Genomic DNA, 144179 nt, shown 5'->3' with positions numbered 1-144179 from the left:
AGGTGGGAGGATGACTTGAGCCCAGGAGGTAGAGGTTGCAGCGAGCAGAGGTTGCACCACTGTACTCCAGGCTGGGTGACAGAGCCGGACTCTGTCAAAAAAATTGTAATCTCATGTTTTCCTTAGAATTTAAGCCCTTCTCTGGCATTTTCCTTCCTTTCTTCATTCCTTTCTTCCTCTCATTCCCTAGCACTCACTGAACTACAGGCACTTTCCTTAAGAAACTCCTAGTTGAGGTGGGGATATTGGGAGGGAGTCTAACTGGTTTGTTAGGATGGATTGAATAGCATAGAAGGCTGTGGAAGCAAAGTAGAGGTGACCCAACACCAACAATTCTCTCTTCCTTCTCAAGAGTGTAACGCTAACCTTTAACTTGTTATTTTCACCTAAAAACCCCATTTCTCAAAGAGTATCATACCCTACACCAGGTGCTTCATTCCCCCCTTCACTCTCATAAAAAAATCTTCATGAATCACTTGAGTGGTTTGTTACTATCTCAATCTACCATTTCATTTACTTGGCCACTTCCCCAGATGCTTTGGGGTCTTCTGCTTCTCCTGCTCTCTTCTTGAGGAGCCTTAGTGACCACGCAGCAGAGGCTTCTATTGTTCCATTCCCTTGGAGACCTCTTCAGTTCTAATGATCCTCCTTTTCATTGCTGCCTTTCACACTAACAGCCCCACCTTGGACTTTGCCATCTAGCAGGGGTTCTTCACCCTGCTGACACTTCACCCTGATCACAGCTTTGTTACTCCCTTTTTCATTACATCACTCTTGGATCTCCCTGGGTTCTCCAGTTCCTTCCAGTTCCCTGGATTTCAAATGGATTAATCCTCTTTTGATTTCATTTTCTTTCCTGGGCATACATAGACCTTATTTGATAGCCATCTGAGGTGTGTGTGTGTGTGTGTGTGTGTGTGTGTAGGGATGTGTGCTATATTTAATTTGTTTTAGATTACTTTTTTTTATTGATAAGGAATGTATACACCTTAAAATGCACAAGTGTTAGATGTACAGCCTGAAGAAGTTTTACATATTTATCACTTATGTAACCACTACCCAAATCAAGGTCTAGAACATTTCCATTACCCCATCCAACTCTGCCTAGCTCATTTCCAGTCAATAACTGCCCTCCAGATGTAACCCCGGTCATAATTTCTAATAGCAGGTATTAGATTTTGCCTATTCTTGAGTCTCCTATGAATTGAGAAATCTCTGCTCCATAGAAATCAAGATGTGAAGAAATTCCATGTTACTGCTCATCACATGGTGGGAATTGGGGTTTGAAATGTGTTCATTAGCTACACTTGCACTCACACATGGCTATTATAATAAAGGGGAGGAAATCCCTTTCCCCATGTCACTGAGATCTTTGTCCTTTTCTCAGAGTTGTGAGTCCCTGGAGCCTCACTTCTATCCCTCTTGATATCTTGTGCTATTTAGCTCAAAGTCTTCACGCTCATATCCTCCTTGCCTCCCCTTGCACCCACTCCCACCCCCACCTCCTTGCCATGCAGCTCCAGAAAAGGGAAATATTCCTTCTGTGTCTTTCTCTGACTCTACCCTTACTCACAGAGTAATGTATCTGGGCTCAAGCAAAGACGACTATGCAAACAGCCACTGTGAAAACAACACCACATGGCTGTAGGGCAACCATGCTCTACCTTGATTTGAGCATAGAAGGAAGCACAGTTTGCTATATTTTTTTTTTACTTTGCATACTCCTTTAAGCCTTCCAGTACAATAATGTACAGGGTATTATTAATCTAGTTTGTCCATACCTGTGTTGTATGAAAGAGAAGGAACAATGTCAGGATCCAAAGGCAGAGCCAACCACATTTATTGTTTGTTTCAACCTCTTTGTAGTTTCCAGATGACTTGCTTTTGTGTTCCCAGAAATCCATCCTGGGTCCTCTCTTCTCCTCCCTCCCCTCACTCTCCCTGGGGAATTGCATCAACATCTGCTGTGGTTTCAGCCATCACTTTGTATTCTCCACGGGTGTGACTCCCAAATATGTTTATCTCAACCCAACCTTGGACTGAGCCCTTGACCTTAGTCCACCCTTCCTGGATCTCCCCACTTGCATGTCCTATAGGCATCTCCAAGTCAACAGGTCCCAAACTGGACTCAGACTCTGCTCACCCTCCGTAGTCTGTGTATTGATGAGGTGATGTCTCTCCTCACCCTTGCCAGTGAGTTCTGCCTAATTCTCCTTGATCTGTTCCTTTCCCGCCACTTGCATGGTCACTGCCCTAGTTCACACCCTCATGAAGACTGCCAGATCTTGCCTTAAATCCTTCCTGTTTATTCCCCTCCATCTGTTCTGCTCCCGTTGTTGGGGGTGGGGGTAGGAAGGGAGATCTTTCTGACACAAGATCTGTTCATATCATTCTCTGAGTCATAATACTTCAGTGGGTTTGAGGGGCGGGGAAGATGTTGGTCAGAGGGTACAAAATTTCAGTTAGGAGGAATAAGTTCAAGAAATCTCTTGTACAACGTGGTGGCTGTAGTCATTAACATAGATTCTTAAAAATCTCTAAGAGAGTCGATTTTAGGTGTTCTCCCCACAAAAAACATGTGAGTTAATGCATATGTTAATTAACTCAATTTAGCCATTCCACAGTGTATACATATTTCAAAGCATCATATTGTACATAATAAATATATACAATTTTTGTCAATTAAGAAGAAATTAATTGAACAAAATGAAACAAAAACCTCAAATTGCTTCAGTAGTTCCCCATTTCAAGCTGTTAATCTGGCATGCAATCCTTTCATAATCTGGCCTCTGCCTACCTGATCAGACTTACCACCTGGCCACTGTGTCTTGAAACTTTGAGTGTTAGTAATGCTGAACTATCAGACATTCGTATGTCTGATGCTAATATGCTGTATGCTATGCCCTTGTGCTAATGTTTACTTTTCCTTAAATGCCCTCTTCCTATCCACCTGGGAAGAGTGGAATAGCCTCAATGCTACCTCCTTTGTGAGTCTTCCCTACCTCCCTCTCCCTTAAGCATCGGCTCCTCAGTCCTACAGACACAAGGTAATGAATTCTGCAAACAACATGAGTGTGTTTAAAAGCAGCTCCAAGGAGCAAGTGTCTTCCTGTACTGTAATTGCCTGCATTCGCTGTCTCTTTCTCAGCTTAAGTTCCCAGAGGTCAGAGTGTCTCATTTAGCCTTGCACAGAGAGATGCTCAGTATCATTTGTTAAATGGATGAATGAATAAATGGAAAGAATGTAGCATCGTGCTGGGTACTTCCCAAAAGTAGGACACCATTTTTACCCTCTTTAGATTTATCTGTGGAAAGAATGATGAAAGCCAGCAAGGTAAGAGACTAGCAGTAAACAGCTACTCTTTGGGAATTCTTGCCTCCACTGAATGTGTGGTAGGGTATGATTCCAGGAAACTACCTTCTCTTTCTGATTAATTGGTGGAGCTATGACCACTGGTGGGGCTGGGGCTTCAGGTACTGGGGCCAGGGTGGTAGTGAGGATGACTGTTAATAGGGTGGGGATGGTTTTTCCAGGAATTTGGGTGTGTTTTTGGAAGACTCCTGTGCATGAGTAGAATGTTGCTAGGAAGGCGCTTACGGCAGATTTGCCCATGCAGTGACAAGGTTGTCAGGAGAGGAGTGAGATAAGCAGTGAGATGGTGAGATAATTCAGGGTTCACTGACTGAGAAGCACAGCCCACATTGCTTGGACTGAGTTCCCTTCAAGTGTGCTCAGATATTCCACCCTTGGGGATCACATCTAATTCATTTGTCTTATCTTAAGGACTGACCTATCGGAATTGTCAGCTAACTGATTTCTTTCCTCAGCACCGCTGAGACAGAAATTAAGTCAGGGAAAGCTGAATATGTGCACACACACACACACACACACACGATCATTCACAAGCTCATGGTATTTCAACTGGGAAGGAATGTAGGTAACAGTTTTTGAGACCATATTGGGAGAGGTCATTTGATATCATCTGTAAGGTTTTCATTATTCTCTTCTGGGGTAGAGTCAGTTTAATGTGTAAGTGCACACACATCTTCAAACATACGTGTGCTCAGCTATATAAAACACAAAGTTAGCAAATTTCCTGATGGCATTATTAGCTCCTGGTAAAAGAAGTAATTGCGGGCCGGGCACGGTGGCTCACGCCTGTAACCTCAGCACTTTGGGAGGCGGAGGTGGGCAGATCACTTGAGGTCAGTAGTTCGAGATCAGTCTGGCCAACATGGGGAAACCCCGTCTCTACTAAAAATACAAAAAGTTAGCCAGACATCGTGGTGTGCGCCACGATGTAATCCCAGCTACTCGGGAGGCTGAGGCAGGAGAATCACTTGAACCCAGGAGGCGGAGGTTGCAGTGAGCTGAGATTGTGCCACTGCACTGTAGCCTGGGCAACAGAGTGAAACTCTGTTAAAAAAAGAAAAAGTAGTAATTGAGAACTAGAGGGGTTAAATGACTTGTCTTTGATCACAGAATAATTTTGGAAAAGTTACTTAGACTTTATGAGCCTTCAACCAACTGCATATTGAAAATAATCTCTGGAAAAAATGGAGTGGTTTCACCTGTACTGAACATATACAGACCTTTTAATCTTGTTATTAGTCCCTGAAAATGTAGTATAACAACTATTTACATAGCATTTACATTGTATTAGGTATTATAAGTAATATAGAGATGATTTAAAGTATATGGGAGGATACGTATAGGTTATATGCAAATCCTACATCATTTTATATTGGGGGCTTGAGCATCCATGGATTTTGGCATCTGACAGGGTCCAGGAATCAAGCTCCCACAGATACCAAGGGGCAACTGTACTGTGATTTATTTATTCATGTTCCTCCTGATAGACACAGACTATTTCCTGTTTGTTTCTTCAAATATTGATGTACTTCATTTATTATATATTTATATATTATGTATTTATGTTGTAATGAACATTTCTTCACTTTTATGAATATATCTTCAGAATAATTTCTAGCAGTGAAATTACTGGACTAAAAGTTATTCACATTTAAAATTTTGATGGAGTGGTCAGTTTTCCCACAAAGAGGTTACTCCAATATGAAGAAATTTTCTTTTATAGCTGCCCACAAGTGGAATGGGGGAGATTTGGGGTAAAGGTGGCAGATTGAACATATCTTTCTAGTTCTTTCTCTCTCCCCAAACCACTCAAACTAAAATAAAGATTGTTTTTAAGAGGCACAGACCCACAAGGATAGGAGAATGAGACAGGAGGTCAAGCAAAAATATTTTGAAGGGAGCAAGTGATGGACAAGTGGTAACTGACTTAACACATCTGGGCAAGGTGAATGTTAAGCTGGTAGTGGGAAACATTGTGAAATCCTTGATTTTAACTTTGAATCTCTCAAAAACTTTGGAATTGGTGGCACCAGCTACCTATCTATGGAAACAGAGTAAAGAGAAGTTGAGAAGTAGTTGGAGTGCTGGGCCCCTCCCTCCAACAATTCAGCGATGCTAGATCATTGCTGCATCCCCGCTTCAACCTTAACAGAAGCCTGGAGGTTTTTTTCTCTAGAAATGATAAAACACAGTCTTTGGACTGTGAATTCAAGCATAGGTGAAGGCAGTGGCCAAGCTATTATCTCAAAACACCCTGAGCTCTTAGACTCTGTCATGTGCGACTCCAGTTTCCAAACAGAAGAACAGAAGAGCATACTCTTCCATATCTTACCAGCCCAAGAAGAAATAGTTGATGTTTCTGAGGTTGGAGGTTCCCCAACAAACAGCTCAGATTACCCTCCCGTGAAGCCTAAATTGTACAGCCATATTCAAAGATCAGAGCTTCCAATAGGCTTTTTATTCCCTCTATTAAAGAGTAGACAATCAAGGAATAGCAGACCACTGAGAATAGCCTCACATGAAAGATAAAGACCAAAACATTCAAATAAACAACTGGAGAAAGCTAACTCAGAGCGGAGAAAAAGGATTATGCAAGCAGATGAAACCTTCAAGGAAAAAAATTGTTAATATTTTTACAGGTGGAAAATAAAATATTTTAACTGCAAAATGAAAATAGGATGCTAGAAAACATAATTAACAAAAGAAAAATAAACTCTTGGAAATTAATAATGACATCAAAAATGAATATTTCAATAGAATGGCTGGAAGGTAATGTTGAAGAAACATCTCAGAAATTAGAAGAGAAAGAAAAGAGACAGAAAACAGGGGAAAATAAGTAAGATAAAATAATTAGAGGATCAGTTCAGGAAGTACAGTATTTGAATACGAGCATTCAAAAGAGGAAACAGAAAACTGAAAGGAGGAAATCATCAACAAAGTAATTCAAGCACATTTCCCAGAACTGGAAGACATAAGTTTCCTGACTGAAATTGGAAACTGAATGTGGTACTGAATGCCGACCACAATGCAAGAAAATAGACCCACACCCAAGATAGCATTGTGAAATTTCAGGACACTCAGGGAGATATTAAAATCTTCAAGGAGGCTGGGCGTGATGGCTAATGCCTGTCATCCCAGCACTTTGGGAGGCCGAGGTGGGCAGATCACCTGAGGTCAGGAGTTCGAGGCCAGCCTGACCAATATGATGAAACCCCATCCCTACTAAAAATACAAAAATTAGCTGGGTGTGGTGGCAGGCACCTGTAATCCCAGCTACTCAGGAGGCTGAGACAGGAGAATCACTTGAACCCGAGAGGCAGAGGTTGCAGTGAGCTGATATCACACCATTACACTCCAGCTTGGGCAACAAGAGCGAAACTCGGTTTCAAAAAAAGCTTCAAGGAAGACAAGACAGGTCATATACAAAGAACCAGCTACCAGAATGACTCTAGATTTCTCAATAGCCACAAGAGAAGCTGGAATACAATTTTGAATCAAGTTATAGGTAGAATAAAGACATAGCTAGCCTTGAAAAGATTCAAAAAGTTTACCTCCCATGTGGCCTTTCTCAGGAAGCCACTCTTTAGCACCACTAAAACAATGGAGAACATCAAAGGAGAGAAAGATTGGAGATACAGAAAATGGGAGAAGGGTAAAGGGACTCTCCAGTAATGGTAAAGGAAAATTCCCAGATGGTAACTCTGCACCAGACTTGGAGGTAATCAGTTCACGTTAGAATAGGCCAGAGGCTCTGAGAGAGGCTTCTTCAAAGAGGTGAAATGGCTCGAATATCCAACCTGTCTGAATGTCTTGAGAGGAAATTCAGACATTTGGCAGAAAATTGAGGGTATGAATTACGGATAAATACATAGAAAACTAAGTGAAGGCAAAAAGTAAGATTCTTAAATTAATTTCAGGGGAAACACAAGAGTTGTATATAAGAGGAGAAATAATTATGATTTACCCCATGACTCAGCTCTGAATAATGTTTATGTAGTTATAATAATGTGAACACTAAATACCAATCTAACCCAAATCAGTACCTAAACTACGCTGGAATAATAAGAACATGGAGAGGGTGTGTGTATTGTGGATGGGGAATGAAAGAATGAAATCTTCATCCAACATTGTGGGTGGTTAGTGGAGAATACCTAATACTGAAAAATAAAGAAATAGCAATACAAGCATGTTATTTAGAAATAGAGAGGTAAATCTTTCTAAAAGAATTACCAAAGAAAATTGAAAGTGGGTGCCTCTAGGGAAGGACTTATGCTTTTCTTAATCTTATAGAACTATTCGACTCTTTTAACTATATGTACAGGTAATTCTGATTAAAAAAGAAAAGAGTGTGCCACCTCTGGTGTGTTCTTTGCCCCTGGGATGTTTGGGAAGACCTTTTAGAAGTGTGCTGTAAAGGTGATCCAGGCATCCTGAGGATGACTGGATGAAATTCCTTAGTTTCTTTCAAGCCTGGAGTTTGAGTTTGATGAGCTTATGATTTTCAGTAATGAAACTATTTCCAAAGCCGTTGATGTCCTATGGAACTGTGGAAAATTTCTTCCTTAAACTGAAATATAACCCCAAATAATCTCTACTGTTGATTCTGGTCTTACTACTTGGGACATAAAAAACAAATCCAATCCCTGTTCTTTATCTGCCCTCTTCAAGCATGATTAGACTGTCTTCATCTAAAAACGATTCCTCACACTCACTGTTATGGTTTTTGATCTACTCACTTCCTGTTCAACTTCCTGTGATTACATTCCACTTCTGAAGTGTGTGTGTGCATGTGTGCATGTGTTCAAAACAGAACATAATATTCCAGTTGTAGCCTGACCACAGGACACCTCCTTCTTGGTTATAAAGCTCATCAGTCAAGAGCAGAGACTTCAGAGTCAGTCAGCCTGGATTTAGACCTAGCTGGTTTTTTTGTTTTGTTTTGTTTTGTTTTTTGTGAGACAGAGTCTTGCTCTGTTGTCCAGGCTGGAGGGCAGTGGCATGTTCTCGGCTCACTGCAACCTCCGCCTCCTGGGTACAAGCAATTCTCCTGCCTCAACCTCCTGAGTAGCTGAGATTACAGGCACCTACCACCATGACTGGCTAATTTAGTAGAGATGAGATGTCACCATATTGCCCAGGCTGGTCTCAAACTCCTGAGCTTAGGCAATCCATCTACCTTGGCTTCCCAAAGTGCTGGGATTACAAGCGTGAGCCACCGCACCTGGCCTAGACCCAGCTTTGATACTTCCTAGCTGTGTGACTTGGAATGAGTTGTACAACCTCACTGTCCTTCAGTTTCTTTGTTGATAAAATGAGGACAATGTCAGTATCTTCCTTATGAGATTGTTGTGAGGATTCAGCAATATGATAAACACCCAGCACTTAGAACAGAGGATGTCAAATAGTATGTGTTTAACGAGTGTTAGCTATTAATTTTTTTCCTAGAATTTTCTATCCATGTAGCTCAAGAAACCTATTAATATTTTTGACTGCTTGTTTCAATTAATCAATAAAGCAATCAATCAAACAGCAAACATTTGTTGAGTGCCTCTCTGCACCAGATGCTGAGAAAGGGAATAAGACCCCTTATCTGGAGGAGTTGATAAGTTGAGTTAGTTAAGAACTAACATCTTTTATATTTGTTTTATTTTCTAATTTTGAAAAAAATCGGCCAGGCGCGGTGGCTCAAGCCTGTAATCCCAGCACTTTGGGAGGCCGAGACGGGTGGATCACGAGGTCAGGAGATCGAGACCATCCTGGCTAACACGGTGAAACTCCATCTCTACTAAAAAATACAAAAAACTAGCCAGGCGAGGTGGCGGGCGCCTGTAGTCCCAGCTACTCGGGAGGCTGAGGCAGGAGAATGGCGTAAACCCGGGAGGTGGAGCTTGCAGTGAGCTGAGATCCGGCCACTGCACCCCAGCCTGGGCGACAGAGCAAGACTCCATCTCAAAAAAAAAAAAAAAAAAAAAAAAAATCATTTTAATCAAAGGTATACATACACATCATTTAAAAAGGCACAGTGCTTCATGTCTGTTATTCCAGTGACTCCGGAGGCTAAGGTGGGAGGATTACTTGAGGCCAGGAGTTAGTGACCAACCTGGGCAACATAGTGAGATCTCATCCCTAAAAATAAAAAATATATTAGCTGGGCTTGGTAGCTTATGCCTGCAGGCCTACCTACTTGGGAGGCTGAGGCAAAAGGATTGCTTGAGCCCAGGAGTTCAAGGCACAGTGAGCCGTGATCACACCACTGTACTTCAGCCTGGGCAACAAAGTGAGACTTTGTCTCTAAAAGAATTTTTTTTTTAAATTTTAGTTTTTGAAAAAGTTAAGCCAGGCATAGTGGCTCATGCCTGTAACCCCAGCACTTTGGGAGGCTGAGGTGAGAGACTTGTTTGAGCCCAGGAGTTTGAGACCAGCCTGGGCAAGATGGCAAGACCTTGTTTCTATAAAAATAATAAATAAATAAAAATAAAAATATTGTTAAATAGTATTAAAGAAATTACAATGATTCCCTGTATCACTCTTCACACTCTTTCATTGCTTCTTCCAAGAGGCAACTACTTTTGACTCTTCTAGCCATTTCTTCTGGCATACACATTTCAGTACTTCTAAATATATGCCTAGATAAACTGTTTGCAATTGTGACTTTTAGACATAATCATCTATTATGACAGATAATACAAATCCTTCCTTTTTGTTCCCATGCCCTACCCTCCCAAGATAATGCAATTTTTGATTAAATAAACTTCTGTGTTTGCCTAACATTTTATGCAAATTCAATTTCCAGTTGAGTACTGTGAACTATGGTTGCCTTTTCTAGTTTTTCCTGAAATTGTTGCCTTTTTTCCTATTTGCCTGATTTTCTTTGTAGTTCTTTTAGCAGACACACTTTCTAATAGACACCAACATTGGATGGTTTATCACTTTCTCTTTTTTTCTTAGGAGAGCCCACTCCCCGCCCCACCCCCCATCCCTTTCCTCTTCCGAGTTGAATGCTCTCCAGGCTGTTGCAGAGCTGTCATCTATCCTGAGACTTTCCTTCACTGTGGACCTTGGAATTCTCTAGATTTTTCTCCCAAGTTGGATTCCTCATCTCTCCTTTTTTGGTTTACTCTCTTATTTTGGGGGAGAACATCCTCCAGGAATCAGGTTAAAAAGGATCTTCCCTTAGTCCCCAGTGTTGTGAAATTTCACAATAATCTGCCTGGATTGTTCTGGGCCCTCAGTGGCCCCTTTAGGAAATCTGGAAACTTATGTCTTTCACTTCTGAGAAATTTGCTTGAATAATTTTACTGATTATTTCCTCTCGTTGGCTTTCTTTTCCCTCATTTTGAAACTCTTGTTAATCAGATATTCAAACTCCTGGACTGGTTCTCTAATATCTTCATTTTCTTGCTTTTGTTTTCCCCTCTGTCATTTTACTCACCTTTCTAGAATGCCTCAATTCTATTCTCTGGTCCTATGTTCCTTTTTATAGTTTCCTACTCTTGTTTCAAAGGGGTGTCATTGTCTCTTATTTCCCCGAGGGTATCCATGATACTTTTAAAGTTTTAGTCACTGTGTATTTTATTTCCTCCAAGTCGCTTTTACTTATTTGTTTTATTCTCCAGTTTTCTTGTCCTGGGCTTTCCTTAGGCATCTGGCACCCTTGGATGTTTGTTCAGGATTAGAGGACTAAAACGTGGATTGGATGCTCTCAACTTGTAGACATGGCTTGTTGACTTTGAGCTTCACTGTAGGGTGAGCCGGAGGCACTGTTTGTTTTAGGAAACTTTTCTTCTTCAGTCTTTTCTGACATTTTTTTCATGGACTAGTCAGATTCCTCAGAAAGAAACCTTTCTTATCTCCTGCCAAGGTTACAAGTATACTGTCACTGTTTTGGTGGCCTATTGGGGAAACAGAGCTGGGGAAGAAGGGCTGTGGGTCTCACCATTTTATGGTCACCGAAACCCTGGTTTGTGTTACTGTTCTCAAATCAACCACTGTGCCAACTGACCTCCGGTCAGGAAGGATTCCTTCAAAGAATAAACCTGCTATCTTGTGTGGGGGAGGGGAAAAGGACATGCTCAGCGATGTGGAGCAGAGAGGGGAATGAAGGCTCTGATTGCTTCTCACACAGCCTTTACCCAGCTCGTCCTAGATTGGTTTTTTTCAGCGTAACCTTCAGTTTCAGAAGCACTATCTGAAACTGCCAGTTCCTGAGCCTTTTGAGGACTCTGCATGGTAAATTTTGTTGGTTTTCTGTTTTTGCCACTGTTGGCTGAGACCTGACATTCTATGGTGTGCTAAATTATGTCAGCCCTAACTGCATTTGAGCTGCATTGTGTATCAGGATTATATTTCTCTCTCTCTTTTTCTCTAATTCTGTTTTCTTTATTCTCTCCTTTCGGGTATTGGCCTTCCTGGATGGATCCTGTGTTTTAAAAAATCTTCTTTCCCTTTTCAATATCTTTGTCTTTATCTTATACTTCCTGTGAGATTTCCTCAAGTTTATTATTTAACCCTTTCATTGAGCTTTTAATCTCTGCTATTACATTTAGAATTGCCAAGAGTTCTCTTTTTAAAAATAATGTCTGTTTCATGAATATATCTTTTATCTCTCTGAGGACATTAATATTACCTGAAAACTTTTTTTATCTCCTTATTTCTTCTGAATTTCTTATTTCTGTTAGTTTCCTTCAAGAGAGTTGCTTTTCACAAATGTCTTGGTCACTTATTTATTTATTTTTTTGTTTTTTAGTTATTTTTTAGAGATGGGAGTCTCACGATGTTGCCCAGGCTAGACTTAAACTCCTGGGCTCAAGGAATGTTCCCACCTCAGCCTCCCTAGTAGCTGGGATTACCAGCTTGTGCCACCCCACCGAGCACTGGTCACTTATTTTTAAGGGAGAGGCACTAAAATGTTGATTGGAAGCTTTTTTAGGGGGATTTCATTAGCTGCTGGGCTTCTCTAAGGGTGATCTGGCAGGTCTCCCATTTTTTTCCATTGGAAGAACTTTACATGTGTAAGGGGTGGGGACAGGTTTCCCTTTGATATTTAGTTTCCCATGAGGGAGTTGTCCAATCTCTTGCCTAAAGGACATAAACTTGCCTTCCAAGCATTCTGAAGCTGAGCCTCAAAAAGGTTGACAACATGGGCCATATTGGTGTCGATGTGTGTGGACGCGTTTCCTCATTCCAGTTTGACGCTATCCCCTAATCCTGGTTTTTGCTGGTATTTCACTCTACCCACTCTGGTGACTGGAGTCCTATAGGCAGACTGCCTTGGCTGCTCCGTGTTTTTTTTTTTTTTTTTTTGTAAAATTTGTTTTTGTATGTCCTTTAAGTAGATTTGGAGGAAATAAACACACATCTTTAACTCTTCAAGTAAAACTAGAAGTGTTGCGTTTATAATGATTCCTATCTGCTTGGCCAAATCATGCCTTTCTGAACTTGTGTAATTGTTTACATGGAACTTCACTTCCCTGCATCTTTTTCATCAGACAAAGCATACTGGAATTTTGATTCTGTCATTTAATATACAAATGAGAGTATTTTGGTGCTGACTTTCAAGAAGTTGGGCTAGGCTTCCTCAAGATTCTGGAATGTGGCTCAATATATCAACTTCTGCAGGACAGCTATGGGCAAGAGAAAGAAGGCTGATACACGGAGCAAGTGCACTTGCTGTGTGTGTGAGGGCGAGAGAGGGACATGGATGTGGTGGGACCTGAACTGACTTGTATGCTGAAATAACACAGCATGCACTCATCCTCAACATGGCGCCCCTGCACTGCTTGGGCACCTCTGAGAAGCCGCACTGATGCCCTTGATTCACGCTTTGCTCTGCATTTGCATATTCAGATTGCCAGGTCTTCTTCTCCTGAGCAGAGCTTCTTGAGAAAGTCCAGGTGGTGCAGCATGGCCTTTTTGAAGGCTTGCCTGCGACTCCTGCTCTGACAAGAGGTCATAGCCTAATTAAGATAGTGTGGCCAGTGGTAAATCTCCATTCTAACTGGCAGGAGCTATTGCTATTATGTTTGAGTGGGAACATAATTTTATTAAAAAGCTTAAAAACAAAAAAGCTCAAAGAATGAATGATTTCCAGGTTGTATTTAGAAAATTTAGAACTTAATGAATGGTTGCACTGAAAGTCTTTCTTACCTAGCCACTAAGCAAGAAATACCCATAAAACAGTACTTTGCCAGCTTATCCTAAATTACATCATGATTTCGAAAGTAATAAAAATACTTTTAAAAATTTCTGTAAATTACATTAAAGTATAAAGGGGGCTGCTTCCCCAAAGGCTTGGGCAGGGCAGCTTGTCTGCAGATGGGCCCAGGGATGTAGCAGCATTTTTTATGAAAAAAATAAAAATAAATAAAAGTATAAAGTAGGTTTTCACAAATTCAGACTGGCTGTCATCCTATTAGTTCAAAATGACCCATATTTTCAAGCAGATTCTAAGGTTTTCTTTTGAATTATCTGCGGGTGCTTTAATGGAACATTAGGAATTTGCTTGCTGTTCTAATCTGGAGCCTGGGAAGCTGGTTTGGTGTCAGGGCCAAGCTGTGGAGTGGGGTGGGATAGTGCTCTGGTTAAGGTTGGCATTCAGTCCTCAGCTGTCTGTCCCATCCATGTGTTTGCCAGTCTCCATCTACAGGGCAGGAGGGAAGGGGAAGCCAACTTGTCCTGGCCTTGGGTAGAAAACATCTGCTAGGAGAAGGGTTTTCAATTAGGAGTAGAGTACCCCTGTTAACCAGAAGTGGTGTAGATGGAATGTGGAATTTTTATAACAATTCTTAAGACGTTCCTTAGCTAATATACTTCACTGTCATGATTATTCGTAAGCATGTAATGAATTATTATTAACTTTGTAAATGTTCAATGGATTTTTTATTTGTGACAATGACATTTATAGAATTCATTTTCCGTGCCTTATATGTATTGTGATTTAGACTTAAGGGAGTTATAAAATCCTTAATTGTATTGCAAAATTCAACTATGACATCATCATTTGCTAATTTATGTTTCCTGGACATAGGAATGAAATTTACTCCCAATAATACTATTGCAATTTTTTAATGTCCTTAGAACCTTAACCTTTTAAATAAAGGGTAAAAATAACACCAGAATGCCTGTTAATATGTAATTTTCTTCTTACACAAAAACTTTAATAGAACCTTTAATTTCTATCATGATGAGAACAGAGTTCCTTTATGGAAGTATTGGTAAAATGTAAGATGTAAAAAATTGAGCCCTGCACCAGGCGCGGTGGCTCACGCCTGTAATCCCAGCACTTTGGGAGGCCGAGGCAGGCGGATCACGAGGTCAGGAGATCAAGACCATCCCGGCTAGCACGGTGAAACCCCGTCTCTGCTAAAAATACAAAAAATTAGCTGGGCGTGGTGGCGGGTGCCTGTAGTCCCAGCCACTCGGGAGGCTGAGACAGGAGAATGGCGTGAACCTGGGAGGTGGAGCTTGCAGTGAGCCGAGATCGTGCCACTGCACTCCAGCATGGGTGATGAGCAAGACTCCATCTCAAAAAAAATAAATAAATAAAATAAAAAAATTGAGCCCTGCTTCTAAGCAACTGAAATGAAATGAGTTGGGATTCCGGGTGGCAACATCCGGGATTCCAGGTGTTCAGGCATAACACAGCTGGAAGCTCATCTTTCAGAGGTTGCTAGTGGTGGAGTCTTAGTGGAGCCGAAGAAGGGAAGTAAAGCAGCAAGGATCTTATGGCATGTGAAATGCTGTTACTTATCTTTCTTTTTGTAATCATTTATCGTGGAAAATTTCAAGCATGAAATTACACAAAAGTAGAGAGATTCATATAATGAACCACCATTGTAAAAACTTGTTTTTAACCTCACACCTTCAACCTGGTATGGGAAAAAACAAAGTTCCAAGTATGTCCTTTTAAACATGGCAGTACTTAAACACCATAGCCAGGTCATATTTCTTTGCTGCTTTGTCCACTTGTCCTCCAGCAAATACCAGCATAAAACAAATGTGATTTTTTTTTTTTTAAACAATAAAGAGCTTTCTAAATTTTGACAGCGATATATTTCTTTGGAGACACATTGATTTGATAGGGCTCAGGGCAAGCTTATGGGAATGAACCTGGGCATCTGACCTGCGGGGTCCGCTGTCTTAAGTCGGGTGTAGAGGGAATTCATGGCAGAAGAAGCAGGTGCTAAAAAGTCACAGTCACATGTCCACAGTGGCCTGGGGAAACCTAACAGACAATGGACACACTTGACTTACAGGCTTAAAAGATGCCAATGCTCTGTTGTCCCTGAGAGCTGGTGGAGGTGAAGATGGAAGCTTTGTGCGCTGGGCCCCAGCATCTCCACTTGCCTTTCTGGCCCTTCATGACAGCTGTTGCAGGTGAGCACTCCAGGGAGCAAAGCCTGCACATTCCTTTTCAGAGGAATGTTACTATTTAATCTACTGCATGGAAAGCCCTAAAACCCCCTAGGGCCTTCCAAAAATAGATGGAGTTAGTCACTAGTGACATTTACAGGGGGTTTTGTTTTTTGTTTTTTTCCCTCCTTCTCCCCTTCTCAGGAAGAGCAAAAGTTTTTCTTCTTTCTATGTAGTAAACTTATCTCCCTTGAGGATTTTTTACCCTGAAAGAAAGACACGGTTGAAGTCTATATGGTATTTACTGGATTTTATTGCAAAACACACACACACACACACACAAACAAAAACCACCACCACACACACACACACCCAGAACCCAAAACCAAACCCCAAAAATGAAAATTCTATAGCCCATATGAGATGTTTCAATGATGTTGAAGAGCTGAAATGAAAGCTATTAACTAGAAAAAATGGTGGTGAATTAGTGAAAAGCTGAAAGGAATGGCTCCTCCGAAGTAGTAAAAGTCTGAGATTGCTCCACTCTTCATTTGGATAATGAGTGCTTTCCAACCAGTAAGAACCCGGGAAATGTTTGTGTAAGTGCTGCAGAAGTCTCTTCTCATCACAGTGGTAGGTGTCCAGGACTCATACCTGCTTTATAGACAGATCGAATTGAGAAAGAAACCCAATGAGGATAGTGTGCCAGTAACCAAGGGGGAGGCTGAACCGCTTATTCATTGGTTTGTCCTTTCGTTTGGTCAATCATTCATTTCTTCATTCATTCATTCATTCATCCATTCATTGCTTCCTTCTTTCCCACTGTAGGGCTTTGCACTGGCTTTCTTGACTGCTTCCCTTCTTCCTTCAGGTCTCACTTCCTCAGGGAAGCCTCCCCTGCCCCCTCCACCTCCACTTAACAGGTGGATCACCTCCTTAGAGAACTATAAGCCATGGTAAATAACAGACACACTCAGTAAATATTTGTTGAATGAGTGATAAAGCTAATCCATTCAGACATGCATTTTTCCTTTGTCTCTTCACTAAGCAAGAATTTACTAACAATAGCTCTAGGCAGGTAGGCCAGGGCTGGCAGGAGAACAACCCTTTGCAACTGAGAACTCAAAACAACTCAGGCCCCACCTTCTTCAAAACCCAAGGTTGCTGAGGGTGAGGTGGATTTCAGCCTGTGTCTAGGGGTGGAAGTTCATGGAACTAAACAGAAAGGATAGAGAGATAGAAAACAGTGGATACTGTTTACATTTCTGCCAAGCTCATGTGACTCTTAGAATTTGAGGTATATCGTTTTCCTTGTAAGGAAGCTGCAGCCAAGAGAGATTAGGTGACTTATTTTGAAGTCACGGAACTGATGGACTTGGTTCCCTGAGATTTCTTAGAATTGATTAAAAGTAGTTGCAGCCTGAACTGTAGGAACTTGCAGTATGTTTTGGTGCTTTGAATTTGAAGGGGACAATTTATTTCTAGAGATATGAAAGGACCCAGAGTGTGGATCACAGAGGAAACATCTGGAAGAGAAAGAAAGGGAACCCCTTGGAGTCACAGGGCTTTTCTACCCTACCTCAGTGGTGGAAAAGGAAGTGCCAGCAACTCCATCAAGAAAACATTCTGAGGGGTTGGGTGCGGTGGCTCATGCCTCTAATCCCAGCACGCTGGGAGGCCAAGGCGGGTGGATCACTTGAGGTCAGGAGTTTGAGACCAGCCTGGCCAACATGGCGAAACCCATCTCTACTAAAAATACAAAAATTAGCCAGGTGTGGTGGCATGTGGCTGTAATCCCGGCTACTCGGGAGGCTGAAGCAGAAGAATCACTTTAGAAAAAAAAAAAAGAAGAAGAATCACTTGAGCCTGGGAGGCAGAGGTTGCAGTGAGCTGGGAACATGCCCCTGCACTCCAGCCTGGGTGACAGAGCGAGACCCTGTCTCAAAAAAAGAGAAAACATTCTGGGAAGGAGCTCTTCTTTTAGTAGTTGATTTAACCACTGCTGAGCTTTAACAAAAAAAATCAAGCTTTTCTCATGGCACTGTAGAAACTTCCATATGGTTGTCAATGTTCCATTTAACTCACTTGTTCTATTTATAGGCCATCAATTGTGTATTTTCAAAATAACTGCACCTCCAATTATCAGGCTTTTAGTGGGTACAGAGCCCTTTCACACACATGGGGCTTACTTGACCCCATGTGAAGAAATTGAGGCTTAGAGACATTGGCATTTTGCCCAAGAATCAACCCACAGGCTAGTGGAGGAGCAGGGGCTTGGGCCCTGGTCCCTGACTCAGCTCCTATACTTTGTCCTGTGTGCCACGGGGGAAAGGAAATGTTTCTTCTGCAGGATGGAGTTTAAGGTTTTGAAAACTCTCAAATTTCATTCTCTCCAGTTTTATTGAGGTAAATTGACAAATAAAAATTTGATATATTGAAGGTATACAAAGTGATGACTTTGTATCTTTATATATATATACACACACATATATATACACACATATATACACATACACAGAGTAATGATTACCACAATCAAGTTAACACATCCATCATATCACATAACTACCATTGTGTGTGTGTGTGTGTGTGTGTGAACACTTAAGATCTAGTCTCCTAGGAAATTTCAAGTAAACAATACAGTATTATTTATAGTCACTATGCTATACGTTAGACTCCCAGAACTTACTCATTTTATTACTGAAAATTTTTACCCTTTGACCAACATGGAATTCCATTTTTCTACTCAATCCATGTGTCATCCTTCTCAGAGGCATGCTTTACTTCCCTGAAACTTCTCACCACAGACTGGAGCAAAAGGTGACACAGTGAGCGGCAACCTACAAGGATAATGACAGTGAGCGATTCTCCAGCATCCACTCTGTGGCAGACACCAAGTGCTTCATATACGTGAGTTCATTTCATCTCACCATAAATCTGTGACATAGGTACTATAATTATTCCCATTTTACACATGTGGAAACTGAGGCACAGAGAGGTAAAGACACTTGATTAAGCTCTCACAGTGGGTTTAGTATCTGAGATCTACCACCACAAACTTGAGTTTTTAAGCTATGTGACTCATTCACCACCACCACTACCAAGACACCACACCAAACTGACTTTTAACTTGTGTGATTCGTTTCAATGAAGCCTTTTGAGTACAAAGGGAAGGCTAGCATCAGTATGGCATTGTGCAAAATATTCTGAAAACTCTGGGGCTCAAAAAAACGACTTTTCTTTCATAAGTAATTTTCCAAACAAATTACACTTCGGGAATAAGCAATCCTCACGCACAGTACACCACTCACAACTACTGAAGAGTGTAAAACTGTCAGTCCCCCTCCACCCTGTCCCCAGATGCTCCAGGCCGCGCTTGCTGTTCAGTTTCTGGTGTGGAAAAGCCATTTGGAGAGCTACTTTCTGGGCTGTGCTTCCAGTAGAAAGAAACGACGCGGGGGGGCGAGCGGGGGCGGTTTCGGTCGGGTGTCCACGGAGATTCCTCAGGCGAGGACCTGGGCGCGTCTGGGCCACCGGGGGTAGGGGTGCCGAGGGCAGGGAACGCTGCGGCGAGGATCCAGGTGCATCTGGGCGGCGGCAAGCTCGCCGGTCCCCAGCCAGAGGGGGGAGGGCGGCGAGGAGCGCACGGCAGCGCCCCGGGGAGAGGAGCTTGGCCCCACCACAAAGCCCGGGGCTTGGCCGCAGGGCGGGGGATTCTGAGGTAGCCTTGGCGACTTTCAAGACTCCCCAGGCCGAGCACACCCAGCCCCTCACACTTAGGCATTTCTGCGCCCTCTGGTTTGGAGGGACCCAGGCGGCTGAGGTGAAGCAAGCTAGGGCTGTTTCTCTGACTCTTCTGGAAGACGAAGAGTGGCCTCATCACTGCGGGCCACGAGCAGGGTAAAGCACCTTCCCGCGCACACCTCGGACCACGGGCCACCTCCAGGTTTCCCGGGGGTGGGGGCGGAGGGATCCCTGGAGGCTGCAGGGCCCGGAGGCGGGGAGGTGGGAGACCGGGGAGGTGGGAGACCGGGGAGGTGGGAGAGCGGTAGGCGTCAGGCAGCGCTTCACAGGCTGTAGGCGCCCAAGGAGCCAACCAGAGAGGAACAAAATGGCAGCCATGCCGCCACACCTGGCAGCTGCACACAAACACACGTGGGGCAAACGTTTGCTGATGGAGGCACACGGCATTCTATTGTTCGTCCTGATTTTTTGTTCAAGCTACCGTCTTTTCCCGGATTGGCCACTTTCTCCTCCTTTTCCTGTCCAGTTTCCTGTTTATCCTTTGAGACTTGATCAGGGAACTCCTTCCCTGAGCCCCCACTTCCACCTCAACCCCTGCCCCTCTGTCTGTCTTTGCCTGACTGGTGTAAAATGACCTGCTAGGGAGTCAGCCTAGGACCAGGAACTTCTTATGTTTCGGGGTGGTTTTGCTCAACTTTGTCCTTCCAGTGCCTGGCTTTCAATCACTACATTGAGACGGTGTAGAGTTCCTGTGGGATGCTCTGAACTACACCGGGGGTACCATTTGTCCGGGTGAAAGATCCCTCCACCACAGTTTTGGTCGTCTAATGATCTGCTTTATTTTTATTTTTTAAAATTGCTAGTGTTCTCTGTATTGTTGCAATTTTAGTATACGTGATGCTGAAGCGAGCACATGATCTACCTTTTGGAAGCTTGGGAGACCTAGTGAAATAATGATAGAAATGGACCTATGAAAATCTGCCTTTTCCTTGAGAGTAGGGCTAAAATGTCCACTACACTCAGTAATTTTGACTTGAGTGAGCATATATGGAACAGGGTGTACTGGAAAATATCCTTTTTTTTTTTTGTTTTGAGACGGAGTCTTGCTCTGTCACCCAGGCTAGAGTGCAATGACAGGATCTCGGCTCACTGCAACCTCCGCCTCTGGGTTCACGTCATTCTCCTGCCTCGGTCTCCCAGGTAGCTGGGACTGCAGGCATGTCCCATCACGCCCGGCTATTTTTTTTTGTATTTTTAGTAGAGATGGAGTTTCACCATGCTGGCCATGCTGGTCTCGAACCCCTGACCTCAAGTGATCCGCCCACCTCGGCCTCCCAAAGTGCTGGGATTACAGACGTGAGCCACCGCGCCTGTCCAATGACCTATATTAATACGTCACCATAATCATTTAATTATCTTAGATATTCATTAAAGTACTGCCTGTATTACTCAAGTTTAGACCTTTAAAAGAAATACCCCGCTGAGAAATCTTATCTTGTTCCTGTGAAGGAAATGTGAAGTATGTTGAGATGGCCTGAAGAAATACTCCGTATGATTATTTCCTCCTTCTTGCTGTTTTCCTTTTTTCCCCGGTGCCTTTCTTCATTCCAGACATGGTGCTTCGAACAATTTGACTTGCAGGCAAGATTGCAATATAGAAAATGGGCCACCGTGGAGGAGATAATAAATGCTTTGTCGCTTCTAAGTGACAGGGGAAACTGATCACGATTGGTACACTTATGACATGTAACTTTCTGTATCTTTAGAAGATCGTCAGGGAAATAGAAAAAAAGTCTGAAATCTCTGAGTAGGTTCTATTTTGTGTGGTTCCAACTAAAAGAACTAAATTTGTGTTTAAAGATTGTAAGTCTACATGTAATGGTGAAAGCTGAAGGTTTTACACTGTACAAAAATAGTGATTTCCCCCGTGGAGGGCAAGGAGACCGGAATAGGAGGGGTGGGTGGGGGAATCAATGTGTAGACCAAACATTTGAAATTTCAGTGCAATCTTCTTAGTCATCACTTTCATTTCTGTCTTCTAGGGAAATCTGACACAGCTAGAAAGCAATGGAAAACACTAAGAGTTGCATCAGATGTTGAAGAGGAACTGATATTATAGGATAAAAAATGATTCTCTAAGGGAGATAACTGGTCATTTTAAGGTAGCAGTCTTTTTGGGAAAAGCTAACAAGTGTTGCTGAGGCCAGCCTGTCTCTTGTTAGCAATGTTGGCCCTATGTTAGAAGGAAGAGTGGATGTGTTTTGTTGCAATTCCTTTTCCTCTCAGCATAAATTTGCAAGCATGGACTGTAAATGAATTTTCATGTCTTTTCAGGATGTTTCCCTATAGAGCAGTTTCTAGATTCACTTTGTGGAACAGTCTACAATAGATTTAATATGGTTAGGATTTTGCCTAATTCTGATTGGTGAGTGGTTTTCTTTTATTCATTCTTAATTCTGCATCTAATATTAGCTTACAGTGTTACTGTCACTGTGTGTAACCCAGGGAGAGAAAGGAAGTAAAAGATGTGACCTCAGAGAGCTCAGAGGGGAGAAACAATACTATAATGATAACTCACATTCATATAGAACTTTAAAATTTAAAGGTTGCTTTTTACTGCTTTACCTTGTTTGTTCTCTCTGCAAGCACATTGGGTAAGCTTTACTATTGTCATTTTACAAGTGAAGACAGTGAAGCTTGGAGAAGTTAAGGAACTTCCCCCAGATTACATTCCTGTAAATGGCAGAGTCTGAACTTAGTATTCTGACTCTAAAAGGGCATCAAAGGTGGTGAGTACTGTACAAGAACATGGTAATGAGGCGTTGTGAATAGTCAGAGTGAAATGCGGCTCTTCAGGGATGGTATCTTGGGGAAGCACACAGTGTATGCAGATTATTGAAGAGAGTCAAAGGAGATCCTGCTGTGGGGAGAAGGATGGAAAGTGCCATGGGAAGAGAACAAGGACAGAAATGAGGTTGACACGTGGGGCAGAGGAAGGAGGCAGACCTTCATAAGCAGAGGAACCATGATTGGGAGTAATGGGGGCTAAGTGTAGGAGACACTGGGGGCTGTGTATGTAAGGGGTGGGGGAAGAGTAACACCTGGAATTTTCTTTCCACTACCTCAAGAAACCCACAGTGGAGGGGCTGTGAGTGCTCCTAAGAACATGTTCTGCACTGGTGCCTCAATAGAAAAGGGGGTTGCCAACTGAGTTATATATAGAACTTGTGCAAGGGAAGTTCTTATGCAAAATGACTAAACACACTCCATTGCTCTGCCTGGTTACTTATAAATATGTTTATGTGCAAAAGTTGATGGGAATCCAGACATTGTCTAAGAGATGGCTCAGAGAATAAAATAAGAAAAAGTTGTTGTGAAAGACAAAGGGTTTCTATGTTACCTGCAGCAGTTGATGACAGTCTGTCCTTCTGTCACAGTAGAGGCAGTTTAAGCCACATTCCCAACAAGCATTCCATATATCTAGCACTAACACATTGGAACTTGAGGGAGACTATGTGACGTAGCTTTACTCTAGGGAGAGATAGACAGTCTGGGGTGGAGAGGGAAGTGAGACCCCATGGGTGATCTCTACAGTTATGTAACTGTCCAGCCACAAATCACTTATCAAAGAACTGGATTCAGAAGACCAAGATCTGCATTTGGGTCACTCCAGTTATCTTGAGATCTGGGACCCGTGGGACTGGAGTGGCAGCTGATCATGTCAGGAGGACTCCTCTGCACAGCATCACAAGCACAGGAGAGAATGCTAAACTTGATTGGGAGCTCACAGAAGACCCCTGGAACCCAGAGCAATAAGGTGAGGAGGCTTAAAGAGCCTGGAGAGAGGAGCTAGGTTGCAGAAGTTCTCTCTTACCTTCCTTTGAAATTTCTAGGTAGGTCCCAGGGAACACATGATGAAAAGAAACATCTGGCGAGTTAGTGCTCGGCTGGCTGCACCTAGAGCATCTCACCCAGGGAAATATTTGCCTAATTATAGCACAGGGATTGCAGTTTGCTGATCCAGGTTGGTTAAGAGCACAGACTCTAAAATCAGGGAGTGTGCAAGTTTACTGAAGCTCTTGGGGCTTTAATTTCCTCTGTAAAATAGGGATAACAGTAGTACTGATCTTGTGGTGAGGATCAAATGAGACAATGCATGCATTGCAGGTTGGGTTCGTTGGGACACAGATTATGAGATGGAGATTTGCATGCAGGAACGTTACTGAGGAGTCCTTTTGAGATCGGTACTTTTGGGAAAGTGAAGATAGCATTATTGGGCACAGGGAGAAGGAGAATTCTGATGCAGTTGTAAGAAAACTTTACTAATCCCACCAGTGGCTGTGTAGCTGCAATAACCTTTCAATGTTATTTTGAATTGAGGTCGGTCTTATGGCCCTACATAAGTTAATCATTGGATATCAGATGTCCCTGGAATGGGGATGTGATCTTGGGCAAAGAAACTGTTCAGCAAAGGGCAATGCCTGAAGAGCAAGAGCTGATAGCTGTTAGCCACCAACATTCCCTGCAGGTGGGGAAATTAGTGCTTGAGCCCTGAAGGGGGCGATAAACCTGGGTGATACACTGCAGGTTCACCGCAGTCTACTCTGCACCTCAGAGTCACTTGCTTCCTATCATAAGTTCTGACAGCAGCTCTTCTAGATTCTGGTGGTCTTCTTTTTCTGGGGAAACATACAAGAGTAAGGTAAATGGAATGACCTAGTGCTCTCACCACAGCAGCTGCTCTGGTGGCTACAACTGACACTTATTGTCTTCCTCCTTTACTACCTATTCTAGTTTCCCCGTCCCATCTGGTCCAAGTGGTTTACCTGGCAGTTATAAAACTAGGTTGTGACAGCTGTATTTACCTATTTTCCATTAAGAGACACCCAGCAGGTTACCTGGGTGCCACACATAGTTTTCCCTGCTCCCAGTCTGTAAAAGCAGCCCTCTCACTCCCTGGGGATCAGAATCAATTACTCATGCCAGGAGGCTGACTCCTTTTCTTGTCTGCTGTTCTCTTGGTATGAGGAATGTGAAGCAACTGGGTGGCAGCCACATCTTATCATTTAATGGGAAACTTACTGTGTCCTCTGGTGAAAGCAAGCAACCAACAATGGTGCAAGCCACTGAATCTTTGTAGAGTATATCTCCCATCATCTGAAGGGCATGTGACTTATTAAGACCCCCAACATACTTGCTACTTCTTTCTCCCTGGGTCCCAGTAGCATAATGTCATCAGTAGTATGGACTGATAGGATGTTTTGCAGGATAGCAAGTGACCCAGCTTTCTTTTGTCTATATTTTGATGGAGGGTGGAGGAGTTAACACAGCCCAGGGGCAAGACTGTAAGACAATATATACTATTGTCTGTCCCAAGTGAAGGAGAACTGTTTCTGATCTTCCTTTCTGATAGAGATGGAAAAGAATGCATTTGTCAGATCCATGGCTGCAAACTATGTACTAGAGGCAACACTAATCTGCTCTAGTCAAGATATCACAACTGGCAAAGCATTTGCGGTTGGTGATAGTGCTTAGTTGAGTTTGCGCTGGCCCACGGCCGTCTTCCAGGATCCACAAATGACTTTGGTAAAGGTCAGACTCGTGAATTAAGTAGGAATGTGAAGGGGATCACCACGCTGCATCCTTAGATCTGTTGTTCCCCTTGGGATGTGATACTGTTTTTGATTTATTATACTCTCATGGCTGGGTGGGAAAGGCAATTTCAGTGGCTTCTACTTAGCTTTCCCACTGTGATATGTGGAGGCTCTGCCAACAACCAAGTATGTTGATTCTAGTTATGAATACAGGAACAGGAAAAATGACTAAGTGAGTCCAGGGAACCAGTGTACCCACTGCGAGCCAGAATTGAGCCAGAACTCCATTTATTAATTGGCCCCCTTAAGCCTCCACTCTAATGGCGGGGGTGGGTGTGGAGCATGATGTTACTTTGGATCCCTGGGTTTGCAGTGCAAACTTGTGTTCTGTGTCCAGCCATTCTCGAAATTCTTGGGATTTCCCCCTTTCGACGTGTACAATTACTTGAGTAAAGGACCCTAGATTCTTTTAGGGAATGATTGAGATAATCGTTACTATATATACTTACCATGGTGTTACAGGATCCTCCCTCCTCAAGAACTTGCCCCTCCCTTAGTCAGTAGATTCTGGGTCAGAACACTGGCTCAGATCCAGAAACTGGGCCAGGGATAATGACTTTTCGTTGGGCTGCCCTTAGCCTCTTGACCACCAATCCTTGATTTTTTGGGGGATTGCAGGGAGGTGGGGGTCTATAGATTGAACATTACTCTCACTGACTTGCCCTAGAAATCCTGTGTTCTATTAACTATCTCCATGGATTATGACAGTTGTGACCACCTTGCTTTTAGTGGTTAAAGGTGGCTACCTGGCCTCTTTTTAGGATTCTCCCTAAAAAGGATTTTAGGATCCTTTTTAGGATCCACTATTGCTATCCGTGAGTTCAGCTCTGTTATAATAAGTACTACCATCAGCCTGGTTCTGTGGCCACTGAGAATTCTACTGAGACTTTCAGTAGAGAATGTTTTCTACTGAAATTCTCAGTGACATTGCTGGCCCTCTCACCAGGGCATTCCTTGTCACTTTGATAATCAGAATATCTTTTCGCCCCTCTCATGGAACAAAGCCATCTGGTGTATTTTCTCATCTTGTTTAGTGTGTCCACTCTAGCATGCCTACTTTTCTGAGCCTTTTGATCTTTTCTTCCACTGTTTGCTGTGGCAGTTCTGGCACTTCTACTTTACTGTTTTCTCCAAACGTACCTGATCCATCCTACATGTGTCTTAGCACTGTCTTCTGGGGCATTAAATCCTGTCCAGGCATATTATTCTAGTTCCTGCTGGCATATGCTAGCTAAGTACTGCAGTTTATTTGAGAATATGATCTTTTTTTTTTTTTTCCCTTAGAAGACCCAGAACTTCCTCAATTGGGTTATGTTGTGATTTAATTCTAGTTAGTGGTCTGATGGCCAAGATGGGACATAGGAGTAGATTCTGAGAGGGTGTATTATTTTATCTATTGCTGTGTAACAAATTACCCCCAAAATCTAGCAACTTAAAATAACAAAATTTATTATCTCAGGATTTCTGGCTCAGTGTCTCCCATGGGATTTCAGTCAAAATGTTGGCTAGGGCTGTGGCCATTTGAAGGCCTGACTGGGGATGGAGGATCTACTTCCAAGATGGTTCATAACATGGCTGTTGGCATGAAGTCTCAGTTACTCACTGGCTATTGTCAGGAACCCTCGGTTTGTTAACACATGGCTTGTTCCATCATGCTGCTTGAGTACACTCATAACATAAGAGGTAGCTTCCCCCAGAGTCGATAATCCGAAAATGGAAAGAAAGAAGCCACAATTCCTTTTGTGGCCTAGCTTCAGAGAAATAACACACACTGTTATTTCTCAAATATCCTATTGGTTACAAAAGTCATCTCTATTCAAAGTAGAAGGGGACTACATAAGGGTGGGACTATCAGAAGGCAGGAACCACTGGGGCTATTTTAAAGACTGCCCAGCACAGGCAAGTGTTATTTTAGAAGAGGCCTTACCTGTCTTCAGGTAAGAGGTAGTGATAGAATTTATTAGAAAGGAGTGAGCCAATTCTTTAGGCTCAGAAGGTTTGGGGGAGGGGTGGAGAATCTGGGGATTTGAGATTTATGAGTGTATCAACATAAATTTCCCCATTCCAAGTCTCAGGGTCTCACCCCTTCATAATTAGAGACGAGACTCTGATGTGGAATACCTTCTGGATTGAGAATTCAATTTCCTCTGTGGTTCGGGAATTTTTATAATGAAGTCCTGGGTCTGATACTCAGCGTTTTCTGCCCTCTGGCTGCAGGATATGAGAGTTTCTCTATGTGTTTCCAATAAGGCCTCTGGTAGTCACATTTAGCGTTAAATAGTGATTAATCACACTCAGTCTTTCACTGTTTTTACTCAATACATCTCTCTCCCTGACAACAGCCATCAAATTCCATAACCCTTATAATTATTATCCAACCCATAGCTCAACTACTTAATACATTGCACCTGACAGTGTATTCCCTTCTACTGTTTCCCATCCTAGTTCATCCTAGTGCAAATTTTAAAAAATTCACTGTGGTTACAAATCAGGGTATCTCAGTGCTTCATCTTATCACTGGGGCTGAGGTCCTCGTTGTAGCCCATTTTAATGTTGCTTCTTTAGCAACATTAAATTAAAAATCCTGCACCAACTTTTGCTAGACATACTCATTAAGAAATGGGCTCTGAGATGGAGATTTGCATGCTGGAAGGTAACTGGGGACTGCTTTTGTGAGTGAGGAAAATAAGATGGGTCAGAAGGAGATGAACTGCAGTGCAGTTACATGAAAGCCCTGAGCCAATACTGTGGGCTCCTCTGAGTATGGGATGACATCTCAGAGTTTACCTGAGTTGATGCAAAAGTGCTGGAACTTCATACTTCTACACTCAGCAGTCATTGGATAAGGGCTGCCCCCAGGAAGGGGATGAGCCTGGGCAAGGCAATTATCTTCAGCTGAAAGAAATTCCCTGTGAGGGACTCAGTTGACAGCGCTCAGCCCCACACTCCCAACACTGGGAATGAGTACTTTGATTCTGAATGTTGTGATAGATCTGGGTGGCACATTGCAGCATTGGGGCTGAGACTAGGGGGAAGCAAGGGGTGCCCTAGAGTGTGACATTTAAGGAGGCATCCACTCTCAGGTGCCAACATGGACATGAACAACCCTGACAGCAAGTACCTTTTTAAATTTTGCACCTCTCTTGCCTTACCCTGCACAGCATCCCTTCTAGTGTGTAAGGCACTTAACCCAGGGCGTGGCATATGATGAGTGCTCAGTAATTGTTATTGTTTCATTATTGCTTTTATTATTGCTATACAGTTAGGCACAGTTGAGTTTCCCACATAACTGGAACAGGACAGCCGGCAGTGTGAAAGCAGCTTTTTAATCCTGGTTCTGTCTTTGATAAAATAGTTATCTTCGAACTGGGTGCGGTGGCTCATGCCTGTAATCCCAGCATTTTGGGAGGCAGAGGCGGGTGGATCACGAGGTCAGGAGTTCGAGACCATAGTGAAACCCCAACTCTACTAAAAATACAAAAAATTATTCGGGTGTAGTGTTGTGCGCCTGTAATCCCAGCTACTAGGGAGGCTGAGACAGGAGAATTGCGTGAACCGGGGAGGAGGAGGTTGCAGTGAGCCGAGATCACGCTATTGCACTCTAGCCTGGGTGACAGTGTGAGACTCTGTCTCCAAAAAAAAAAAAAAAAAAAGCATCTTCGTTTTAGTGCCAGAAATGCCTTCCTAGAAGTGGGAGCTGTGGAAGAGACCATTGGTTGCCTACTTATAGCCCTTACTAATAGAACTCCCAAATTTTGGGTATCAGATAGCCAGATGCTTTAGGCGAGACTGGCCCCTCCTGGTCCCTGGTGAATTCTAATTGGCCTAAGCCGAACATAGTGGTCTTGTTCCTCTTGCCAATGATTGGTTTAAGCATGGACATGTGACAGAATTCTGGCCAATGAGAGAAGGGGAAGTCTTTTGGAGACTTCTGGGAAATATTTTCCTCATTGCTGAAAAACAAATTTTTCTGAGGAATCATCCTTTGTACTCTTGGCATCTAGGACTATGGCAGTCATCCTGGGATCATGAGGGAAGCCAGATAACAGGTTTAACTAATACACTGAGGATGGCAGAAGGGAAAGAAGAAAAGATTCTGGTCCTCAATGATATTTTTCAGCTGCTAAATCCTAGACCACCATACCTTCACCATTTGTTATTTGATAAAATGACTTATTACTTAAGCTAGTTTAGGTTGTTTTCTGTTATCTGCAGCCAAAAGCACCCTATTGTAACTGGGACAATATGCTGATTGATAGGGCTGTTAAAGCATAGTGTGTGAGGTGATGACTTGTCAATATCATTATCTGCAGTCAGCATATAATTTGCATAAATTAGCAGGTGTATTGTATGATGGCTTTATCAACACATCAGAATTGGTCCAGAACATGATCCACATTCACTTCAGGCCTCGACTTTCTAGAGCCACAATGAAACTTGTATTTTAACATTCAGCCCATAGTTGAATAATCCCATGTTTGTTCATTCTTCAGAAAATAAACCCGAAGAAGGGACCATAATGGGAAAATTGAAGACTGACCAGAGGCTTCTCGTTCCTGACTCTGGTCTGGATGTATTTGTACTAGAAGATGAGTATCTGCATTATAAGAGTAGTAGCCCCAGTGGAGAGGGTGGGACAAAGTGAGTTTCAGGAGAAGAAGGCACTAAAATAATAAAACAAACCAATGAACAACCAGATATGGAATATCTAACAGACTTAAAAAGTGAAGGAAGGTGAGTTTGAGAAGATTCCAACATTTTAGCCTTGAGTGACTATTCCCTCTAAACTTCTGTGAAATGCTACTGTTCTGCCTACACACAACTCTGACAGTGAGGTTCCAGCCAGGCCCCTGGCTCAGGCAGATAGTTCTGGATTTGGTGCTGCTGCTGGTTGATGCTCATGTTTGTCACTGCATCTCTTTGTCTCCCAGGTGGACACCTATTGGTTTATCTGCCCAGGTCATAAGCCAACAAATTTTCTATTTGAAGAATTGATCCCTCTCCTCTATATGGTCCACAGGCATGGACTCCTAGCAGTCAGGCATTGCTGACAGATTTTGGCTACTGCTGAGTGGTGCAGGGACAGACACCTGACAAATAATTTCCTGTATTGGGAACTCAGAGTTGTGACTATGAAAGATGGTTCTTCTCCATAGTCCTGGCTGTAAGGTGTAAGCTTGGGAGTTGTAGAGTGGCCATCTTCTGCCTGCCATGAAAATGGATAAGTAAAAAAGGCCAGTCTTCAGAGGGAGAGAAGAAGGACAATTCTCCCCTTGCCTCTAGTCTGGGCATCTTCTTTGAGAATCTGTGTGCTTATCATGTTTGTTCCTCATGTGGTTACTTTGTCACATCAGAGCTTGTATTGATAAAACTGTCTTGTACATGTATTGCTTTTCTTCTCAATTATATTTACTCCAAAGGTTTTTGTTTCTGTGAGTTCAGATTTGATCTTATTTATAGTCAGCAGCTTATTGGAATCATCATCCAGAATGTTACAAATACTGTTTGTTGCATGAACACACAAAGACAGCACTAGAGCAGAGGACAGAGGAGCTGTGACACCTGGGGTTTGATAAATAATGTCATTATATCAACAGGGGCCTGATTGTTCCCACCTTCACAGGTTTTGTGTTTTCCTGTGCATATGTTTGTCTTCTCTGCCTTTGTTCTGTTGCAGTCTTTGTGTGTGTCCTCGCTCTTGCACTTCCTCTGGAAGCTCTGTTGCCAAGAAACAAGGAAAGGCCAAGGCTCTTGATTTGAAATTCAGTGTTAATAAGAGAAGGGAGAAGGAAAGTTGGCAGACATCAGGTGTGCTTTGGGTTTGCTTAATTCCATGCCAGAAATCATTGTTTGACAACATGAAGATCAAGGAAATTGGGAAATGTGCAACAATTGCTAGGGTAGTAAAGTTATTCTGTGCCAGGAATTTTGCAATAAAGAGAAAGGAATTGGTACTCTGTCCTTTGCTTTGACACAAAACCAGAGTCAGTTGTTCATTACGGTTTTGATTCAAGCAAAGTTTTGGATAGCAATGGAGAATGATTTGAGAGCTTTGGAAATTGACACATGCACTTGATACTAGGATGATGGGTGTTTGGATTTTAATTTTTATCATGTAATTACAGTATTTAAATCTAAAATTATTTTGATGTAGAAATTGACAATGATATCCACAAGTATCAGTGTTATCCAACTAAATACCTTAATTTGCCATTATTTCTAAAATTTTTAGTGTTAAAACAAGTTCTATTGGTATTATTTTTCTGGTAGTATAACCTTCTCAGTGCCTATCATTTTGTTTTACACAGTTTATGTTGAGTAATTACTTGCATGAATGAATACCTAAATGGTGATTTAGAAAAGTGCTTCTCAAATTTTAATGTGTATTAGAATCACCTGAGCATCCTGTTAAAATGCAGATTCTGATTCTTTCAGTAGGTCTGGGTGAGGCCTGAGATTCTGCATTTTCAATAAGCATCTAGATAGTGCCTGCTGTTTATGGACTACACTTTGAATAACAAGGACTTAGAAGATGAAAAAGAAAGAGCTTCATATAGATCAGCAACACCGTTTGGTGTTCTTCCTCCTGTGTTCAAGTCAGTGGTAAGGTGAACGGAGCGGTGAATACAGTTGGAGGTCTGGAGACCTGGGTTCTAGTCCCAACTGTGTGACTAAATTATCCCCATGACTTTATGTAGATTACTATCCTTTTTGGACCTCAGTTTCCAGTCCTGTCAAATAAGGGACTGGGGCTGGATCATGTTTCAAGCTGTCCTGAAGAGACCTCTAACTCTGCAGAGATGCCTCAGGACCCCACCCCTCACCCCAAGAAAAGTGTGAGGCTAGTGTGAGGAGGAAGAGGAGCAGAGAAGGCAATGGAGAAGGAACTATTCTTTAGAAAGGTAGGAGGACAACTAGGAACATGTCCTGTCACTAAGAAGATGGTTTTAAGAATGATGCAATGGGCTGGGCGCTGTGGCTCACGCCTGTAATCCCAGCACTTTGGGAGGTCGAGGTGGGTGGATCACCTGAGGTCAGGAGTTCAAGACCAGCCTGACCAATATGATGAAGCCCTGTCTTTACTGAAAACACAAAAATTAGCTGGGCATGGTAGCATGAGCCTGTAATCCCAGCTACTCAGGAGGCTGAGACAGGAGAATCACTTGAACCCGGGAGGCGGAGGTTGCGGTGAGCTGAGATCGCCCCATTGCACTCCAGCCTTGGCAACAAGAGCAAAACTCCATCTCAAAAAAAAAAAAAAAATTAGGCAATGGTGGGTTGTGTCAAATACTTTCATTCAATTGTCATTCAACACAGTATTTAAGGCCATTATGTTTCCCACTCCTGGAATGTGACACACTTGTTCTTCTGAAGAAGTCTGAAAATTAATTCTAGACCTGACCCCTCACTAAGTGGTACCTAGAATACTTGAGGTTCATCCCTTAGGTGTATCAGTGTGCATATTCTCTGAATGTCTCCAGGAGGCAGGTAAATGGTGGGGGGACAGGATGAGGCATGGAATACACATGTGATCTGGATGGGTCACTTCATTGCTCTGCAATGTCCCCATAACCACCATCACTACTAACAGGATTCTTGGATGAGGCAAGGACTTAGACCTCTCACAGGTCTGATGTTCTAGGATTTGACTATTGCTACGGCAAAGGAAGAGGAAAAGGGAAATGCCAGCTAAATGAGTCAGCAGTTATAGCAAAATTATCCCACTGTTCTTGGGGTCTGATCTACTCACCCTCCTTCCCGCTTATTTCCCCAGTGGGTTCCCAAGGTTCCAGTGGCTCCTTGAGAACAGGGAGATAACTGACTCATCCCGCTGCCACTCTTGGGCAGAGCTCAAGAGGAGCTAATGACCAAAGTCTGACCAATGGGTAAGCATACATGCTGAGATGACTTTTATGTCTTCTCATTATTTCCAGGAAAGAAAGAGGGGGAAAAAGAAAGGAACATTTTCCAGTGACACATTTTTAGTTTGAAACAAGCTGCACATGAAAATCACCTGTAGTACTTTAAGAAAATACTGATGTCCAAGGCCCACCCCCAGAGGTTCTGACTTAATTGGCATGGGGTGGGAATCAGGCAGTATTTGTTTGTTTTTCAAGTTTCCCAGGTGATTCTAATGTGCAACCAGAGACAAGAGTTATTTTAGTGCTTAGGTTCATCATTTCCCTTCTCTTTTCAGTCTGACTGTGGGCAATTTGACCAGAGTCCTAAACTGCTTAGTAAGAAGCCTGTGGTGGATATGGATTATTTAAAGTTCATCTTGATCTGAACAGAACTGTTAGGATAACTTTCTCTTCAAAACTGATGTGTTTGGCTCTTGTAATCTTTCAGCTTTTGTAGCCTGAGATGGCTCTGGTGGGCGACTCCAAGCCTGAACAATGCTTCTTAGGTAGTAGGGGCTAGGAAATTGGTGTTCCTAACTTCAGCATATATGGAATGTTTTAGCTAAGCATAAGCTCCCTGGATGACAGGGATTGTGTCTGTCTCAATTTGTCAGACAATGGGCAAATGTGGTGGAATCTTGCTTCTGTATTTTTTACATGGAAGTGGAATTCAGAGCCAGATCTCATAGATCTAAGATTAGGCTCCACAGTGGAGCTTTAGCATTTCGTATAATGACCTCCTTCAATTGGCAGTGTTTACTCTCTTTCTACTACCTCATTTCTCCTCAAGGTTTCAACAGTGACCTGCCAACAGCTCCCAAATCTACAGGTTTCACCCAATTTTTGACTCATGACCTGTTGACAACCTCCACCTGGATATTTCATGGGTTTCCTCAAAACCCAACATTTATAAAACTGAACATCCTCAAAACTTCTTCCCTTTCTCACCATTCCCGTCAGTTAACAGCAGCTCCATATACTCCATCACTTGGGTGGAACAAATCAGAGTCCACTTAGCTTTCAGCCATTCATGGAGGAAATATTTATTGAGTATCTACTGTGTGCCACCCACTGTGCCAACCACTGTCCATATGATGGTGAATAACCAAGAAAAGGGCTTGCTCTTATGGAGCTTGCAGTCTTGTGGGGAGAAAGATAACAGAAAGTAAAGACATACTTACTTTCAGGTAGTGAGTAGTGCTGGAAATAAAGCAGTGGGAGAGAGAGTGATAGTGGAAGCTACTTTAGAAAATGTAGCCAGAGAGGGCCTCTCAGAGAGACCACTTGAATGATGAGAAGGGCCATTAAAAGAAGGGGGATGATAAAGGAAACTGCAAGTACCTGGGCCCTGAGACAGTTAAAAAAACATCTGAGAGACCAGTGTCTGGAGTGTGGGCTGAGCAGAGATGAACTTGGTCAAAGCACGTTGGACTTGTACAATGTGGTAAAAATGATGGATTTAACTGCACTTTATCTTAGTGTATCTCTTTTATCCACACCTTCCTTTCCAGGCTGCCAGCCACATTGTTTATCAAGAACCTATTACATTTCTCTTGACTATTTACCTTCTCAACTTTTCCAACTCCTCTTCCTCAGGCATCTTTGCTGGCTCTTCTCTTTCTCCTCTTTAACCCTTATCTCTCAGCAGGCCTCAGACTTCTCTCCTATCTCTCCCAAGAGTGCTACCCTAGACCAGCCTGGCTCAGATTCTCCTTCGGCCTAGAAGGGCCAAACATCTGGTTAGTCATCTTCCTTGGGTTTTAGCACATTATCACACACACATTAGGTCTTAGCACATTATTAGAACTGGCAAATCCCTTATTTGATGGAAGAACTGATTTCCTTTTTAACCCTAATTCCTCTCCTCTACCCCCATTTGAATGTGTATCTTTTCATTTGGATGAGTTCTTGTGGAATGTCCATTTTCTTTGAATGCACTTATTTTAAATTCTGTAAATGATATTATAGTATCCCTTCTAGTCTCTTTCCTACTTTTTCATTAAGCACTATGGTTTTAAGATCTATCCATGAGGCTATGTATATTTCTAATCTGTTGCTCCTAACAAATGATAGTATTTCATGGTGTGCACATTAATCAAGGTAGCCCAGGCTATGCCGAAGTAAAAAACCCCAAATCATAGTGGCTTAATATATAATTTTTTTTTTTTTTTGATAAGGAGTCTTGCTCTGTCACCCAGGATAGAGGGAAGTGGTACAATCTTGGCTCACTGTAACGTCCGCCTCCTGGGTTCAAGCAATTCTCCTGCCTTGGCCTCCTTAGTAGCTGAGACTACAGGTATGCACCACCATGCCTGGCTAATCTTTATATTTTAGTAGAGATGGGGTTTCATCATGTTGGCCCTGCTGGTTTTGAACTCCTAACCTCAGGTGATCCACCCTCCTTGGCCTCCCAAAGTTCTGGGATTACAAACATGAGCCACTGTGCCTGGCCCTGTTTATTGTTTATTCATGTAGAATCCTCTGTAAGTCTGGCTGTTCCCTCCATAGGTCATGGAAGCTCTATTTTTTTGTTTGTGTGTTTTTGAAACAGGGTCTCGTTCTGTCACCCAGATTGGAGTACAGTAGTATAATCTCGGCTCACTGCAACCTCCACCTCTAAAGTTCAAGTGATCCACTCATCTCAGCTGGGACTATAGGCGTGAGCCATCACACCCAGCTAATTTTTGTATTTTATGTAGAGATAGGGTTTCTTCACATTGCCCAGGCTGGTTTTGAACTTCTGGGCTCAGGCAATCTGCCCACCTAGGCCTCCCGAAGTGCTTGGATTACAGGTGTGAGCCACCATGCCTGGCCAGGGAAGCTCTCTTTTAAGCCACAACTCAGAGATCCCTTCCACTTCCACTTCATAGCTATGTCACCAGGAAATTATTACTTTCAGGGTTGTTAAAGGAGAGAAGAAAAAAATGTAGGGAATTCATATCCATTCTTACATTCTTCAGACTTGAAGTAACACATATCACTGCTATTCACAGCACATTGACCAAAACTGTTGAATGGCCCCGACCAACTGTTGGAGGGGCTGGGAAATGTGAGAAGTGCATTGGCAGCCAGTGAGCCATAAATGTCTCTGATATGGTGAGTATCCACCATATTTTATCTACATACTGTCCAAGTGGTGGACATACAATGCCCTACCGACACGAACAATGTTGCAGTGAGTATCTTTGGCCTAGAATCTCATGAACCTAAGTGAGAATCTTTTTGGGAAGTTGTAGTAGGTTAAATGGTTCTCAAAAAGGTAGGTTCACATCCCAACCCCTAGAACCTATGAATATGACCTTACTGGGAGAAAGCATCTTTGAAAATGTAATTAAGGATCTTGAAAAGAGATCACCCTGGGTTATCCAGGTAGGTCCCAAATCTAATAACAAATGTCCTTCTAAGAGACAGAAGAGAAAACACAAAGAGAAGGCAGAGGCAGAAAGTGGAGTGGTGCAGTCATAGTCAAGGAGCACCTGGAGCTGCCAGAAGCTGGAAGAGATAAGGAAGAATTCTCCTGTAGGGCCTTCAGAGGGAATGCAAATTTTTTTTCAGATTTCTGGCCTCCAGAACTGTGAGAGAATACATTTCTATTTTTTAAGACACCAATTTTGTGGCACTTTATTAAGGTAGCCCTAAGAAATGAATACATAGTTTGGTGACTAGAAGTGAGGTGCTACTGTAACAAATACTTAAAACTATGGAAGTGACTGTGGAATTAGGTAATGTGTAATTACCCAAGGCTGGAAGAATTTTGAGGCAGAGGATAGAAAACTTCTGGATTCTGGTAAGGGCTCAGAAGGAAGTAGGGTACATGGTAGAGAAAACTTCTATTATCTAAGAGAATACAAATTTTGCTGTAAACAGAATGTTGCTAGAAGGAAATGAAGAATGTGTTACTGAAAGCTGAAGGAAAGGTCATCTTTTATATACAGGCAGAAAAGTTGGCTGAATCATGTTTTCTTTGTTGTATGGAAAGCCTAATTTGTAAGCAATAGCTTGAATATTTCTGAGTAGAAATAAAAGCAGACTTCTGAGAAAAGTATTAAAGATGCAGGCTGGTTTTCCCTGGCTGCCTATAGTCAGATAAATACAAGCAGAAAGATAAGATAAGAAAGGAACTGTTAGATAAAAATGAACAAGCACTTTTATTTTGGAAGTTACCAGTCTACCCAGATTGCAAAGGATGCTAAAGTTAGGAAATTCTGTTAGGAAGTATGCTCCAGAGAGAAGGCCAAGGATGTGGCTGGACAACCTTTTGCTGAAGAGATAAAGCATGACTCAGGGATACACTCAAGCATCTCACCAGACACCAAAAATAGGAATGAGTTACTCATGGAAAATCTGTGGAGAACCCTTTTGTCTAATGGCATGAATCCCTGGGCCCCCACAGGAGAACCACAAGGGTTTTGCGCATGTTGTATCTGCAGACTGCCAGCTTGAACTTTTAAAAGGATAGAAGCAGGATGAAATATGAGAATGCTATCAGACTTCCAAACTTCTACAGACAGAAAGTGGGCCAATAGAGCCAGTCAGCTGTAAATATTTGCTACCATTTAAGAAAATGAAAGAATGATCCTGAGGCCCACCATAGGTCCAAAGAATAGACCACTGTGGGCTCAGAGGATAGGGCTACCACAAACCCAAAAGGCAGAACTGCCATGGGCCCCAAGGGTGTGTTGAATGACAGAGGATTCTTCTCAAGCCTTGAAACCTAACGAAATTTGCCCTGCTCAGTTTTGACTCCTTTGGGATTGGTGACTCCTTTATTCCTTCCATTTAATATTTTTTGGAATGGAAATGTCTATCCTATGCCTAGCCCACCTTTGTATTTTAGATATTTGTATTTAGATAACTTGTTTCCTAGTTTCATAGGTCCAGAGATGGAGAGGAATTTTGCCCAGGGTAGACCATACAGATTTCAGCAACACCTGATTCAGATGATGCAATTTGTAACTTTTTGAGTTGGTGATGTTTAGATGACATTTGGAACTTAAAGTTGATGCTGGAATGGGTTAAAACTTTTGAAAATGTTGGCCTGGGGCCATGCTGCTGCTGTGCCCTGCCTTTTGTGGCCCAAGCCACCACTGTACTTCATCGTCTCACCAGAGCCCATGCCACTGGGGAACACCCCAGAGTTCTGGGCCCCATCTCTGCTGCTGCTCTGAGTACTTGTATGCCAGAACCCAGTGCTGCTGCAACTGCCCGCAGGCCATACCAGACCTGGCACCAAGAAGGAGCCCCTTGGTTAGGACTTCTCTCCCTAGGGGAAAAAGAGAACAGGGAGATCCCAGAAGTCTTTGCCACCAAGGATCCCAACAGCCTTTGCTGCTGCTGCCATAACCTCAGATATCTGTAGCCTTGGCTGTGTAGGACTCCTAGAGTTGTCCCCAATGCTGACCTCAATGATAGAGCTGCATGAAGAGTACACCACAGCACACATTCTGAAACTAGAGCCGCTGTACCCTACCCAACTGGCATTCTCACACCCTCCTGCAGGTGAAAGTATTTCCCCCACTGAGGCTAATCTGTAATGTCTGGAATAGGTGACTGCTCCCTCAAGTGTGCAGATATCAATGCAAAGCCCCAAGAAATACAAAAAGTCAAGGAAACATGGCACTACCAAAGGAGCACAATAATTTTCTAGTAACTGACCCCAAATAAATGGAGGTCTATGAATTGCTTGAAAATGAATTCAGAATAATTATTTTAAAAAAGCTCAGTGAGATACAAGAGAACACAGGTAGATAACTCCACAAAATCAGGAACATAATGCATGAACAAAACTAGAAATTCAACAAAGAGATAGAAATCATGAAAAGAACCAAAAAGAAATCTTGGAGCTGAAGAATACAATGAATGAAATGAAAAATGCAGTAGAGGGCTTCAACAGCAGAGTCAATCAAGCTGAAGAAAGAATCTGTGAACTTAATTACAAGCCTTTTGAAATTATCTAGTTGGTGGAGAAAAAAGAAAGAAAAAGTAGAAAAAAAAGCTATGGGATTTATAAGACACCATTAAGTGGCACAATGTATGCATTACAGGGGCCTCAGATATAGAAGAGAGAGAAAAGGGAAGAAAGTTTATTTAAGAAATAAGGCTGAAAACTTATTAAACCTTGGGAGATATGGACATTCAGATTCATGAAGCTCAAAAGTTCCCATTCTCAACCCAAGTAAGTCATGACAGAGACATATAATCAAATTGTCAAAAGTAAAAAAAAAAAAAAAAGAATTTCAAAAGCAGCAAGACAAAAGTGACACACCACACACAAGAGAATCTTCATAAGGCTGTCAGTAGATTTATCAGCAGAAACTTTACAGACTAAGAAAGAATAGGATAATATATTCAAAATGCTGAAAGAAAAAACTGTCAGTCAACAATACTTTCTCCAGAAAAGCTGACCTTCAGAAATGAAGGAGAGATAAAGACTTTCCCAGATAAACAAAAGCTGAGGGAGTTTATCACCACTAGACCTGTCTTATAAGATATGCTAAATGGAGTTCTTCAAGCTGCAATAAAAGGACACAGTTTGCGAGTAAAGGTAAATATGTAGTATAATGTTATACTATAATATTTACAGTATTTATAGTATTATAGTATAATATTTGATATTTTATATTTGATAAATGTAGCATATTCATGATATTCTCATATGAAATGGTGGTATGTAAGTCACTTTTAACTCTATAAAGGTTAAAAGATAAAAGTACTAAAAGTATAACTACATTATTTCATTAGTGAATACATAATATAAAAGATGTAAATTGTGACTAAAAAAACCCATAAAATGTGGGGTCAGAGAGAGGCAAAAGTATAGTATTTGTATGCAACTGAAGTGAAGCTGTTATCAGCTTAAAACAGACTGCTATAACTATAAGATGTTTTATGTATGCCTCATGGTAACTACAAAGCAAAAATCTATAGCGTATACAAAATGATAAAGAGAACAGAATCAAACATACCACTGGAAAAAAAAAGATATCAAACCACAAAGGAAGACTGCAACAGAGGATGAAAGGTACAAAAAAATTACTACATAGTCAGTAACAATTAACAAAATGGCAGGCTTTTGTGACTCATACCTATAATCCCAGCACAGCGGCACAGTGGCTGGCACAGTGACTCATACCTATAATCCCAGCACTTTGGATGGCTGAGGCAGGAGGATCACTTGAGGCCAGGAGTTCGAGACTACCCTGAGCAACATAGCAAGACTCTGTCTCTACAAAAAATTTTAAAGAATTAGCTAGGCATGGGAGTACACACATGTAGCCCTTGCTACTCTGGAGGCTGAGGTGGGAGGATCACTTGAGCCCAGGAGTTTCAGAAATTCAGAGTTACAGTGAGCTATGATTCTGTGATTGTGCCACTGCACTCCAGCCTCAGTGACAGAGCAAGACTCTGTCTTTAAAAAATAAAACAAAATAAAATGATAAGTCCTTACCATCAAAAGTGACTTTAAATAGATTAAATTCTCCCCTTAAAAAATAGAGTGGTTGAATGAGTTAAAAACAAGGCAATTATATGCTTCCTATGAGAGATTCACTTTAGCTTTGAGGATACACATAGGCTGAAAGCGGAGGGTGGAAAGAGATATTTCATGAAAATGGTAACCAGAAGAGAGCAGGAGGGGTTATACTTATAAGAGACAAAATAGACTTGAAGTAAAAAACTGTCACAATAAAAGAAACAAGATAATTGTTTAATGATAAAAGAATCACTTCATCAAGAAGATATAGCAATAGTAAAGATTTATTCACCCAACATTGGAGCAACTAAGTATATAAAACAAACATTAACAGAACCGAAAATATTAATATAAACTGATTATGCCAATACGCTGTCATTAGTACAGCATTAACTGGTATTATTAGTACAAATCAAGTATTAACAGAACTGGTAAATAATACAACAATAGTAGAGGACTTTAATACTCAACTGTCAACAATGGATAGATCATCCAGACAGAAAATCAATATGGAAACAGTAGGTTTAAACAATCCTATAAACCAAATGGAACCAACAGACACATACAGAACATTCCATCCAACAGTAGCAGAATATATATTCTTCTCAAGTGTGCGTGGAACATTCCCCAGGATGGATCATATATTATATTAAAACAAGTCTTAATAAATTCAAGAATATTGAAATCATATCAAGTACCTTTTCCAACCATGATGGTATAAAACTAGAGTAAATAATAAAAAGAAAACTGGAAAACTCACAAATATGTGGAAATTAAACAATATACTTTTGAGCAATCAATGGGTCGAAAGAGAAACCAAAGGGAAATTAAAAACATTGAGACAAATTAAAATGAAACCTCAACCTACCTAAACTTATGGGATGCTGCAAAAGTAGTTCTGAGAAAGACACTTGTAACAATAAACACCTATTTTAGGAAAAGAGAAAGATCTCAGAAAACAACCTAACTCTATACCTCAAGGAACTAGAAAAGGAGCAAACTGAGCTCACAGTTAGCAGAAGGAAGAAAATAACAAAGATCAGAGCAAAAAATAAATAAAATAGAGACTACAAGAATAATAGGAAAGATCAACAAAACTAAAGTTTTTTAAAAGACAAGATTGACAAACCTACACTGACAATTGACAAACTAAAAAATGTTGGTTTGACAGCCAAAATAGACAAAGTTAGACTGAGAAAAAAAGAATACTCAAATGAAATCAGAAATAAAAGAGGGGACATTACAACTGATCCCACATATATACAAAGAATCATAAGAGAATAGGATGAATAATTGTATGCCAACAAATTGGGTAACCTAAAAGAAATGAATAAATCCTTAGAAACTACATCCTACCAAGACTAAATCATGAAGAAACAGAAAATCTGAGCAGCCCAATAATGAGTAATGAGATTGAACCATTAACAAAAATCTCCCAATAATGAAAAGCCTAGAAACAAATGTATTCATGGGTGAATTCTATCAAACATTTAAAGAAGAATTAGTATGAATTCTTCTCAACCTTTTCTAAAATATTGAAGAAGAGGGAACACTTCCAAATTCCTTTTATGAGGCCAGCATTACCCTGATATTAAAGCTAGACAAGGACATTAAAAGAAAAAAAAAAATGTGTCAGTATTCCTGATGAACATAGATGCAAAAATCCTGAACAAAATACTACCAAATGGAATTCAACAGCACATTAAAAAGATCATTCACCCCAGTCAAGTGGATTTATCCTTGGGATGCAAGAATGGTTCAGCTTATGCAAATCAGTAAATGTGATACACCACATTGAGGAATGAAGGATAAAAATTATATGATCATCTCAATAGATACAGAAAAAGTACTCTGTAAAATCAGCCTCACTTCATGATAAAAATTCTCATCAAAAAGGGTATAAAAGGAAAGTACCTCAACATAATAAAGGCCATATAGAACAAGCCCACAGCTACTATCATACTCAATGGTGAAAAGTTGACAGCTTTTCTTCCAAAATCAGAAACAAGACAAGGATGCCCATTCTCATCATTTCTATTCAACATAGTGCTAGAAGTTCTAGCCATAGTAATTAGGCAAGAAAAAGAGATAAAAAGATCCAAACTAGGAAAGAAATTAAATAGTTTCTGTTTGTAGATAACATGATCTTGTGCATAGAAAACCCTAAAGATTTCACCAAAAAACTGGTAGAACTAACAAAGGAATTCAGTAAAGATGCAGGATACAAAATTAACATATAAAAATCACTTGTGCCTCTGACAGTAACAATAGACTATCTGAAAAATCAATAATTAAATAAGAAATTAGGAAAACAATTGCATTTATTGTAGAATCAAAAAGAAGAAAATACCTAGGAATAAATTTAAGTAGGTGAAAGATCTGTGCACTGAAAATTATAAAAGATTAATGAAAGAAATTAAAGAAGACTGAAATAAATAAAAAGATATCCTGGGTCCATGGATTAGAAGAAACAGTGTTTGTTAAAGTGTCTATACTACTCAAAGCAATCTTCAGATTCAATGCAATTCCTACAAACATTACAGTGACATATTTTACAGAAAAAGAAAAATTTTTTTTTAATTTGTATGGTACCACAAGACCCTGAATAGCCAAAGGAATCCTGAGAAATAAAAACAAAGCTAGAGGAATCACACTATCTGATTTCAAATTTTCTTATAAAACTATAGTAATCAAAACAGTATGGTACTGGCATAAAAACAGTCACAAACCGGTGGAACAAAATAGAGAGCCCAGAAATAAACTCAAGCAAATATGGTCAACTAATCTTGTACAGAGCGTCCAAGAAGACACAATGCGGGGAAGCATAGTCTCTTTTATAAGTGGTATTGGGAAAATGGAATATCCATATGCAAAAGAATGAAATTGGACCCTTTTATCTTACGAAGAAACAAACTAAATGGACTAAACACATAAGACCTGAAACCAAAATTCTAGAAGAAAACATAGGGGAAAAGCACCTTGATATTGGTCTTCATAATGATTTAGTAAATATAACACTAAAAACATGTCAACAAAAGCAAAAATAAACAAGGGGAGCTACATCAAACCAAAAATATTTTGTGCCACAAAAGGAACAACAAAATTAAAAGGCAACCTATGGGATGGAAGAAAATATTTGCAAACTATATATTTGATGAAAGGTTAATGACCAAAATATATAAGGAAGTCATATAACCTCAACCTCAATAGCAGAAAACAAAACAAAACAAAACACAATTTAAAAATGGGCAAAAGACCTGAATGTCTGTTTTTTCAAAGACAACATACAAATGACAAACAGGTACATGGAAAAGTGCTCAACATCACAAATCATCAGGGAAATGCAAATCAAAAGCACAATGAGCTATCACTTCATGCCTGTTAGGACTATTTTCAAAAAGTAAAAGATAATAAGTGTTGGTGAGGATTTGGAGAAAAGGGAACTCCTGTACACTGTTGGTGAGATTATAAATTTGTACAGCCATTATGGAAAGCAGTTTGGAGGTTTCTCAAAAAATTATGACCCATCCATCGCTTTTCTCAATATGTACCCAAAGGAAATAAAATCAGTATTTCAAAGAGATATCTGCACTCCCATGTTCACTGAAACATCATTCACCATAGGCAAGATATGGAAACATTATAAGTGTCCTTTAACAGATAAATTGACAAAGAAAATGTGATTTATATATTTATTATATTTATATGTATTTGCAATGAAATATTATTCAACGTTTAAAAAAAGAAGGAAATCTTATCATTTGTGACAACATGGATGAACCTGGAGGACATTAAGCTAAGTGAAATAAGCTAGACACGGAAAGATATGTACTGAATCATCTCACTTACGTGTAGAATCTAAGCAAGTTGAACTCATAGAAACTGAGAGTAAAACGGTGGTTGCCGGTAGTTAGGTGGAGGGGGAGAATGGGGGATTTTGGTCAAAGGGTAGAAACTTTCAGTTATAAAATGAATAAGTTCTGGAGATGTACTGTACAGCATGGTGACTATAGTTAACAATAAGGTATTGTATGCTTGAAATATGCTAAGAGTAGATCTTAAGCGTTCTTATCACCAAAACCAAAAAGCGGCAATAGCAACAAGAAAACCAGGTAACTATGTGAGGTGGTAGCTGTGTTTATTAGTGTGACTGTGGTAATCACTTCATAATGTTTATATAACAAAATGTCATGTTTACAACTTAAATTTATAAAATCTTTATTTGTCAACCGTACCTCAGTAAAGCTGGAGGGGGAAAAGTGAGACCTAAATAAAAGTTAGGGAGAAGGCATTTTAGGTAGGGGGACTGGCTCAAGCAGAAGAACCAAGGCAGGAGATAGTATGGCACATTTACAAGCAGGAAATCTATAGCTGGCATAGTGGGGATACTCAAGTGAGCAATGGAAGATGAATTTGTAGGAATGAAAATATTAGACTAAGAATTTTGAACTATTTTCTCTAGATAACAAGAAGCTATAGAAGATTTTTAAAGGGATGGAAATTGTGGCATTTAAGGAAAATTAATCTTTCAGTAGTATAACATGTAAATACATAAGCTATGGGAAACTTTGGGAGAATAGATAATGTATCTGTCTTATCCATCATTGTCTCCAAAGCACTTAATTCAGTGCCTGGCATGAGGTTCAAGTCAAAGGAGATAATTCGTGAAACAATAAATGAAAGAAGTATTGGCAAAGTTCAGTAAGAAGGCTGTTGCACAAAACACCCAGTGTTATGAGTTGAGGCTAGGGTAGTAAAGGAAAGGAATGGCTACATGTGGGAGACTTCACATGGGAGAATCTATTGTGTATAGTGACTAATCACATATCCAGGGAGAGGGAGAAAGTGAAGTCCAGCATGACGTGAGTGCTTGAGAGAGAAAGGTACAGAAGAGGAGTTGTTTGGATAAAATGATAATGAATTTGGCATTATTAATACATTTATTCATTCACTCATTTATTTATTTTATTCAGTCAAATGACAGCATTTTAGGCAGAGGGAAAACATAAATAAGGAAAGTAAAGCAGGAAAGAGCTTAATTACTTCAAGGCATTGAAAATATGACAGTGAAGTGGAGCTTGGTGTACAAGGAGGAGAGTGTTGCCGCATGAGATTATAGAATATGTAGGTGCTGAGCTGTAGGGAGTGGGAAACAGAGGCCTAGAACTCTGGTGAGACATTAGATTGGGAGATACTTTATTACCAGTGGAGATTCTAGACAATTTCTCAATGGCCTTCAGAGATTGCTTGGCTCTGTGGGAAACCTGGTGCAATGCTTTTCAGATACCTATGTTAAAAGTTAATTTAGCATGTTGTTCCAGGACAATGAAGCAGAGACTGCTGTATGAGTGGCAGTTTGATAATCCCTCACTATAGTGACTTGATCATAGGCCTTAAACACCATAATTTATTTATTTATTTATTTATTTTTGAGATGGAGTCTTGCTCTGTCGCCCAGGCTGGAATGCAGTGGTGCGATCTGGCTCACTGCAAGCTCTGCCTCCCGGGTTCACGCTATTTCCCTGCCTCAGCCTCCCGAGTAGCTGGGACTACAGGCGCCCACCACCATGCCCAGCTAATATATATGTATATATGTGTGTGTGTGTATATGTATATATAAAAATATATATGTGTATATATATAAATATATGTGTGTGTGTGTGTATATATATATTTTTTGTATTTTTAGTAGAGATGGGGTTTTGCCATGTTAGCCAGGATGGTCTCAATCTCCTGACCTCGTGATCTGCCCGACTTGGCCTCCCAAAGTGCTGGGATTACAGGCCTGAGCCACCGTGCCCAGCCCAAACACCATAATTTCATATTTATGTATCAAAATATTAAAACCAACCATCTTTTATACATAGGGGAGGCCATATGGTATTGTGGTTATAAACTCTAAAGTCAGACTGCCTGAGTTTAAATCCTTGCCCTGCACTTCCTACCTGTGTGATCTTGAGAAAGTTTCTTAACCTCTCTGTGCCTCATACTCTTCATTTTGAAAATGGTGGTAATAGTAGTGCCTCCTTAATAGGTTTATATGGAGTATTGGATGAAATGGTTTATATCAAGTGTTAAGAACAGTGTCTGGTATATAAAAATGTTTAATAAATCTTAGTACTGTTATCATTAGTGAAACCACTTACAAAATATAAGTTGGAGTATTTTTAAAATTAAAAAATAAAATAAATAACCCAATTTAAAAATGGGCAAGTGACCTGAATAAGCATTTCTCAAAAGAAGATATACAAATGGCCAACAGATATAAGAAAAAATGCTCAACATTGCTAATCATTAGGGAAATGCAAATTAAATCCACAATGAAATACTGTTTAATACTTGTCAGAATGGCTATTATCAAAAAGATGAAAGATAAGTCTTGGCAAGGATGTGGAGAAAAGGGAATCCTTGTAAACTGTTGATAGAAATGTAAATTAGTCCAACCATTATAGAAAACTGTATGGAGGTTCCTCAAAAAAAAAAAAAAAAAATAGAATTACGATATAATTCAGCAATTTCATTTCTGGGCATTTACCCAAGAGATTTGAAATTACCTTGTACTCCCATGTTCACGGCAGCACCATATGCAATCGTCAAGTTATGAATCAACTATGTGTCCATCAACAGACAAATGGATAAAGAAAATATGGAACTGAATACTACTCAACCTTTAAAAACTGGGTGCAGTGGCTCACGTCTGTAATCCCAACAGTTTGAGAGGTAAAGGTGGGAGGATCTCTTGAGGCCAGGAGTTTGAGACCAGCCTGGGCAACATAGCAAGGCGCCATCTCTACAAAATTTTTCTCTAAAAATTAGACATGGTGGGGCACACATGTAGTCCCAGCTACTTGGGAGACTGAGGTGGGAGGCCCCCTTGAGCCCAGGAGTTTGAGGCTGCAGTGAGCTGTGATTGCATCGCTCCAGCCTAGGTGACAGAGCTAGACCCTATTTCAAGAAACAAAAAACAGGCAGGGAGTGTTTAATTCAGCACTTCAGGAGACTGAGGCAGGCTGGTCACTTGAGGCCAGGATATTGAGATCAGCCTGGCCAACATGGCAAAACCCCGTCTGTACTAAAAATAGAAAAATTAGCCTGGCATGGTGGCACACACCTGTAATTCCAGCACTTTGGGAGGTCAAGGTGGGCAGATCACTTGAGGCCAGGAGTTTGAGACTAGCCTGGCCAACATGGTGAAACCCTGTCTCTACTAAAAATACAAAAATTAGCCTGGCGTGCCATTGCTTGGACTCAGGAGACGGAGGTTGCAGTGACCATGCCACTGCACTCGAGCCTGGGTGACAGAGTGAGACTCTATCTCAAAAAAAACAAAAAAAACAAAAACAAAAACATGCAGTTCTGTCATTTGCAGCAACATAGATGGAATTGGAAAACGTGCTGAGTAAAATGAACCAGGCACAGAAAGACAATTACCTCATGTTCTCACATATATGTGGATTCTGAAACACTCGAATTCATAGAGCAAAGGGTAGAGTGGTGGTTACTGAGGCTGAGCAGGGGCAGGAAATGGAGACATGATAGTCAAAGGGCATGAAGTCTCCATTAGACAGGAGGAATGAGTGTTTTTTCATTGAGCTTTATTGCACAGTGTGGTGAATATATTTAATAATAGTGTACTGCATATTTCAGAATGGCTAAGGGAATACATTTCAAATGCTCCGACCACAAAAAATGATAAAAATATTTGATATGAATCAAAGTATTTGAGGTAATAAATATGTTAATTAGCTTGATTTAATTATTTCATATTGTGTTCATAAATCATAGCATCACTTTGTACTCCATAAATATAGTTATAAATTATTAATTTACAATAAAATTTAAAAAACAAACTTAAAAAGGAAACCAATACAGATATTCATGCAACAAAGGTCATAGGTATGAATAGACTTTGTTAAACTAAGTATCTGGCAGGTTTGTCTCCACGTTGGTTGTACCAGTTTACAGTCCCACCAACAGTGCACATAAGTTCCAACAATTCTGCTAACACTTTCCATTACACAGCCTTCTAATTTCCTACTAGTCTAACAGGCACAAATCAAAATATCACCATTTCTTTAATTTTCCATTTTACTGATTATCTTTTACTTTGAGTATTTAATGGTATACTTGATAGTTTTTTTGGTTTTCTTTTTTGGAAATTGTCCATTTATAGCCTTTGCTGATTTTCCTGTTGGGACTGCTTTCTTTTTTTGACCTTCAGGAATTCCATATGTATTCCAGTGGCCCTCTGCCCTCTCTCATTGGTTTTAGACATTACAAATATCTTTCTAGATTTTTTAATTTTTTTTTTTTTTTTGAGACGTAGTCTTGCTTCATCGCCCAGGCTGGAGTGCAGTGGCGTGATCTCGGCTCACTGCAACCTCTGCTTCCTGGGTTCAAGTGATTCTCCTGCCTTGGTCTTCAGAGTAGCTGGGACTACAGGCATGCCACCACGCCCAGCTAATTTTTGTGTTTTTTGTAGAGACGGGGTTTCACCATGTTGGTCAGGATGGTCTCAAACTCCTGACCTCCGGTGACCACCCACCTTGGCCTCCCAAAGTGCTGGGATTACAGGAGTGAGCCACTGTGCGTGGCCTTCTTTCTCTATTTTTCAGCGTCCTTTAATCTTGTTGACAGTGTCCTTAATTGAAAAGAAGTCCTTAATTTATTTCTTTGATTGCCCTCATCCATGTCAAATTATATATAATTATATATAGTAAAAGGTGTTAACCTTTTACTGTCTGTTGGAATTTACTAAATGATATGACAATGTCATGTTAGATACCTTGTTCTTCTTTCACTTAGCCTTCAGCTGTTATACATTATTTTTTTCTGAACCCAGTAAACTGTGCAATCTTGGGTTTAGTAAAAGTCAGGAAATGGCAGGCCTTATTCAATAACAGAAAACACTGCAACTAATAAGGAACATTTGGTACTCCAGCACATTTCCTTGCATTCAGGCTGCTCACATGTGGATTTGATGTCCTGTGGTTGGGCTAGAAGATACAGCACCCTCCCCTCAAGGGCCCCTTAGGGTACCTGCTGAGACACATCAGGGCAAGCGGCAAACAGCTCTTTGGCCATCAGTGCAAGTGACAGCAAGTGTGAATCAGAACAAGCAACAGCTGGAAAGGAGCTCAGGGCTCATCCAGTTTGACCCCCATTTTACAGATGCAGGAAGTGGGGCCAAGGGAAATAAATGAGCTTGTCCAAGTCACGCAGCTGCCAGTGAATTGCTAGGACTAGAACCCAAATCTCTTGACTCCCAATTAGCGTGGTTTCAGTTTTTCTGCCTTCCCCAAGAGGAGGCCAGAAATCATTTTTTGAAGGTCTCTCAATCAGATCTTGGACTTAATCCAGGAGGTCAGCAGCCTCCAGAATTTGGACCCATTTAACCTCTCCAACCTTATCTTTGGCCATTCTGAGTTAGTCCCTGCCTCATTCCTCTAAAGCTCCATGCTCTACTCTTACCTTTAAGCCTTTACATATGCTGTGGTCATGCATGATCATGCCAGGCATCCCCTTCCTTCTTCTCCCTGCTAATCTCACCCTTCAAGTGCTCATCCTTGGAGGTGTAGTACTACCTCTTTCATGCCACTATCAACTAGCATTATTCTCTCCCTTCTTTAGGTTTTCATAGCATCTGCGGTCTACGCGAATGCAATTTAGGCTTGATTATATGCTACCTTTGTTTTCTGGAATATTTCTGTTGTACGACTGAGCGAATCACTTAATGTCTCTGTGCCTCACTCAATGTATTCACTAATAAAAAAGGAAGAGTTCATAAATCATTTCTAAAGATGCTTCTCTATAACAATCTATGTCTCCATAAGATTTTAAACTCCTCAAGGAAAGGGACTCTTTCTTCTATTTCTGTTGAAATTCCCTTAGTCTACTTGTTCTCAATGGGGACAAATTTACTCCTTAGGGACATTTAACAATGTTTGGAGATATTCTTGGTTGTCACAGCTGGGGAGGGAGGTGCTTCTGAAATCCAGTGAACAGAGGCCAGGGATAACGCTAAACATTCTACAACGCACAAGATGGCCCCCTACAAAAAGGGGGTTTTCCTGCTCAAAGTGTCTATAATGGCAAACTTGAGAGATTCTGCCTTAGTCTCTAGGCCAACACCATGAACATATAATAGACACTGAACAAATAATTTTGTCTTTCAGTCAAAGAGAATTATCTTCATAGAAGGGATGCTGTTGGATACGGAGCTGTCAGGGGAATGAAGAAAAGCAAGTGAGCACTCATGCAAAACAAAAGCTAAGTCAGAGAAGAGAATCTAATTTTCCTTAGTCAAGAGGGAGAGTAGGGAGTACTGTAAAGAAGAAAATGTTGGATGGATGAAAGCTGAGAGCTGAGAAGTTATTTACTTTGTAGGAGGTGTTGACTTAAATGGCTCATCTTTTAGATATCTCTAGGGGAATATCTCGTGATTGTGGTAAACAGTGGTAATAACATTGGAATACATGAAGGAAAGTTCTGGGAATGATAATTTACGTTGTCAAGAAGACCTGTGTTTAGAAGATCCTTATTCTTACCTCCCTTTGAAATAAAGTCTGGGTGATGAAAAGTGTCTTTAATTTACAAATGAGGCAAGGAAATTGGTTGGAAGAGCTCTGAACACTGACCCCTCCAAAAGACTCTTTTTCCAGTTCCCTACTCAGGATTTTTGGGGATGGGGATGATGGATGACTAATTGCTTTCAGTGACTCCTCCTAGTCTCTGCCTTGGCTGTGCTTCCAATGTTCTTCCTCATCATGCCATGTCTGTCTTTCTCCTTAGGTTACAACATGCAAGAAAACCAATTAATTATTTCTTTGTCCCCCATCCCCTCTCCTCTTCATCATTTAATAAATATAATAAGAAATATCCTAGGCATAAAAAATAGCTCCTGAAAACGTTGGGATTGGAGGGAAAATCCACGACCTAGAAATTCTCTTAAGATGGATATCATTATTCTCAACCTCTCAGAACACTTGGCAGGAGATTCCATTATTAGTTCTCCTTGCTACCAGAGGTATTTGGCAAGGTTTTTGTTTAGATTTCTTTTGGGGAAGACATGCTTAAATTAAACATTGAAATTCATGAGAATATTTCAGTTCCTTGTAAACTTTTCTAATCACACTTCAAGCGAGGTATTATTTGTGGCTTCTCAATGAGGAAAAGTTCTCCCGAGGGGGACTTCCAACAGTTCATTTCAGCAGATCTCTGAGTCGATGGTCAAATGCAGTGCATCATATAACAGGCTGAAATAGGTATACAAGCGTTACTCAAAACAGTTTTTAATGGCTTAGATTCTTCTCTGTTGCACAGGATTATAGATTGGATCATAGAAAAATGAGTTATTCTCAGTCAGTGATATCTGGATTCCTTTTTCAGTTTTTCCAGTAACAGAAAAGTAAAAGAATTGAAGCACCTCTTTTTTGTTTTTTCTTTTTTTTTTTCACTTTCCTGTAAAGGTTTTTTGGGAAAATATTCTGGGGCAAGGACTGAGTGACTGTGGTATAACCAGTGTACAGCTCTATGTATAATAGAAATGTGATGAATAAGGGTGGCTCATTTGCTGCCACTGTATTTTTTGGCAGATGAATGCATGACATCTCTTGGTAAAATGGCCCAGAAGAAACACAGGAAGGAGTTATGAAAAGATAACACCCGTAAGTGTGACTACACATTTTGTGGTCCAGTCATCATTTCTGTAAGTCTGGAATTTTGTTTTTGCATGCTTCTTTAAGGTTGCCTTTTCCTTAAAACACCATCCTGTTTCCTTAAAAACACCAAATAACATGGCTCAAGCCTGTAATCCCAGCACTTTGGGAGGCCGAGACGGGCAGATCACAAGGTCAGGAGATCGAGACCATCCTGGCTAGCATGGTGAAACCCCATCTCTACTAAAAAATACAAAAAACTAGCCGGGCGAGGTGGCGGGCGCCTGTAGTCCCAGCTACTCGGGAGGCTGGGGCAGGAGAATGGCCTAAACCCGGGAGGCGGAGCTTGCAGTGAGCTGAGATCCGGCCACTACACTCCAGCCTGGGCGACAGAGCAAGACTCCGTCTCAAAAACAAACAAACAAACAAACAAACAAAAAAACACCAAATAACAATCTACAAGGAACTGAGTGTAAGAAACTTGAATTACTACTATAAACTCTCTCTATTTGTGGGCTTCTGCTTGGGATTTTTTTTCTTCTTCCCCCTTTTGTGATCACTTAAAAATACAACGCTAAAAGAGTTAGGGCAGCTCTTTGTTTGGTCTCTGGTTTTGCTTTCATAGGTCTTTTATGTCTGTGTGGCTGGGTGCAACTGAGCAACTGAGGCTGGTTTTACAAGAAGCTACCAATAAACCTCAGAATGGGAAAAGATGAGTAAACTCTTACTCTGAAGGCAGAGTTTGTATGACAGATGAAAGGGAGATCCCTTTTACACTTTATGAGAATGCATTATTTAGCGAGGCTCTATTTGATAGTTCTCCTGATTCCTTATGTGGGAAGGTATTGCTCAGCCACTAGCTACTTGTTATACTCATTAGGAAAATGGGTTTGCTCAGTCATTGAGTTTTGAGCATTTCACTTTAATTCTGTTATTTTCTTGAATATAGAGGGTAAAACCTTCTGCAAATAACTTGAAGAAGCATGTGGTAGGCAGAATTCTAAGAGGGCCCCAAGATTCTGGACCCTCCTCCATGTACACGTCTCCTGCATAATGGATATGATGCAGGACCGTGAGTGTAATAGAGTTTACTCCTGTGATTAGGTCATGTTATATGGCACAGTTTACTTAAGAAAGGGGGATGATCTGGTGGCCTGACTGAATAACATAAGCCCTTTAAAACCAGAGAGTTTTCTCCAGCTGGTGGTTGACAAGGAAGGCAGAAATTTGACACAGAGAATTTGACATATTTTTATTGGCCTAAGAATAGAAAGGGCCACGTGGTAAGGAATGTAGATAACCTCTAAAGGCTGGAAGTGGTTCCCAGCTGGCAGAGTTCAGTCCTACAACTGTAAGGAAATGAATTCTGCCAACAGCCAGAGAGCATGGAAAAGGACCTCAAACCCTAGAGGAGAATGCAGCCCCACCTTGATTTCAGTCAGGGAAGACCCTGAGAAGGGAATTCAGCTACACTATATCCAGACTTCTGAGCTATGAAAATTACGAGATAGTAAATTTGTGTTTTAAGTCACTAAGTTTGTGGTAATTTGTGACACAGCGATGGAAAACCAATATGAAGCAGGAGAAAGGTTTTGGAAGAAGAAAGCTATGTAAAAACAACATTCTCATGTTTGTTTCTAAAACAGAGTCACTGTGATGGCCAATTTTGTGTGTCAACTTGGCTAGGCTGTGATGCCCAGTCATTTGGTCAAACCCTAGTCTAGATATTGCTGTGAAGGTGTTTTGTAGATGTCGTCAACATCTACAATGAATTCACTTTAAGCAGGGGTGATTACCCTCCATAATGTGGGTGGGCTTCACCAATCAGTGCTGGTTTGAAGAGCCAAAACTGAAGTTTCCCAGAGAAGAAGGAATTCTGAGAGACTGTAACATCAAAATCCTGCTTGAGTTACCAGCATGCCAGCCTGCCCTGTGGATTTTGGACGTGCCAGCCCCCATAATCCTGTGAGCCAATTCCTTAAAACAAATGCTTTCATGGACAGTGTGTTGGTCCAGTTTTTGTGGAGAACCTGGACTGATACAGTTATAAACTCAGTCGCCCTTGGGGACTACACACATGGATGAGGTGTGTTGGCAGTTGATTTGACACAGTAAGGAATAGCACTTGACACTCAGCTACAACATGATGCCCTCTCAAAGGCAGCAGCTCATACACTGGGCCACAAATTGCAACCAGCCAGGAATACACGCCAGGCACTGCCAGGTCTTTTGATTTTTTAAAAAGTTTTTAAAGCCAGAAATCCAGAATTTTACACAAAATTGCCCAAATTCTAAATGTAGGCTATTTATTCAAAAAACATATATATTTTTAAAGCGTCATGTGTACCACAAGGAAACAATCAGACATGTTCAGAATATGAGCTGTCTTATAAGACACACTGCCCTGGTCTCTTCAATAAGTCAAAGTCATTAAAATACAAGAACAACAAAAGCAGACCAGGGCTGGGAGACTGTTGTAGATTAGAAAGATTAAAAGAAACTAAGTTGTGAAGTGTTGAAGTGTGATAATGTCTGTAATTTATTTCAGAATTCCTTTCTCTCCCTTACTCTTTCTCTCTCCACAAAAACACACACAGTAAAATGTTACCAATGATTGAATCTAGATACCAGGTACATATATGTTTATTGTACTATTTCTTATATTTTTTGTATGTTTGAAGCATTTTATAAGTAATTTTTTAAACCACTTAGCAGAGTAGACCACACATATATGCCAGAGGATTCCAGTTTACAATCATTAGCAAGCTTTACCACATTCTGTGTGGTGAAACAAGGGAATTTCAGGAAGAACCAGTCAAGCAGAACAGGAGGCTTGACTGGTAGCACCCTGTGCACTTGGTCTGGGGAACAGCATCTGTGGACTCCACACAGAACTGAGCCTGGGAGGCCAGGATTGGGTCACCTAGAGGTCTGTGTGACTTCAGCCGCAGAGGGGATGAACACATGATGGCAGGAGCAGCAGAGATCTGTTGCCCTTGATTCCTGCACTCTGGGGCAGCCTGACTCAGAGACAGTATGCAGGTGAATGAGCGCCTCCTTCCTTACTCAAAGCCTCAGGCACCTGCCATTCTGTTCTCCCCTAATAGCCCTGGGTCCTGTCTGAGCCAGGGGTGATAGTATTTGACCTCACTGAGTGTTAAATGACTGCCAGAAAGAAGAGCTCAGTTCTCTACCAGCCTGCCCCATGGATCCCCAGCAGGCCACCTCACCAGGCAATAGGACGCAGACTAATTGAATTTGCCTCCCACTCAGACAACTGTTCAGGCCCATTTTGAAATCATGCATTACATATTTCTAGAGATGTTTGTAAGTGCAGCAAACACATTTAAATGTTTTGTGATTGGCTAGTTAAGAAAGAGAAAAAAAATTAAAAATGAGTATAGGGACCAGGATCTCCACCAAGCTCTTTACTGGAGTTGGTCTTCACCTGGAAACCTTCATTGCAGAGGCACTGGTATCCGACAGTGACCTTCATCCCCTTACCTTGGGTCTTTTCTACTGCAAATGTGGTCTCTTGTACCCATCAGTTCTTCTCCAACTCTTTTCCTTCCACACTTACTTCCTCTAGGCTGCTAGCCCTGTGCATTTACCTGTCCAGAATATTGTTCCACAAAGCTCTTCACATAGAGAGATGTGAGACCCATATGGAGGTCTCTTGTTCAAATGAGTGCAAATGTATGCATTTCACAGATGGCTTGGGCTACACTAATATATTAGTATCCTATTGCCACTGTAACAAATTAGTACAAATATAGCAGCATTAACAAAACAGATGTATTGTCTTATGGTTCTGGAGGTGAAAAGTCCAAAATCAGTTTCACTGGGCTAAAGTCAAGGTGTTGGCAGGGCTGTATTCCCTCTGGAGGCTCCAGGGGAGAATCCATTTCCTCGCTTTCTGGCTTTTAGAGACCACTTGTATTCCTTGGCTCAAAGCCCTTCCCTCCATTTTCTAAGCTAATAATGTAACACCTTCAAATCTCTCTGTGACTCTCTGCTTCTAGCATCACATCTCTCACTTGGACTCTTTTGCCTCCCTCTTAGAAGGACCCTTCCAATTACATTTGGCCTGCCTAGATAATACAGATAATATTATAATTTATTATCAATTGTAATCTCACCATCTCAAGATCCTCAATCACATCTGCACAGTCCCTTCTGCCACATTAAGTAATATATTCGTAAGTTCCAGCAAGTAGGGACTGAACATCTTTGGGGGCTGTTATTCTGCCCATCACAACTAATGTTTAGACTAAATAATAACTGTAGAATACGGGTTTTTATTATTTTGCTTGAAATCTATTTTTAAATGGCGATAAGTCCAGCTGATTTTTAAAGCTATAGCCTAAACAATCATTTTCACTCAGCCTCACCATCTTCCTGTCATAGTTGCTTGGCAACTTTAAATGTCTTTTGCTTTTGCTTGTTTTAACAGAACTGTTCTTTCCAGTTTCTAAGCTATAACCCTCTCCTCTGTTGCCCCTATTATAAACGGACCTGTTTTCCTGTATTTTTCTTTTTTACAAATTTTGGGGACAAAATTCATTAAGAATTTAACTACTTGGATGAAATAAGAGTGAGAATTTTAAAAAATAGTTATACGCTGCATAATGATGTTTTGGTCAACGATAGGCTGCATATATGACAGTAGCCCCAAAAGTTTGTAATACCATATTTTTACTGTACCTTTTCTATGTTGTGATACATAAATACTTACCATGGTGTTATAATTGCCTATAGTATTCAGTACAGTCACATGCTGAATGGGTTCGTAGCTTAGGAGCAATAGGCTATACCATATAACCTAGGTGTGTAGTAGGCTATACACCCTTTAGATTTGTGTAAGCACACTCTATGATGTTTGCACAATGACAAAATCATCTAACAATGCATTTCCCAGAATGTATCCCCATTGTTGTTAAGTGATGCATAACTGTATAATCATTGGTGAAAGACCACTGCTTAATAAAATCTATCAAAGTATGTATATTTGCCAATTGTTTTGATGTAGCCATTTTTTTATCATGAGTAAAATAATATAGGAACTTAAATTTTTTCAGTATAACAAAGGATGCAGTAATATCCTTACAAAGATGAAAGCTAACTTGATACTTTAACATTTTTCAAATAAATTAGAATTTTATAATTTTCAGCCCAACCTGTAACTCTAGATCAGTTTCAACAAAGTTAAGTGACACATCCATCTTTTTTAAAAAAAATGAATTTGTAGAGGTGGGGTTCTATTTTGTTGCCCAGGCTGATCTCAAACTCCTGGGCTCAAGTGATCCTCCTGCCTCGGCCTCCCAAAGTGCTGGGATTATAGGCGTGAGCCACTGCACCTGGCCATCCATTTTTTAACTCCATAAAGAAATGATCTCTATAAGATAAAATATAAATACCTATTTTAATAAGTAAAAGGGATTATTTGAAGTGAGACAGATCCTTTCATAGAGTATCTTACCTATTTTTAGAAGTGAGATGCAAGGTCTTCCATTTACTGTAAATAGTGATGTCCATATGAAAAGCCTGGCTATTTGTATCTGGGGGAGAGAAGGGAAATTCCTACAAGAGTTGCTTTTCCAAAATTGAGTAGTGACATAAAATTATCTTCAGTTTGTAAATTACTGTTGATTATGTTTTTAGTTCAAATATCTCTTTTTCCTTGTCGTAAATCACTTTGGTGTTTTCCTTGGAATTTGAAGTAATCTAAGCTGAAGTGTTATCGGAACATTTGGCAGGAATTCAGGAAATGGCCCTTGAGCATTTTGGTATGTGTAAATCCAAGAGGACTACGGTGAGATAGAGTATTTGGGGCATGTGGGCAGAATAGTTTTGTGATTTTTCAGCTGTCTTAAAACAGTGTCTGGAATCTTTGCAGACATTTAAATGTGTCAATTTTAAGTAGATATAATCTTCATATGGCTTGCCTTCTTTTTTGTCACTTTCACCCCTACAAATACACGCATACTTCATAGACTGTCATCTGAACACAGCAAGGAATGAATGAGATGCTGCTTTATTTCTTCCAGAGTAGATTGCCAAAGATCATATCATTGGTCTGGCATTTAGGATGGAAAGAGAGTTGTTCCCTAAGAAAATTATGATGAGACCTTAGTCAGTGCACATTTGAGAAAGTATCTACACATCTCAGAGAAGCTATTTTTCCAATTATGTTATTTTGCTAACTAATTATTATGTAGACTCAGGGAAGATATGACAAAATAAGGAGGCAGGTGTAACCTCTGCAGAACGGGAATTCAGTCCCTTCCCTTTGTCCTGGATCTGAAGCAGTGGTAAAAAACAGTAAGAGCCCATTTAACTAATTGCCAGTACTATTTTTCACTTTCTCATTCATTCAGCTATTCAGATTGGAGAATGGAAGTATAAGAGGTCTTTTAAACTATTTGGAAAGAAAAAAGATCTTTATATTCAGGCTCTATCTAGATGAATAAATGATTTGCAAAAAGATGACAACAAAACTCCAGAAGAATGAGTATTTTCATCATTGCGAAATAGGAAAGGCCTTTCTAAGCATAGTGTAAAACCAAGAAATCCTAAAAGACCAACATATTTGACCACATGAAAATGTAAAATATTTACATGACAGAATATACTCTGAACAAAGTTAAAGAACAAGTGAGAAAGATGGGGAAAAATTTGAAACATACATAGCAGATGAAAGGCTTATACAGAAAAAAATAAGGAAAAAGAAAAACTCAATTAAAGAAGAAACGCTAGTTAGCAATAAACCTGCTAATATCAGTAATACAAATTAGGCTGGGTGCCGTGGCTCATGCCTGTAATCCCAGCACTTTGGGAGCCCGAGGCCGGTGGATTACTTGAGGTCAGAAGTTTGAGACCAGCCTGATCAACGTGGTGAAACCCGTCTCTACAGAAATACGAAAATTACCTGGGTTTGGTGGCGTGCGTCTGTAATCCCAGCTTCTTGGGAGGCTGAGGCAGGAGAATCACTTGAACCCAGGAGACCGAGGTTGCAGTGAGCTGAGATGGCACAGTGGCACTCCAGCCTCTGCGACAGAGTAAGACTCCATCTCAAAAATAAAAAAAAAATTAAAATACCCACTCTATATGAATATAGATATGCATATATACAGATATACTATTTGGTAAATTAGATTTGACAAAACTAAATAATCTGATAATGTTCAATGTCTGGTGTTAGTGAGAATAGGAGACAACGTAAAACCTAATTGAAGGGAGTATAACTTGTTATAACCTTTTCGGAGTGTGATTTCTTAGTGCCTGTAAAAGTAATAATGTGCTTTTCTTCTACCCAGCAATTCTGCTTCTACCAATAGATGAGAATTTGACAAGGATGCTGCAGAGGAATTCTCACATCAGGCAAGGAGTCCAACCTGCTCATGTTTATTGTCCTGCACTGCTGAAAATCTCTATGGCTAGTATGGAGAGTAACGTCTCTTTTCTGGTTGTAAGGCAGATCCCTTCTCCTGTAATACTTAGTTTGGGTTCTATACAACTGAAGTGAATTTTTAGTGACAAGCCCATCAACAGTGAACTTGCTCAGAGGCTCACTATCTACCTTAGTCCTCAGTTGTCAGGATCCCATGTGGATATGAAATAGGATGCAACTTGCAGTGGAAAAATCATGTCTCCAGTATGCTAGGATTGAGGCAGCACCTCTCTGCCTCTGCTGACAGGGGAGAGACTGAAGGAAGCTTAGCAATTCCCAGGGAAGTGATGTTATCTTGTCTGTGTGGTTTGGTTCATGCCAAGATGTCTTTGGATAACTTTATAAATAGCAGGTTATACTGAATACTAAATGCAGTGTGAGCTAGGAGAGGAAAGTACCTGCCTTTAGGTCTACCTTTATTCTTTAATAAACAAGGTAATTTACCTTGGGGCTTTGTGTTACTCTCTTATGGATTAGAATTTTTTGACCAGGTACAGTGGCTCACACCTGTAATAGTACTTTGGAAGGCTGAGGTGGGAGGATTGTGTGAGGCCAGAAGTTCAAGACCAGCCTGGACAACATAATGAGAAACCATCTCTACAAACAAATTTTAAAAAATAAAAATTAGCTGAGCGTGATGGCTTGTGCCTGTAGTCCCAGCTACTTGGGAGCCTGCGGTGGAAAGATCACTTGAGCCTGGGAAGTCAAGGATGCAATGAGCCGTGATTACATCATTGCATTCCAGCCTGGGCAAAAGAGTGAGACCCTGACTCAAAAAAAAAAAAAAAAAAAAAAGGAAGTTTTTAATATCCTCTGTTTACTTATGAGAATAGTTTGTTTTGTGTTATATCAAGAAGAAGCCAAAATGTAGCTAAGAGTTTTCGAGAAACTTAATAACCATAATCAATCTCTCTCTCTTTTGCCTTACTTGCTCACTCTCACTCACTCTCTCACAAGTCCAGGTACAGTTGGTAGTTTAAACCAAAGTAATTTACCGTAACTACACAATCAGAAGCTTCCTTCCTGGAATTTATATTTATTTCTGAGTATTAACCTAAGGGAGATGCAAACAGCCATTACCTCTACCACTCATAGACATACGTAGTCTCTTAGCCCCCCTGATCCAGATCTTTTGGATGACTTCAGAGGGTCAAATGTTCCAGGCGAGGAAAGGGGTGGGAGGTGTACTCAGATCACACTGCTAACCCCATGGGCAGGGTCTGGAATCCTGTTAGTGCAAAGAAGTGTAGAAGCATTTCTGTAACATAGTTGAATAATTAAAACAATGAACCAATACCAAATAATATTTCAAAATGAGAGAAAGTAATTTTAGATGAGTTGTCTTCTCCATTTGAATTTAATTGGCTCTACTAACTTTTTAACCCAGTTCAAATTCTGCCCATTCTTCCTGGTTTGAGTCTATCTTTGCTTATCCCTTCTCGCCAGCCCTAATCAGTGTGCCTCCTGGATTTTCTGTATTAAGTTACATCATCCTTTTGGACAAAAATAAATCTCATACTACTATTATAGCACTCTCTCTTCTACCACAGAGGCATTATCATTCTGTTTGGACCAGTGATTCCTCCTGTGTTTCTGTAGCTTCTTTCCAGGGCCTCTGCTAAACCATGAGACACCTTTTTGAGAATGAAATAAAACAGATTCCCCTCAAGGACTGTGCAGCCCCAAGCTGGGGACCTAAAACAAACAGTACTTTATATTTCATTTACCATTCACCTCTTCAGCCAGGTGCCTTGTGCAGTTAACAACCTTTGTAATGGCATGTGGTCTCCCTGCCCCTTCCTACTTCTGCTCTAGAGTATAAGAGAGATAAATGGTTAGGAAGAAGGATGCTGGAAGGAATAATTTATGAAAGTCAAATGCAGTATCAGGCCAACTCTGGCCACAGCAGCGACACTGACTGTTTATGCACTCACCCCTCTTTTTATGGATTTCTGTAGAATATTAAAATGAGATTCATTTGCTCTCAGAGTTTTGGCAGGTACCCCAAATTTGAGAACCAAATATGCTAGCATTCCAAAGGGAGGTATTGAACCATCTAGGCAGGATATGCTTGGAGACAGTGACATCTGTGTTGCTGGCATTAGTCCATTGGCCAGATCCAGGTGACATAATAGAGAGGATCAGAGATACCAGGTTGGAGAGCATCTTTGGAGAGAGTTGTCAGTGTGTGGGGGCACTGGGGAGGGAGGGGAGGGAATGCATCTGCCATTTCAAACCAACTAAGGAGAGCTGGAAGATAAACTCTCAGAGAAGTTGACATGTGTCCCCTGGAGTATGAAGGAAAACATGAGGAGTCTGAAGAGGGGAAACTGTCTCTAGTTTGCTGCTCTGGAGTCATGGAATAGAGAGTTTCATTGGTCATAAGTTGTACTTTCAGGGTTTGGTGAGGCAAAGCTGTTTCCCCTCAGTCAGATGAGAACCCCATGGAAGGGACTAGATTGGGTCATTTTGTGAGAGACACCAAGAGGACCTTGAGAAAAGGTGACCTCAACAGATGGAGATGAATTGTCAGAAACCATGGGGCTGGAGTCCAGCTGATCTCTTTGGGAGATTCTTATCCATTGTAAGTCTTTGAAGAATCTATAAAAATGCTTCAGAAGAGAGAAAATTAGTATTTAAATTCTGCATCCTGAAAGGGCATGTATGCTGAATTATAACACACTAACTGAATAAGGCCTTTCTTTTACCTTTCTTACCTACTGGATTCCAACCATGGAATTCCAAACAAAACAAAACAAAACAAAACAAAAACCAGCAGGTCAGACTGACCGTGGATGAGGTGAAGCAAGCAGGAAAAGAGAAGCAACTTCTGCTACCCTTCCCTCACTGGTGATTTCCTGGTGTGGCAAAGGCCAGAGCTAGAGGAGGGGAGAAACTTAAAATTAAATTTTGGAGCATTGATAATACACAGGGTGCTAAATATGAATAATGAATTTTTTTGTTATTGTTACCTGAGAGTAACTGAGAGTAATTGAAAAAACCATGAGATGTTCTGGAACTTTTGTCCAGGAGCAGGAAAGTACAGAGAGAGGTAGTTCTGTGGCATGGTGGTGGGAAAGAACATTGGCTTTCTGTTTCTACCTTTTCAAGTTTCAGTTTATTCACTGAGTCAGTGCTGTATTAAACACACAGGGTCCTGCTTGCAGAGAAGCATGTATATGTTCTGGATCTGGCCCCTCTCACCTTCTCAAGGGTGGCAGTCCTGAAGTTGTCTCCTTCCTCTTGTGCACCACTGACTTCTCCTTCACTACTGGATCTTTCCTACTAGCATATAATATAAAAATGACTTAGCATCATCTCTCTCAAAAAAAGTGATCCCATCCTCCCTTTAGCTATTGCGCAGTTCCCTGTTTCCTTTCACTGAAAAATTTCTGGAGGGAGCCATCCAACCTCAGGGTCTATGTTTCCTCATCATTCATTCTCATCCTAAGCCCACTCCAATGGGCTTTCATCTCTGCCACACCCCTGAATGGGCATTTATCAGTAACAGCAGTTCTCTACCCACATCTTTGATTTCTCAGCTGCACACAGTAGGAATGGTTGGTTCCCTCTTCTTGAGACATGTTCTTCTCTAGGCTTCTGTGCTGCACATTTATCTGGACTCCTTCAACTCTACTGGCCATTTCTCATCTGCTAGCTCTTCCTCCTTCATCAGACCCCATCCTTGGCCTCTTCTCTTCTTGGTCAACATTCTCTTTTAGGCACTTTTACCCGGTCCAGGGACTTCATTGGACAGTGCAGATGTAAAATATTTCCATCCATGCAGAAAGTTTGATTGTTCAGTGCTGGTGTAAAAAAAGAAGACAAAATGCCCTATTAAGTAAAGCATACTTGAATCAGAATCAATAAAAATAAAGCAAAATCAGGGACATCTGTATGTGTGTGTATACGTGTGTACGTTTGTGTATGTGTGTGTGTATATGTGTATGTCTGTGTGTACATAAGTGTGTGCATGTGTCTATGTGTACATGTGTATGTGTGTGCATATGTCTGTGTGTACGTGTGTGTGTGTGTTCATTAAGGAAAACACTTCCTTTGCCTGTGACAGAAAAATCAGCCCAAATTCTCATAAAAGAAAAGAATGTATTGGCTGATAGATGCTGAAAAGTTGAAAGATCCAGGGGAGCTTCAGGAGCAACTTAAATGAGGGCTTAGCCAGTGTCCCCAGGATCCCTCTCTCTGCTCCCCATCCTCTGAGCAGCTCCACTTTTAGCTCTATTGACTCCTCATATATAAAATATGTAAATATGTTTATATATATATAAATATATACATATATACACACATATATACATATATACACACATATATACATATATAAAGAAATTTATTATAAAGAATTGGCTCCCATGATTATGGAGGCTGACGAATGTCAAGATCTGCAGAGTGAGTCAGAAATCTAAAGACCCAGGAGAGCTGGTGGTGCAAGTCCAAAGTCCAAGTCTGAAGGCCAGAGAACTGATGGTGTAATTCCAGTCCAAAGGACCCAGGAAGAGCCACTGTTTCAGTTTGAAGGTACTCACACAGGAGGAATTCCATCATACTTGGGAGAGTGTCAACCATTTTGTTCTAATCAGGACTTCAGCTGAAGGGTGAGGCCCACCCACATGAGGGGGACAATCTGCTTTACTCAGCCTACTGATTCAAATGACAATCTCATCCAAAAACATTGTCACTGAAACACTCAGAATAATGTTTGACCATCCTGTGGCCCAGTCAAATTGATACATAAAATTAACCATCATGATTTCACTGGACCTCATTGGTCCATGGTGCTTTTTGACCTCTAAAGCCCAAATATAGGGTCATCTATATATGGGTTGTGAAAAGAGGTAAGATAGTCCCTATACAGGAGAATTTGAGGACTATTGCCCAAGAAGATAAGTGGAAGCTGGGGCAATAAACAAGTGTCTACTACAAGCTGCAGATTTGAAAGTTAAAGTGAGAATGGAACCAAAAAAACCTCGAGTGACTGCTATAAACTAGGCACTGTCCTAAGCACTTTATATTACCACTGAGCTGATAGACTTATTGAAAAAGTTTGCTTGTAGCCTTTTCTTCCCTGTAGATTTACAATGTAGAAATTCACATCCCTTATCCCCAACCCACAATAAGAAAAACTAGGATTATGTTTCTAAAGGTGTAAACTCTCTTGCCCCCTTGGGGAGTAAACTCTTTTTAAAATGTAGTGTTTCTGGTCAAGAAAGCAAATTTGCTGGGAGGTTGTAGGCCACTTTGGAGACAATTCTAAGAACACTTGTCTTCTTTTTTTACCCCCTTTTAAACTAAATTCCTGACTTACCTAGCCAAAGATTTAAAAACACAGTAAGGTGAAGAGGAAGAGTTTGTGTAAGACTGATATTATTTATTTCTTAAATATGTGTAAAGATTCACCATTGAAGCCCTTGTGAAAAGAGTTTTAATTTCTTTCAATTCCTTTAATAGATATAAACTATTCAACTTCGTAGACATAGAACAATTCAATATATAGATTCAATTTCTTTAATAGATATAGAACTGTTGAGATTTTCTATTTCTTCTTGTGTCCATTTTGGAGTTTATTTTTAAACAATATTTTATCTGTTTTATCTCAATTTTTAAAATTAAGTGACACACGATTGTTTATATTTATTAAATGTCTGTAGTGATAATTTTCCTTTATTCCTGATATTGGTAATTTGTGTTTTCTCTCCCTCTTTTTCTTGATCAGCATTAATAAGGACTTATCAATTGTATTACTATTTTCAAAGAACTAACTTTTGGCTGTTTGCTTTCCCTATAATATGTTTTTTAGCCTATTAATTCTGCTCATTAATATTTTCTTTCTTGTATTTTCCTTGGATTACATTTGTCTGAATAAGGCTTATTGATTTTCAGTCTTTCTTTTTTTTCTCATCTCAAATATTCATTTGCATTTGGAACTGTAAATTTCCTTTTTGGCATCACTGTTTAATAAATCACTTTTATTATCATTTTGCTCGTATTTTCTAATTGTATTTGGTTTTTTAATCCTTGAGCTATTTAGAAGTATATTGCATGATTTCCAAATATTTGGGGGATTTTCTAATTATCTTTCTCTGATTTATTTATATTTTAATTCTATTGTAGTCAGAGAACATATTACATATAATTTGAATCCTTTGAAAAAAAAATTAAGACTTCCTCTTAGGCTAACATACAGTGTGTTTGGGTATGTCTGCTATTAGTACAATGACATCAGCTCTCTTTTGGTTAGTGTCAAGATGATATATCATCTACCATCTTTTCATTCTCACCCTTTCTGTATCTCTATGTGTATAGTAATTATTGTCTGTAGCATATAGTCAAGTTTTAAAAATTTAATCTAACAATCTTTAAAAGAATTTTATTGTTTGGCTCATTCATATGGAATGGAATTACTGATATAGTTGGGTTTAAGTCCACTATCTTGCTATTTATTTTATTTCAGTTCATCTGTTCTTTGCTTATTTATTCTTCTTTTCTAGTCTTCTTTTGAATTAATCAAGCATATTTTATTATTTCATTTCTCTACTTACTATATGGTTAGTAATAAATTGTGTTATTATTTTATGATTTCTCTGGAGACCATAATATGCATTCTTTTTGTTTTTTTACATGGTATGTCCTCTTTACTTCTGTTTATAAGCCCGGGCATTGTGCCTTATACCTGTAATCCCAGCACATTGGGAGACCAAGGCTGGCAGATCACCTGAGGTCAGGAGTTCGAGACCAGCCGGGTCAACATGGTGAAACCCTGTCTCTACTAAAAACACAAAAATTAGCCAGGCATGGTGGCCAGCACCTATAATCCCAAGTACCTGGGGAGGCTGAGGCAGGAGGATCACTTGAGCCAGGGATGTAGAGGATGCAGTGAGCTGAGACTGCACCATTGCACTCCAGCCTGGGCAACAAGAGTGAAACTCTCTTTATTTTAAAATGAAATTTAGGCGTGTATTGGAGTGTGGCGGTGTCTGTGCGCTTTATCTAGAAGGATACACCATTCATTAGTAGTTTGTAACTCTGAAAAGAAAGCTGACATGACCCTTGCATGCTTGAGAGGATCTGTTACAATGTAATCTGAGAGTCTCAGTTGTCCCATATATGATGTCCACTGTTCAATTTTGTAAATCAATGAGTTTTCCTGTAATCCCAGCATTTTGGGAGGCTGAGGCAGGAGGACACCTTGAATCCAGGAGTTCGAGATGAGCCTCTTCAATGTTTTTATTACTGAATCTCTGGGGTGTCGATTTTTCTGGCCAGAAACTTCTGTGGACATGGTGCCTTTGCCCAAATTCTTGTTCTGCATCCGGGAAGAATGAGGTACACAGACAACTCTCTGCATATCTCTGAAGCTCTCAGCAAAGAGGGTAGTTCCACTCTACCGGTGCGTCCTCTCTGCAGCTCTAGGCTGAGAGGGTACTCCTCTCTGCAGCTGGTCATCATATCCCGACGTCTCTCGGCCCTCTCTGTTCTCTGTCCATCGTCTCAATATGGATTCTTGACAATACTTTTCCTCCAGCCTTTGTGCTATTGTCACATATTTTGTTTATATGTTATAATTTCAACAAGACATTATTCTTGTAACATGAAACAATCAATAATATTTTATTTTTACCCACATATTTACACTTTCTGATGCTCTTTATTTCTTCTTTAAGTTTTATGCCTTTATATGATCACTTTAAATTTTTTCTTTAATTAATTTTGTAGTGAAGATCTGTTGGTTAAAAATTCATTTTCATTTGGGTGAAAATTTCTTTACTTTTCCTTCATTTTTGAATGATATTTTAAATAAGCATAGAATTCTAAATTGACAGTCTTTTATTCCAGGACTCTGAGATATTATCCCATTATCTCCTGGCTTTCATAATTTATGTTGAAAAGTCAGCCATTCATTTTGTTGTTGCTCCTTTGAAGTTAATGTATTTTTTCCCTCTGGATGCTTTTAAGACTTCTTTTAATTTTTCATTATTAGAAGTTTGACAAAAATATGTCTGTTGTTTTCCTTTTATTTATCTTGCTTAGAATTTGATGTGCTTCTTGAATCTGTTGAATAATGTCTTATTAACTTTGGAAACGTTTTGGCTGTTATTTCCACAAATATTGCTTCTGCTCCCATTTATTTCTCCTTTTATTCCAGAATTTTAAATAAATATGGTATACCTTTTAACTATCTTGTATGCTCAGTTTTCTTTTTACACATTCTTTTCATCTGTTCTTGGATTGTATATTCTTTATAATCCTATCTTAAAGTCTAATAATTTTATCTACTTCTCTGTCCAGTCTGCTGTTAAATGTACCTAATGTGTTTTACTCAGATGTTATATTTGTCAGTTAGAGAATGTCCATTTGATTATTTTACAAAAATTTAAATATTTTTATATTCATTATCATTGCATCCATTTCCCCTATTTTCTTCCATTTCATGTAGTATATTGAGTTTTTAAATAAAGTTCTCATCTGCCAGCTTCAATATTTGGATTATCTGTGGGTCTGCTTCTATTGTTTATCTTTTCTCTTGATTATAATGATCAGTCACATTTTTCTGCTTCTCTGCATGTCTAGTAATTTTTTAATTATAAACCAGATATTATAAATAGAAGCACTGCAGAGGCGCCAGTTGATGCCCTATACTAGAAAGAGCTTCCACATTCCTCTTTGGAAACACTCTTAGGATGAAGGTTTTATCTTTGAGCTGAATAGGGGCTAAGTTGCAGCTTTAGTAAGACTTAGTCTGCTTCTGGTTTTTCTCTGTTCCTCAAACATAGCTATTTTGGACTTTTGATTACAGCCTGCAGGAATTCTGTCTTCTCAGTTCTGAAAGATTGTGGGGAATTTAGTGCTGTACGTTAGAGGTTTTGAACTTAGCTCTTTAGCCTTGCACCCCTTGTCCCATTACAGCTTCAAAATCTGGAAGATGTCCTAAGCAGGGTGGCTGGCTGTGTGTTTGAATGGCAAGACTTCTTCCTTTAATTAGACTTTTTCCCCTTAGCACCATGAAACTAGAGGAGATTTTATTATGACTTTTTGAAGTCTTTAAACAAATGCCCCAGCCTTCTTTGCATAGCCCCTGAACCCAGAAGATGTCCCGGGGGAAAACCAGCTATGTGTTTAGCACTTACCAAGTTTCTGGTTTCTCCCACCGGCCCCACGTGTCTACCAAAAACCTCTCTGGTTTCTCTTTCCCCAAGTAGATTCCTTCTTTATAAGTCAAGTCAAATTCTCAGTCCATGCCCAGAATTGTAAAATGTCCCCAAGGAAGAAAACAATTGGTGATTTATGTAGCCTTCATTGCTTCCTCATTTTCTGAGATTCTTAAAAATGTGACTTTCTTAATTTATCTGGCTCTTTATAATTGTTGCAATGGGAATTCTAGTCTGCTACGAACTTACTACATTTTATTCAGGAACAGAATTCCCCTGATCCTTATGTTTTAAGAGTAAAAGCCCACTAAAATGGGTACAACTTCAAAGATCGAGAAAGGCTATGGCCTGCCTTCAGTACTTGGATTCCTGGAGGAGTGAAGTTACATTGGTGGTCCAGACTTGGGCCCTTAATTGCAGAGGCTCTGAGAAAATAAGTCATATGGCTTCAGGAGATATTGCTAGACTTGATGCAGGAAGGAAAGCTGTCAGAATGAATGGGAGGTTTTGAATGAACCATGTAACCTTGCAGTAACAATTATAGTTAGTGGCAATGAAAACTGATAAAATGACTGAGTCCCTCCATTTTCCTAGATATAAATTCAAATATGATTGAAAGATAAGAGAGGTGTCCTTCCATATTTTTATGGGTGGTGTTTAAATTAAATTAAATTTGATTCTGAAAATTGAATAAATTTTTACTCTATGTTTCAGAATACCTGTTGTACTGTTATTCTTACAGGTATGACCAGGCAACTGAGTACAAAATTGATTCAGAGGTATGGTACTTTGAATATGAAGCTTTATGAGTACCTTAAGTTTATTTTGCTTATATTGTCCTTTTTTCCCTATATACACACACACATACACATGTGTGTGTATATATATAAATGTATATATTAAATATGTATGTGTGTATATATATATTTTGCTCTACTTTCTATTTTCAGTCATTGCTAATATAATATAGAGATTTATTAGTTTTTATTAAATTATGTTTTTTCATTATGTGTGTGTATATGTATATATATAGTTTTTCAATATTAATATATGCATTTTGAACCAGAACCACACCTTTTATAGCATAACTTTACTAGTTTTTGTTTCTTTGTTTTATCTCAAGTTTTAGTCAGTTGAAGAGTATCTTCAAGTTATTTCTTCTAGAAGATATATTAGTAGTTCATAAGTACTTGGATGCCTGTTGTCTTCATAAATGAAAAATAACCTAGAAATCCTTAGATTACAGAAGTTTGCCCCCAAAACTCTAGAGCCTTGACCACACATTGGAATCTCCTGGGGAGGTTTAAAAGTTACTGATGCCTGGATTCCATCCCCAGCAATTCTCTTTTAAGTTGTCTGAGATGTGGCATGGATATAAAGATTAAAAACAAACAACATCAACAAAAAATGCTCTAAGGCCCTACTGTAGGTCAATTAAATCAGAGTTTCTGGGTGAGGGCCTTGGGGATCAATACACTCTTTCTATTTTGTGTGAAAAATTCCCAAGTTTGCCAGCCATACTGTCAGTTTCCTGCAGTGTCAGTACTGGTTTTCATTGCCATCAATGTGGATTAAAATTTTGCTTTTACATTTTTAGATTCTTTGTAACTTTTTCTTTCCTGTCATCTCCTCTTTCCTCTTATCTTAGTTTTTCATGCCACCTGATTCTCTTGTTTTAGCTTTTCTCTGCTTTCTCTATGGAGGTGAGTCATTTAACATTTTATAAAACAGTTTTCTGAGATTGTCATCTGTATTTTGCAGGAGATAATTTTGGGGGTTTTGCTTTTCTTCTGTATCTCCAGAATGATGCTCTCCTTTTTTCATGGTGTTTGTTTGTTTTTTGTTAGACTTCTGTTTTTATTGCTGCTACTATGGTTTGGGTTTGTATGTGTTTTTTTCTTTTTCCTCATCTCAAATAAGGCAAAGCTAATCTCACTGGCGCCAATTTCAGGCGATGTGGAGATAGGTGATTCATTTTCTCAAATCTCTTTCTGTAGTGCAGTTATAAACATTCCCATCTCCCACTCAAATTCCAGAAGTCACGAAGGCTTTTTCTTCATGTTGTTTCCTGTTGTGAGGAATCATTTTCTACCTCTACTTGCCTGTCCCTGTGATTCTCCAACTGGGTTCATTGGGTTCATTGAGTTCATTTGGTTCATTCGTATGAAGCCTTTCTCCAGCATTTGCTCTTACCACGTGTTCTTCCCCATCATCCACCCACAGTGCTTTTCTTGTTGAGGCCTTTCTTCTCAGGAAGCAACTCACTAAAGCCAGGACACACCTCCCACCTTACTTCCTGTCCAGTTGTTTTCTGGGGTTTTCCATGTCTGCCAGCTGGTGACATGGACTGAGGAACAATAGCCACTTCAGAGAGTGGCATCAGTGGGCTAGGGAGTAGCTGATTTGCCACTTTGAGGATGCAAGACTGACTCTCTGAGTTAGTGGTCTATCAAAGGGGCAGACTTGAAGTCCCTTCCTATCCTCATTCAAATAAATAAAATAAGTTATGGTGAAAACTGGGTAGGCTATTCTCAATCTATCTGTGCCTCGTTTATAGTTAGTGTAAATCTACAAAGCTCCACAGGTGATTCCAAGGCATATAAGGTAGGGAACCACTGTTTTGGTCAGCAATTGGAAGAAGTTGCAGGAGGGACTCTGGGGTACCATGTCCAACTGAAATTCAGGCTGAATTTGAGAGGATAACTCCATGTGCAGGTGAGATTATAAGGGAAGCCAACAAAACAAGTGAACAAGTATTGCAGTCATCCATGTAGTGGTGTTACCTGGGACAGTGACCCTAGAAGGGAAGGTGAGGACAGATGTGAGAAGCAGTACTCAACACCTGGTGACTTCGATCCTGAATAGAAGAAGCAGGAAGAAAGTGGAAGAGCTGGCAACAGTGCTAAAGACTCCACTCCCCTCTGCCCACCCTACCCCTCAGTGTTCCTAGGCCAGAATCAAGAAGTACCCATCTGGTCTTTTTAGAAGTGGCATATTAAGGTTGAACAATAACTTAGTTTTATCCATTTACTAACAAGGATTTATTGAATACCTACTGTGTACCAGACATTTTTCTAGATCCTGGGAACACTTGATTTAAGAGAAAAGTACACAGTTCTTGCCCTCACAGAGCCTTTAGTCCAGCGGTGAGACAGTGTCACTCAAATAACTCCCAGCAATGAAGGAAATGAACCCCTCCATCCCTCCAGTGAAGACATGTAATAAAGGAAGCTGGGGAAGGAAGGGATGGGTGTCTGGAACATAACATTCCAGGCTGAGGACAGGTGACAAATTACCGGAGGACTACAGTTCAGCTTGAGGAGATGGAAGAGCCCCATTGTGGCAGGTACTCAGTGTAAGATGAGACCAAGTTCAAGAAGGAGCTGGGCAGGTGAACAGGACCTTGCAGGGAAGAAGATACCTTCTGTCATTCTGTAAATAGTGCAGTACTGAAGCCTGCTTTGCTCATTTCTCCTGTATATCAGTCAGCCTTGTAAGTTGTTGCTGATCTATCCTGCCTAAGTAAGCAAGTAGGATTTTCTTATTGTATGACCTATGACATTCTAAAATATATGATGAGTAATAAAATAAAAATATTTTCTTTGCATAAAGCTGCTATGAATATTTAATCTGGCTTGGAAGGTCCAAAGTGGCCCAATAAATCTATTTTATAAACTTGAGCAAAGCCATCTGTTACTGTAAATCCAGTAGATTTTTCCAGTGAGGAAATCACTAGAACAGACATCATCTCTGTCTGCAAATGAACAAATGAGTACTTCTGTGCCATCTGTGCCTCATGAAGTCTCAGGATTTACAGACTCTGTCATCTTAGTCACCAAATAAATTTATTGTAATCTGTGGTCACAACAGTGATTCCTCCTCACCTGTGTGTTTTGTTGCTGTTGTTGTTTTGCAGATTTTTCACAAGTCTCATCATAAACTAGATTGTGTAGAAAGTGGAAAAAACATTAAAAATCAGAAAAAAATAAATACCAACCCCTCAGGAAGTACATTCCAGTCCTTAATTCCTCCAGTGTGGTTGATAGCTCTGTCAGAATAACTGCAGGCTAATTTTTCCCTTCATTTTTAAAGTGATTTTTTTTCTACTAAATGATTTCTTTTATCTATTTTTTTTTTCATGAGCCTGACTTATTCCCTAGTTTGGGCCTTTATGGAACTTTAGCTCCAGCAGAACTTCGTTTTTCAGTCCGTACCCTTGCTAGGTAGCCCCAAATCCCAGTACCTTTCTCTTATTCTAATCATCTGATCTCCTCTCTCTTTCTCTCCAAATCCTCCTCCTCCTCTCTCTCTCTCTTTCTGTCTCTCTCTCTCTGTTTCTCTCCTCCCCCACTTTTCACTCCTCATACATGCACAGAGGTACCATCTCTATATTTGCAATTGTGGAGCACTTCGAGTTGCTAATAACAGAAACCAACTCTGACTGGTTGCAAAAAAGGAGGAATTTATTTGAAGGCTACAGAGACATCTCACAGAACCAAAAGTTGAACAATCATGAGAAGTGTCTTTGGAGTCCACTGCTATTACCTGAACTTAATGCCAGGAATTCCTAATCTCCTAATCTCCTTTTTTTCATTGCTGGTTTCAAATTCCTGGGAGAGAGAATCTGACCAACTCATATCTATTCCTGGATCACCTGTATGAATAGAGGTGCAGGATTGTGTTGTGAGACAAGACTACTTTTGGTCTGCCCATGTCTAGTAGGCTGTTCCCAGCATTCATAAACTAGGCAGCAACCCAAATGGTTGTGTACCGAAATGTCAATCCAGTCTTAGTTGTACCATAGATCTACTTAGATGAACCATAGTAATGACTGCAATTTTCATCTTCCCTCTAATATCCACTGCTTTTCAGTAGGATTCACTGTTACTAAGATAATAGTCTTGCCTGGTGCTCCAGCCTGGCTGTTATCACCAGTCCCTCACCATCCTCATCTCACACTGTACAAGTAAACAGTCACACAAGCCCAAATCTGTGTGTGAGAAAAGAGAGAACCAAACTAGTCAGAAAAAAGAAAGCTCAGGGGATAATTAAAAATAATTTACAAAGATTTTTCAACTGTAATTGATCTTGAATCATAGTAAATAGAACAATATACTTAGTAATATGAATTGCTATCTATTTATTTATTTATCCATTTAAAACATTTTCTGAGTCCTGACTTTGCGCTGATTTCTACTCGGGGCCATGGGAACAATGGTGAGCAACATTAGGCAAGTCCCTGATCTTGGATCTTCTGGTCTAGCAGGGATGATCAGAAACTAAGAGTCTCATGGAACCGTGTGTAACTTACAACTGTTTTAAGTGCTCTAGGGAGAGGTATGGGGGTCTATGAGCACATTTAATGGGAAGTCCGGGGAGTCTTCCCTGAGGAACTGATGCTTGGTCTGAGATGAGAAGGCTGGGAGTGGGGGTGTCAGGGAGGAGAAATTGAGAGGAGTCTTTCAGGCAGACAGAGCAGGGTGTGCGTGGGCTCTGGAGACCACAGGAGCCCTGTACATTTGAGGAACTGGGAATCCGGTGTGCAATTAGAAAGTAGAGTTGAGAGGAGCAGGGTGGGAGGCAGAAGACACAGCAGAAAGGGCCAGCCTTTGAGAGCAGGTTACAGTTTTGGCTGAGGAGCCACAGAGAGGCTTTTAAGCTGCAGCAAAAAGGGGATCAAATGCAAGCTCTGAAATGATCATTCTGGCTGTTGTGTAGACAATAAGTTGAAAGGAATTGAGAGAGGATATAGGCAGAGTAGGAGACACATTGAGTAAAATCTGGAAACAACTATTGTGAAATGTCTGTATATTCATAGAGTTAGCAGAAAGTCAAAATTTTCTGATAATTTTATGGCTATTTTCATTTTTGAACCTGCCAATCATTATAGTTCGAGATTATGTGAATAAAATAGCAATGACGTCAAGACAGAAATGTTAAGTGGCTAAGATCTGCCCCAGATGATGAAACAATGATGTCAAGAGTAAGTCCAGGATAATTCCTAGGTTTTTGGTTTGAGCCATTGGGTAAATGTTTGTTGTGACTGCCTAAGCTGTCTCCTTTATTTCTCTTCAAGAGTAGGTTAGCCACTGGGAAGCAGCCATCTTGGTTATGCCTTTTCTTCAGCTGATCAAGTTCCTAACTCAGCCTACATATATAATAGATTTCCCTTGTCATCCACCAAATTGGAGACTGCACATTTTTGTGCTTGCATTTTTTTTTTCTAAAGGCCTGTAAATATTATTTTGGGGACTGCAGGAAATACCAAATTTAGGTTCTTAAGTCATTATGAAAAATATCCTTCAAAACTCTGGTAGTTTATGACTCACGCTAACAGAATTTTATTAAAAACATCTTCAGACATTTCAAAAGTAGCATTTTAAACACTGGCTATTGCTTACGATGATGGGAGAGTTTGAGGCAATCTGAGTGTTCAGTATCGAAAGTGGGAAGACTTTGTGTTGGACACAGAAGCTAGAAGGAACAGGTTAGATGTCAGATAGCAACAAGGATGGGTCTTATTAACAGAGACCTGTGTTCATTACACAGTTATTTCAATGAGGAAGATGCAGTTCAGGTTTGAGTATTTTAGACTCACAATACAATTTAATTTCTCTGGAAGAATTTTAATAATTTATTTCTTCCTCCTTTCCTCCCTTCTTCTCTTCAATCATTTAGTTAGTATTTTTTGATTGCCAGGCACTGCGCGGGGCTCCAAGGATTCCATAAAGAATGACATAAGTGTTGTTACTCCTCTCATGAAGCAGCAGGACAGGCAATAACAGATAATTGTATAAATAAATACATGGTTATGCAAGATGATGAATTCCTTGAAGGAAAATGACAAATTGCTAAATTACAGAGAGGTAGACAATGGTAGGCCTCTTTAAGGAAGTGACAATTGAGCTGAGACCTAAAGAATGGGATTTCCTCAAAAAAAGCAGGAGAAGAACGTGTCACCCAGTGGGAATAGCACAACAGACTTCAAAAGAAAAGGGCCCAGTGTCCATGAGAAACTGAAAGGAAGCTGATATAGGTGCACATTTGAGGGAATGGGGCTGGGATACAAGATTATGCTGGGGAAACATGCAGAGACGCCCTCTAAGTCTTGTTACTAATCTAAGATGTTAACCAAAAAACAATTGGTATCTGTTGAAGTGTTTTGAGCTGGGGAATCAAATGATTTGACACTATAAGATTATGTCTTTGCCATAGGAGAAAGGATTGGAATAGGAGCAAAAATGGATGCAGGAAAATCCATTAGGAGGTTTCCCAGGAGTTCAGGAGAGAAGCAGCTTAGACAAGGTGAATGGTAGTGGAGATGGAGAGAAGTTGGAAGGATTTGAGAGATATTCTAGTGATAGAATAAACAGAACTTTGTGTTTTATTGGATATGATGGTGAGAGTGGTGGAATGAAAGTTAACTCCTAGATTTCTGGCTTGAGCAATTAGGTAAATGTTGATACCATTTACTGAGTGGGACAGGCTGGAGGAAGACCACATTTTCAAGAAAGGATATAGAGATCCATTTTGGACATGTTAAGATTCCTGTATAGTTATGTGCAGTTGGGTCTAGAGTTGAAAGAGCAATCAAGGTTATATAAATAAATGTGGGAGTGATATATATATATATATATAATGGAAAACATATTTAAAGTCATTAGAATACATGAGTTAGCTAAGAGGGAGAGTATATAGTGGGAAGAGAAGGGGTCCCAGGGTGGAGCCCCGAGGGGATCCAGTATTAGAAAAGGAAAAGCCAGGGCCAGACGCAGTGGCTCATGCCTGTGATCCAGCATTTAGGAGACAGGTGGGAGGATTACTTTAGCCAAGGAGTTTGAGGCCAGCTTGGGCAAGATGGCAAGACCCCATCTCTACAAAACAATAAAAAATTAGCCAACCACAGTGGTGCATTCCTGAAGTCCCAGCTACTCGCGAGGCTGAGGTTAGAGGATTGCTTGAGCCCCAGAGGTCAAGGCTGCAGTGAGCAGCCTTGCAAAGTTAGACCCCATCTCTAAAAAAAGGAAAAGAAATGAAATGAAATGAAATGAAAAGAGCCATGAAAGGACATCAAGAAGGAGAGTTCAGGAGAAAACTTAGAAGTGTGGTGCCATGAAAGTCAAGAGAAGAGACTATGTGAAGAAAGTGATTGCTGGTTTGAATGGTGATGAGATATTGAGTAAACTAAGACTGGAGAAGGTTCAATGGAATTGGCAAGATGGAGATCATTAGTGACCTTGAGAAGAACAGCTTGGAAGATAGTAGAGGTAGGAGAAGTCAGCTTACAGTTGGATTAGTTGTGAATGGGAGATGAAAAGTGGAGGTAGCATATGTACACAAGTCTTTCAGCAAGTATGACTGTGAAGGAATATAAGGAAATAAGTTAGCATATGGAGGGGACTGTATTGGACACCTCTTTTATGTTACTTTAAATCCTGTTGGCTCTGCTCTTAGCCTAGCCACTGCCTTGCTAAGTTCTGAGCTCCCCACAGGCTTAACTTGGCCATGCCTTGCTTTGAGCCCCTGCCTTTCACCTCCTACTCTAGGGCTTCTTTGTTTTGTGGCTGGGAACATCTGAGGGAACCTTTTCAGCATTCATGCTTGTGCAACCCAGAAACCAGGGGAGTTGACAACCAAGGGATGACCCTTGACTAGAGGGCAATAAAAGCTGATAGATAAATGCTGTCCTCTTTTCTCTCTTTGGTGGACAGTTTTTAAGACCCATTGCATAAGTTTGCTCAGAAGGTCCCATGGGATTGGTGCCTGTAAAGGTGATTTAAAAAAAAAATACATCTGTGTATTGGCTTCACTTCATTCTTTACTTTGCCCCTTTTTTTCCCACCTTGGGATCACTTCCAGATAAACCACCTACCTGCATTCAAGTGTTTGACTCATACTAGAGCATGATAGAAAGGATCCAGTAGAAAAGGAAAAGATGGAAACACAAAAGAGGTAAAGGATAACTAAGAGAGCAAGACCTTTGGGAAGGTGAGAGTAGATAGGATCCAGAGTCCTGTGGACAGGAGAGCAGATTAAGATGAATTTGGGGCAGGTCTGTTTGTAGTTTGGGGGTTGTATAGATGAGAGAGTTTCTGTATTAGAATTTAACTGGAGAAGCAATTGAATACATATCTCCTACTGAATATCTGTATTCTATGTATAGAGAGAGATTTATTGCAAGGAATTGGCTTGTGTGATTGTGGGAAACCTCCAAAATTCACAGGGCAGGCTGTGAGGAAGAGCAGGCTGGAACTCTCAGGCATAAAATGAAATGTCCACAGGCAGAATTTCTTCTTCATCAGAATTTCTTCTTCATCTGTTCTGTTCTTAAGGTGTTCCATCCAGCTGATAGGATCTGGCCCACCTGAATAATCAAGGATAATCTTCCTTACTACAGGTCAACTGATTATGCATTTTAATCACGCCTACTAAATCACACCTTCACAGCAACACCTAGATTAGTGTTTGATTGAATAACCGGGGACTATAACCTAGTCAAGTTGATACATCAAAAAACAATCACACTATTTTCACCCCTAGAGCTGGAATATCTAATAAAAAATGTTGTAATAATAGAAATGCTTTATATCTGCATTGTCCAGTACAACAGCCACATGTGGCTATTGAACATTGTCAATGGTCGGTGCAACTGAGGGACTGAAGTCTGGATTTTATTTAATTTAAATTAATTTAAATGTAAATAGCCATGCGTATCTAGTGGCTACCATGATACAATTACCATACAAATACCATACAATTTGGGCAGCACAGTTCTAGAGTATAAGGCAGGGTCATCAGTTGAGAATATTATTGCTAGTTAAAAAGAATACGTTGAAAAAATTAAATTTATTTATCAAAACTAATGAAAAAGAACATAATATGTTCTCATTTGTTTTTCAACTTGCACAGCAGGAATCTCTTAGTCACAGCTGACATCTTTGATGCTGATCCTGTAATTTGCCTGTATCATAGTTTACAAACATGAACAGTAATCATGAGATTGTGATTCTAGCTGAGCAGGCTACACCACGCAACCGTAGGTGTGTATTCCAGCACGGAGCAAGCAATAGTCTGTTTCCCAGAGGCACAAGCCCTCTTCCAGATGGCAACCTATTATAAACAGCAGCACATGTACTGCATCACGTACTCCAATTAATAGCCTGAATTACATCTCATCAGCACTATGAAAACACATGTGATAGGAAACTTGTCCTTTCTATGACAAAAACTCAGTGATTTCTTAAAAATAGAAAACATATGAGGCATGTTCCCTCAACACACTGCAGTGAGACTTAAATTAGCAATGACAATAAAACTACTCATAACACTTGGAAGTGTAAAAACATTATTCTAAATAATTCTTGGGTCAAAAGGAACTCAGAGCTGAAATTAAGATTTATTTAGGTAAATTAATGGTAAGACTACTATATATTAAAAAGGGGTACAGACAAAGGCACGTTAAAATACTTCCCTCAGATGACTTTAAAATACCTTTTTAGAAAACAGGAGAATAAAATAAACATAATTACATATTCAACTCTAGAAGCTAGAAGAAGAGGATCAAAATTAGGCTGGGTGCGGTGGCTCATGCCTGTAATCCCAGCACTTTGTGAGGCTGAGGCAGGCTGATCACTTGAAATCAGGAGTTCAAGACCAGCCAGGCCAACATGGTGAAACCCTGTCTCAACTAAAAATACAAAAATTAGTCGGGCATGATGGCACACGCCTGTAATTCCAGCTACTCTGGAGGCTGAGGCAGTAGAATCACTTGAACCTGGAAAGTGGAGGTTGCAGTGAGCCGAGATTGCGCCACTGCACTCCAGCCTGGGTGACAGAGCAAGACTCCATCTCCAAAAAAACAAACAAAAAGATAAAATTAACTCAAAGAAATATAACATAGTGATAAAGACAGAAAGAAGACTAAAGTGTAGAATTGATAAATGAAAGCTAGAATAAAAGCTAGTGTTTATCCTTTATAAAATATACATGTCTGGGAATTTGTACATTAAAAAAAGTACAATACATTTTAGAAGTGAGGAAGTATAAATAAGGAAATATAAAAATATTTCTATGATTATAAATTGAGAGCGCTCTATGTTTTGGGTACTACTGTTAGATTAATGTGTGGTTAAATAAACGATCCATGCAGTAGAACACTGCACAAACATCAAATGGAAAGAGGCAAATCTACACAAACAACACTGAAAGTTGTCCACAACATACAAGCAAGTGAGAAAGGCAAGTTACAAAATTGAATTCCCATATGATCTTGTTTTAAAAAAAAAGTATCTATTTTTATTTCTATTAATATCTATATTTTTAAAATCTAGAATAATCTAGGGATTGGTACTGAGTCAGAGAAGATAACTTTTTTACTTTATCCACTTCTGCATTGTTTAATCTTTTTTACAATGTGCATGAATTACTTTTAATAAGTGCATGATATTTCAAAGTAGCTATGACTTGAAATGTTCCCAACACAGAGATGATAAATACTCAAGGGATGGACACCCCCAAAACTCTGATTTGATCCATGTAACAAAATATCACATGTACCCCATAAATATGTAAAATATTATATGTCAGTTTTTTTAAAGGCAAAAAATAAGTACATGGATGATAGTTTTAATACCACTAAGTATGTTAAACATGGTTATCAGTTTCCAGGAGACGGCTGTTTGGAGAACATTATTTCACTTTCGGAGTGCTGAAAGGCCACTCTGACAGTTCTGCTTCTGTTCCATACACTTCTCACTCACTCTTAAAAAGGACATGCTTTGTCATGTGCGTGGCATATTTTGTTGTGTGCTCTTCAAGCATGGTCACGAACTAATGAATCTTGATAATGGCACATGTCACAAGGAATGGAAATTTGAGGTGAATTTCAGGATGCTTGAAGGGGTAAAGTTGAGATATGCAAGGACTGCAGGCTCTTGAGGGCTGTATCGGTGAAGTCCCGGTTGATCAAGAGCTTTTGGTATCTGTACCAAAAGAGGGACTGAGGCTGTGGCTGTCTTTGTCCAGTAGAGCACAAGCACTGGAAGAGGCAGCTTCAGAGCTACTCCATTGCAAAGCGTCAGCCAGCCTGACTTGGCACCCAGACCAGTTTTATAACTTAGCATGTTTTTATTTTTCTTTATGGTTTCTTCATGTCTGACTCTCTCTTGCTTCTCGCACAGCCATTGTATTCAATACATTTCTATTGAGAATTTTTAAAGGTGTTCTGATAATGACTTGCAATTCTCCCCGGCTGGTAGTGGCAGCTTTTGAAGTTACCAGCAAATTGTTTTTCCAAGGTTGGGAACGAAGTTTGTTGTTTACTTTCTATCTCACTGACTGACTGATGAACAGAATAATTTTGAGCTTAAGAGGAACCATCAAGATTAAATCATGTAACAAAACTTATTGAGATCCTGTTATGCTCTGGATCTTATTTTCAGTGCTTTGGAGCTTACCTCCTTGGTGGAGAGCTTAATGTCAGTGTGAGCCAGGACTAGCTGGAAAACTTGTTAGCCACAGATTGCTGGGCTGACTCAGTAGGTCTGAGCTGGGGCCCGAGGGTTTGCATTTCTGACAAGTGCTCTAGAGAGCTGCTCTACAGCAGCACTGTGCAATAGAAATAGAAGGTGTGCCACAAATGCAAACCATGTATGTAATTTCAAGCTTCCTAGAAACCATACTAAGAAAGCAAGAAGAGCTGAAATCCATTTTAATGGCATGTTATTTGACCTAATACAAAATATTATTTCAACATGTAGTCAATGTTACAAAAGTTATTAATGACTTAATTTACACCCTTTTTTGGAGGAGTAAGTCTTTGAAACCTGATATGAATTTTATACTCATAGCACCTCTCAGTTGGGACTAGCTAAATTTCAAGTGCTCTATAGCCTCATGTGGCCAGTAGCCACTGTGTTGAGCAGTACAGTTCTGGAGTATCATAGAATCTAGTATGTCTTAACCATTTTTCTTCCCCAACATACCTGAGGGATAGGATGTATTAGACTACATTTCCTAGAAAATATATAGGCAGTGCAGCCCCTCATTTCCTTGCATTAGGGGCTGACTAAGGCCATGTGTGAAAACAGAGCAGGTATAACATACTTGACTCAGTAAGAATGCTGCATTTTGGGCAGGAAGGTCAATTCCATGTACAGCACAATGCTCTGCTCACATTTACCTAACATTGGAATCCTATGGCTCCATAGGAGATGGAGCTTGGGGGAATAAGCAGAAAGAACTGTTTCACAGTACCTCAAAGACCATTAGAGCGTCAACAACACTCTTTCGAGACCTCCCTGATAGAGCGGACTCTGACTCCTCAGTAAGGAGGAGTTGCAGGTTCATTCTGCATCTTACTTCAGAACACTGTAAACCTTGACGTGGTAGGAGCTCCCTAGCTGTGTCAGGAGCAGTGGTGCCCAGCAGATGCTTGGGGGAAGATGGCAGAGCAATGGCAAGACCTGAAAGAAGTGTCCTTATTCAGGGAGCATGTGTGAGGCACCCTGGGAACTTCTAGAGACACTTCTACAACGGAACTTAGACAGGGGCTGAAGGTCATATTAATGTGTAGGACAGGGCTGGCAGCACCTGGTTGATTGTTGTTAGGGTGACCTCATTATGGGGATAAGTTCTATAGGGGTTCAGAAGAAGGACTAGGTAGAGATATCAGGAAAGGCTGCATAGAACAGGCTAAGCTTGAGGTAGCCCTAGTGGTTTTAGATGTGCAGAGATGGAGGAATTGGGGTGAGGGAACTTTAGGCAGAGAAAATAGCTGGAGAAAAGACCCAGGTGGGTAAGAGTCATTTTGACAGGAACAGTGCATGTCTGAAGAAAACCAGAGTGTGCCCAGGCTGCAAAAGATAAACAGAAGCATACTCTCTTGGCTCTGGAATATTAGGCTTACGACTTTGGTTTTTACTCCATAGGAAATGTAAACCCTTAAAGGTTTTTGAGCAGGGCTGTGTTGTGAATAGATTGCTGTTGTAGGGGAAGTAACTTGGCAACTGCATGTAGGATAAAATATTTTGAAAAAGGATTACAGCCCAGAAGCATCCTTGTCCAGAGGGTGGGGTAAGGAACTACCCAGACTTGGAACTAGGGTTGAGGGCAGAGGTAGAGGGAAGAATGGAGTAGAACTGATAGCACTTTACACAGGATAGTGGCAGGGATAGGAATAAAGAAGGCAAAGGGAAAGGTCAAAAGACAGATGTTGACAAGATAGTGGTCAGAGAAGCAAGGAAGGAAAGGAGTGAGAGATTGGGGAGAAAGAAGAGAAAAGTGTGAATGAGAGAGGAAGAGAAGAGAGGGAAGGAAGACACAAATGATACCAAGGATTTGAAGCCAGTGGAACTGTTACCTCTTTAGGACAATGCATTGGTACTGAAGGTGAATGGCAAAATTCATTCTGACTGTGACCCTTTCCTGGTAGTTACTGAGAGAAGTGAGGGCAGCAGAATGAGTGTCCCTTATAACCGGGGTCCCCAACCGCCAGGCTACGGATTGGTACTTCTACACGGTACCAGTCTGTGGCCTGTTAGGAACTGGGCCGTACAGCAGAAGGTGAGTGGCGGGCAAGTGAGTGAAGCTTCATCTGTATTTACAGCCACTCCCCATTGCTCACATTACTGCCTGAGCTTCACCTCCACCTTCCACCTCCTGTCAGATCAGCAGCAGCACAAGATTCTCAAAAGAACGTGAACCCTACTGTAAACTGAGCATGTGAAGGATCTAGGTTGTGCACTTCTTATGAGAATCTAATGCCTGATCATCTGTCACTGTCTCCCATCACCCCCAGATAGAACCATCTAGTTGCAGGAAAACAATCTCAGGGCTTCCATTGATTCTACATTATGGTGAGATGTATAATTATTTCATTATATATTACAATGTAGTAATAATAGAAATAAAGTGTACAATAAATGTAATGCGCATGAGTCATCCTGAAATCATCTGCCAACTTCCCTGTCTGTGGAGAAATCGTCTTCTATGAAACCGGTCTCTGGTGTCAAAAAGGTTGCAGACCACTGCTTTATAAAACAGTCCTACCCTAAGATAGTAACACATCTCTGTTGCTAGGATACACATTCCACAGTCTTCTGCTGAGAAGGGGAGAGACGACTAGTTCCTAATCAAGTCAGCTAATATTCATAAAAGATTTTAAATTTGATCCAAGGCAGATTCTGCCCAAATTTGAGATTAAGACAGTAGTTCTCTAACTCCCTTCCCAGCCCCCCAGGGCAGTGACTCCACCTTTTCTTGCGGACAGCTGTCCCAGCGGGTCTTTGCAGTGTTGCTCAGGCACCACTGGAACGTGTCAAAGATGCAGCTGTGGCAGGAGCTGGGCCGTTTGTTTGATGCTGTCAGCCTCGCTTAACACCACCATGAGACAGGCAACTGTATCACTCTCAAGTGACAGATTTGAAGCCCAGACTTAGAGAAATGGCTGGAACTGATTGCACAAACCATCTGCAGGACAAAATCCAAGCCCTTACTTTACATTGTTCAACTAAGAAAGAGGAGAAAATGTAACCTGTAGTAAAATGTAGGGAGGAAAACCATTTGTCCTTCATTTTGTCTACAGATCACATTTTGACTATATTGTAATTTTTGTTTTTTTGGTATGCTTTGTGGAAGGGAGACATTAAGGAGTTTGAAAAACTTATTTAAAACCCTTGTGTTTGGTAAGAAATTTACCCTTTCATTTCCCCTGGAAGAAATCTAACAACTCTGGACTGTTGACAAACATTCCCTTTTGGTGTCCCAACTCTGCCTGAAGTCAAAATGAGGTAATCAAAATTTTCTAAGCAAATACGTAATCACTGTAATTTGCATATTATTTGCATAACCAGAGATGCTGGGATTTTCTCCTCCTTCTGTGGGAGAAACCCATTCACAAAACTTTCTTAGATTTCATCTTGATTCTAATTTCCTGCCTTAGACATATGAACATATTATAATCTGAACCATCCTCTCTCCCCATCTTCCAGCGTTTTTTAAATAAATTAAATTACTGTACTCAAACCCTCATCCTGCACAACAGCAGGAAATCCATTCTCTTCCAGACTCTTCCAGAGGACTCTAGAGAGAGTGATTTCCTACTATCTAGTAACAGCTCCTGAAGCCTTCTGCCTCTCTCCAGGCTACGCTCCAAGAATAAATACAGTTCCTCCTTCATTCTCTAAGGTGTTGCTAATACAACCTAAATTATAGTGGTTAATCAGTTTCCTAAAAGATGAGGATGGCAAAGAGAAATTACAAAGCACAAAGTAAAGCCCGCAGATATCAAGGTCCTCTTCAGCAATTCCATTTCAGTGAGTCCTTTCTTCTTTTCTCCGCATGTTCTAGCTGGTGGCTGGGACCCTGTGCCTCACTCAACCTCAGGCATTCTTTGCTTTTCTCCCAAACTCCCAGGTCCCAACCTCTGCGGAGAAAAATGAAAATAGGTTAATTGAAGCAAACTATCTAAAACTTCTCTTCCTCAGAAACCCAATCCACGACTCTCTGCTTAAGGAAGATCCCTTTTTACTTTATTAAGATGACATTTACCTCCTTTTCTGACAACTTTCCCCCTTTCAATGTAGCCTAGGCCTTATCTCAGACAGTCAAAAAATCTTTCTAACAAAAGAGGTGTTTAAAGCCTTTCTAACAAAAGAGGTGTTTTCCTCTAAAGATTGATCCACTATCCACCTAGCCAACCATAATCTGTAAGTAGATTTTTATTCCCCCAACAATGTCATTCTGAAATATTTACTTTTCTGCTGCTTTGTCCTTACTTATATCCAATGGTACAGTTAAAAATAAAAAAGGTTTCTGAGATTAAAGAATCTGTGAAGAAAACAAGAGCCAACAAGGAAATTCCCTATAAATATTTAGCAAGCACGAAGATATTCAAACTCTTTAAAACCATGTGAAGAAAAATGGTGTCACAGAAAATCCACATTTGGGGTTCAGGAAGATGACAGACCTGCATTCAAATCCAAGTCCATCTAACCATTTTATTCTGTGTTATTGGGCAAGTTACTAATTTCTACAAAGCAGGAATAAACATACCGGCCTCACAGATTATTGTAAAAAATGAGCAAACTTATATAAAGCCCTTGGTATCTAGCAGGTGGCTCAATAAATATTCCTTCTCTTCCCACTCCTCAGGCTAGTGAACTGCTATTGTTAGCCCATATAAACTGGTGCCTTAATACTTTAAGGTAACCAAAGGAATAAGAAAATTGTTCATTAGGCGGTTAAAGCCACACCCATTGAATCACCTTTTCTTTTGTATTCTTGTCCCCAATAGCATCTCCCCACCCTACATCTGTCTTTTCTACTCCCCGCTCCCTCTCTCCTCACTGTCGTTTATTCCTTGCTATAAAATGGGAAACTGGCCATTGGATGGAGCCAAAATGTAACTAGTGCTTGTTCTAATTAATGAATAATATTTTATGTTCCTTCTTTTTCTTCATCCAAATAATAATTTAAAAGTTGTCTTTCTATGAAACAAAGAAAATGAATAAACAGGCTTTAAGTGTATTGATCTCAGTTGATTTGGGGAGGCGGGGATGGAGGTCTCTTGGTTCTTAATAAGAAAGAGATTCCTTAGTTTGCTTTAAGTCACTTTGTGTCTTCTTTTGATTTATTATTATTTACTATTTATTATTATTTATTATTATTACAGCCACACATCTTCAGACTGCAGAATGAACAAACAAGCAGAGAAAACCCACAAGCATTCTGCAATTATCACCCCAGGTGTCCAAAACCTAGGAGTCATCCTTGATGCCTCTTCTTTCTTCCTATCCACGGCAATCTTTCAGCAAGTACTTTTAGGACTCCCTCCAAAATATATTCTGCATCTACCCACTTTCCAGATCTCCACAATAATCAGAATGGTGTTGCTAGACTTAGCAAATAAAAATACAGCACACCTAGCTAATATTGAATTCTGGATAAACAATGGGTAATGTTTGGTATATAAAATATTATTTAAAATATTTTTTATTCTCCTTACCTTATTCATTGTTTATCTGACAAATTTAACTGGACATCCTGTATTTTATTTGACAAGTCTAAACTAGAATAATCTCTTTAAAAATATAGATCAGGGCTGAGGTGGGATAATCACTTGAGCCCGGGAAGTTGAGGCTGCAGTGAGCCATGATTGTGGCACTGTTCTCCAGCCTAGGCAACAAAACTAGACCTGTCTCAAAAAACTGTATATCAGATCTCATCAATCCACCAGTGACTTTCGATTGCCTTCTAAATAATAGCCAAACTCCCTGCTCTGGCCTTTCAAGTCTTCCATGGACTGACCCTCATCTTCCTATGTGGCCTGAGCCATACTACTCTCTTTTTCCTTGCCTTCCTCTTCACATTAGCCATCTTCTTGTTGGTAGGCCAGTCAAGTCTGTTGGTTGTGCCATTTCTTCAGCCTGCAGTTTTCTTCTCCACACCTTTACCTGGCTGGCTGTGTAACCAGACTCAGGTCCAGGCCACTTGTCACTTGAAAGCCAAAACCTCAAGAGACGAGCTTCGATGAGAGGAAAGTTAGCTTTATTTGAAAAGCCAGCAACCTGGGGGAGGCAAAGACCACCTCATCAAGTTGTATCTCCAGAAAAGGGTTTTTTAAGGGAAATTAGGGGAAATGATGATCAAAGCATTCTTGTGAAATGTGCGCAGTCTCAGGCAGGCTGTTCGTCATTGCTTTCCTGGTCCATGTGCTGCGGCTTCTACAGATCCGTCCCCGATTCTGATCGGGCTTGGCAGCCCGTTTCTAGAGTTGTTGGTTGCACACACTTCCTTTTACCTCTGTTGAAGGTCCTGTTTTCCTGAAGCTGTTTTTAGTAAATAATCTGTAAATTCAAGCAAAGTAGTAATTATGTTTAAGTGAGCAAGCGTTTCTCTAGCATGGAGTCAGTGCTGTTACAGCTTCTTTCTGTCGATCCGGTCTGAGCCCATTTGTCTCCTCCTTAGTGCAGATTGGTCAGAAGAGGAGGTCCCACTAAGGTCCCTCATCCATCTTTGTCACATCACTTTGTTATTTTCTGTATAACACACACCGCAGGCTGAGATTCTCTTGTCTATTGCCTCCTTCACTGAGCTCCATGAGATCAGGAAATGTGTGGGACCTTTATCTTGTTACAGCCCTAGTATTTTAGAATAGAGTCTGGCATATAGTAGGTCCTCAGTAAGTACTTTTGAATGAAGACTCTAGTTGAGCAAAGAGGTGACTTTTAACACTGCTTTGTGAATGCATGTCACCAGTTCAACTAGTGTCTCTATCAGAACAGGCAGACACATCAGCCCAGAGGGAATGACAGAAGCCACATTATTGCTTGTTGAATTGTATTTCGTACTTTTCTGACTCAATTTTCTGTACTGACAGGCTAAAAATAAAATTTACATGATCCACTATTATGTGAAAAACAATTACAAAATGGTATATGTCATATGACCCTTGTAATACTCATAACACAATAAATATTTGTTGAATGAATAATGTTTTTCTTTTTTTTTTTTTTTTTTTTTTTGAGACGGGGTCTTGCTCTGTCGCCCAGGCTGCAGTGCAGTGGCTGGATTTCCGCTCACTGCAAGCTCCGCCTCTGGGGTTTACACCATTCTCCTGCCTCAGCCTCCCGAGTAGCTGGGACCACAGGCGCCTGCCACCTCGCCCGGCCAGTTTTTTGTATTTTTTTAGTAGAGACGGGGTTTCACCGTGTTAGCCAGGATGGTCTCGATCTCCTGACCTCGTGATCCGCCCGTCTCGGCCTCCGAAAGTGCTGGGATTACAGGCTTGAGCCACCGCGCCCGGCCCTGAATAATGTTTTTCTAAAAATGCCTATATACAAATGTCTGGAAAATGGCCTGGAAAATAAACATACAAATGCAAAAAAGTAGATATTTCTGGGAATGAGATTATAAATAATACTTAAAAATTTTTTTCATTTAGTTATTTTTACTATGAGCATATAATCATAATCACTTTTAGAATCAGAAAAATACAAAAAAGTTACTTCAATTTTTTAAAGAAAAAGATTTACCCATAAAAACTTTATATTTTAAGTGAAGTGTATCAAAGTATATAAACTGATGGTTCACAGAGAACCACAAATTGCTTTTAAACATATGAAAATAAGCCCATTCTCAGAGAAATACAAATTAAAACTACTCTGAAATACTGTTTTCACCCATTAAACAAAAATCCAAAAGCTCAATAATACGCTTTATTGGCAAGGCTTAGAGGAAAATACCAACTTATATGTTGCTATTGGAAGTATGAAGTGATACAACCTGTATAAAGGTCAATTTGGTAATGCTTATCAAAATTTCTATCACATAAACCAGAGGTTGGCAAACTATAGCCTGTGGACTGCTGTCTGTCCTTGTATAGCCCTTGAGGTAAGAATGGCTTGTGCATTTTTAAATGGTGGCAGCAAAAATCAAGAGATGAATACTATTTCATAACACTTGAAAATGATATGAAATTCAAATTTTAGTCTCCATAAATAAAGTTTTATTGGAACACAGCTATGCTCATTCATTTACATATTGTCTATGGCTGCTTTTGCACTACTGTGGCAGAGTCGAGAGTTGAGACAGGGACCATATGGCCCACAAAACTAAAATATTTACTATCTGGACCTTTACAGAAAACATTTGTCAATCTACTTTTAGCAGAAATTGTTTGACCAGTAACTACACTTTGAGTAATTCATTTTATGTACTTGGACAGGTGCAAAATGAAATACTCAGCATTATTTATAAAGCATATAATTATAATAAACAAAACGTCCATTGTAGGAAATTTAATAAATTATGGCATATCCATACTATGGCATAGTAGTGGCTGTAAAAAGATGTAGTAGTGGCTGTAAAAAGATAAAGATGTGTTTTAGGTACTGATATAGAAAGATATCCAAGACTTATTGTTATGTGAACAAACTGCACATATTGTCAAATTCTTCCATGTTGAACAAATTTGGGGTCACTGTTTCCATTGTATTCTATGCACAATGGCACCCCTGGAGTTGTGCAACAGCAGCTGCCCTCATAATATGCCATTGCTATGTAAATAGAAGGGGGAACATAGTATTCATATATGCTGACATGTGTATACACAACCTTTCCTGTGTGAATGTTACACGAGATGCTACTAATAAAGCTTGCCTATTGGAGATGTGGGAGCTGGACTAAATAGGGACAGAAGTAGAAGTGAGGCTTTTGACTATATCTCTTTTTAGTAGCCTTTTGATATTTTAACTGCAGAATGACTGGATGTCCTATTTTTTTTTTTTTGGAGGCAGTCTCACTCTGTCTCCCAGGCTAGAGTGCGTTGGCACATTCTTGGTTCATTACAACCTCAGCCTCCTAGGTTCAAGCGATTCTCCTACCTCATTCTCCTGAGTAGCTGGGACTACAGGCTCCTGCCACCATGCCTGGCTAATTTTTATATTTTTAGTAGAGATGGGGTTTCCCACCATGTTGCCCAGGGTGGTCTTGAACTCCTGAGCTCAGGCAATCTGCCTGCCTCAGCCTCCCAGAGTGCTAGGATTACAGGTGTGAGCCATTGTGCCTGGCCAAAAATTAAATACTCTTTTAAGGAATGAAAAATATATATCTAATTCTTAGGAGAGTCTTGTCTGTTTATCTCGTTCAGCAAAGGCTATTGTCAGCCCACCAGAGCTGTCCTGCCAGCGGCTCCTTCCTCTTTGCAACCTGCATTCTGATTCTCTGCTTTTTCATAAGCAGTTCACTTCCCAACTTCACGCACACCTCTCTACCCTGTCCTTCTTACCACCTGCTCTGTGAAACTCCTGCTTTGTAGGGATGAGCTTACCTTAACACTAACCTGTGCTTGTCCCTTACCTGCCTCTGTTGGCCCTATGGCTCTCAGTCTCCCTGAAGGCCCTGGGCCTCCTGCAGAATTTCCAGGCAGTCTTCACCTACTCTCAGGCCCCCTCTTCTCCTCAGCAGTGAAGGGGGTTGGGCAGGATTGCCTCACCCTGCAGGGCCATTTCTAGGCCATTTCCCAAGACACAGGTGTCTTCTGTTCTCATTCATCTTTTGGACTCCATGTCATCTATCCATGCTGTCCTCTTCAAATCAGTGATAGTATAGCCTTGTGTCTGCTCATGGCCACCTCCACGTCGTCATGGAGGTGACGTCCACTCGTTCTTTCTTCTCCCCATGCAGGTTATCCTCCATCATGCCACATCTTTCTCCTTCTCCTCTACAATGCCCCTTAGGGGGATCTCCCACTTCTGGATTTCATACCTCAGGCTTCTCTCTGTCGGATCACAGCTCTCAGCTCTCTGCTCTTCCCTTTGCTCAAGTCCATTCTCTCCACTCTGCTTACCACAGTAACCTGCCCAGTGCCTCAATCCCCTCTGTCTGACCTACCACAAAGCCTGCCACACCTACCAGCAGCCCATGTAGCTTGTCTTCACCATCACCCCTCTATGCCGCTCATGGTGGAAGCTACAGAACAAAGCTATTCTGGGGTCCTGCTGTCTGATTTGAACCTCTAACATACTGTTAATTTTTGTTTTGAGACAGGGTCTGTGGTATGGTTTGGCTGGGTCCCCACCCAAATCTCACCTTGGATTGTAATCACCCCACGTGTCAAGGTCAAGGCCAGGTGGAGATAAATGAATCATGCGGGCAGTTTCCCCATATTGTTCTCCTGGTAGTGACTAAGTCTCAAAAGGTCTGATGGTTTTATAAATGGGAGTTCCCCTGCACAAGTTCTCTTGCCTGCTGCCATGTAAGATGTGACTTTGCTCCTGATTCTTCTTCAGCCATGATTGTAAGGCCTCCCCAGTCATGTGGAACTGTGAGTGAGTTAAACCTTTTTCTTTCATAAATTACCCAGTCTCGGGTATATCTTTATTAACAGCATGAGAACAGACTAATACAGTCTTGCTCTGTCATTCAGGCTGGAGTGCAGTGGCACAAACATAGCTCACTGTAGCTTCCACCTCCCAGGCTCAAGTGATCCTTCTGCCTCAACCTTCCAAGTAGTGAGGATCACAGGCATGCAACACCATGACCAGCTATTTTTTAAAAAATTGTTATAGAGATGGGATCTGGCCATGTCATCATCACCCAAATAGTCATTTTATCCCTACTTTCTCCTTTAACTCTAACTAAGTGGTTCTCAAACTTCGCCCTTTGGAATCACCTGGGGAGCTTTTAAAAATCCCAATGCACAGATTGTACCCCTTACCAACTATATCAGAATGTTCAAGGATGGGAACCAGACATCAGTATTTTGTGAAGCTCTTCAGCAAAGTTTGGAACCACCACTGTAGTGTTTCTGGTTCATGCTCATTCTTAGGGAGGACTTCAGTGTTGAGAATTGAGACCACCTGCATCGGTGAATAGCGCTTACCTCTCAGAACTAAGCACTATGACCATCTCTGTCAACATGACAACTATTCTTCCTAGGAAATTATTGTCTGTAAATCAGTAAGTAACTTCCCTATTTGTTTTTGCTGGGCAAATAGTTTGCTCACCTGGGACAACAGCTGTCTTCTCTGGACAATAGATTATTTACCTTGGCAAACAGTTCACTTGTCAAACCACTGTTTGCTTATCCAAAACTTGATTTTTCACCTTGCCCTGTCCACGAAGACTAAACAACATGTCATGAATTTTGTTGATTCCCAGTCAGATCCCCACTTAAAAGATTTACCTTGAGAAATCCAAATCAAAGCCACAATTAAATACCATCTCATACCAGTCAGAATAGCAATTATTAAAAAATCAAGAAACAAAAGATGCTGGCGAGGCTGTGGAGACATAGGAATGCTTTTATATTGTTGATGGAAATGTAAATTAGTTCAACTATTGTGGAAGACAGTGTGTCAATTCCTCAAGGATCTAGAACCAGAAATACCATTTGACCCAGCAATCCCATTACTGGGTATATAGCTGAGGAATATAAATCATTCTATTATAAAGATACATGCACATGTATGTTTATTGCAGCACTATTCACAGTAACAAAGACATGGAACCAACCCAAATGCCCATCAGTGATAGACTGGATAAAGAAAATATGGTACATATACACCATGGAATACTATGCAGTCACAAAAAGGAATGTGGTATCATGTCCTTTGCAGGGACGTAGATGAGACTGGAAGCTATCATCCTCAGCAAACTAACACAGGAACAGAAAACCAAACACCTCATGTTCTCACTCATAAGTGGAAGTTGAACAACGAAAACACATGGACACAGGGAATGGAATAACACATACTGGGGCCTGTCGGGGGTGGGTGAGGGGAGGGAGAGCCTCAGGACAAGTGGCTAATGCATGGGGGGCTTAAAACCTAGGTGACGGGTTGATAGGTGCAGCAAACTACCATAGCACACGTATACCTATGTAACACACCAGCATGTTCTGCACATGTATGCCAGAACTTAAAGTAAAAAAATATAAAAAATTTGCAGTACATAGGAAAAAAAATCACCTTAAACCCACAAATCCCTGTAAACGCAGACCCACAAATCCCTGTAAATATCTACCCCTTAGTTTTGTTTGGTTCTAAGGGTTTTCTGTGGTCATTTGGGGAGGTGGTGTTTGACAGTGTAACTTCACTGACCTCATTTCACAACTTTAGGCTAGGATTCTAACCTCAGTCATGTGAATCCCATCCTTTCCTAAAAATCTGGATCCCCCAGCCACTTTTCCCTTTGAAACATCCTCTCTCTTCTGATTCTTTTTCTCCTGTTGTCCTGTGTGCTGAGATTTGCCCACATTGACATGATCTTCATTTGAACCTGGTGGCTCTTTTCACTACAGGGCAATGGTCTTTCCTATCCAAATACTTGAATACATGAATGCATGAGGCACCACCACTTCCTCACCTTCCTGGGCAGCCACATGTCTCCTGGCTTTCTTCTCACTCTTCACATATCTAAACCTTTTCTCCTACGTCTTTCTAATGACCTCTTCATTGCCACATTTAATAGACTTTCATCAGAAGTTTGATGACTCTATTGGGATGTGGCACTGTTATTTCATCTCTCTCTCATTTTTTTTTTTTTGCTTCCATGACATGTCACTTTCCTAGTGTCACTACCTCACTCTCATTCTCTCACTTTCTCTCTCTCCTTCCTACCTTTTCTCATTCCTCTTCCCTACTCTACTTACCAACTGTGAGTACCCTCTAATACTGCAGTCTACTCACACACCCTCCTTGAAGACATTTGTTGTCCTGGCTTCAACCCACACCTCGAGAACAACATCCACATCAGTAAGTCAAGCACAGGAGATAGCAGATACTTCACGGACAAACACCCCTGGATTTATTCATCACATAGCTGATGAGGATGAGCACATCATTTCCAGGGAATGTCTCATAGGACTAGATGGAAATGCCAGCAGAATCTGCATCTGGATGTGAGAAGGGTAGGACTGCCTAACAGTGGCTCCATAACCTAGGGCAGGGCCTGTTTTCATGATACCTGGTACATTCCCATGACTGTCACTCTATCCCAGCAGTACTGCCTGCAGGACACCAGCCTCAGATCTCTGGCTGACACTCAACATAACTGGAATAGAGTTTATAAAAGGAAATGGGAAATGCCCTCTTTTTTTTTTTGCGATGGAGTCTTGCTTGGTCACCCAGGCTGGAGCATAGTGGCACAATCTCAGCTCACTGCAACCTCTGCCTCCCAGGTTCAAGCGTTTCTCCCTGCCTCAGCATCCTGAGTAGCTGGGATTACAGGTGCCCACTACCACACCTGGCTAATTTTTGCATTTTTTAGTAGAGACAGGGTTTCACCATGTTGACCAGGCTGGTCTTGAACTCCTGATCGCAAGTGATCCACCCGCCTTGGCCTCCCAAAGTGCTGGGATTATAGGTGTGAGCCACTGCACCTAGCCAAAATGCCCTCTTTTAAAAATTTTTTTTAGTTTTTGTGGGTACATAGTAGATATATATATTTATGGGATACATTAGATGTTTTGATACAGGCATGCAATGTGTAAAATCACATCATAGAAAGAAAATGCTCTCTTGAGAGAGGGCAATATGAGTGGTCGAGAAACATGAGTGATCTTTTGTTGTAGCAGGGACACAGTGACTTTCTTGCCCTGAGGTAGTCATATCATAGGAACTGAGTTAGAGATGGAAGAAGAATCCTCAGAGGATGTGTTCATGAATTACCCCTGAAATAGTTTTGGAGACATTCATAACTGCCCTTGGGCAAGCCATATTGATGTTTCATCCACCCATCCAGTAATCATTGTCTAACAAATATGTTGACAGCAACTTTTTAGCAGGTACTGTACTAAATGTTGGTGATACAACATCAATAAACATGTCCCCTGCTTCCCAAGAGCTTGCACCCTGGCACGCACACAACCACATGTTAGACAAAGCAGAACCTAGAGTTAGACAGGCCGGAGAGAGATAGAATCAGATGGATTTGCTGGCAGAATCTGCATCTGGATGTGAGCAGTGTAGAACTGCCCAACAGTGGATCCATAACCTGGAGTGGAGACTGCTCCATGATACCTGGTACAAAAAGGTATCGTTAGTTATAATAGCATTTAAGTTTCACAAAGTGTTTTCACATTCATTCTCTCATTTAATATTCATAACAGCCTAATAAGACAGTCAGAGAAAATAGTGTTGACTCGATTTTACAGAAGAGGGTATCAAGGCATAAAGAAGTCATGTGCATAATCATGTGTCCAGCATATGGCTGAGAACTGAGCAGGAACCCAGGTGACCAGGTGGAATGTTCTGCTTTTTCTGTTACCTCAGGCTGACTTCCAACCTCGGGTTCCTCATCCGTATAAGGAAGGTGCTAAGCTGGTGGTTTTTCTTTTCTTTTCTTTTTAAAATAGTTCCTTTAACTATAAAAATCTGACTCTATAACAAGTTCCCTTCCCCAGGGACTGTGGAGGGACAGATAAACCAAAAACTAACAACATTGTTCCCCTGCCTACTGCACAGGACTGTTGTAAAGATTACATTACACAATCCACTAATCCACTGAAAACACTTGGTGATAAATAAACTAGATGCAATCTTAGCACTTTGTGTGCATCACTTTATTAAAGGCATTTCTCCCGGTTCTCAATAGTTTTCCAAGTACCTGCCTCCTCCAGGAGACTACAAGGGCAGAACATGTTGTACCTCATCATTAACAATCGTATTATCCACATGAATTGTTGAGAAAACAGTGAATAAAATGAGGCTTAGAAAGGCAGGTCACTAGATCCCTGTGCTGTGTTCTTTTTACCTCAATGCACATTTTTTGTGTTTCTCAAAGTACCTAGCTCAGTTTGTTGGTGGAAGTTCATGGTGGAAGTTCAACAACTATTTATAAGATGGGGGTGATGGTGGAGGAGGGGGGAATGAGGAGGCAGGAGGGGGAAGAAGAAAAAGAAAAAAAGAAGGAAAAGCATCAAAATTCATAAAAATGCTTTTATCTCCATAGATGTGAGTGCCAAGACTTCATTTGTCTTGGCATCCTCATATTTTCTCAGTATCCCAAATAAGCAGCCAGTAGAGCAGGTCTGCCATGGGAGAGGGCGCCTAGGAGTTCTCATGACGACATCATGTTCCAGAAAATCACAGCAGCAGCGGCAGCGACAGCAATAGCTGCCCCCACATTCCTCTGGAAAGGCTGGAGCGTTGTTTTGTGTTGTTTTAGGCTCCCTGCCCCAGGAAGCATTATTGGAAGGAAACACTCCACCCTGACCCTCCCAGCTCCCAGTGCTGGCTTGTGGTCAGTAAAGTAAATGTAATTTGTGCCTCTTAAGAAATATGGGACAAGAGACTGCATGGAGCACTGCCAACGTGACAGTGGAGGTGCGTCAGTGGGCTCGGTGACAGGTGGCAGAGGCCAGCGGTCTGGGGAATCACTTACAGTCACGGAGGCTTTTTCTCCCAGCCATTGTCCATTGATGGGAATGAGGTAGTGGGCAGCCAAGCCACACAAAGGGAGCCTGGAGAGAGAAGTCTAGTGCAATTTGCACATGAAATGCCTTATTTAAATAGCTACGCAAGAAGTCAATATCCCTAGGAAGAATTTGCTTATTGGCTGCCTTACTCTTTTTTTTTTTTTTTTTAAGCGAGTCTCTTAAAGACACTTATTTTGGCTTTACACACACTTGCTCAGGCTTGTCTTATTCTTTTAATTCTGAAGTTCTACTGTTCAACAGTTAGGAAGGAACTGGCTTTGAATCTGGAAACAAGAGCAGGCACAAAGACAATGAGATAGATGGTGGGCTTGTTTTGTGGACGTGTGTTAGACAGAGAGCACCACTCATGTGTAGAAGAGAGGTTTGAAAGATTGGACATACAAAGTGGAGTCTAAGCCAGACATGGTGGCTCACACCTGTAATCCCAGCACTTTGGGAGGCCTGGTGGGTGGATCACTGAGGTCAGGGGTTTGAGACCAGCCTAGCCAACATGGTGAAACCCTATCTCTACCAAAAAAATACAAAAATTAGTCGGGCATGGTGGCACACACCTGTAATCCCAGCTACTCTGGAAGCTGAGGCAGAAGGGTTGCTTGAACCCAGGAGGCAGAGATTGTAGTGAGCTGAGATTGTGCCACTGCACTCCAGCCTGGGACACACAGAGCAGCAAGACTCTGTCTCAAGAGGAAAAGAATGACCCCAGCACTTTGGGAGGCTGAGCACGTGTATCACCTGAGGTCAGGAGTTGAAGACCAGCCTGGTCAACATGGTGAAACCACATACAAAAATTAGCCGGGTGTGGTGGTGAGTGCCTGTAATCCCAGCTACTCGGAAGACTGAGGCAGGAAAATTGCTTGAACTGTGAGGTGGAGGTTGCAATGAACTGAGATCATGCCATTGTACTCCAGCCTGAGTAACAGAGCGAGACTCTGTCTAAAAAAAAAAACAAAAAAAAGAAAGAAAGAAAAAGAGAAAGAGAAAGAAAGAAAAGAAAAGGAAAAAGAAAAGAGGTCTAGCTGGCAGCACCAGGGCCATCAGCCAATAGTGGGATTGGGGATGGCTACTACTGGAAAAAACTGCACACTGGGATTGCCTCTTGTCCAATATATGGCATCTGCCTTGATTCTAAATCCTCCCTACGTGGAATTAGGCAATTGTGTGCTGGTACGCTTGTTCTTTGAAAAGAAAGAGAGAAAGAAAAAAGATCCTGGTCTGCAGTATTAGCCAATATTTCTGTGTAAGTATTCTGACTGTGGCCAACTTCCGGCTACCAAGGTTGACCTGCTCAAAAGATTCCTGAATATTTAACAACCAGCTCTCTGAGGCTGGTACCCACAGCTCCAGCATACCACTGGCTGAGATACAGATTGCTACTCACCACTTCCAGGCTTTGGCTTTGCCACTATTAGCTGTATGCTCCGTAGCAAGCTCTTAATTTGCTCAAACTGCAGTTCTCTTTTGAAAAACGGGAGCTGAGATAATGCAGTAACGCTGCTTGGAGTCTCTGCTGAGCCTACACCACTCTTCTCTGAGAACTGCATCCTTCCTGGTGCTCCCTAATGGTGCCATATTCCGCCTGATTTTTCAACTTCATTTTGGAGTCTGACAGATATCCCAACTGCTTCCAATAAATGCCCTTCTGCACTCAGGCCAGTCTGAGTGGGATTTTGTAAGTTGCAACCAATAGCGCGCTAAGTAAGGCAGAAATTATTTCCAAGACCTTTACGAGTTCTGATATTGCACCAATTGTTCTCAGAGTGTGGTCTGCCGACCAGCAGCATCAGCTTCACCTGGGGACGTGTTGGGAATGTCATTTCTCAGGGAACCACCGCAGACCTACTAAATCAGAAACTCTAGGGATGGGACCCAGCAACTTGTGTTTTTACAAGCTTTCCAGGTGATTCCCATGTGTACTCAAGCTTGAGAACTGCTGCATCACTGTTCTAAGGATGGTGTGACTTATTTGAGAAAGGCATTTTCAGACTGATCCAATTTTCTTTTCTGATCAATGAAGGTCAAAAGTTCATGTTTTACTGGTAAAAAAAATTGATTTTTATAAACGAAACGTATTACCATTGCAACATGAAAGACATCAATTTCGTTTTCTCCTTTTTTCCTATTGTAGTTTCAATGGACAGAGACTGACATTTCAAAGACTAGCCTAAAAGAATATAAGGAGAAGAAAAGTGTAGAGAATGAAAATACTGCCAATAACTAAGCAGAAGTAAAAAATATGCAGCAGATAATTTCAAGATAGTGAAGGCCAGAAAAGAAATACAGAACAGGAAGCCCAGATGCTGTGTGGTTTTTGCATTGGAAAAGATTTCACAAAATGTGCCATTAACACATTGAAGTGACTAATCATTTCTGGCATTAGGAAACCACTTAAGAGTCCACTAATGATTGATTTACATAAGTACAGTAAAAAGTGAAACAGGAAACTTTGACTTAACTTCATCCTGACATATATCAAAAGCATAGTTTTCACTGTTAGATTTGGAGAGATGTGGCTAGATAGCAATTTTCACTATAAAATAATCTTGAACAGTCCATTCAAATGGATAGAGCCTGTTGGTAAGCTGGTTGTTTGAAACTAACACTTTTTTTTTTCTATGGAAAATCATGCCTTTGGAGAGCAGACTGAAGACTGGACGATGGAATCCTTAATGGAAGTAAACTGGAGGGCTGGTAATTGGTAATCGTGCAGGTGATTGGGAGGACAGGGGCCCAGGAGAGGAGCTGCACTGGGTAGAGAGGTTAGATAGAAAGAGAGAGAGTGGAGGGAGCAGAATCAGGGAAGGACAGAGTCCTCTAGTGGGAGGAATGCAGGCTGAAAGGGGCTCCCTTTCCAGAAATGTTACCAGTATTGGGTCTGAGGGTAGGGGAAGGTTCTGCAGCTGAGTGAGAAAAACAAACTGTTTTTTTCACTCACACTTCACTTCTAGCTGCCAAATGAATAGGGGTTATTCTGTGTGGGAATAATTTTCCAGTTCTCTGCAGACACCAACTGGATGTCCAATTCCAGGCTGCACTGATGAATACAGAGCACAAACCCCGTAAGAATGCCTCCTACTTCAGTGCCAGCAGCAAGTCCCAGCTTGTGATCTGTACTCTGAATCAAGGGTTCCCATGACCCCCTTCTCAGGTTCAGTCATTTACTAGAACAGCTCACAGGACTCAGGGAAACACTTATGTTTACTGGTTTATTACAAAGGCTACAGATAAACAGCCAGATGAAGAGATACACAGGGTGAGGTCCGGAATGGTGCAGGGCACGGGAACTTCGGTCCCTGTGGAGCTGGGGTGTGTCGGCTTCTGAGCACATGGACGGATTCTTGTTCACAAACCCAAAAGCTCTTTGAGCCCTGTCCTGTTGGATTTTTATGGAGATTTCACTGTATAGGGTATGATTGATTTAAATCATTGGTCATAGTGATTAACTCAACTTTCAGCCCCTCCCTGAAGGTGAGAGGCTGGTGCTGAAAGTTCTAACCCTCTAATTACCTAGTTGTTTCTCCTAGCAGCTAGTCTCCCTTCAAGGTTCTCCAGGAGGCCCCAGCCATTACTCATCTCCACCTTAGCATACAAAAGATACCCTTCTGAGATTACATTAAGATTATATTATAATATTTCTTATTATAAATCACAATACCTCAATGACCAAATATGTTTGTTATTAGTATGTTGGATAAACAAGTTGGAAACTGCCCTACTTGCCAACCACCGCTGTGCCCACACTCCATTGTGGTATAGACCTCTGAAGCGAGTTTGAATAGCACAGTGGTTATGACTATTGGCTTTGCTGTCAGATGGATGCTGGTTGGAATCCCAATTCCTCCATTTATCTGCTGCGAGACTTTGGGCTAGTTACTAAAACATACTGTGTCTTAGTTTCCTCATCTGTAAAATGGTCATGATAAGGTAACAATAAAAAATATATATAGTCCCTGCCATCAAATATGTATATAACGTGCCACCACCACAGAGTTCCTAAACTTTTGTAATTTCCTGAATGATAGAAGTGCTAGGTACATTATTGTTCTAACATTTAGTCTGTGATCCTGATTCCTGATACAAAGATTCTAATTCCTTGGAATTTTCTGGGTAATGGGAGCTTCTTTTGTTTGAATAAGGCAACTCTTGTTAGACTCCTAGAAGGGGCTGGTCATCAGAAAGATTAAGCTATGATTAGAAGATTGGAATTTTCAGCCCCATTTTGTATCCTCCAAGGAGGAAAGCGGGGCTGGAGATTGAGTTACTAATTGGTCATTCCTGTATAAAAATCCCTCAACTATGAGTTTCACGGAGCATCCGGATCGGGAAGCATACACAGAAGCTGGGAGCATGGCACATTCCAATTCCATGAGGACAGAAGCTCCTGCACCCGGCCCCTTTTGGACCTCACCCTCTGTATTTCTTCATCTGGCTGTTCACCTATATCCCTTATCCTATCTTTTTTAACACAATAAACTGGTAATGGTAAGTTATTGTTCCTCTGCGTTCTGTGCCCCTTCCTAGCAAATGATCAAACCTGAGGAGGGTCTTGGGGGAACTCTGATTAATAGCCAGTCCATCAGAAGTACAGCTGACACCTAGGACTTGTGATTGGCATCTGAAATGGGGGACTGTCTTGTGGGATTAAGTCATTAACTGGTGAGGTCTATGCCAACTCTGGTTAAAATCAGAATTGAATGGAATCGTAGGACATCCAGGTGATGTCCTGCAGGAGAATTGAATATGTGGGGAAAAAACCCACATACCTGGTCACAGAAGTGTGTTGAATGTGAACATACAGAAAAAGTTTATTTTTTCTATACAATAAAAATAATAGGGTTTACCTGACAAAGTTGTTTTGAGAATTCAGTGATATATTGCATGTAAAGCACTCATCACACTGAGCATTTAATGTGTGTTAGATATTGTTATTTGTAATTAATCATTGAGATACCTTAGATGATTCTCATTCTTTTTGAAAAAGATAGTGATAGATCAGAGTTTAGTTAGAGAGGTCAATTAGCTAACATATGTATGAAGTATAAAGAGGACTTAGTTAATGGTTGTAAGAAATTGCATCTACTTCTTATGTTAGTTGGTGGCCCACATCTCTGAATCTTCACAGAAGATCCTACCAATAAAAATTCATATTAGGAGTGTGATTTATAGGAACTTAGGAATTCTAGAGAAAATAAACATAGGAAAAACTTCCATAATAACTTATGATGCAGAAAGAGGTATTTATTATTACAGTGCTTATTTCCTTCAATATGACTGCTGTTTGAAGGAAATAGGAATTGAAAACAAACCCTGCTAGTAATGTAGGGAAGTTGCCTGGATATATTTAGCCAAGGGCCTCGCTCTTCTGACAGCCCCAAATGCTAAAAATATTCACGAGTGTGGTTTTTGCCTTCATTGTGCCGGGTAAATATACGTATACACTGCCCTTTAGGGTTTTTGAAATGCTTTGAAATACCTACAGAATTACAGCTCTTTGGCTCCAACACAGAGTCCTTGGGGCATGGGGGCAAAGCAATCTTGGTTAGTATGTGAAGCTAGCCAAGGGATATGCGTTTGAAGCACATCCCTGTGTGGAGTCTCTGACTTTCATCAGAGACTTGGGGACAGGTTCTGTTCGTGCGTCCATGTTTACTGCAAACTTCATCCCTGTAACACACCCTTAAAGTCCAAGTGTGTGCAGAGCAAAGGACCAACTTCAAAGGAACATGAATCCTTGTACCAGATCGAGTTTGAGAGCTCTCCCATTCATTTCTCTGGGTCTGTCCTGGTTAGTTGTACATCCTCAGTCACTGCATGAGTTCCCAGGAGGACCAAGATGGTGGGGTCACACAAAGAGTAATAAATGGAGAAATTTGGGATATGACTGGGAGATTGGGCCAACAGAATTTACTAATGGAGTGTATGTGACATTTGAGTAAAAGAAAAGATCAAGGATGACTCCAAGATTTTTGACCTGATCAAGCTGAAGTTTTTTCCTAAGATGGCAAACACAGAGTGAGGAGCAAGTTTTGTGAGGGGAAGTGAAGGACTTGGTCGGGCCACTCTTATAGTGTCCTATTGCTCTGTAAAAAGGCCACCCAAACACTGAGTGACTTAAAGCTGCAATTTATTATCTTTCATCTTTCTGTAAGTTGACTAGGCTTAGCTGGGTGATTCTGTTTTTCACTTGCAGTTACAGTGAGACATCTGGGGCTCACTTATATGGCTCTCTGCTGGGAGCTGAGCAAGGGCCATCCATGGCAGTGCCAACATATGTTGCTTGGCCTTCTTACAGAGGGGTGGCTGAGTTCCAAGAGGGAGTGTCCAAAGCGGTTGCATTCCAAGAAAGTCAGGTGGAAGTTCCAAACATTCCTATGGCCTAGCCTAACAAGTGCACAAAGCGACTTCTGCTGTGTTTTATTGGTCAAGCAAGTCACTATGGCCAGACCCTATTCAAAGGAATGAGAGAAAGGCTTCACCACCTGATGCGAGAAGCAGGGAGGGAAAGAGTTGTTGACAACCATCTTTGGACAAACTCTATCACTGATGTTGTAAATTTGAAATACGTCTTGATATTCAAGTCTGGAAATCAAGGAGAGATTGGGTCTGGGAACTGGGCAGGAACTTTTGTAATTGTGGGACCAGCTCAAACTGAGCCTACTTCGTTGATAACAAAGTGTCGAGTTACGTTATAGGTATAACAGAGCCAAAAACCTGCAAGTCATATAACCTGGGCATGTGCTATAGAAAAAGCTTTGACCTCTAACAACACCCAGAACCAATGATTCCTCCCCTCAAGAACCAAGAGGACCAGCCCATGACTGGAACATGAACACTGGAACGCTTTCAGAAGGAGGAGTCCATTGGCCTGGAAGATCTGGGGCCAAAGTCTGCCTCAACATACCTTACCGTAAATGGCCAAATTTGAAGTCCTCCAATCAGACCAAACCAGCATTCCCAAATCCTTTCCCTTGCCCTTCAGGCCCATAAACTTGCTCCAGACCCCAAATCAAGGAGACAGCTTTGAACCCAACCCCTGTCTTTTTGCTGGCAGGTTTTGCAATAAAGCCTTTCTTTTCTCAAAAGCCAGTGCCATAGTTATTGGCCTCTGCACTCAGCAACCCCATTTGCTCCACAGCAAATTCCACCTCAGAGATTTCTGTTTGGAGCATTAGATCTAATGTTGTTAAATTAGAAACAAAATGCCTTCCTGTGTGTGTGTGTTTTTTTTAAGTGATCGAGTTGGAATTATGTTATTCTGTTGGATACGTCTGTGGTAGCTGATAAATGAACTACATATTTTAATCATACATAATATTTATCAATTGCTTAACACAATGCCTCGTGTTAAGCAGCTACTCTAGACAAGTGTTGGTTATTGTTATTAGCTATATATATATGTTTTATATGTTATTAGCTATATATATATGTTTTACATTTCCTCATTCATGTTCTTTCTAAACCAGATAGATGTCCCATGCTGGGGCTCCATGATGCACTAATCTGGCTGTATTCACATTGAGTTAATCGTTCTTGAGGTTGTACATCAGTTCAGATGACCAGAATATTAATGTGTGCACCACTTCTCAACCTGGAGCCTTCTGACATATCCTCAGAGCCCATTAAATCTATAAAAATTTAAAATGTGTTTTCCTATTTATAATACTATTAAAGTAATAAAAATACATTCTAGAATCCCTGCATTAGAGGAGCCTCTGATTACTAGGCCTTTAGTTTAACAAAACGTGACTAGAGTGACTCCATCTTACAGCTCGTAGCTAGGCACTCACAAAGCACCTATAAAGTGAATGCTTATGGTCTGCAAATAGTCACATTGTAAGCTGACTGCTTTTATAATTGCAGAATATTATGGCCACACAGAACATCTCCCACCAGGCCTACAAAATGTCCGGATGTCCTAAGAGTGCAGCTCACTTTACTTAAACATAATGTTAATGGCAGGCTTAGGTTGAAGGATTAATGATCATTGATAGCACCAATAACCCCTGCCTTCAGTGAGCACATCTATGCATTCTAAGTATAATTATAGCTCTATAGTTTCTTATAAGTAGAGACATCAACAAAGGACGGCATGTTCTTCCTCCTGCTTTCTGAGGATGCCATACTCAATAACAGAGTAGTTCCTAATAAACTTGCTTCTTTCACTGTGGTCTGAGATTCACCCTGAATTCTTTTCTATGCAAGATCCAAGAACCCGCTCCTGGCATCTAGATGGGGACCCATTTTTCTGGCAACATCCTGACCACCTCCTTTTACTGAAGTCCCCCATACAGTTTTAGAGGGCATTTGCATTAAACATATGGTCATGTTAATACCAAGGAAACCCACATTCTATTACAATACACATACTGAGGTTTTGTGGTCATTGCACAGAGAAAGGCAGTGGGAGAACGAATGGCTAGGAACAGCTCTACATGAAGCTGTAAAGACTGCAGAGCTGGCTGGAGGTACAAATTCAGTCAGTGGTTTTGTTGTGAAATCCTGTCTTCGTATATACAAATTAGCAATGATCAATTAGCAGTAAATGCTATAGTGAAAAACCATGAATTTTCTTTCGTTAAACAGCATTTTTAAATTTCAATATTGTATTTTGGAGTGGGCTAATTGGCCTTTCAAGATAATGGATCTATTGTTTTAAAAAAGCTTTGTTTTTTAAAAAGAAAAACAATAATTACAGTAACAATAATGGTTCCAGGGCCAGGTGTGGTGGTGATTCACACCTATAATCCCAGCACTTTGGGAGGCTGAGGCGAGAGAATTGCTTGAGCCCAGCAGTTCAAAACCAGCCAGAGCAACAGAGTGAGACTCTGTCTCTATAAAAAATTAAAAATTTAGCCCAGCATGGTTGCATGTCCCTGTGGTCCCAGCTGCTCAGGAGGCTGAGATGGGAGAATCTCTCCAGCCAAGGAGATAGAGACTTCATTGAGCCCTGATTGGCCACTGCACCCAACCTGGGTGAAAGAGAGAGACCGTGTCTCAAAATAATAATAATAATAATAATAATAATAATAATAGTTCCAATGGCTAATAATAATAATAATAATAGTAGTTCCAATGGCCAACATTTGCAACAAGTAAAACTAAATACATCAGTTTATTTTCTACTATTAAACCAAACATCAACAAGTTAGTGGCAGCAAATAACATCAACCATTACTCTGAATTAATATTGATAATTTTCATTTTGTTAGTTTTGTAGTTTAGTTTGTGTTTAATTTATACATTTGATTTACTCTTAGATTTGCATAAGAGCTATGCATGTTCAGCATTTACACTTCATTTATCTTAAAGAAACATAATTAAAATGATTTGTCCACACTAATGATTTATAATATTTTTCCATTTAAAGGGTTACTTCATTACTCATGTTTAAGAAACAGTGCCATAATGAATAACCTCCTATAAACCCAAGAAACATTCTCAACCTCTGGCTAGTAAGAGAGTTTAGAAAACCTACTATGGGGCTCATTTTTTTCCTCCCAAAGATGTTGATAGACTTGGAAAATTCTGGATCTAGTTGGTTTTTGTTGTGGTTGTTTTGCTTTGCAGATATTTAAACAGATGTTTAATGGAGGAATTTGTTCTTTGCACTCCAATGAAACCAATCTACTTTCAATTCTAAGAATGTGCCAAGCTCTTTCCCATCTCAGCACCTTTGTACTTATTGTGTCCTCTGCCTGGTCTAGAGCACTGATATGGTTTGGCTATATGTCCCCACCCAAATCTCATCTTGAATTGTACTCTCATAATTCCCACATGTTGTGGAAGGGAGCCGGTAGGGGATAATTGAATCATGAGGGTGGTTTCCTCCATACTGTTCTCGTGGTAGTGAATAAATCTCACGAGATCTGATGGTTTTATCAGGGCTGTCTGCTTTTATGTCTTCCTCATTCTCTCTGCATGCTGCCATCCATGTAAGATGGCACTTGCTCCTCCTTGCCTTCTACCTTGATTGTGAGGCTTCCCCAGCCATGTGGAATTGTAAGTCCAATTAAACCTCTTTCTTTTGTACATCACCCAGTCTCAGGTATATCTTTATCAGCAGTATGAAAATGGACTAATACAAGCATCTTCCTCTGCTTTTTGCATGGCTGATCCTTTTTAATCCTTAGGTCTCTGCTTCAACATCCTTTCTTCAGATGCCCTTCAGTAACCACCCCTGTCTAAAGGAGGTGGTTTATTCTTATCCCTCATCACCTTCTTTATTTCCCCCCAGACACTCGCAGGATCTCTTATTCTTTAAAATGTTCATTTTACTGATTCATTGCTTGTTTTCCTCATCAGGCTTTTCCTCATGGTTTGATGAGGAGTTGGGGGAGAAATAATGGTTCCTTAAGGCCCTGTTCTACTAGACAGTAGGCCAGATCATCAGCACCTTAGTCAGGATAAGATCTATGTAAGTTGATACTCAATTAATAGACTCAGTGATCAAAAGAGTGACCTATTTTTACACCTCAGATTTTTATCCATTCATTTTTAAATTCTGTTGAGTTATATAGTGAATAACTACCATTTTTATTAATTCTAATACGCATATTTCCTTCATCATTTAGTATCCCTGAAATTGATCTTAACAATTGATATCATGTCCCTTTTTTGGTGGCTTTCTTTTAAAACAATGCATAAAACAATGTGCATCTTACACACAGTGTGGATGGCATTTGGGAGTCCACCAAATAAGATAACTCTATTTCTTTAAGGCAATTGGCTAATATTAATTTGTCCAGTGAAGGAACTTAGAAACACCTTGCCAGGAGTCAGCCACTGTAGTGCTTTTCTGCAAAAAATGGCCACCAACAAACCCTGTGTACCATGCAGCTCTTTCAGCCAAGAAGCGGAGTCTTTCTTCTCTGCATGATTCTAGGTTGATCCTGAGATTTACTTTGGTCAGGTCAGTAGAATGTGGGAGAAGTGACACTGATTCCTGATCCTTGAGAGCATTTCCAGTTCCTTTGGTGAGCCAGCTACCTCAGTGTAAATATGACTGCTGAATGATGAGAGACCACAGAGAGAGAGTGAGAGCAAGAGTGAAGGGTGGGGTGAGGGAGTGGGGGTGGGGGGAAGATAAAGAGAGAGAGAGAGAGAGAAAAGAGAGAGGCCCTTGGAGGAGAAGTGAGCTACCCCCACCATCAGCCAGCACCAATGCCTAAACCCGTGAGTGAGGTCATCTTAGATCTTTGAGCCCCAGGCAACACCATGTGGGGCAGAGGTGAACCATCCCTATTGAACCCTGTCTGAATTCCTGACCCACGGAATCAAGAACAATAAAATGGTTTTTGTTTTCAGCCACTAAATTTGAGGGTAGTTTGTTACACAGCAATAAATAACTAAGACATCAACAGAGTCAGAAGTTAAGTCCTACTAACTGTTCTCTTGGTTTTCTCCAATTTGGAACAAGCTCTCTCCCTCAAATAAAGAAATAAACTTTAATGATGTGAGCCTTAGTAAAAGTGCCAACGTTTCTCCCAGATCAGATTTCCTGGCACTAACAAAACAATCGTGAAATGCTATAAGACGTCACAGTTCAAAACCAGATTCCACTGGGGGATTATCACTTCCTCAAATCACCTTCCTACTTGCAATTATTTCTGTTCAATGTGATGGTGCCTCATTGAGTATCCGGGGCTCCTAAAAGATATTTTCCTGCATAACTTCATGTAAAACCATATAATCACCATGAAGGCATATCTAAAAGTGTCCACTGTTTCTAAATAACTTGATTGCCTAGCCATGGCAATTCAATAAGAGAGCAACCTTTGAATAACAAATGTTGGCTCAAGACCATTGTTAGTAGAATGATCTGGATCTGATAAGCATCAGAACTACTACGGCACAGGAGTGCCCCCCAAAGCAACACTCTGGAGAAGTACTGAAGACATCTCCCCTGAGAGTTGCCACTTAGAATAGCCAGCCTGCTGACCAAGCAGGATATCCTCAGTGTATGTGGTAGTTTCTCAATCGGAAGTATGAAAATCAGGAACATTGCGAAAGGGAGGGCAAGAGCTCTGAACAATTAATATCCGGTGAAGTGTGAGAGGGACACTTGAGCTCCTTACTTTGCAGTAACAACCTTGGAATGGAAAGCTATTTTGGTAGCCAACTGTGGAAAGTGAACATTAACCAAATAAAACCATGGGGTCATAAAGCTAGGAATGTGCAGGAATTCATGAGTCTGATTTTCCTCAGCATATTTGCTCTTTCAGAAGAAATTTTCCTCTATTGCTCCATGAAATATGAGTGTGTGTTTACATTTTTAAATAAACCACATTATATCATTAGGTCCTATTATTCCTAATCCACAGCTCAATCCATGAATGCAATCCAGTAACTATAAAACTGTAACATTTCTTTAAAAGTAAACACAGTACCTTTTCCTCCGTGTTTGCCCAATCTTTTTTATGGGACACTAAAATTGAGAACGGAATATCTTCTTTCACCTTTGACTGACACATGAGGCCTTCTCTGGAGATAAGCTGGGGTTATAAAACCTTCCATGAGTGAGAGGCCGAATCCATCAGTCATCTCAGAAAACCTCACAGCCAGTTCTACTCCATATGAAATCTGGGCATCAATCTACTGATGGATGCAATGAAGACGCAGATCAACACTATTCTTACTGTGATTCAGTGGAGTGTCATACTCAGCATTGGATGGCTGCATAACATCCAGGAGAGACATAAACGTAAGAAGAAAACTTAGGAATGGAATCATTATCAAGAAAAAACAAACACAAAGGAAAGGTGAGTGTGTATTGGAAAAGTTCAGCCTGACGGATACTGCCCTAGATTCAGTGATTTGCCAGGAGGCAGAAAGAAATGTATCCTTTCCTATCAAGTGTTAAAAGCACAATACCATTTTGTCATTGTTGCAAAAACACATTGACACTCAGCAAGAAACCCCTTCCTGAAGTTCCTGGGCTTTTCCCTGGACCCTTCAGCAGCCCTGGAGGAAACAATGCCAGATATTATAGGCTATGCTTTACAAATTCTCAGTTGAAGCTTGGAAATCACTATTAGTTTTTCTTCAAATAAGTCTAGAAAAAGTAGGACAGGTTTCTTTCAAGCAAAGAAAGTAGGGAAATTGCCGGGCGCGGTGGCTCAAGCCTGTAATCCCAGCACTTTGGGAGGCCGAGACGGGTGGATCACAAGGTCAGGAGATCGAGACCATCCTGGCTAACACGGTGAAACCCCATCTCTACTAAAAAATACAAAAAACTAGCCGGGCGATGTGGCGGACGCCTGTGGTCCCAGCTACTCGGGAGGCTAAGGCAGGAGAATGGCGTGAACCCGGGAGGCGGAGCTTGCAGTGAGCTGAGATCCGGCCACTGCACTCCAGCCTGGGTGACAGAGCGAGACTCCGTCTCAAAAAAAAAAAAAAGAAAGTAGGGAAATTCACACCAAATCAAAGACCCCGAGTTGAGTTTTCTGGGGCATGACCCTTCGTCTTTTTTTTTTTTGATGGAATCTTGCTCTGTCTCCCAGGCTGCAGTGCAGTGGCATGATCTCGGCTCACTGCAACCTCCATCTCCTGGGTTCAAGTGATTCTCCTGCCTCAGCTTCCCCAGTAGCTGGGATTACAGGCCCTGCCACCATGCCTGGTTAATTTTTTGTAATTTTAGTAGAGATCGGGTTTCACCATGTTGGCCAGGCTGGTCTCAAACTTCTGACCTCAGGTGATCCACCTGCCTCGGCCTCCCAAAGTGCTGGGATTACAAGCATGAGCCACCCCACCTGGCCAACCCTCCTGTCTTGACAGGAATAGGTTAAGGTAGCTTTGGGGGTAGGAGTGAGAGGTGTCCTTGTGATTTCTCAATAGTACCCAACATTTCTCCTCATAGTACCTGAGTGTTTTCCCTTCTCTTTGTGACACTCCACTGAAGGACCACCAATGAAGCCTACTACTAAAGATGCAAATATCCCTGGAAAAGGAGATGGAGTGACAGGAACACTGATCTTACACCAGGGCTGAGCACAGAGCACAGAGGCGAAGCAGGACCCAGGTAATGTGTATTGCAAGTTTGAAGGTTGAGCTTCTGTAGAACAGTGATCTTGCTGGAACACTCAGGTGAGGAATGAGAGTGGATAGCGAGGCTGAGAACGACAGCTGAGATGGGGGGGTGGGGAGTGTCGTCAGGGGAATCATAGACCTGAGTGAGACAGGACAAGCACAGGGAAAAGCAGCAGGTGCTCAAGGAGAGGACCTTTATAGGACGCAAAATGTGCCCAAGGTTGGTGGAAGGGGAGCTTACGAAGGTGAATGCAGTGAATCTCTACCTGCAGGAGGAGACAAAGCGGTGCTTCTCTGTTGCCAGGGTCTGAGATTAGGCTGGAACCATTGGCCAGAAACTTAGTTTCATGCAGGCTTCTTCAGCCTTTCTGGCATCTGCAGACTAGTTGCACCAAACTTGGTCACCCTATTCACTGTCTTAAGTAGTACGTCATATCCTGCAAACCACTAGATTATAAACACAATTTGTGGTCTGCTTTCAGGGTGAGACCGTCGATATCTCAGGTAAGATTTTTGAGGGTCAGTCTTATGGCTACAGCCAGAGCTTTGTCAGAGTCAAGCCCTCTGGGTTAGTTTAGGGAGCCACAGTTTGGTACTCAGAGTTGGGCTTGAAACAGTTGAGCAACAAGTCACTTTTCTTTATCTTCCTATGCATTTTCAGCAGTCATCATGATTCACATGACATAGTTCCTCGAAAGACCAAGAAAAAGTCACACAATACTTCCTATTTCCTATGGTGCAGGGATACATATTTTCTTTCTTTTTTTTTTTTCTTGTTGAAAAAGGCTGTCGCTGTGTCAACCAAGCTGGAATGCAGTGGTGCAATTACAACTCACTTCAGCCTTGACCTCCTGGGCTCAAGAGATCCTCCCACCTCGGCCTCCTGAGTAGCTGGGACTACAGACACATGCCACCACACTTGACTAATTTATTTACTGTAGAGATGAGGCGGGGGAGAGGTCTCACTATGTTGCCCAGGCTGGTCTTGAACTCCTGGGCTCAAGCAGTCTGCTTGTCACGGCCTCCTAAAGTGCTGGGATTACTCGCGTGAGCCACTGTGCTCCAGCCTTCATATTATTTATAACTACAGTACATAGTTAAGAATGTCTGGGACTTCGGAGTTGGAAGCATTAAGAAATATTTCTGTGATTAAATATAGATACTGGGCAATAGTGTCTGTTTCTAATTTATTTTTTAAACTATTACTTTCACTGCAAACAAACTAAAAGATAGTGACTTTTAGGCCTCGTGCAGTGGCTCATGCTCACAATTCCAGCACTTTGGGAGGCTGAGGCAGGCAGATCACTTGAGGCCAGGAGTTCAAGACCAGCCTGGCCAACATGGCAAAACCCTGTCTCTACTCAAAATACAAATATTAGCCACGTGTTGTGGTGCGTGCCTGTAGTCCCAGCTACTCGGATGGCTGACGCACAAGAATCGCTTGAACTCGGGAGGCAGAGGTTGCAGTGAGCCAAGGTCATGGCACTGCACTTTAACCTGGACTACAGAGTAAGTCTCTGTCTCAAAAAAAAAAAAAAATAGTGACTGTTATAATAAAACCGACTTCTTAAACGTGAAGGTAGAAAGAGTTAAGACTTTGCATGTATGTATATGACACTAATCCGTATCTAAAATTTCATATTATGGATTAAAATTCGGAAATGTGGGTTTCCATTTAATGGTGTAGTTAGAAAGAGAAATCCAATCAGGATATAATAAGATTATAAAACCACTATTAGTCCAACAATTCTCAAAATGTGCCCAGGGGACCCCTGGGGGTCCCTAGGTTCTTTTTGTGAGATCGCAAATCCTGCCTTTTCCAACTATATATCTGTCTAAGACTTGACTTTACTGTGTAAGACTGGATTTTCTTTTTATACTTCAGTCAAAACAACATAAGTAACAGAAATAGATATGAGATTTTAGCCATCTTCTCTGAGACCAGACATTAAATAAATTTCTAAAAATATAACACAATGCCAATCTTATCATTACATTTTGTGGGGTTTGGGGGAAATATAGTTACTTTTCATGAAAAACATTATTAATGTTAAAAAATCATTTGTTATAGTTATTTTAAATGAATGAACACATATTGCAGCCATTTCTTACTTTTAATTTCTAATATAATAAATATTAATACACATAAATCACACATACAAAAGCTCTTTAAGGTCCTCACGAAGTAAATTTTAAGAGGGTAAAGGGGTCCTGATATTGAGATGTTTCAAAACTCCTGTGTGAATCCTGGTTCATTTTCCTCAAGTTAATTCTTTGGACTTAGTACCCATCCAAATCCCATTTCTTTAGCTTGAGTTTGTTACCAACTCTACCCTCTTCATTTTCCCTCCCAACAGTATGCTTATGTGCAAGGGTAATGTAAAAATATTTAGCACATTATGGCATAGAAACCCACCAGTGCAAACATTTGCACAACCGTAAGCAAAGATTCTGACTGAAAGCAAAAGGTTCAGTCCCCCTGTCTCTGAACTTCTAGGTCTTTCCACTTGTAAATTCCATCTGCCTGTGGATATATGAGAATTCCCTCTCTCATCCAAAAGACTCCGGCTTACAGGTGAATCCTGGGGGGCTGGACATAGTACCTAGCACACTGGAGGGACTCAGCTGGAATCTGTGCATGAGTCCATATTTATCTGTCCTGAGTGCAAACTCTGCCTCACTTAGTAGTGTCCCTCACACCAGTGCGGAGGAACACGACACAGGGTTCCGTTATGGCGATGAGACTGAGAACAGTTACCAGCCACTTTCATCACCAACCTAGATTGCCCCAAGGATATGGAGCTTCAAATGGTCTAATATTGTGCAATATCTTAAACACCTGGATGAGATTTGTTTAGGCTTAAGGAATGGGTGAAATGCCTCAGAGATCTATGTTAACCAAACCAGTTAAATCACCCAGTTAAGACGTAGTTAGGACATTGCTTAGCATTCACCAGAATGAGTTTGACACCAGAAATGCATGGAATGTATTGAGATGCCGTATTTTGGTGAAATGAGATTATGAGAACTGGGAAAACCAGATTCAGGGGATTTCCGAAGGCCTGAGGCAAGTCTATGACCACCCGCTCTGCACACTTTGAACTCTCCCCAAGTGAGCGTGTGATTCCGTGGGCACTCATTCCTTCCTTCTTAATGTTATGGAATGAATTGTGCACCCACCCACCCTGAATTCAGATATTGAGGTCCTAGCCCTCAGTACCCAGAATGTGATCTTATTTGGAGGTAGGGTCTTTACAGAGGTAATCAAGTTAAAGTGAAGGGAGGGGGGGGTGGGCGCTAACCCAATAGGACTGATTTCCTTATTTTAAAATAGGGAAATTTGGACCCAGAGATACATTCAGAGAGAAGACGATGTGAAGGCACAGGAAGGATGCGCTGTGAACATCAAGACCAATGCCTGCAAGCCTAAGAGAGAGGTCTAGAACAGAGCCTTCCCTCGCAGCCCTCAGATCGAACTAACCCTGCAAGTACCTTGATTTTGGACTTCTGGCTTCCAGAATTTAGCAACAGTAACTTTCTGTTGAAGCCATCCAGTCTTGAAGCCACCCAGTCTGTGGTGCTGGGTTACCGTGGCCCTAGCAAATTTGCCTGTGGCTTTCCAAATCACAGCCCCGTTTTGTCATAGGGGAAGAATTCTAAGAAGTTCTTTATTTGGCCAAGTGAGGGATACAATAATGAGCATTTCCCTCGTCACAGTTCTGACAACTGCCTCAGTCACACACGGCTTAGGAGATTGGCCACTTCCTCTGCCTTCAACTTGCAGGGGGCTTCAATAATAAATGTGTAGAAGCATTTGGTCTTCTCAATGCTGGGAATCCAGGAAGTATGGCCTGGCATACATGGAAGCCAGTCCCCTAATGACCTCATTGACACAGACCTCATTTGGGGATCTCCTTCTCAGGTACTTCCCCCTTGGCTCCTGAGGCCAGAACCCGACCCTGCTGTGTCTCTCTTCCATGCATCTTTTGCCATCTCTCTCTGCTGTCTGGAATCTGCAACAACATGAGGGTGCTCAGGACTTTGATGTTGCTACTGACCTCAGCATGCCCCAGTCCAAACCTACCCTTTTCCTCCTGGGCCCACATCCGCTTCTGCTCCCCACTTCCCCAATGTCTTCGTTCTTTTCATCACATGCTGACCAAAGAGTCATCTTTAGGCACTCTCTGTGTCCCTTCTGCTACATCCACTCTGTTGCCACAACTCCTGAATTCTTCCTTCTGATTTCTTCTCACTCTTCCTTTCCACCGTGGGTCAATCCACTGGGGCCCCATGTCAGGACACCGGATGACACTGTTTGGACACCTGGAAGGATCGGGTAAAGGATACAGAGAAGTCTAAGGAGGGATAGGGTGAGTCCGGGATGAACTGTGGATTAGGCACCAGGTAAAGCTAATTGGGGGGTGAGTGAGGAATGGGGTGAGGGTATCTATTGCATATATTTTACGGTAATAAAAGGAAGTTGAAAGGTCAGTTGCTTGTTTTTGGGAATTAAAAATGAGCAGGAATGTCAAAATGTGAGCAACTTTGCACAGAATGGCAATATCACAGTGTCATAGATCATCGCGGAAGCCTTCTCCTTGTTGCCTGCATTTCCTTCCTCTAATATTGTACACACTACCACCATATTTAAATATGCAATTCTGGTTAAATGCACCATTTCATTTATTCATATAGTCAACAAACATTTGCTGAGCATGCTTCTCCTTATTGAAATTTAGTAGAAAATGAGACTGAGTGAATCCCTGTTATTTTCCTACCATTCCCTCCAACAGCTCCCGCTCCAAATCATTCTTTTAGGCTCACTCTTAGTCTTAGTCACCACGTATGTGCGTGTGTGTGTGTGTGTGTGCGTGTGTGTGTGGTGTGAACATATGGTAAATACATAACTAGGGCCCCAGATATAGATTTGTAACTCATTTATTACAATTGAAATGAAGATAGTAAAGGGTAGAGATGCCCAATGGTTATTGTGGTGATGAGCACTCTACGAATAGCATTATTCCCCTTTGATGGCATTCTCATTCATAGGATGAAATGGAGAAAACATGAGAACATTTCCAAAAATGTAGGAATTATCCCCTCTGACATGTCATGCATTTGTTTTCATTTTTCAAATTTTAAGCTTGAGAACTTTTAAGCTGGCTTTTTAAAGTTTATGCAAAGAGAACAAACTTAGTTGCTTGGTTTGCTGCTCTTCTAATTCCTTAGATCTGTAATATAAAGCAGCATCCCATTTTTAATTTTGAAAGGCAAAGAGCTATGCCATTGCCCCCATCCTTCTCCCAATTCCCCTTGTTTGATACTCCCCAGCACCAGAGATGCAGGCTGTTCTAATTTCCTCTCATCCAAGTGCAGGGAAACTTTCTCTCAAGTTTTCTCTCTCAACTAATAACCATAAGTTTTTGGAGAAGTCAATCAGTTCAAAATATATGACATTTTAGGCCAGATGTGGTGGTTCATACCTGTAGTCCCAGCACTTTGGGAGGCTGAGGTGGGCAGATCACTTGAGGCCAGGAGTTTGAGAACAGGCTGGCCAAGATGGCGAAACCCTGTCTCTACTAAAAAATACAAAAATTAGCCAGACGTGGTGGTGGGTGCCTGTAATCCCAGCTGCTCAGGAGACTGAGGCATGAGAGTCGCTTGGACCTGAGGGGGCAGAGGTTGCAGTGAGCTGAGATCATACCACTGGACTCAAGTCTGGGTGACAGAGCAATATTCTGTCTCAAAAAAAAAAAAAAAGACATCAAAAAAGATTAATCATACAGCCCTCATAGAATGGTCAGAGATAAGTTATAAACTGCTGGGTATTTTCTGGATTTAAACCAACTAAGGCAAAAGTTTGGTTTATATTGAGCAAGCATAAAGATGAATATAATCTGTGACTGAATGCTCGATTCATCACGCTCCGAGTCTCCTTTCCAAGACACCATCAGCTGCGTAAACTTGGAGAGGGTCCAAGGGAGGAAGTTGGGGGCGAGGAAACCAGTGGAAAATGCCCAGTTTCATTTTAAAGTCTGCTGAAGGGGTACGACTTGTCTGAACTTCTTTGAAAGGTTTTGGAGAAATACCTTGCACATGACAATTAGAGAAGTTCTGGTTATAGTAGCAGGAACTTACTTAGATTGTCCCTGGATCATGGGTAAGAGGGCACAAGAAAGAGAAGCCTCTGGTTAAGATATTTAGAAAGATGGGGTAGAAAGATGGGCCCCTGGGTAGTTGGCTATTGTCCCATAAATCAGGGCCCCTCACCTTCTGGTCAAGCCCTGCAGCCTGATGGGCAGAGGGGCATGTGTCAGCCGTACTTGACACATGGTTTTAAAGCCAACACTTATTGAATGAGCAGTTAGCAGGTACCAGGCCTAGAACTGTGCACTTTGCAAGCATTATCTGGTTTAGCCCTCTTAGGATCCAGAGACTCATCTTAGCCCCATTTGATAGAGGAGAACACAGAAACCTAGAAAAGTTAAAAATTGTTCCCAAAGTCACAACTTGGTCTCCCCATCTCCCAGAGTTTCTTAGGCACCACCCCCACTCCTTCAATGCTATCACTGATTTTGGGTTTTTTATGTTCCTCCAAGGCTTTCTGTACTGTAGAAGATAAATGCAGAAACTTTCCCGTGTGCCATTGATTCAAAATTCAGCATGCATTTTTAAAGAATTATTAGGGACTAGGTTTGTACTAAACAGAGAAGAAGACATACAGCCCCTGCATTGAAATCGCTCATCCTTATTTATTTATTTATTTATTTATTTATTTATTTATTTATTTATTCATCCATCCAGCAAACTTTTCCTGAGCACTTTCTATCCCAGGTACTGTACTAGGTGCTGGGAATAAAAATCCAAATCAGATACTGTGTTTAGCATTAATATTAATTAATGTTAATAGTAATGATAATAACAATACTACTAATAATAGTTAACACTTACTGAGTGCTTACTGTATGCCCTCCACTGTTTTAAGCACTTTGTACTATCAACTCAATCAATCTTCACCACAAGCCTGTGAGCTGGGTACTATTATCACAATCTTGATTTTACAGATGAAGAAACTGAGGCACAGAGAGATTAAGAGATTTGTGATGGGCCAGGAGCAGTGGCTCATGCCTGTAATCTCAGTACTTTGGGAGGTCAAGGCGGGTGGATGGCTTGAGCTCTGGAGTTCAAGACCAGCTGGGGAAACATGGCAAGACCCTGTTTCTATCACAAACAAAAACAAAAACAATTTATTAGGTGTGGTGGCATACCTGTAGTCCCAAGTCCTTGGGGAGCTGAGATGGGAGGATACCTGAGCTGGGGAAGGTCAATCCTGCAGTGAGCTGTGATCACACCACTGTACTTCAGTCTGGGCAACAGAATGAGACTCTGTCTCAAAAAAAGTTTCAAGCCATCCGTTTGAATACTGTATGCACACCAGTGTGGGAAGTAGATGCAACAACAACAAAACATTTGCAAGGCAGTGAAATTGGAGAGAATTGAGGTCAGTCCATAGCCATGAGGGCCAAGGAGAATCAGCGACCAAATATGCCCATCTCCAGGGTTCTGGTAGGGTCTCTTGTCCCCAAAGTGGGCGTGTGGCTCTTGGCAAGCTAGGTTAGGAGAGTTGGCTGAGTGTGATGAGCTGGATATTCAAGCTGGCAGAAATGAATTTCTTATACCTTTTTTCAGCTTCATTTCAGATATATGGGGCTGTTTCTACAACAATAGAACTCATGGACACATGGACAAGATGGCTTTGGTTGTGTTTGAAAAAAGGGTCAGCAGCAAAGGGACCAAGAACATATATTGCTGAAAGACAATCTCTTAAATAAATGGTGCTGGAAAAACTGATATCTACATGCAGAAGAATGAAACTAGACCCCTATCTCTCACCATATACACACATCAAATCAAAGTGGATTAAAGACTTAAAGTGAGGACCTGAAACTATGAAACTACTAGAAGAAAACATTGGGAAAACTCTCCAGGACATTGGTCTGGGCACAGATTTCTTGAATAAGACTCAAATGCACAGGCAACTAAAGCAAGAAATGGACAAATGGATTATAGCAAGCTAAAAAGCTTCTACAAAGCAAGGGAAACAATCAATGAAGTCAAGAGATAACATTCAGAACATAAGAAAATATTTGCAAACTATTCATTTGACAAGGGATTAATAACTAAAATATCTAAGGAGTTCAAACAACTCAATAACAACAAAAAAAAATCCAATTTACAAATAGGCAAAAGATCTGAATAGACATATGTCAAAGGAAGACATGCAAATGGCCAACAGGTATGTGGAAAATTCCTTAACATCACTAATCAAGGAAATGCAAATCAAAACCACAATGAGGTATCATCTTACACCAATTAAAATAGCTGTTATCAAAAAGACAGAAAATAACAGATGCTGGTGAAGATGAAGAGAAAAGGAACCCTTGTCCACTGTTGGTGGGAATGGAAATTAGTACAAGCACTATGGAGAACAGTATGGAGATTTCTCAAAAAACTAAAAACAGAGTTACTATATGATCTAGGCATCCCATTGCTGGGTATATATCCAAAAGAAGGGAAGTAAGTATATCAAAGAGATATTTGCATTCCCATGTTTATTGCAGCACTATTCACAATAGCCAAGATATGGAATCAACCTACATGTTCATCAATGGATGAATAGGCAAAGAAAATGGGGCAGATATACACAATGGAATATTATTCAGCCATAAAAAATGAAATCCTGTCATCTGCGGCAATATAAATGGAATTGGAGGACACTGTTAAGTGAAATAAACCAGGCACAGTTAGACAAATATCACATTATCACTCATACTGTGGGAGCTAAAAATCTTGATCTCATGGAGGTAGAGAGTAGAATGATGGTTATCAGGGGCTGGGAATGGTAGCGGGGAGTGGAGATAAGGAGAGATTAGTTAATGGGTACAAAAATATAGCTGGATGGAAGGAATAAGACCTGGTGTTTGGTGGCACAATAGGATGACTATAGTTAACAATAATTTATTGTATATTTCAAAATAATGAGAAGAGTGGCATTGGAATGCTCCTAAGACAAGCAAATGAGAAATGCTTGAGGTGCTGGATACCTCAGCCACCATGATCTGATCATTATACATTGCATGCTTGTATGAAAGTATCACATGTACCTCGGAAATCTGTACAACTATTTTGTATTCATGAAAATAAAAATTAAATTACATTAAAAAAAAAAAAAAAAAAGGTCAGCGGGCTGCTAGTGGCCTCCACCAGCAGGAATCCTGGGATGGTGTTTCCCTTATTAAGATTCCACAGGGACAGGCACACCCCGAGTGAAAGCCACATCTGTGCCTTACTCAGGGTCCAGGTGTCAGTCAGATGAAACAGCAAGGTGTTTGTGTAGTATTCATTCATTCATCAGTAAATATTTATCAAGTGCCTACTGTGTGCCTAGAAACTGTTCTAGTCCTTTGGGATACATAGTGAACAAAATGGAAAAAAAATCCTTTCTTTCATGGAGTTTGCATTCTTGTGGATGAGACAGGCAATAAATAATAACTATTATAAATAAGTAAATTGCCAAGTACATTAGAAGGTGATAACCTTCTATATAGAGTTATAAGTTCATATAGAAGGCAAGAAATTGAGAGTACAAGCTTGGGGATCTAGGGCTTGCACACTCTAGGGTCTGGTTCCTGGAGGTGACCAGGCAGGGCTCACCGGGCAGGTGATATTTGACCAAAGTCCTGAGGAGGTGGGAATAGCCGGCGCCAAGGTCCTAAGGTGAAGGGAGGTGCCTGGTGTGTCTGGGGAACAGCCAGGGGGCCAGTGTGGCTGGGGCAGTTAGAAGGAGGAGAAGAGTAGGAGGTGAGGTCAGAGGGAAAGTGCCTGGTAGTGCTTTCTAGACCATTGTGGAGACTTTGGCTTTTACTTTGAGTGAAATGAGGAGAGCAATGGTAATGGAGGGATTGAGAAAGAGTTTGGTTCTGGATAGATTTTGAAGCCAACAGATGTCCCAATAGATGATAGGTTGGGCATCAGAGGAGGGGTACCAAGGTCAAAGACTGCTCCACGGTGTTTGGCTGGAGCACCTGGGAGGATGGGGATGCTGTTCCCTGCATCTGAGACAGAATACTGAGACAGAAAGGTTCCTGTGGAATCGTTTGGGGGAAGACCCAGCCCTTCACATTAGACCTAGGAAGTTAGGAGGCTCTTGGACCTGAAGATGAAGAAGACGCGTCGGGACTTGGAAATGTGGGCAGGGGTGCAGAAGAGAGGCCTGGGCAGGAGTCCTCGGAGGCAGGCGCTATTGAAAGCCAAGAGACTGAGTGAAGTCACCAAGGGAGGAAGAGAGAGAAGAGGGTGGAGGACTGCATGCTGGCCCTGCAGTGTGAAGACACTGGGAAGGGGCAGCTGCGGAGACTGGGAAGCAGCAGCCACTGCTAGAGGAGGAGAGAGCCGGGTGTGAGCAAGTGGAGAACAGGTGTAGACAGGCAGAGGAGAAACAGCTCGGTCTGTCTGCTGCCCACAGTCACGAGCACAGGCACGCCCCAGGGGAAAGTCGCCTCTGTGCCTTACTCAGGCCAGATAAAACAGTTTTAAGGAATAGAAACAGCTTCTCTTCCTGCCATGCCAGGGGGCGGGGTGGGGGGACTGCTTTAGCAATTTGCATAATTGGGCCTTGTGAGAAAGACCCCTGTGAGTCCAGTGCTGAAGGCAGTTGATTTTAGCCACAGCAATTAGTCATTCTCCCACTTCATGAGCTATCTGTGTGTGGTTTCTAAACAGGCAGCATTTGTTTAACAAAATAATCAGCATCTCCATTTCCTCCAAATCATCCTTGAATGTAAAGATCATTTGAAAAAATGCTAGGCCATGCTATGGTGCACTCCTAGGGGTGTCTTATTTCCATTTTCCTAATTTCAGATGGAAAAATGTAGGTAAAGCCTTGATGCACAAATTTGAAAATAAAACCGACACTCTCCTGTATGCACCGGCCCCTTCCTGTGCACCCCCAGCCCTGTGGTCCTTAGAGCCGCTTCCTACAGTATTCGTGATTTAGAACAGCCCATTCTTTAAGCTGGTCCAACATTCTTCCATCGGCCTATCCACACTCTCTGGTTTGGGCTGGATCCCCAAGGAAATGGGTTTGGCTGCCTCAAGGCTGTGGTCTAGGGACAAAGGAAAACCAAAGTCTGAGTTCTGGGTAGATGTTGTCAAGAGACAGGAAACCACTCGTGGCTTAACTCCAGGAGCCTGCAAGGTCAGGCAGTGGGTGAGTGCCTGTGAGCAGAGCCCGGAGAGATCTCTGAGGTAGCAGCGCCCTGGGGATCTGAGCCTTGGAGGTGCTGAGTCTTCGGATGAGAGGGAACTGATAGAAGCTCCGGTCCATTCAGTCATTCAATATTCATTTACCCAATGACTCCCATGGCTCACGTCCTTTGCTTCTTCATGAATTAATGTTTATTTTATGATGTCGCAGAAACCAGACAGCCTAAGCCTGAGAAGTCTGGGAATGGTAGATGGTATAGTGTCAGGGAAACCGCAGTCCCTGTTGAGTCAGACTGGCTTGGGTTCAAATCCAGGTCTGGCCAATTGTACCTTAAAGGGTAGCTTAGCCTCATTGGGTCCCTGTAGTTCCCACCAAAGGGGCCATTATGATGTGTTCCTTGAGGAGCTGTTGTGAAGATCACGATGATACGTGGAAAACACCTGATACAGTGCTTCTCACATAGCAAGGACTCCATGTATTGTAATGGTGATCATTTTTTGTTTGTCATAGCAAGGTGTGGGTGAACTAAGGAGCCTAAATGAGCCTTCCCGTGCAGAGGCTGAGAAAATGAAGGGTTACTGCTCTAGAAGAGAGGTGGGGAGGGTGCCACAGGCAGGCTACTGTTCGCCCTATTTTGCCTTGGGCAGACATTGATGCCCTGTCCCCACACTCCTTTCATTCCTGCTGGGAGATGGCTTCCAAGGTGTGGCTCCAGGCCAAGGCCAATTACTGAGGTTTGCCTGTGGGCTGTAACCTCTTTACCACAGTCACCCTGAGCAGAAAGCCAAGCGAGTAATTTCGGAGAGCTTGTGTGCTGACACGTTTTTGATGAGGTGAAAGGATCTGACTCAAAGCTAGCCCTCGACAGTGAAAATTAAGAAGTGTTTCTAAGCCTGAGAGGCAGCTTTGAGCTGTGTCCTCAGTCAGGAATGCATTTGAAAAGAAATTTGAAAGACTCTGAACTCTTCTAGATGGTTCTGTATAGACACTCCCCACGGTCCATGTTCGGGGAAGGGGTAGACACAGCTCTGAGCAGCCCAGCTTGCCGAAGCAGCAGGGCGTCTGTGCCTGTGCACCTCTGTCATGTCTGGAATGTCCCTGGAAGAGGGAACTTGCCCCGCTCAGCCCCCACCTCCAGGGAAGTTACCTGCTTCTCTCTCTCCTGCCATCACCAGAAGCCCAGCCCTGCCCTGGCTTAGGAGACAGGAAGGGAGCCCAGTCCTCACCCTCCTTCTCCAACTGCAGTTCAGCATGTCAGAGCTGGTAGTGAGAACCTGGGAAGTGTATTTTCTGCCTCTTCTAAAGGGGAAGCCCATGGTTTTAGTGCTCAGCAGAGATCCCCATAGGCTAAAGTCTTAGCACCGATGATGTTCTCCCCCAGGTGCAGGATACTGAAAGTAGACAGTTAATAACAAACAAGTACTCTACCTGACAGCAAGTGGGTAAGGGGTGACAGCCAGCGGAGTCTTGGTTTCCGATTTCTTCCTAATGTGGTCGCTGCTGGGCGGCTCTGCTGCTTGTTAGACAATCAGGGTTGCTGCCCTGTTAGTGTACGGTGGCGTGTGGGGAGCACAGCCATGGCGTGTATTTGATGATAACTCAGGCCAACTCAGGTCCTTTTTAAATGACACTTCCTGATGCACGACCTTTTTCCCTGCAGCACCTCTCCTTCAAAGACCCGGGAAACAAACCCTGAGAATGAAGCCAGCCTGCTGCTTCCTGACCCTGGACGGATCCTTCTGTATTCCAATATCACAGTCATGTCTGCAAACATCCCTTCTATTAAAGCAGTATGCAGATGTAGGTCAGAAGACAGAGCAGCGGATGTGTAGAACAAGTAAGTCTAGGGATCTAATATACAACATGAAGACTAAAAGAAAAAAAAAGCAGTATACATTTTGTGAGACCATACTTAGAAAAGCAGCAAATCTGGGAGAATGAAGTACGAGGCACACTGGTTTCACTTGATCAAATCAGCTTCTGAAGCTGATTTGTGAAGGGGCAGGGAAGGTTGGAACCCTCAAGCATTATTTGGGGGAGTTCACGGGTTTTAAATAATTCCGTAAGATCGATAACACTTTAATGAGTCCCTAAGTAAGAATGAGATTAGATAAAATTGTTGTGGATCCACTGACTAATCACGGAAAATAGGTAATTTCTATAAAAAAAAAGCGAGCATGCTATGGGTGTAGATAAGGTAACGATGGACACAGTGATACCATGCAAAGGCTCAGGTTTTTTCTACTAGCGTTTTGGATGCCTCACCTACATGTAACTGACAATAATCTGCTTCTTTGCATGAAGAACCACATGCAGCCTTTCCCATACATTAGCTCATGATTCCCAATAACAATCGTAACACTATGTATTATTTTCCCCTTCTTCAGATGGCAGAACAGGATCAGAGAAGTTTAGAAACTGCCCTCAGTCACCCAGTAGGGAATGGACCTCAACTGTGAACCCTGGAACTCCTGACTCCAAAATCTGCTCTTTTTGACTGGCTGACCACACAGCTTCCCAGTGACAGCAGACGGGAGAGACAGGAGGGAGGGAGGAAGGGAGGGAGAAGAAGAAGGAGAAGGAGAAGGAGAAGGAGAAGGAGAAGGAGAAGAGAAGGAAGAGGAAGAAGAGAAGAAGGAGCAGGAGGAGGAGAAGGAGGGGGAGGGGAAGAGGGAGGAGGGGGAGGTGGAGGGGGAAGAGAGAAGAGAGAAGTGGAAAGAGAGAGAGAGTGTGCCCAAACTGGAGCCAACAACTCTCCATATCCTCAGGTCTCCCTTCACAGGGCCTCTTCTTTCTCTGGCTCTGTGGTTCTCTATCTTAGGATGCATTCTCACAATCACCTGGAGGGCTGGTCTCCAGGTGGATTGCTGGACTCCACCGCTAGATAGAGTTTCTGATCTCTTCAGTCTGTACTGGAGCCTGAGAATTCGAATTTCTTAGCTGTTCCCAGATGTTGCAGGTCTGGGGACTCCACTGAGGACCACTGCTAAGTATAAACCTGCCTTTCTTGGAAAACAGTACTAGTATTGCAGAGAAGCTATTTTAACATACTCTTTCTTAGTCTTATATATAAATAAACAACAAACAAACAAGTACGGTTTTGTTTAACGATAAACCATCAAGCTTTCCTTTGTGTAAAAGTAGAGATTTCACCTACTGCACAGATTCAATAAGCCCCGGGGGAGGGGAGGGGCACTCCACATACCAGCAACCATCTGCAGGAACCACGTTTTTTTCCTATGTGAAATGTCCTCTGAGTGCCGGCAAGTGACTAACATCCAGTCTGTCTCAGAACTCAACCTATTTGGAGAGTGGGTGTTCGCAGTCAGCATGTGCTCAAGTTGGAACTGTCCCGTGGATAAACTGTTACTGAAGCACTGCAGTGGCTGCAGGCTGAAGGACTTTTGTCTTCCAGGCCTGGCTGCCAGGATGTGAGGCCTGGGTGGAGGAATGCGGTTAGAATTCCATGCGGTCAAGACTTCTTCCCTTGAGCCCTGTTAGGCTCTGCTTCTCTGATTTCCACTTTCCCCTCCATTCTTGCCAAAGCTGTTTACATCCTCTAACCAATGCTGTCTAATAGAAATATATTGTGAGCCACATATGTAATTTAATATTTTTAGTAGTCACACTAAAAACATGAAAAGAAGCAGGTGAAATTAATTTTAAGAAATCTTTTATTTAACCTAATACATTTAAAAAATCATTTCAACATGTAATTAGTATAAAAAGCTAGGAAGAAAATATTTTGCATTATTTTTCCCCTATGGAGTCTGCGAAATCTGGTGTTATTTAACACTGAGAGCACATCTCAGTGCAGAACAGTGATATTTCAAGTGTCCACTAGCAACGTGTGGCTGGCAGCTACCATATGGGAAAGTGTAGCTCTTTCTGCATTTTAACTGCTTTGCGAGTTCAGAACCTAGAAAGAACCACTATGTAAAAGGCAGAGACAGCCAAATATTCATAGCTAAGCACTGGTTTTATGTTTATTAAACATACAGATGCAGATAGTCAAAACAGGGTTGTGCCTTAGAATCAACTGGGACACCTGTTAAGAAGATAACTGTGGCCGGTGTGGCGGCTCACGCCTGTCATCTCAGCACTTTGGGATACCAAGTTGGGCAGATCACTTGAGATCAGGAGTTCGAGACCAGCCTGGCCAACATGGTGAAACCCCGTCTCTACTAAAAATACAAAAACATTAGGTCAGAGGGGTGGCGCAAGCCTGTAATCCCAGCTACTCAGGAGGCTGAAGCAGGAGAATCGCTTGAACTTGAGAGGTGGAGGTTGCAGTGAGCTGAGATCATGCCACTGCACTCTGGCCTGAGTGACAGAGCAAGACTCTGTCTCAAAAAAAAAAAAAAAAAAAAAAAAAAAGGAGAAGAAGATAACTGCCTGTACCTAATCCTATATCTACTTAATCAGAATGGGCTATGAAAGGAGAGGGAATCTGCATTTTTAATAAGCACCTCGGGTAATTTTGCTGCATCCAGCCTAGGACTTTCCACAGAAGAACATTTCTGAATCACCAGACAGAGAAGTATGAAATCCCATCCGGGGTGCCAGGCTAGAGGAGAGAGGCCGCACATCATCCAGCTCCTCTTCCTGTCTGCCATGCAGTCTAGTTTTACTCATACTTGAAACCTGATTTGCATGGATATGTGTTCTTAACAGAGAAACATTTTTATCATTTTTCAGGTTTAGGTTACCATCCAATTTATAGAATAAATGCAGTTCATGTGGCTTTCCCATGCTTTTGTGATTGAATTTAAAATTTAAGGGCTCCCTGTTTTATATAGAGATTTGTATGCCAGTGCTGCCACCTTGTGCTGAAAGAGACTGTTGACACAGGTTGGAATAAACGTGGGACTTGCCCTCTGCTGGTAAAGAGGTTAGAAACCTAGTGTATCCCCAGGGTTCTGCCTCATGTGGGCCTGCACTGATCATAGCCATAACTGACACTTTTTTTTTTTTTTTTTGAGACAGGGTCTCGCTCTATCATGCAGGCCAGAGTGCAGTAGCGCGATCTCGGCCGACAGCAACCTTCTCCTGCCGGGTTCAAGCGGTCCTCCTACTTCAGCCTCCCAAGTGACTTTGATTGGAAGCACGCGTCACCACATTTAGCTAATTTTTATATTTTTATTAGAGACAAGGGTTTCACCATGTTGGCCAGGCTGGTCTTGAACCCCTGACCTCAAGAGATGCACTTGTCTTGACCTCCCAAAGTGCTGGGATTACAGGCATGAGCCACTGTGCCCAGCCACCGCTGACATTCTAAAGCGGTCATTCTCCAAGTATCTTCCCTGGGCCAGCAGCAACAGCATCCCCTGGCAACTCATTAGAAATGCAGATTCTTAAGCTCTGCTCCAGGCCTACTGAATTAGAAATCCTGAGGGCAGGTTCAGGATCTGTGTATTAACAAGTCCTCCAGATGATTCTAATACTTGATAAAGTTTGAGAAACACTGCTGCAAACTAAAACAATGATTTTTGCTCTTTTCAGAGGCACAGATGCAATGAACCTCATGGACAGTTGCCTTAAAACAAAGGTAAAAGCACATGACGTGCCCAGACTTTTGTGACCACTTTTGGAGAGTTTATAGACTACATGCGGTTGGACCCCTGCTCCCAATCCTGCCTTCATGGAGCTGGAGGGAAGGGGATGGGATGGGGGTAAAGAACAAGACATCCTCACATACATGCCATCAAGACAGCTGGTTTAAGGCTCTTGGTGGTTACGAGAGCCACTGATAGTGTGTAAAATGGCTTTGTCCAGATTAGAAAAAGGTGCCTTTGAATAAAGTTACCTTGAAACATCACATTTTAAAACACTAATATAATCTCTAAAAATTATCCTTGTAACACTTAATGGATTATTAACGGAAAATTATCAATTATTTTTCAATGATTCATCTTATATATAGTATAGTATAGAAAGTACTATAGACGTAAGCTGAAAGCTTAATAATACCATCTAGGGCAAGTAACAAGTATCAGGTGACATAAATTGTAAGATGGAGAGTAAATTTAGCAGTGATCTAATACAAAGGAGATGGACATTTTTTTAATATGCTCACCAATCATGATTATCAGTCAACTCCTCCTTGTTTGGAAACACAAGTAAACTAAAGCACAATAAAAATAATATGATGTTAATGTACTATGCTGCTAATCATTTGTAAGTTGAATGACAATATGAACCTACCCATCAGAAGGACACTTTACACTCATCTATCATAATATAGTAATTTTGTTAAAGCAAGATTTCTTATTGCTATCTGTTTAAAAATTATTACAAAAAACATACAGACCTCCCACCTTTGGAGACAACAAAGAAGAACATATTTCAAAACAGTGAAGATGTCTATGATGTGAGTAGTACTCCCTTTGAACAGCACCTTTGTGCAGTGCACAACTGAACAACTGTACTTGGTGGCCGTGGTGCTTTGCAGGCTACAGGTCTGTCAGTTGTGTCCCCATCAGAGATGATGAGCTTGTTGTTCTAGATTTCCCCTCATCATTAAGCCTAATAGGAAATTCAAATGAAGATAGTGAAATTGCAAATTGAAGATTTTGCACTCCCTGTGACTCTCCTTATAGATATATTCTGAGTGTCCGCAAAGTCTCTAGAGACTTAATGGCTTGCAAATAATATGGTATCAGAAAGAGAATCCATTAGTGGAGTGAACATGTGTGGCAGGGAGATCAAGCTTCCTTTTTATTTTATAAAATGTGACTGTGAAGAAAACCTTTCATTAAGCCACGATAGATCTAAAAGTACTTATTTCTAAATCTTGGAAGCACAGCGACAAAGTGAGAAAGTAGTGAGGAAGTGAGTCAAGGGTCCAGTTAGAGCTCAGTGCTGGTATCTATTGTGTGTTTATGTCAGGTCTTCTTTTTCAGGCATTCCAAAACGGTTTCCCAGTGCTAGCCTGAATCTGCCTTTGATTGCAGGTGATTTAATCATCATCCCCGGACCCCAGCAATAGTCTGACTGAACAGGGAACTCACAGAGCCAGGATGCAGGAGAGCTAGGCCAGGCTTCCCCCTCCACTAATGGTTCCCTAGGTTCATTCTTCAGGACTTAATGTATTTTTTCTCCTTACATATTATGCAGTAAAAGGCAGCTTCTTCCAAAACGGTAAGCTTTGTCCCCTGTGGGCTGAGGTCCCCGTAGTAGGCAGAGCTAGAGTTATCATCTGGGGAGTGGTTAGCCTTCCCTTGCTTCTGAATCCAAGAAAGCCACCGCTGCATAACTGGCCCGCTCAGGACTGTGAACTTAAGAGGAAAGGGCAACACTGACTCCATGTTTTGTGGAAGCTGCCCCTTAAGAAAGGCCCACAATTTTCCAAAGTCCTGCAGTTGCCTACACTCAGCCTTCCTGTCCCACGATGACATTTCCTAAAGCCCGCATGGCCTAGTAGGTGGTGGTGTGTGCAGCCTGCCTGGTCTTTGTGAGACATTGATTCCCTCCTGAGCTGCACTCACTTTCTGGGCACCATTGCTTCACCTCCAGACCACTCAGCAAGGCCCTTCCAGCAAGGCTGGCACAGTCCCCGCTGTTTTACTCAGTGGTCTGGGCACTCTCAGATCCTCCAGGGCACTCTAAATATCCCCTGCCTTGTCTTATCAGAGACACCAATCATCTGCAAAGACCAACTCAAGCTCCGTGATTTTCTCTTCTCTCATCTCTCCTCCTTCCAACCCTTCAGTGTCACCTCTTACACCCTGCTCAGCAGTGTCAGGGAGCTCCTCTGGGGAGGTACATGTCTACCTCATTTTGTTTTCTGGGGGGCAGAAGAAATGACTTAGTTGCATCTTTACCTCTGAGAATCTCAAGGGAACACATCTTTCTCAGAAAGCACAGGGCACAAGGATACCTTTCTTTGGATCTCTTTTGTGATGAGCTCAATTGTGTGTCCCCCCATTCATATGCTGAAGGCCTAGCCCCCAGTACCTCAGAATGCGATGGCATTCGGAGACAGGGTCTTTATAGAGGTAATTCAGTTAAAATGAGGTCTGGGATGAGCCCCAATCCACTATGAGTGGTGTCTATATAAGAAGAGGAGATTGGGACACAGGCAGGCATAGAGAGGGGATGCCATGTGAACATGAAGATGGCCATTGGCAAGCCAAGGAGAGAGGCTGCAGAAGAAACAAACTAACCAATACTTTGAGTTGAACATCAGCCTCCAGAATTGTGAGAAAACAAACTTCTATTGTCTAAGCCACTGGGTCTGGGATACTTGGTGGCAGCCCTCGCAAATGAATACACCTTTATCCCTAGGATGAGCCTTGTTTTGACCTGTGCAGCCAGAGATCACTACTAATAAGAGGCTCCCATATGTGAAAAACAAGACATAGCAAAATATTAATTAATTGTAGACTGTAGGTAGTTAATGCATGGGCATGTCCTTCAGAGTCCAATCAGGAGACAGGAACCACACAGTTACCTGAACTGGGAAAGTTTTATTTTATTTAATTTTTAATTTTTAATTTTAATTTTGATTTTTTCTTGAGGCAGCGTCTCGCTCTCTCGCCCAGGCTGGAGTGCAATGGCATGCTCTCAGATCACAGCAACCTCCGCCTCACGGGTTCAAGCGATTTTCCTACCTCAGCCTCCCCAACAGCTGGGATTACAGGAACCTGCCACCACGGCTAGCTATTTTTTTTCTTGTATTTTTAGTAGAGACAGGGTTTCACCATGTTGGCCAGGTTCATCTGGATCTCCTGACCTCAGGTGATCTACCCGCCTTGGCCTCCCAAGAAATGTGTCAGGATGGGGACCGGGGTAAGCTACTCATGGGAAGGCTAAAACATGTGGTTCACACATATCCCTCCCTAGGAATCTGATGCACTGGATTCAGGGTGGCAAACTCAGGTAAGGCTGCTCTGAATCATTCAGAGTTAAAGCCTGAGTGTCCACAAGGCTACCAGACTTGGAAACGGCCCCGTGTTTCCTCTCCGGCCACATCTCCTACAGCTTTTCCCTGGATCACTCTAATCAGTCACTCTGGTGTCCTCGCTGCTCCTAGAACCAGCTATCCTCCTCCCTACCGCAGAGCCTCTATCCAGGTATCCGTGAGGCTTGCTCCCCGCTCCTTCGAGACCTTGTTTCAAGATCACCTTCTCAGCCAGGCCTACTCTCATGGCCCCATTGAAAATTGCACCTGCTCCCAATCCCCATCACCCTGCTCAGTTTTTTCTCATAACATGATGCGGAGAAACTGGAACTCTTCTGCATTACTGGTGGGAAGGTAAAAGGTTAGCCCTTTCGGAAAATACTCTAGCAGTACCTCATGAAGTTAACCAGACATTTATCACATGCTCCAGCATTCCCACTCCTTAGGTATTTACCAAAGAGAAATAAAAACCTATGTGCACAAAAATGTATACAAATTGTTCATAGCAACTTTACATGTAAATTTCAAAAACGGGGAACAACCCAAATGTCCACCAATTTGTGAATGGATAAACAAAACTTGTGGTATCTCCATACCCTGGAACAAGACAGGAAGACACACAACAACGTGGCTGAATTTCAAAACATTATACTAAGTGAACGATGCCAGACTTAAAAAGACTGATTCCATTTGGAAAACTTTGTGGAAAAGGGAAACCTAGTAACAGAAGGCAGCCGATGGGTTGCCTGGGGCTGTGTGGTCACGGGAGACCATGAAGAACGATGAGGTAGGAGGGAACTTTTAGGATGATAGAACTGTTCTATGTTGTTTAATGGCAGTTAAATGATTCTATACAATTACCAAAATTTCTCAAACTGTACACTTAACTGTGGTGAATTTTATTCTTTGTCGATAATCCCATCAACAAAAAAGAGAGGGGTGGAGGATAAGGTGACAGCCGTCAAAAATAGCCACCAAAATGAGGCTATCAAACCAAGACTCCACCACAGTCCAGGGGTTGAATTCCAAGTAGCAAGAGCCCAGTCTCTTCCAGCCTCTCCCCCTGCTGAAAGTGGGGGTTCAGTCCAAACGCCCCGCTTTTGCGAACCCAGCAGTGCAGATGCGCCTTCCTCTGACCAAAGCTGCTACCTGCAAATGTGCTGGAGGGGGCCTGACGCTCTGAAGGTGGCTGCCACCTGTGTCACTGCCATTTTCCTGGGACTGCGGCACTGGGCCTCACCGCCCACTTCTGCCGGATTTGCACTGGGGTCGAGTTTTGGGGGGTTGCGGTGGAGATTTCCTCCTCCTATGTCCCACCCAGGTGCCTTGCTGAGTGTTGCACCTACGCTCAGGTGACAAGCACCGCTGCCCATCACACAGATGCCTGTCTGATGCGCTCCCTCCTCGCCCCACTGGAGGGCCAGGGACTAAAGGAGGCTGGGGGGCAACCAGAAGCTTCTCAGGCTTTCGCTCGGACTCTGTTTGCCACCCGTTCCCGCCATTACCACCACTACCCTCCTCCCGACACTAGCCTTACCCGCCCCCAGCCCCTGCAACGTCCTGCAGCTGCAGCGCCATCGCCCCTCTCCATCCTCCACTCCGAGGCCAGCACAGTTTATTTTCCTCCCTGGCCCAGGGAAGGATCAGCTGCTGTTCTCTCCCCTCTCCCCGGCTGGCTTGCGGATTCTCGCCCCCACGGCAGCAGGCAAGTCCGCTCCTTCGCCCCCGCCCCTTTTGCTGGCTTTGTCCCGCTTCCCACCGCAGATGCCTCCTCCAGGAACCCCTCGCTATCCCAGGATGAGAAATGGACCGTTACAGCCGTGCATACTGTCCTGCAGGAAAATTCATTTTCCTCACCCCACGGCCATCACGGCACCACCTGGGAAAGGGGCCTGACCGTCGAGATCGTTTGAGGCTCTTCTTGGTCCCAGGTTCCACAAGGGGAGGCATTCGATAGACATATTTGGGCAGTGCCAGATTCAACCATCTCTTTTACGAATTTTGAATTTTAGACGTCATTATGTTTTTCTTTTAAGACAAACATAAGCAGGTGATAAACTGAAGCAGTTTAAACGGGTATTAAGTACAGGCCAGTCTCTCTCCTTGCCCACTGCCCAGAAAAATCATTCTCAATCTCGCATTTCCTTCCAGCCATTTCCCAAGCATAAATAAGTTTGTCTACATAAGCAAATGAGACCAACCTATCAGTCTTCCCTTTGTTTTCTTTAAGGTACTGGGTCTTGGGAAATATTTCTACATCAGTACAGAAAAGGTTACCGCATGCCTTTAGAGCAAAGGCTCTCTAAGTGTGGTGACCAGGCCAACTACACCAGCATCGTCAGGGAACTTGTTGGAGATGCACATTCTTAAGCCCCATTCCAGACCAGTTGAATCAGAAGCTGGTGTGAGGCTTGTTGGTGAGTGTTTTAACAAGCACCCCGTGCTCAGATTTGGGGTGGGGTGAGGAAAAGATTTGCTCCCTTTTGATGTGCCATAATTTATTTAGCTCTTTAAAAAAGGCAATTTTGAATTGTGTTTTAAGTAATGAATCTGACAGTCCCACTATTTAAAGATTTTTTAATTTACATAAACCAATAAAAGAAGAAAGTCGAAATGAAGAACCATTTTTAACTCCAAGAAAAATTTCACAGGTTTCATGTGGACTTGTTTATTATTACAAGACCCATGAGGTCATATTTAGTGATTAAATGTATTCAGGTTGATGAGCAGTTAAATCTCTTATGCAAACACAGTTTTCAAGAGAACAAATGAGATCCTTTAAAATAGGCATATGTGCAGTTTCCAAAAACAAACATACATGGTCTCAAAGTTATAGGTCAACAGTCCCATTAGATAACTGTGAAAGCAAACCTTTACTTATTAGGAAAGCTTTTGGCTCTTTTTAGTAAACTGATTTTGACAGAAAATTAGCTACATCTGTACAAGATACAGAAAAAAGTGTAGACTTATTTTAATGTTGCAGTAATTGGTTGGTAAATATTCTTTAACTTTTCACTTTAATCTTTTTAAACAATGGATCACAGCTAACCAGAAGCTCTACTTATCAAAAGCACTTATAGCCACAACTTTTTCATTCAAAGCTTTCATAATACCATTGAAACTTGTGGTCCATAGCTTCAAACTATAATTTTAACTAAGAATGAATCGAAGTATTCTGGCTTACACTTTTCTGCTTTACTCAGTCCTGTAAATAATGGGCATTTAGATGACTTGCAGTGTTTTGCTTAACCAAGTCATTGCTTCAGTGATCACTTTCTACACATGTACAATTATTGTGGAGGATAGGCTCTTAGAAGCGAACTATTATGTCAAAGATTATGTGCATTTTACGTTTGATGAGTATTGCCAGATTTTTAAAAAGAGGTTGTTGAAATTTACATGGTATATTTTAATGTGTATTTTCCACATCCTTGCTAATATCTTGTGTTTTTTTTAATTTTAAAAACTGTAGGCCGGGCGCGGTGGCTCACGCCTGTAATCCCAGCACTTTGGGAGGCCGAGGCGGGCGGATCACAAGGTCAGGAGATCGAGACCACAGGAAACCCTGTCTCTACTAAAATATTGTACTCACCGGCTGTGTAGCTTCGTAGTCCCATGCTCACAGAGGCTGAGGCAGGAGAATGACCGCGAACCCGGGAGGCGTGGACAGGTGAGCCGAGATTGCGCCACTGCACTCCAGCCTGGGCAACAGCGCGAGACTCCGTCTCAACAACAACAACAAAAAAAACAAAAACAAACAAAAAAAAACTGTAAAATATTTTGCTTATGTGCAAGGCACAGGAGAGTGGTTTCCTATTTTCATCATTTCATTTCTTTAATTATGAGCCATATGGGTGTGTTTTCCCATTTATGCTTCTTTCCCAGTCTTCTATGCGACAGAAGGTTTGTTTGTTTGCTTGTTTTTTACTAATTTGCAAATGCTCTTTATATGTTCAGTAAATGAGTCCTTTGAAATCTGTATTGCAAATAACATTTTTCTTAGTTGTTTTATCTTTTCACTTAATTTTTTCATTCAGAAAACTTTAAGTTTTATATAGTCAAAATGGTCAGTCTTTGTCTTCATGGCTTCTAGGTTTTTTTTTTTTTTTTTTTTTTGAGACGGAGTCTTGCTCTGTCGCCCAGACTGGAGCGCAGTGGCGCAATCTTAGCTCACTGCAAGCTCCGCCTCTCGGTTTCACGCCATTCTCCTGCCTCAGCTTCCCGAGTAGCTGGGACTACAGGCGCCTGCCAACACGCCTGGCTGATTTTTTGTATTTTTAGTAGAGACGAGGTTTCACCGTGTTAGCCAGGGTTGTCTCGATCTCCTGACCTCGTGATCCGCCCGTCTTGGCCTCCCAAAGTGCTGGGATTACAGTTTTTGATGATACTTTGAAAACATTTCCTTTCTCTAAGGTATGGAAAAATTCACTCATATTTTCTCTTGGAATTGGGAGGTTTTATGACATAGTGATTAAGTGTATGGGCTTTGGAGTCAGGCTGCCTGTGTTTAAATCACACGCGCTGTGTGGTCTTGGCTAACTTACTTAACCTCTCTGGACTCAGATGCATCATTTATACCTATCATACAGGGATATTACGAGATAATGCCTGACATAGGGTAAGTGCTCAATTAATGTTATTTCTTGTTATTTTTCAACCAGTGCTCCTATGACTTTACTCACGTTTTTATTCATTAGGTGTTAGTTTTCATGCAAAGAGTAAGCCAGGAATCTAGCAATTGTTTCCCAAATTAAACAATGAAAAGAAAGAGGCAACATCATTACTATTTGCAGATGTCATTGTACTCCAGATGAAAAAACTAAAAAACTAAAACCAAAAAAAAAAAAAAAGAAAGAGATGGTGACAACATGGCTTATTATAGTAATTAATAAGTTTTCTATTACAAAAAGTAGACAGAAAACTAATAGAAGAAATGTCTTCCCAATGTCATTTGTTGATAAATCTCTTTTCTCACTGATTTGGAATGCCAGGTTTGTCAGACACAAATTCAACTTTGTATTTGAGCCTGTTTATTAACTTTATATGTTTTTATTGGCTTAACAATTTCTTATTAAACACTGAACTATTCAATTATTTAGCTTTATAATTCATTTTAATATGTAGTTGGGTTAGTTCTTTGCATTATTCTTTTGTTTCATAATTTCCTGTTTATTGTTACATGTGTATTTTCCCATATGAACTTAGGATTTTAAATTATAAATTAATAGGAAAGAATTGACATCTTTACATTATTTGTTTCTTATTTAAGAACAAGATATTTTCCTTAGACAAGTCTTTTAAACTGCAGAGGAAACTTACATTTTTCTTTCTTAAAGGTCTGCACATTTCATGTTAGTTTTTGTTCTTGTGGCTTTGTCTATTGGTTCTTTCCTTTCATTAGTTTTCTGTCTACTTTTTATATGTAGGAAAATGATTAATTATTGTAATTTAGCCACTTTGCTTAATTCTCTTAAATGTTGATAGTTTCCCAGTTGATTCTTTTGAAGTTCAATGATATCTACAAATAATAACACTGCTTCCTCCTTTCCAATGTTTAAACCTTATTTCGTTTCTTTTGTCTAATTGTATTAATAGAGCTTCCAGAATAATGTTAAATCATGGTGGTGATGGGGGCATTCCATATGGCCTTCTGAATTTATTTATCTAGGGTTTTGCCATTCAATATGGTGCTGGATTTGGTTTGAGAAATTTCTTTAAATTCTGGGCATTGTCTGGTGGCCTTTCAAGTCTCCATTTCCCTTTTCTGTTGCCAATAGTCCCCAAATCTTGCTTTGGGAGTGACCATCATTTCTTATTCTCAGTCCTGTGGTTCTGGTAAGAGGGACCCCACTTGTACCTGTGGAGAAATAAGTCTCCCCTAGTTTCCTCAGTGCTCCTATCTAGAAGCTGTAGCCTCCTGAGACACAGAAATGTGTATAATATAAAGATAGAGAATGTTTGCCTTCTCCTAGCAATGTTTTACTTTTCATATACTGTGAAGATTTGGTCTGTAGCCATTTGTCTGATTAATTGCTCTGATCAAAAGGGATAATAAAACTTTTCTTATCTCCCTAGGAAGGGCAAATGGTTACGGTCCAGACTATTCCCCTAGGTTAGCCACAAAGAGCAGAGTACTAGCTCCCTAGGGATGCGCTGTTGCTTTTGATTTACAATTTTGGCAAAGAAGTCACTCCAGAAGAGTTCATTTGGCCCTTCCAGTTATGATAGCCCTTACTCCACAGGTCAGGCAACCAATGTGGACATTCTGCCAGTTGCAGAGTTTATTCTTTCTACACACCCTGAAATTGAGGGTATAATCGCAGTGAGGGTCCATGTTAGACCCAATATAAGAGGGACTTGGGCAAGAACGATTCAGCACTTGATCTGCAGGAGCTCCCATACTGCAAGGTGGTCCCTGAAGACTCACGTAAATTAAGAGACAGTATCTAATAACTCCTGGGAGATTTGTGTATTTCCCTCTCCCACGTCACAGTTATCAGGGTAAATGGTCACTGTTTGCTCTGGGAAAATTTTTATCATACGCTATGACTACTTTGCAGGGTCTTCATTCTAGGGCTCCAGGTCTGTGAAAGAGATTATGCATCTCCCTAGGATGACTTGATTTAGACTTCTGCCCATGAATTATTTTTTTCCGCTATACATGTCAAGCAGTCAGCTACTTAGTAGGCTACCTGCTTATTCCATTTCTAAGGACACCATAATCAGTCATAACTACAAATTCCTGCAGCACCATTCTGTTCTTGAGGCTTAGTGTAGTCATTATGGCCACCAGGTCTCTATTGGGTAAGTGGTGCCACCTGGGCTCTACCACACCAGAATTGTGTTATTCTCCTTAAGATCGGGGAACCTATTCCATCCAGAGCTTTCCAAAGAACTCTGTGCAATTGGCCCATCTCCAATACGTTTTTCAAAGCTTTTGTGTGTGGAGATTACTCCAGGATCCTCCAGTGGGGTCCGTTGAATGGGGATGGTTTGGGAGGGGGCTAAGCAGGTTGCATACATCATTCTACTGCTCCTGTTTCTCTAAGCCTTTGCGGGAGGTTCTGGGAATGCACTCTGACTGTAGGCTACTGTGGTAGGCAGAATAGGAACTGATGGAATTAAGACTGCTGATCAGCTGACCTTAAGATAAAGAGGTTTTCCTGGGTTATCCAGGTGATCCCAATGTAACCACAAGGCTCCTTAAATGAAGAAGCGGGAGGCAGAAGAGCTAGAATCAGAGAACTGTCATCAGGAGGAAGACTCAGCTGGCCATTGCTAGCTCTGAAGATGAAGGAAGGAGACTGAAGCCAAGGAATGTGGGCAACGTCTAGCTGCTGGAAGAAGTAAGAAAACAGATATTTCTCTAGAGCCTCCAGAAAGGAATGCAGTCCTGCTGGCACCTTCATTCTAGCCAAGTGAGATCCATTTTGGACTTCTGACCTCCAGAACTGTAAGATAATAAGTATATGTTGTTTTAAGCCATTTAGTTTGTGGTAGCTTGTCAGAGTGGCGATAGAAAACTAATACAGCTATCAAGTCCAGGTTTCAAATGTTTAAAACTCCCAGGTTTTAGAGCGAATGTTATCCTGAATCTCAGATAAGTATACTCATGAAAATAAGTTTAGCCTTATCAAGCCTTATAGTCAGGGCTATGCTAGTGTTTAACAAGCAGCTCTCCAGGGGGAAAAAAAAGAATAAAGTCCTGGCTTGCAGTACTTTCTTTTTTGTTGTTGTTCGTTTTATTTTTAAAATTTTAAAATTTGTATTTTATTTCAATAGGTTTTGGGGGGAACAGGTGGTGTTTGGTTACATGGATAAGTCCTTTAGTGGTAATTTCTGAGATTTTGATGCACCCATCACTTAAGCAGTGTACACTGTACCCAGCGTGTAGACTTTTATCCCTTGCCACACCCCACCCTTTCCCCTGAGTCCCCAAAGTCCAATGTATCGTTCTTATGCCCTTCTGTCTCATAGCTTAGCTCCCACTTGTGAGTGAGTTACTTAGAATAATAGTCTCCAGTTCCATCCAGGTTACCTGACTCACAGCATTTTCCGACTTCCAGTTTGCAAATACTCTCACCATGGCCCACTTCAAGCTGTAGCATCCAGCTGAGCGTGAGTTGAGACCAGAGGCACAGTAGCTGCCATTGTGTAGTATTTCCACTATATAGATCCAAGAGGTAAATAACCTCAAAAATAGAATAGTAAAAGGAGTGATAATAATGGAGTTTGGAGTATTTATTACCTTTATTTTCAGTATACCTACTTATAAGTGTATGTGACTTAAGTTGTAATGAGGGCTATTTTTAACAACTATCTTGCAACATTTCTAAATATTTAATTATTGGCTCTCATGAGCCAGTCCAACCATCTCCAGCACACCACTGCTCATATCTCTTCCTTTTTTGTTCGTCACCCTGAGAATGCATTCTCGTGTGCTCCGGGACCCCTTCCACATGGATGGATGAGGTCAGAGCAGGCCTGGTGTTTTTTTTATCTGGGTTACAATGGGATCTAATTCTTGTGGAAGGCCCGGTAGTAGAATGAATTCTGAAAAGAACTGGCACCTCCTTATGAGCAGCTGCCTGGTGGGCAGTCGTGGAAAAGTTTTATGCAGATGTAGGTAGTTTCCTGGGATGGGAGAGGAGCTGCCTTTGAAGACAAGGCAGATTTCAGAGGAATTTGGGGATTCAGAATCCCCAGCTTCATCCCCGTCTGCTCAGAGTCCCACCCCTTTCTCAACAGCACTTACCTTAGTGTGGTAGTTCTCAAAAGTCAGACTGCGTCAGAATCCTCTGGAGGAATTGCTAAAACATGGGTGCAGAACCCCACCCTAAAATTCTGAATCAGTAGACTGAGAACTTGAATTTCTAACAAGTCCCCAGCGGACACTTCCATTGCTGGTGTGAGAACTGCCATTTGAAACTGTGTTAGTCTGAGAAACCCAGTGGGCTTTCTTATTTGTGGTCGCAGTTTCGCAACCCTGAGAACCAGGTGTTGGGCTTGGTTCCCAGCCACATCTGCCTGAGGTCACAGAAGGTGCAGGATTCCCTCAGAGCGGCTTTAAAGGCTGCCTCCTTTCCAGTGATGTCCTCGGTTGGACATTCATGGCCTTCAATTTCCCTTTTCCCTAAAGCCAGTCTCCCTACCACCTTCATAGTTACTATTGCAGTTTGCATTTGAAGCATAACCAACTGCTCTCAAACATAGTAGCTTAAGACAATCACTTAATTTGCTCACAGTTCTGTGGGTCAGCTGGCTCTTTCCCTCTTTTTTTCCTGGCTCAGGCCAGGATCAGGGTGGAGAAATAAACTCCACCTCTTTATGGGAGGATATGCAACATACTATGCTCACTTTTTTTTTTTTTTTTTTGATCTATTACAATCACTATTGTCCTATTGTCACTGTAGCAAAGAAGGGCCATAGTCACTTCGTTTTCCTTTTTTTTTTTTTTTTTGAGACGGAGTCTTGCTCTGTCACCAGGCTGGAGTGCAGTGGCACGATCTCAGCTCACTGTGACCTCCACCACCCGGGTTCAAGTGATTCTCCTGCCTCACCCTCCTGAGTAGCTGAGACTACAGGCGCCCGCCACCATGCCCAGCTAATTTTTGTATTTTTAGTAGAGACGGGGTTTCACCGTGTTGGCCAAGATGGTCTCGATCTCCTGACCTCATAATCTGCCCGCCTCGGTCTCCGGTTTCCCAATATTTTACACTCTATCTGGACTTTATCCCATGCATCACTGCTAAGTCATTTGGTTAGTCCTGATGCCACTGTGTGCCATAAGTTACCTGTGTTCTGTTTCCCTCAACAAAGAAGGTTATCTATGATGTCATCAAATATGAATGCAAAATAATCTTACAATTGCATTTTGAGGCTGCTTCTTGAACCACCTCGTGAACTAATTACTAAATGAGTCTTGACAGGCAAAAGTTGGCCTACTCAAAGTGGATACTTTGAGGGGTGTTTACTAAAGAGACTGTTTGCCAAGGTGTAGGCAGAATTCAAGCAAATCCGTGTAGTTTAGTTTAGTTCAGTATCTTGGAGTTAGTCCTTCCAGGGAGACTGTTACAACCTAAGCCTGGGAGGTCAAGGAGGTAAGGATTTCTGGAGTCCCAATAGGGTAGCTATTTGGGGACAGTTGCCTGGCAGTGGCTGAAGCCTTCTGTAGATGATCCAGTCAACTCCTGGTAATCCAACGGGACAGAGCCAGGGGGAACTCTCCCCCTTTTGTGCCTCCCCTTAGCCCATCCTAGTTGGTAGTAAAAGGCCATAGATGTGTCCCTTCCAGATCAACCTTCCAAGGCATAGAGCAAGGTGGTTGTAGGGCCACATAGACTGGGCTCATTCTGGGTAGGTCTGGCCAATCTCTCCCTGCCTGGGAAAAGCCATACTCCTTGTGATAACACTGCACCCTTTCAAATGTATACGCCACGTTCACAAGCACGAGCTCACCGAGGGGCATGTCAACTCTGAGGAGGTTGGTGTGGTCCCATTTTATAGACAGGGCGGGTAACTAAGTTGCTGAGATTCTTTGAGCTCTAAAGTCTCACAGCTGGTATGTGGGATCAGAACCCACTTATGTTCTTCTGGTGTGTCACAAATGTTTCCAGTTGAGGCTACAATGTAAGTAGACTGCAGCCATAATTAGTGCCGTATTAGTGCCCTAGGACAGCCACAGAAAGTACCACACACTGTGGCTTAGAACAACAGAAACCTGTCTGCATTCTAGAGGCTGGAAATGTGGGATCACGGCATTGGCAGGGTTGGTCCTTTTAAGGGCTGTGAGGGGGAGCCTGTTCAGGTCTGTCTCCTAGCTTCCAGTGATTGTTGACAATCTTGAGCATTCCTAGAGGCAGCCCCAGTCTCTGCCTTCACGGTCACATGCTGTTCACCTGTGTGCCTGTCCGTCTCTGTATCCAAAATTCTCCTTTTTGTAAGGAAACCAGTCCTGTGGGTTTGGAGCACATCCTGATGACTCCATGTGAACTTGATCATCTGCAAACACCCAGTCTCCCAGTTAGGTCCCAGTCACAGGTACTTGGGCTTATGACTTCAACATCTTTTTGGAGGACAGAATTCAATTCATACTGGTGCCCAATTATCAGACATATCAACTATGTTTCTTGATGGTCTTACCTTTTTCTATTGCTAAGGAGAGTCCGTTTAATATAGTACCGTTTAAGTATGCTGCTTTGACAGTATGATGTTCTCTGAAAACTCATGGTCTATGAATGTTATAACTACTAGTTACCTTATTAGCTAGGACAGTGTCTTCCTTACTTGCACCAGGTAAATGAGGAATCCCAAAACAACCAATAGGTGGACAGACCCTAGGTCTTAGGTTCTTTTGTGAAATCACATGTAGGCGATGCTGCCTCTATGGCAAGAGCTCCCTGGTTTCTGGTTTCTCCCTGCCAGGTTTGAATCTGTTCTGAACAGCAGGTGTCGCTGTTGCCTGCTCTGTGACTGTTCATTCCCAGTAAAAAGCCTGGGCTAGAAGAGAACTTATCCAAGGGTACTGCATCCAGTCTTTGCAACTCCTAGTCATTTTTGACTTTTTCAGCAATTTGATCTACGTGGGGTCTTGTCCATAGCAAGATGTAAGATCTTCCTAGCTTATTTCTAAGAGCCTCTCAGCCTCCACCTTCACATGCACTGGCTCGGAGGCTGGAAAACTGAGGGCTACATGAATGGGGGATAAGGGAAAAGGTCCGTTCAGTGCAGGTCTGCAACTGCATATGTCCCCTCACTGCTTCTGCCCTGCTGGGTGCCAGTCAGCAGTGGTTTCCTCTCAAGGGGCTGTGGGAATTATCATCTGTAGTGATGTGGCTGCTACGAAAACATGGCAGACCCTACCAAGAACTTTTATTTCCATTTTCCCTTTTGTTAGGGCTCAGGTGATTGTTTTAAATTGCCACTGGGTCTGCATTTCAAAGTTGACTTTTTCATTTTGAAAGAAGGCCACAGTGCAACATGGCATGGGTGAGGATGAGGGTGGGATCCATTTATTCAAACCCTCCCGATTCCTACTGTCCCTGGGCACTCAGCCTCGAGGGTGACTAGGTAGGGCAAGGGCACTTGCCTTCCTCTGGCTCATAGAATGGCAGATGGGAGGGAGGGATGTTGTTAAAGGTTGTGGCTCAGATGATAAAGCACTTCCTCTTCTCCTTCCCCAAACACAGAATGCAGGGCTCCCGCAGGAAATCTGGGAAGGTATTCTCCGCTGCACTGGGGAAGGATAGGTGGGGCAGGGGAGAAGAGGAAACAGCATCTGCTCAGGCTAGCAGCAGGTCCTGGAGGCCACGTGGATGGGGCAGTTGCTCCTTGGAGGGGGTGGAGTCAAAGGCCAGTAGAGAAGGGACATGGAGGACTGGGACAATAGCCTGGCCACCTGTTTCAGTTGTGGTTGGAGGTGTGTGCAGCCACAGCAGCTTCTGGGGTGGCGTGTGGGGAGTAGTCACTTTTCAGATTCTCAGCCTCACAGATGGGTTAGAATGGCAGTCACCCTTTATTATGGGGCGGAGGGGGTGTTCTGGGGCAGTGCTGATTTCAATTACTCAGAGATACAGATGCTAATACAATTTGCTCAGTTTTATATTTTACTTGTATTCTTTTCTCTTTTGGAAAGGCAGTATAGTAAATCTATGCCAAAATGTGTGTGTGTGTGTGTGTGTGTGTGTGTGTGTGTGTTTGTTTTAGACAGAGTTTTGCTCTTATTGCCTAGGCTGGAGTGCAGTGGCATGATCTTGGTTCATCGCAACCTCTGACTCCCGGGTTCAAGCGATTCTCCTGCCTCAGCCTCCCGAGTGGCTGCGATTACAGGCATGCACCACCACGCCCAGCTAATTTTGTATTTTTAGTAGAGATGGGGTTTTTCCATGTTAATCAGGCTGGTCTTGAACTCCTGATCTCAGGTGATCCACCCCCTCGGCCTCTCAAAGTGTTGGGATTACAGGCATGAGCCACCACGCCTGGCGTGTGTTTTAATTTCTATGCCTTTGCAAGGGTTTTCAAACAAATATGTAACTGAAAGAAACCTTTTAATCTAACTATCAAGTCCTGATTTTTGTCATTAGGGTTAGACCTGTGATCATGGTGACATTTTAGGAAACTCTCCAGTGAATCAGATGTAAATTTCTCAAAGCAGAGATCATGTCCTCATTTTTATGTGTTTGTGTAGCGACAGGGTCTTGGTCTGTCACCCAGGCTGAAGTGCAGTGGTGTGACCACAGCTCACTGCAGCCCCAAACTCCTGGGCTCAAGCAATCCTTCTGCCTT

At 41.5% G+C, this 144179-nt stretch overlaps 2 long non-coding RNA genes across 3 annotated transcripts; both read left to right on the top strand.

Annotated features, from left to right (window-relative positions):
* Window positions 1–49012: 49012 nt before the first annotated feature.
* LOC116274519 lies at window positions 49013–130503 on the top strand. Of its 2 annotated transcripts, none has more exons than XR_004183233.1 (3): window positions 49013–52160; window positions 123654–123830; window positions 127496–130503. It is a non-coding gene; the product is annotated as an uncharacterized LOC116274519 (long non-coding RNA). The 2 variants fall into 2 exon arrangements; XR_004183232.1 differs by lacking the exon at window positions 127496–130503 and adding an exon at window positions 124381–124577.
* LOC103882983 lies at window positions 110378–118949 on the top strand. Its single transcript, XR_645000.4, has 3 exons — window positions 110378–110719; window positions 114062–115097; window positions 118417–118949. It is a non-coding gene; the product is annotated as an uncharacterized LOC103882983 (long non-coding RNA).
* Window positions 130504–144179: the final 13676 nt, after the last annotated feature.

The sequence above is a fragment of the Papio anubis genome, chromosome 4 (assembly GCF_008728515.1).
Source record: "Papio anubis isolate 15944 chromosome 4, Panubis1.0, whole genome shotgun sequence".
In the NCBI taxonomy this organism is placed as follows: Eukaryota; Metazoa; Chordata; class Mammalia; order Primates; family Cercopithecidae; genus Papio; species Papio anubis.
The sequence above is the reverse complement of the archived record's forward strand: the minus strand, read 5'-3'. Positions and strand labels throughout refer to the sequence as shown.